The following is a 136,625-nucleotide window of genomic DNA, read 5'->3' on the forward strand; positions in this document are numbered from 1 at the left end:
GGCTCCGTGTGTGTCCGCCCGCTCTAGCACTGTCTGGCTTTCGTTCACTAGATTCAGTCTTTGTTGTTGCTGTTTCCTTTTTGAGGCAGGGTCTCACTCTCAAGTCCAGGCTAACCCAGAACTGACCATTGAAGCGCAGGCCGAGTGCCGGCTGAGGATTACTTACAGGGGGGAGCCCCCATGCTCCGCAAGAATTCTATCCTCCCAAACCCCCAAATCTCCCCAGAAAACACCTCACTCGCCTGTCGTAGGAACCGAAGACACAGGGCCGGAAGTCGCAGCGTGAGGAGAGGAGGAGGCTGCGCTGTTTAGGAGCCTGGACCCGACTGGGTTGGCAGCCAGGCTAGAGTGTGGCTCTAGGGACCAACAGTAGAAACCCCTCCTTCCTAGGAAGGGGTACCGGGCTAAGTCAGCCCAGGGCGTGGCTGCCCCCAGCACTGCACAGGGAACCTGGCCCGCAGATTCGGGGGGGGGGGGCTTTCTATCTCCCCGAGGGGGAGTTGGGGCCTACAAGAAGGAGGCAGATCTTTGTTCTCCACGTGGGCCGTCCTGGACCTCCAGGCCTTAGCGACAGCAGGTGGCTTCACGGAAGCAGGCCAGGGTCACTTGAGACTCTCCAGCTACCTACAGCCGAGCCCCTGACGGGCGCCAGGACCACGAGTCTTTTCCTAATGCTTCGTCCACACCATCAGGACACACAGCCTTCTTGACCCGGTGGCTCTGGCCGGCATCGGGTTTTACAAGGTTTGTAAAGCACTTCGCATTGCAATTGGCCCGTGGTGAGCACGCCACTGGTGTGGGTGTCTTATTATTATTAACATTATTATTATTTCTGTCTCTACCCTCGGAGGGTTCTTGAGTTCTTTTCAACAACAGAATGACCCGAACCATCCTCCGAGGTCCCAAGTACCACATCCAAGCGGGGGGACCCAGGGGCGCGGCTGTGCACTGCCTGTCTGGGGTGGTTTCCTTTTGGCCTCGGCACCCGCTGCCCAGTGTCCCAGCCAGCACGCTCCTTGGCCCCGCAGAAGCGAGGCCCCTCACAGAAAAATAAAAGTCACGCCTTGCACAGGAAGTTAGGTGGGAGGAGCCAGGAGGACCCCGGGGGAGGCTGTCATTGGCTCCTGTGGCTCCTCTGGGCTCCACGGCCTCTGCTCACTGAGGGCTTCACTGTAGGGGGAGAAGAAAAGGGAGGTCAGGGCCTCACTCGACTAAGTGGCCTCCCTCCTACCAAGGAACCATGAAAGGCCAGCATATGCTATGCTAAGAGCTTTAAACATATTTGTTTATTTTTCATTGGTCTTGGGGTTTGAACTCAGGGCCTGGGCGCTGTCCCTGAGCTATTTTGCTCAAGGCTACTGCTCTATCACTGAGCCACAGTGGCATTTCCAGTTTTCTGGTGGTTCACTGAAGACAAGAGTTTCACAGATTTTCCTGCCTCGGCTGGCTTTGAACCCTGATCCTCAGATCTCAGCCTCCTGAGTAGCTAAGATCACAGACTTGAGCCACCAGTACCTGATTCTTTACACATATGCTCATACATTTGCATATGTGGTTTGCAATTAATATGAGATGACTGGTAGTGTAGATAACACATGAACGGAGAAATGCATAATTATACAAAAATGACAATCTAGAGCTGATCTTAGCTACTCGGGAGGCTGAGATCTGAGGATCATGGTTCCAAGCCAGCCCCGCTGGAAAAGACCATGAGACTCTCATCTCCAATGAAAGTTGGAAGTGTGGCTCAAGCGGTAGGTACGGTGCCAGCCTTGAGCACTGGTGGCCCACACCTGCAGTCCTAACTCAAGAGGAAGAGATCTGATGATTGAGGTTCAAAGTCAGCCTGGGCAAGCAAATCTATGAGGCTTTTATTTCCAATCAACTTGCAAAACACCTGAGCAAGAAAGACCAGCAAGAGTGTGAGGCCCTGAGTTCAAATACCAGTAACAGCACAAAACAGAGCTAAGTGAGAATGGCAAGTCTTGGGTTCAAGCCCCAATACAGGCACAAAAAATAGCTAATATATAATAATAACTACTAGCAAGTGAGAACCTAATTCTCCCTATAAATCTATACAAGACAGATACTTTCAATAGCCCCATTTTTTTTTTTTTTTGGACGGGTCCTGGGGCTTGGATTCATGGCCTGAGCACTGTCCCTGGCTTCCTTTTGCTCAAGGCTAGCACTCTGCCCCTTGAGCCACAGCGCCACTTCTGGCCTTTTCTATATATGTGGTGCTGAGGATGGGCTTCGTGCATGCTAGGCAAATACTCTACTGCTAAGCCACATTCCCAGCCCCTAATAGGTCAGTTTTTACAGATAAATAAACTGAGGTTTGGGGCACAGAATCAGGAAGAGAGCAGAAATTTATAGCACTGGGGACCTGTAGCTCAGTGATAAAGTACCTGTCTAGCATGCATAAAACCCTAGATTTGACCTCCAGCAACTGGAAAGAAACAAACAATTTTCTGTTTTATTCAAAAGCTGGTCACTGGGCTGGGAATGTGGCTTAGTGGTAGATTGTTTGCCTAGCATGCGTGAAGCCCTGGGTTCGATTCCTCAATACCACATAAACAGAAAAAGCCAGAAGTGGTGCTGTGGGTCAGGTGGTAGACTGCTAGCCTTGAGCACAGAGAGGCTCAAGGACAGAGCCCAGGCCCTGAGTTCAAGCCTCAGGACTGGCAAAAAAAAAAAAAAAAAAAAAGCTGGGCACCGACAGCTGATGCCTATAATTCCAGTTTCACAGGGGGCTGGGATCTGGAAGATTACAATTTGACAAAAATCCTTAAGACTCTTTTAATCTCCAAAAAGAACCAGCCATAAACTGGACTGGAGATGTGGCTCAAGTGTAGAGTGCTAGCCATGCAAGTGTGACACTCTGAGTTCAAACCCTAGTCAGTACCAGAAAAACAAAAATCCCACATCAGTAAATAAAATAATCACTTAGTAAAACATTTCATGTCTGGCTTTTTCTTTTATTGTGCTGGTCCTAGGGCTTGAGCTCAGGATTTGGGTGCTGTCTATTAGCTTGTTTGTTCAAAGGCTGATGCTTTCCCACTTGAGCCACATCTGGTTCTTCTTTCCCCTCCACCCCTTTTCTTTCTGCAGTGCTGGGTATTAAAAGCAAGGGCTTTGTGCGAGCTCGGCAAGCGCTGTCACTGCACTACCACCCAGGTTCCAAAATCTATTCTGAAGCATTTCGTTTTGCTCAGAAAAAATTAAAAATCTATGGGGCTAGCGAAGGACCTCAAGCAGTATAAGTAGTACATGGCCCTTGTTAGCATTTCGCCTGCCTCAGGTCCTCAGCGCCTCCCACTCGCCCCCAGATCCACCCGTACCTAACGAGCCACTCCTACTCACTGCCTACCTACTTCCCCTGTACCCCCAGAGAGAAGCTGCCACCCGGATCAGGTGCAGACGCCATGTAGCTCCCTCTCCCGTGGGAACTGTGGCCCCACTACTAAACCTCCTTAGGAACCTTCTTCTCCTGCCTGTGATTATCTCCCATGGTCCTCTGGGATGGCCGGGACCTGTGCTTTCAGCCCTGAGTTCAACCCCCCCAGCACTGCAAACAAATGAATCATAAATAATCTCGGCCCATTTCCTTCCAATCAGCCTCTCTTCCTTGGGGCCTGGCACGGTGCCCCCTTGGGGCCTCTCAGTCACCGTGCGGGCAAGGTTAGGTCAGTGCCCCCCGGACACAGGTGAGCCCGCGTTCAGGTCCCGATTCCGGCCCCGAGGGCCACACGCATGCATTGGAACCCACCTGCATGGCGGTCCTGCCAAGTACCCCCGTCTTCAGGCCGGTGCTTGTGGTGCGGCAGCTCCGTGTTGTCACGGTAGTCCCGGGCCTTGGAGTGCTGCAGCTGCAGGACTGCAGGGCTCTTGACGGGCAGCGGAGGCCGGGGCGCTGGGGTGGGCGTCCCCTGCTGGCTCATGTCTGACCTGGAAGACTTGATGGGCCTCTTGGCCGGCACCGGGACTTGGGAGACGGCCGGGACCTTGGGCTTCCCTTGGCTGCCCTCGGCGGAGGACGAGCAGGTGAAGGAGCGGAGCCTGGGCGCGGGGCTGAGGAAGGGCGTGGGGGCTTGCCTGCTGATCACCTTGCTGCCCTCCGTCTCCTGGGCTTTGGTGAGCAAGATGCTGGGTGAGGGGATGCCTGGGTCCGGGCAGGGTGGGGGCTCTTTGGGCAGCATCTTGGGGGGCTCTTGCTCTTTCCTGGTTGCCAGCTTAGGGAAGGAACTCACAGACCCATACAGTGGGTTCTCAAACATCTCCGGCTTGGTCAGCGGCGGCGGCTCCTGCAGCTGAGCCTCAGCGGACCTGCAGCTGCGTGGAAGAGGCGGGAAGGGAGAGCGAGGAAAGGTACTCAGAGGACTGGGCGCGGGGAGTGGATGCGTCGCGGGGCTTGTAGTTTGGCTTGCTCAAAAGGTTCTGGACTGAATAGAGGCAGTGGTTGTGTCAAATGTGTGGGTCGTTGTCAGCACCTAGTAAATGAACTGAAGGTACCAAACTGCTCACTGTCTATGATTGGAAAATGGTAGGATAAATAAGAGGAAACAGTAGTGTGTTAGTCTGTGTGCTCAGACAACCTCAGTTTGGGTCTGAGCCTTTTCCACGACTGTCCACACCCGAGTGAGGGGCCTTCAGTGGACGCTCCATAGAGAGGAAAAGGTAAATTGACGTGGCACCCCCTCCACAGAGAAGCCGGCCTGCCTGCACGCTCTTAGTGTGGACAGGCGCTCTCCTGGTTCTTCCAGGACGTCCACAGCCCCTCCTCTGCCATCCCTGGCAATTCTGCTCAGCCCCTCACTTGCATGGGAGGGAGCGCAGGGAACCAAAGCCTTGCAAGGGATGAGTGACCACCGGCTCCCCTCCAGCAACACAGTGCTATGCCAGGGGGTGGAGGGCAGATGTTCACCCGGCAAACCCGCAGGAAGCCGCCTTTGTGTGAGACACCCCCAAACACAGCCAAGCTGCCAGGCCCCAGAGAACAAAACCCATGACCACATAGCTGAATTTGGAGTCACACAGTATCCCTCCCGATGACATAAAGTCCTCTCCTCAGGGGCCCCTGGGAATGTAGTTTCCTTCATCTCCTAATGCTCAGAGCAAGAAGGAAAAAAAAGCAGAGGGTGCAAAACCAGAGGACCCTTGGGCAGGTACAAGTACTGGAGAAACAAAGGCCCAGTGGCAGGAGAAAGATCCAGTTGTTTGGTGGGCAGAGGAAGAATGGCATTCCACATGGAAACACGGAGGAGGTGGAAGCTGCCCGTGTTGGCCTGCCTTTGCTTTTTTCTGACCTGTCACAATACTGGCTTGAGGTAACTTCCTGTTGAGCCATCTCTGAGTGGCAAGTGGGACCACACTTTACTTTCTGCAGGGCAGTGTTCTGGATTCTGCTTCCTGCAAGAGTTCTGTCTGAAGGAAAGGTAGGTTCCTGGCACCCTGTCTAGCTATGATGCCCATTGCCGAGGGGCTGTTGGGAAGTACTGGTCGGAATGGTCCCGTGGGGTGGTAGGGTGTGGGCTCTGTGGACAGGGCAGGACAGTCCCCACGCAGGCACAGATGAGAAGAAGCACGCGGGGCCTTCTGGGAAGGCCAGCCCGAGGGGCATGCCGCGGGCTTTGCTGCGATCTGGTAACACCTAGAGACCGCTGCATGACTACAAGTATTGAAGCCAGCTAAGTGAAGCCAGTATTGAAGCTAGCTAAGTGACAGCACCCAGGCCCCGAGTTCAAGCTCCAGTACCAGTACACACACACTCAACGTACAAGATGCACCAACCAGTGAGAACATGGGAAGTTCCAACGGCTGGTCCCAGGTGTGCTAGCAGTGGATGGAGACCCAAACCCTGCTTCCTCCAGGCTGCCACTCTGGAGGGCATAGCCAGGGGGCGCCCGTGAGCAGCGAAGAACTCTTACCTTGTCTCCTGTGCTCTGGAGCAGGGACCCCGGTTTACTGTGCAAGATGAAAACTTCTTGGGTGATAGGGGTGGCTGGGAGGGAGGGGTGGGGGGACCCTCTCCTCTTCCGGACCCAAGGGAGGGGTCCTTGGTTTGCTGGTCGTAGCTCCAGGTTGTGAGCTGTTGGTCAGGAGACAGGGTCTGCTTCCCGTGCAGGGGCTGCCCGAAGGGTCCCACGCCCATGTAGCTGGGGTTGATTATCTCGGTGACACCGGAGGCACCACTTGGAGGGGCTGGCCTAGAGATGGGAGACACCATGCGTAATGGAGCTGAGGTCCGGAGGGACACAGGGCGAGGACGAGGAAGGGAGGAGAGGAACAGGCTGCGCCTGTCTCCTGCTCAGCTCTGCCCCATAAGCTGGCAAAGAACCTAGAATGCGTATTGGCTTCATCCTGGCACTTAAGGACAAAACAGCAAATTGAGGTGGTCCTAATATTGGGGACTGCAGCCCTTCAGTTATATAATCTCCGCCCCCCCCCGCCCCCGCCACCCCTGGGTCCTGAGGCTTGAACTCTGGGCCTGGGTGTTGTCCCTAAGCTGCTTTTCTTTGCTCAAGGTGAGCACTCTACCACTTGAGGTGCAGCACCACTTCCAGCTTTTTTTGAGTAGTTAATGGGAGATGAGAGTCTCACAGACTTTCCTGCCCCGGCTGGCTTCAAGCTGCGATCCTCAGATCTCAGCCTCCCGAGTAGCTAGGATGACGGGCGTGAACCACCAGCACCAAGCCATATCACAGATCCTTAACATTCAGATCATTCCCAGTTCAGTCTCTGCCAAGGGCAACCCCGACACACGGTTCCTCTCGTTTCCCGCTGTTAGGGCCGATCACCTGGGCTGTCTCCTTTTCCTCTGTCTTAGCTTCTCGGGGTCCTACCTTCCTTCTCTGGGTCCTGGCCCCCCTGGGCCATGCTGGTTTGCAATGAATCCCGTCCATGCCCTGCTCTGCTCTACCTGCTGGGAGGCTCCCACTGCTTCACGGGATCGTGGCTGGCGAGGCTCTTCAGGCTCTTGGTCCCACTGGACTCATCTCTCTCCATCTTTACAAAGTCTGGAAAAAAGGTCCAGAAAAGGGTATGTGAGGGCCTGGTCCCCAGGGCCTGGGCCAGGGATGGCAAAGTGGTTTCTATTTGCAGACTGAAGCTGGACCGTAATTGGTGGCTCCTGGGAGAGAAGTATTTCAATCCATGTTCTGAAGCCTGAGAAGGGTCACATTCAGCAATCGATTGGTTATGCCTGCCTGGGGTCCAGCATGAGGATAGTGAACACTTGTGATCCACAGTTGTTATTTAATGTGAAGGTGGGTCAGAGTGCCTGAGATTCATTGTTGTTGTTTCCCCCCCCCCTCGTTCCAGAGAGTCTTGGTATGTAGTGAGGCAGGCCTCAAACTCAAGATCCTTCAGTCTCAGACCTCCTGAGTGCGAGGGTCACAGAGCCTTTGTTGGACCTTGTCCAATAGGGCTTTATTCTGAGGCCACAGCAGACAGCAGAAAGAACCACCCAGGGCTTTGCTGAGGGAGACCATTTACCTGTCCCTCATGCCTCGGTCAGCAGGGAGGGTGAAGGTGTGCTTGCTTACCATACAGCTTCTCCCTCGTCTTGCCCTGCGAAGTCTGCAGCTTGATTTCCCCTCGGAAGTGGCCCGTCATCTCTCCGTGGTGGGTGAGAGATGTGTAGATGGGCAGCTGAGTCTCCGTAGCCTCTAAGCGAAGGGCAATGCAGCCCTCACCTGCGGGGAGAGGGCATGACAGTCCCCGTCATGACCCGGCTACCAAGGACTCAGCGCTACAGCTGCAAGAGTCCTCTGGAACCATTGCTCAGGCAGGGGGATTAGCTGGTAAACCCGCTCGATCGCACCTCAGCAATTGGGGCACACAGCTTAAACCTCACAGCAAAAGAAACTCTTGGTGGATTAGTCAATGTGAAAAGAAAAACTAAATCCAAGAAAAAAAAATCCATCAGCAAAACAGACTTAAAATGCTAATCTGATTGCTCTAGGAGAGGCTAATGTCCCAGGGTTTGGAACGCTGCAAACCTTGTTTTGACAAATAAGATGAGGATAAAGTTTAAAACTTCTGCAGAAAGAAAAAAGCTAAAATAAAATGTAAATGGTCTGGAATGGTGACCAGCCATCAGGGAGAGGCTTGGAGCTTTGTACTGTTGGCTAGAAACTGGCTAGACAGGAAAGGCACTGTTTGCTGTTTTGTTTGTGTGCTGATCCTAGAGCTTGAACTCAGAGCCTGGGCACTATCCCTTAGCATTTGCATTTGAGGCTGAAGCTTTACCACCCTTGAGTCATAGCTCTACTTCTAGCTGCTTGCTGATTCATTGGAAATAAGAGTCTCATGGAGTTTCCTACCCAGGCTAGCTTTGAACCTCAGTCCTCAGATCTCAGCCTCCTGAGTAGCTAGGATGACAGGTGTGGAGCCAGACTTGGGTTTAAATGAGGGCTCAGGGATTTGACTGGTTATCATGTGACAAGCCACCTGACCGCTCCAGGCCTCGGTGTACTTGCTCATCTATCTACACACCTGTAGAGAGCAACACCTGCTTCGTAAGGCCTGGCCAGGATTAAGTCAGTACCTGCAATGCACCTGGCATGGATCTGACCTACAGAAAAGGCTCACGAAGGAGAAGCCCCTGGCCTGTTATACCCAGAAGGCCACGGGGCAGGAATGATTAAAGGCCCATACAACAGCCTCCAATGGGGTGAGGGAGAGGCGGGAGGACGGGACGGGGAGGAGCAGATGGGTTCTCCCTGGGGGAGATGCTACCCTACCTTGGTCACTTTAGGGGTGGGTGCGGTACCTGTGCTGAGCCACTCACCGTAGGATTCATCACTGTCCGAGGATTTAATGCTAATCAAGATGTGTTGGTCCAGCAGGTACTCGGGGTCAGAGATGATGGGCTTCAGCTGCAGAGAGGAGGAAGCCGGTTAGAGGCCGCGGGGGAGGGCAAGCGAGGGCGCAGGTGGAGGAGGGCCACTGGTCTCCATGGGGGAAATACACAGGATTATTAACCAGACGCCAGTCTCTCCGCTCCCCAAGTACAAGGCAGCAGATGCTCAGCCAACTGGGGTTCACGTTCTTCTCTGTCCCCTGCCACTGATATCCCAGGCCTCCTAAGCTGGGCTGAGCCGGGCCGATGGCAGACACGGCCCCCAGGCTCCCAGGAGGAACCTCGAGGCTCATCAGCCCAGGGCACACTATCTCTCATGGTGGCTGGGATCCATACTGGGGTGGACACGCCACAGGGACTGGCAGGCTGATGTCCCCGAACAGGCCTTGTGTGGGAGCAACTGTGAAGGGAAAAACAGAGGACAGGGTCCGGCTGGGCAGGGTGCAAATGGCTCCTCAGAGACTTGAGGATGTGGAGGTCTGAGATGTCCCCAGCACACAGACTAATGACAGTTTTCCTGGGCCTTACCAAGGTCACCAGACAGAGCCATCTGAGCCGGCTGAGCTCACAAGTAACTGGAATTGCACTCAGATCAGAGCCTCTGGCTCTGCTCCTGAGGAAATACGGCCTCCTTACACAGCCAGGGGCTGGATCTGGTCAGTGCTCCATGCTAGCCGAGGAAACCAGCTCCACGAACCTGCCCATCACCGGCCCCAGCCCTAGGAGAGGCCGAGTCTCTCTACCGGAATGAGGTTGTTCTTTATTTATTTAGATTATTTTGGGGGTTTGAGACAGGCTTTCACTAGGTAGCCCAGGCCACCAGCCTCTTCAGCCTCCTCCTCCTCCTCCTCCTCCTCCTCCTCCTCCTCCTCCTCCTCCTCTTCCTCCCCCCACCCCCATCCTGGGGCTTGAACTCAGGGCTTGAGCACTGCCCCTGGCTTCTTTTGCTCAAGGTTAGCACTCTACCATTTGAGCCACAGCGCCACCTCTGGCTTTTTCTGTTTACGTGGTGCTGAGGAATCGAACCCTGGGCTTCGTGCATGCAAGGCAAGCACTCTACTGCTAAGCCACATTCCCAGCCCCAGGCTGGCTTTCTCCTGCCACAGGCTCCCCAGTGCCAAGCTTTACATCTAGCTTTAAGGTCATCTGTTAAAATTTGCTTAGGGGGGCTGGGAATGTGGCTTAGTGGTAGTAGAGTGCTTGCCTAGCATACATGAAACCCTGGGTTCAGGGACAGTGCCCAGCCCGAATTCAAGCCCCAGGACTGGCAAAAAAAAGAAAGAAAAGAATTCACCTAGGGAGCTGGAAACTGGTGGCTCACACCTGTAATCTTAGCTACTCAGGAGGCTGAGATCTGAGAACTTGGTCCAAAGCTAGCCTGACAGGAAAGTCCATGAGACTCTTTTTTTTTTTTGGCCAGTCCTGGGGCTTGGACTCAGGGCCTGAGCACTGTCCCTGGCTTCTTCCCGCTCAAGGCTAGCACTCTGCCACTTGAGCCACAGCGCCACTTCTGGCCATTTTCTGTATATGTGGTGCTGGGGAATTGAACCCAAGGCCTCATGTATACGAGGCAGGCACTCTTGCCACTAGGCCATATCCCCAGCCCCTCCATGAGACTCTTATCTCCAATTAACCCAACAAAAAGTCAAAGTGGAGCTGTAGCTCACATTGTAGAGTGAGCAAAAAAAGAGAAGGGGCAGTGACCAGGCTCTGAGATCAAGCGCCAGAACCAACACCAAAAACAAACAAGAAAGGCCCATTCCATTCTGGGTGTTACCTGTGAGTGAACGTGCCAGGAGAGTCCCCCCACTTCCTTGTACCCCTTCAGCGCATGGGCGCTGAGAGGGGAATGAGGTGTTCTGAGGCCGAGACTTGGTCGGTCACTAGACGCACATGAGCAAAATTGACTCTCTCCATGTTGTACATCAGTTTCCAACTTTTCTTTCCCGTGTGTGTATTGGTTTTGAGGGTTGAGCTCAGGGCCTAGGTGCTGTCCCTGAGTTTTGTGCTCAGTGCCTGAGCACTACCACTTGGGCCACAGCTCCACTTCTGGCTTTTTTTTCTTTTCTTGCGGGGGGGCAGGCGGTGTTAATTGGAGGTAATAGTCTCTTGGACTTTCCTGCCTGAGTTGGCTTGGAACTGCGATCCTCAGATCTCAGCTCAGCCTCCTGAGTAGCTAGGATTACAGGTGTGAGCCATCAGCACCCAGTCCCCAGTTTCCTTCTTTGCAAAAGAATGTAATTAGATGAGGTGAGTGCTAGATCTTTCCATGGTCCATTAGGGTAGGGCTTGGGAATGTCTAGGCCTCACCCACAAAACAAAACAAAACAAAAGACCTTAAAGTCTTGTCAAGACAACCACTGACAGCACTTGAAATTTAATAAATCTAAAAGCTCCTCTCCTCCCTCCCTTCCTTAGTTGGCACAAGACTGGAGCTTAGAGCCTTGCATCCTTGCTTGACTCTATTGCTCAAGGCTGGCACTCTACCACTTGAACCACACCTTCACATCTGGATTGTTACTGAAGATAAAAGTCTTGGATATGTCTGCCTGGGTTGACTGCAAAACTCAATTCTCAGATCTCAGCTTCTTGAGTAGCTAGGATTATAGGCATGAGCTACGGGCACCCAGTTTACTAGGAGGTTATTTTTTTTTCCCCCAAGCAAAAGTCAATAAACATAGGCCAATAAATACTGTTGCAAATATTCAAATGCCCATGCCATCTGAAAGGTTCCCCATCCCTGCATTAACAGACTTGAGGAATAGCAGGGTCTCTTAGGTCCCTGTTGAAAAGCATGCAACAAATCACCTTGGGGGCTTGCTGTGAGCCTGGGCCTGGGCCTTGGGCCCGTTCGACGTGCCTCCCTCTGTTCTGGGCCAGCCTCAGCAGTGAATTACCTTGGGAAGGGTCTCGTCAAACCTCACCACCAGCTCGCCTTCATGTCCCTCTTCATTCTCTCCCTCCTGACTCTTGACAAAACCTGTGGGAGGACAAGAAGAATGGTTTGCAGAAAACAGAACAAGGACCAACCCAGAAAAGACTCCCAAGGGTCCTCCTCCCTGGACAAAGCAAGATGTCTCCCCTCCTGCTAAATCTTGGGGGAGGGGAAGGGTGGCACTGGCTTACAGCCTAAAGAATCCCAGCTACTCAGAAGGCTAAGCTCTGAGGATCATGGCTTGAAGCCAGCCAGGGCAGGAAAGTTCATGAGACTCTTATCTCCAAGTAACAATCAAAAAAGCCAGAAGTAGGGCTGTGGCTCAAGTGGTAGAGTACTAGCATTGAACCAAAACAGCTCTAGGATGGTGCCCAGGTCCTGAGTTCAAGCCCAAAGACTGGTACCAAGAAAAAAAAATGTTTGGGGGCATCTCAGTGCCATGTAGGAGTCAGGCTTGTTGGGGGGTTCTGTTTTTGTGCAGGGGACGGTCATTTGCCAACACAGTCTAATTATTTTTAGGAAAGTCAAAGAAATGCCTCCTACTTTTCGGCTCCTCTTTGCAATAAACCAGGCCATAAAGAAGTCATCACTTCGCAGGCAAGATTGGGAAGCTTGACAGCTTGTCCTACTCCACTCAAGATAGCAGCCTCTGGAAATTCTAATTTAAGCTTCCTAATGTGCGGTTTCCATAGAAATGTATGCAAATGCCTCCGTCGTTTATTAAAAACACCCGCACAAAAACCTTCATCCTTTTGGGAACTGCTCTGACCCTGCTTGTTGGTCTTAGGGATGAAGGTCTTCATGGTAAAGGTTGTTCAAATCCCAGAACGGAGCCCAACGGAGTCCGAAAAGGAAGGGGTGCAGGGTCACAGCTCAGGGTCAAAGCTCCTGCTTTCTGGAAGCTTTGCTCCCCTCCGTGCCTCCTGTCTGTGGTGGTGGCTTCTTCCCGTCACTGTCCCCACTGTCCCAGTGAGAACCGGGAGCCACCGGGACTGAGGCACGGTGCCTAGGGTGCTGGCTGAGAAGACGCTGTCCAGCCCCGAACACCGCAGGTCACCCGAGGAAGGGACTGGCGTGTCAAAGGGGGTGGGGTGTCCTCTTGGCCTGTCTACCTGCAACCCAATTCTTTTTGTGCTGGCCCCGGAGCTTGAACTCTTTCTGTTCACTTGAGCCACCCAAGTCCACTTTTGGTACTCAGTTGGAGATAAGAGTCCCACACACTTTCTTGATGGGTCTCAACCTCCCGAGTGGCTAGGATTACACGCGTGAGCCACCGGCGCCCAGCCCGCAGCCCAGTTCCGTGGAGGCCCACCTCCGAGTCCTTCCCAGAGACGAGAAATGGGGGGAGACACCATCCCCAAGAACCGTGGCCTGCCCTACCCAAAGGGCAGTTCAAGGGCAGCTTACTCTCCAAGCAGCTCGAGTGGAACTCCAGGTAGAACTTGGTCTGGGACTTGGTCTTCAGCGTGGCACAGCACGAGATGAACTCGATCTGCCCCTGGCTGTCCGTGGTGCCCGGCCCTGGAACGGGGGGGGGGGGGGGGGGGCGGAGAGGAGCTCAGGGGCGCGGCCTGCCTAGGGAGGACGCAGCAGCTTCCGGCCGCTCCTCTTGGAGCTCACTCCCCTTGCTGTGCTGCTCTGGGGGTCTGAGGAAGGAGAATCTCCAGGTGGGAGGGGTTTTCCTTGAGGTAAAGCTACCTGCCCCCCATTCACGTGGAGTGCACCCCATCATTGTTACAGCCTCTCATCAGCCACAGGCTGGTTGTGTGGGGAGCCGGGCGAAAGGGTGGAGTCCACGGAGCCAAGACCAGACCTCAGCTTCGCCACTGAAGCCACGTGACTTCCTCAGTGGTCTCCCCACTCTTTTCACTGTCTCCCCTCTTGGAGGGTATGTACAATGGCTCAGATGTTCAACTCTGTCCAGCCGTGGGGCTTGAGCTCATGGCCAGGGTGCTGTCCCTAAGCTCTTTTTGCTCAAGGCTAGCACTCTACCACTTTGTGCCACAGCTCTACTTCTAGTTCGGGGGTGGTTAGTTGTAAATAAGTCTCACAGAGTTTCCTGTCTGGGCTGGTTTCAAACCGTAATCCACAGACCTCGGTCTCCTAAATTGCTAGGATTGCAGGTGTGAAACACCAGCACCTGGCTGGTCTTTCTTCCTTAGGCATGGTCTTAACCAGTCCTCACTGGGCTCCAGAAACCCACTGGCATGTGGCTAACTTGCTCCTAACTGAGTTGATTTAGGAGATAGGCATCCTCAAGCTGGCTTTAAACAAGTGTTCTGTCCTTCTGAATAAATTCTAAGCCACCCAAGAGTGAGAAGAAAAGTTTCCTTCCTCCCTGCTTCCCTCCCTCCCATTCTTTCTTCTCTCCTTTCTCCTTCCAAATACCACAGTAGCACCTGGGCTGGATTCTGTTCAATCAAGCTGGGCCCCAGTGGCTCATCCAGCTAATCCTAGTAGCTAATCCTAGCTACTCAGGAGGCTGAGATCTGTGGATTACAGCTTGATTACCGCTTAAAGCCAGCCCAGGCAGCTAAGTCCATGAGACTCAGCCCCAATTAACTACCCAAAAATATACAGAGAGATGTACTCAGGTGACAGAACACAGCTAAGGGAATGTGAACAGGCCTGCAGTTCACGCCCCAGTACTGGCACATACACAAGCAACAACAAAGAATTCTCTGCACTGAAATGGAGGTGGCACGTGGACATGATGTAAGCTGATCGGTTGATACACTGTGGACTTCCCAGAATGGTGGGCCTTCCCTAAAGTAGACATCCGATCGCTACAACCAGAGCCAAGAGTTCAAGGTCTCTTGCCTTCTCACTGCTTACCGTTCTTGGAGACAAACTGGGAGGTGACGCCTGCCTCAAACGTGGCAAATACAGGGCTGTGATCGCTGGTCATGATGTCACTGGTGCAGCCTGCAGGGGATGAAAGGCATTCTGGGTAGGGACGGAGAAGCTCTTCTGGTCAAGGCCCAGATGGCAAACCGAGGGCCAGGGGCAGGCTTGCTGAGACCAGCATGCAAAGGTGCCTGAGCTAGCCTGCTGGGTCACGAGTTGGCACCCCACAACTGTGGCAACCCCACATCTGACCGGCTCCAACTAACTGGTACAAAGTTGGCCCAGCACACAGGATGGGCTGTTTGGAGACGCTAGGTTGCCAAGCCGACTATGAGGTAACAACGGACATCGGGGTCAGCAGCCCTGAGCCCCACACCCGGGACGGCCTCGTTTCCTGAGTTCTAGACTCTCTTTTCTTTCCCATCTTCTTGGTTCCCTCCATCCCAAAGTTATAAAACGTCTGCCTTGCAAACTGTGCTGTCTCTGTGGCCTTCTCGTCACGTCCTGAGCCTGGGCCTCCAACGGGAGGCACCTCAGCCTCACGGGTGGGAGGTGGGTGTTGCCCCTAGGTGGTGCATTATGGGAGCAGAGCTCCTAGGTGGTGCATTATGGGAGCAGAGTGGCCTTTCCTTCAGATGTTAATGTCTGGGAATTTGCAATGTTTTAAATACACACTGTGATTCTCAGTAGAAGCGTTTTTCTCAATAAAAGTAATTTCACTTGGAATAGTTAAGATCTTACTCCGCAAGAACTGAGAACGTGTGCTAGAAGGTTTTTTAGAATAAACACACAGGGCTGGGAATGTGGCTTAGCGGTAGGGTGCTTGCCTCGCATGCATGAAGCCCTGGGTTCGATTCCTCAGCACCACATACACAGAAAAGCCTACAAGTGGCACTGTGGCTCAGTAGTAGAGTGCCACCCCTGAGCACATAGAGGTTCAGGGCCAGCGCCCAGGCCCTGAGTTCAAGCCCGAGGACTAGCAAAAAAGAAAAACGAATAAACACAAAGGCCATTAAAAACTCCAGCACCCCTAGAGCCCAAAGAGTCAACAATGATTTCTTAATTACCTTGAGAACTTATACGACAGTTATTCATTTACTATGGAATGCCCTTCTCATCAATTTAACTCAGCTTGACGCTAAACCTTCTCCAGTTCAACGAGGACAAGATTTCTCAGCTGCCGAATGTTCCCAACCTTTTTTTTTTTGCCAGTCCTGGGGCTTGAACTCAGGGCCTGAGCACTTTACCGCTAAGCCACATTCCCAGCCCATTCCCAACCTTTGAAAGCCCAACTTAATATCGTTCTTCTCAAAAGAAATAATATGCCACCTTTTCTTGGGAGTCCTGGTGCTTGAACTCAGGGCCTGGGTGGGTACTGTCCCTGAGCTTCCGTGCTCAAGGCTAATGCTCTCACTTTGAGCCATAGCATAATTTCTGGCTTTTTGATGGTTAATTGGAGATAAGACTCTCATAGGGGCTGGGGATATGGCCTAGTGACAAGAGCGCTTGCCTCGTATACATGAAGCCCTCGGTTCAATTCCCCAGCACCACATATACAGAAAATGGCCAGAAGTGGCGCTGTGGCTCAGGTGGCAGAATGCTAGCCTTGAGCAAGAAGAAGCCAGGGACAGTGCTCAGGCCTTGAGTCCAAAGCCCAGGACTGGCAAAAACAAAAAAACAAAAAAACCCAACAACTCTCATAGACTCTCCTACCCAGGCTGGCTTTGAACCATGATCCTCAGACCCCCCCTCCTGAATAGCTAGAATGACAGGCATGAGCCACCAGTGCCAGCAAGGACCGCATTGTTTTTAAGTGCTCCATAAATGATCTCCCCACACAGGGCTTCCCATCCCCACTGTGGCTCAAGGTCGAGGGGGGTGGAGTACCTCTCTCAGTCCTAAGATCAATGCTGCAGGCCTCACACCCTGCAGACCAGCGGACGGAGCCGTCCCGACCCCGCTGTGCCCCGGGCCACTCACCGTAGGATTGACACAGTACGTGCACCAGTGGGTAGGACTTCCAGAGCACACGGTCACACCAGGAAGGCAGGTTGTACTTCATCTGCAAAGAAAAGTCATGGCTTTCTACAGTGCCTGCTACTTAGATGAGAGGGAGAGAGAGAGAGAGAGAGACAGAGAGAGACAGAGAGAGAGAGAGAACAGAGAGCAAATACACAAATAGTCAGGCACTGGTGGATCACGCCTGAAACCTTAGCTACTCAGGAGGCTGAGATCTGAGGATTGCAATTAGCAGCCAGCCAGGGCTGGAAAAGCCTGTGAGACTCTTATCAAATTAACTACCAAAAAGCCAGAAGTGGAGCTGTGGCTCACGTAGCTAACCTTGAGCAAAAGAGCTCAGGGACAGTGCCCAGGGTCCAAGTTCAAGCCCCAGGACTGGCACCATGCACACACACACACACACACACACATCAATTCACCTTGCTGTATTCTGCACTTGGCTTCCCTACAGCTTCAGTGTCTCACCTATCTATCTTCTCTGACTCTTCTTTTTTTCCTTTGTGCCAGTACTGGGACTTGAACTCAGAGCCTGGGTGCTGTCCCTGATCTTTTCTTCTCAAGGCTAGCGCGGTACCACTTGAATCACAGCTCCACTTCAGGCTTTGAGGTGGTTAATTAGAGAAGGAGTCTCAGGGACTTTCCTGCTCAGGCTGGCTTCAAACTCCACTCCTTAGATCCTTAGATCTCAGCTTTCTCAGTAGTTATAGGTGTGAGCCACCAGGGACCAACTCTTCTCTTTTCTCTTTTCCCGTCTTTTCCTCTCCTCTCCCCTCCCACACATTGTGTGTGTGTGTGTGTGTGTGTGTGTGTGTGTGTGTGTGTGTGTGTATGTATGCACCAGTATTGGGGCTCGAACTCAGGTCCATCTCAACCAATGAAAGGTAGGCATGATGGCCCATGCCTGTTATCACATCTACATGAGAAGCATAAGTAGAACCATGGTCCTGGCTAGCACACACAAAAACTGGAGAAACCATTCGAAAGCCAAGCACCAGTGGTTCACGTATGTAATCTTAGCTACTCAGGAAGCTGAGATCTGAGGATCACGGTTCAAAATCAGCCTATGCAGACACGTCCAAGAGACTTATCGCTAACCAGCTAAAAAGCCAGAAGCGGAGGTATGGCTCAAATGATAGAGTGACAGCCCTGAGCGGGAAAAGAAAAGCTAAGTAAGAGTGCAAGGACTTGAGTCCAAGCCCCAGTACCAGCACACACCAAACTAAATAGAAATATGGCCTAGTGGTAGAGTGCTCGCCTCATATACATGAAGCCCTGGGTTCAGTTCCTCGGCACCACATATATAGAAAAAGCCATAAGGGGCGCTGTGGCTCAAGTGGCAGAGTGCTAGCCTTGAGCAAAAAGAAGCCAGGGACAGTGCTCAGGCCCTGAGTTCAAGCCCTCAGGACTGGAAAAAAAAAAGAGAGAGAATCCAAAAATAGAGGCAGTGAAAAGAAAATAGTGTGTGTGTGTGTGTGTGTGTGTGTGTGTGTTTTGCAGGGGCTAGCACACTACCACTTGAGCTATGTCTCCAGCCTGACTTTTTGCTGGTTATCACAGACATAGGATCTTCTGTTCAGGTTGGCTTCGAACTGCAGATCTCAGCCCCTCTAATAACAAGTATTACAGGCGTGAGCCACGGTCCTGGCTTCCACTTGTGACTCCTGAGTGCTGTCCTTGCTGTTTTGTTGTTGTCCGGTGGCGGAGGATGCTTTCCCCTTTGAACAGCCCTCGACGGGGTGAGATGGGCAAAGGACGTGAGGGCCAGGGTGGGGCGGGAGAGCTGGCTCTGGGACTCACCCCCGTGGCTTTCTGCTTGGTGTAGGCATATTTGTCCCGAGTGAGCCTTTCAAATCGGTAGGTGGGTGCAAAGGTGATCTCTTCCTCTTCTGAAAAAGACACACCTGGGTTCCAGTTTTGATTCCCAGATACCCACCCTCTCCTTAAGACCATCTTTGCCCCAGAAAGACACCTGGGAGGCAGCAAGATGGCCGGAAAGGGCTTAAGGAGAGGCGGTGTACTCACCAAAGTGCAGGAAAACCTTCTGCTCCCTCCTCTCCGTGAGCAGCTGGTCGTGGGCCAGCAGATCTGCAAACTGCTGCTGCTTGATCTTCTGGATGATGGCTTCTGCCTCCTGGAAGGACAGGCACAGTGGGCCCTTCCTCCCCGCTCCTGCCTGCCTACCCCAGGGCTGCCCCAGCTCAGTCCTGGTCCCACCCAGGACTGCTTCCTGGTGCTCAAACACTTCGAAACAATTCAGGAGAGCTGGGCACTGGTGGCTTACATCTGTAACCCCAGCTCCAAACCAGGAGCAGGAAGGTCCATGAGACCCTTTATCTCCAATTCAACAGGGAGAAGCCAGAAGCGGAGCTGTGGCTCAAGTGGCAGAGCACCGGCCTTAAGGGAAAAAGCCAGGCATAAAAGCAAGGCCTGTTCAAGCTCCAGTATGGCAGGTGCATACACACAAACATGCACGTATACACACACACATACACACACACACACTCACAATCTCCAGAGAGCACCACAATTATCACCTCAATAACTAAGCTTGGGGTTGGTCCAAATTTACATGTGGACCAGTTATTTTTTCGTACTTGCTTTAGCATGGATTTTAATCTATCTATCTATTTATTTATTTATTGGTCGGTCCTGGGGCTTGAACTCAGGGCCTGAGCTCTGTCCCTGGCTTCTTTTTGCTCAAGTCCTCTGCCACTTGAGCCACAGCGCCACTTCACGCCTTTTCTACATATGTGGTACTGAGGAACCGAACCCAGGGCTTCATGTATATGAGGCAAGCACTCTACCACTAGGGCACATTCCCAGCCCATATATATATATATATATATATATATATATATATATGGCCAGTCATGCAGCTTGAATTTGGCCTGGATGCTGTCCCTGAGCTCTTTTGCTCAAGGTCAGTGCCCTGCCACTTTGAGCCACAGCTCCACTTCCGGTTTTGGGGTGGTTAATTGGATATGAGTCTCATGGACTTATAGCCTGGGCTGGCTTTGAACCATGATCCTCAGCCCTCAGCCTCCCGAGTAGCTAGGATTATAAGCATGAGCCACCTGCACCCGGCTGTTATTATTATTATTTTTTAATATTTTATGAGCTCTGTGAGAACGGGCTTGGCTGCCTGTGCGTCTACACTGGAGGGGGGCCCCAGGTCCCCACTCCTCCTGGTGTTGGGCTCTTCATCCTGGCTCTCCTGCCTAGTCAGGTTAGCACTACTGGGATGTCGTAGCCTTAGGAATCATCTCTCCTGCCACCTGTGTGACCTGGTGAGGTGCTGGCCGTTCCCTGGGGAGTCAGAAGAGCCCTTCCCACCCGTCTTGGGAAGAGGGCACCATTGGGCATCAGTCAGAGCTGGCCACGGACATGGCTGCTCAGCCCCCGGATGGTGATGACAGCCACAGAGAGGCACAGAGGTGGCCGGGGGCGCGGGTGAGGTGGGGAGACGGCTGCGATGTCGGGGGTGGTATGAGTGGGGGTGACTGGGCTCAGTCCCGACAGTCAGCGTCATGTGATCCATTGACTGCAGCAATCTCCTTAGCGCCCCCCCCCCCCCGCCCCGGCACCCCAGTTCTCTTCCCTCTCACAGAACTGCAATGGGAAAATACGAGAGAGCTGCCCACCCCGGGAGGGGTGAGGCCGTCCGTCAGTACCAGTCGTTTTCTCGGGGAAGCAGCCAGCGTGTGGGTTTCAGGTGCGCCCTGTGGTCACGCCTGCCCACCTCACTGTCAGGACCCACGCGTGGGCATCCAGCTCAAGGTGTTTTTGACTCACTGGTGACTACACCGCTCCCTTCCTACCCCTGGCCTGGTCCCGGGGGCCCCCGTGGGCTGGCTTAGCTACCCGACCCAGCAGCAGTGTCTGGGGGAACCCCAAGAGGAAGCAGCCTGGAGCCCCAGAGAGCTGGCCAGCAGGTCCCAGTCCCTGACCACTGCCGCCGCAGGCGACGCCCCTTACCCAGGTGGGCAGATCCACGCGGTAATTGAGGTCCCCGAGCCAGAAGAGGTGGGTGAAGCGGTGAGTGATATTGAACGGACTCAACTTCTTGTCTCCCAGGGCCAGGAACCGCAGGATGTTCATATAGTTCTGGTTTCGCCTAATCCAAGGGAACAGCAACGGGTTGCTGGCACCCAGCCCACCATGCCAGGAAGTCAAAGGGAGGGTGGGGGGGCGGGGGGAGAGGAAACTGGGAGCCCTGGCCCTGCGGTAGTGACCACTTGAATATGCCAGAGGGCAGGGAGGTGAGGCCAAGGGCCAGAGAGCCAGGACCCGAGCAGGAGTGGCCCAGCAGGAAACGGAAGTGCCCGCCCTCCAGTGGCAGGGGCAAGGTCTTTGAGCTGTAAGACTTCCCCCTAGGAACTGAGCAATCTCTGTTGGTAATTGGGTTCTTTTTTGCTGCAATTGCCTGTGTTGAGAGTAGGGAGGTCCAGGCCCGGGCTGAAGGCATCGGGGTGGGTGGGGAGAGAGGTATGAAAGGTTACCTAGGCAAACTAACACCCACACAGGCTCTGGAAGGAATGAGCTCTGTTACCTGAGTTTCTTTTCACTTCCAGAAGTCAAGTGGCTGTTAACAAACCCCAAGGAGGTGCCATTGAACATGAACGACACGCCCACAGCTCCCTTGTTCCCTAAGGAAGGGAAGAGAAAGAAGAATTAAAAACAAACAACAACAAAAACAACCAGGCAAACCCAGCATGGCATGGTAGCACATGCCTGTAATCTAAGAACTGGAGAAGCCAGGGGATCTTGAGTTCAAAGCCTGTCTGGACTCCCTAGGAAGGCTGTCTCCATTATGACAGAGCAGTAAAAGCAAGGTAAGGTGAAATGTAATCATGGTATTAATAAAGAGTAAGGAGAGGGCTGGGATTATGGTAGAGTGCTCGCCTCGTATACATGAAGCCCTGGGTTCGATTCCTCAGCATCACATATATAGAAAAGACCAGAAGTGGCGTCGTGGCTCAAGTGGCAGAGTGCTAGCCTTGAGCAAAAAGAAGCCAGGGACAGTGCTCAGGCCCTGAGTCTAAGCCCCAGGACTGGCCAAAAATAAACAAAAATAATTTTTTTAAAAAAGGAAAGAGGCAGGCAGAGAAGGGGAGAGGAAAGCAGATGTCGCGTGGGGTGGGTGACCGGCAGATGGCCATCAGCCTTGGACTCCTCCACAGGGCACGGGAAGGAAGCTGCTGCCACCCACTCCGGCCCCCTCCCACAAGAGGAGGGAAGGGGAGGGGCCAGTGGCCACTGTGCCAAGCAGACAGGGGACAGAGGGCATCAAGGAGGATGAAGAAGGAGGGCGGCCTAGATGGCCGGACCGCCTCCCCAGCCGGCCAATCCGGAGTCCCCAGAGAGACCACTGAAGACCTGGGTTGCCATCATACCCCTTCTTCCCAGTTAGCGCGCAGTATTCCAGACCAGTGGTTCTCAGCAGCTCCATGGAACTTGCTGGAAAGGCAAATACCAGACTACCAAGTCCGACGGTCTAGAGCCAAGAGTAGGTGCTTGGCAAACCCACTAAGGCAGGGGTGGGCAAATACAGTCCTCTGCCTGGATTTTTTTTCTGTGTGTGTGCCACTTGGGCACCTGGGTGTGGTCCTTAGATCTTTCTTTGTTTGTTTTCGTTCCTTTTTTGCCAGTCCTGGGGCTTGAACTCAGTCCCTGGCTTCTTTTTGCTCAAGGCTAGCACTCTACCACTTGTGCCACAACACCACCTGTGGCCTTTTCTATATATGTGGTGCCTAGGAATTGAACCCAGGGCTTCATGTATGCGAGGCAAGCACTCTACCACTAAGCCACGTTCCTAGCCCCTCTCCATAGATATTTTTCATTCAAGGCTGAGGCAGGCCTCCACATCTGGCCTTTTGCTGCTTATTTGGGGATAAGAGTCTTTTGGATTTGTTTGCACAGGCTGCCTTTGAACCAGGATCCTCCGATCTCAGTCTCCAGAATAGATAGGATTACAAGAGTGAGCCACTGGTGTTGGGCGGGCTATTACATTTTTAAACTGTTGGAGAAAAAAAATCAAAAGAAAAGCAGTCTTTCATAACGTAATAAAATACAAAATTCTAGCTGCTCAGGAGGCTGAGACCTGAGGATCATGGTCTGAAACCAGCCAGGGCAGGAAAGTCCATGAAACTCTGATCTCCAGTAACTGACTCAACATACATTAAAAAAGCTAAGAAGTGGGGCTGTGGATCAAGTGATAGAGTGTTATCTTTGAGCAAAACGGCTCAGGGACAGTGCCTAGGGCCTGAGTTCAAGCTCAAGGAATGGCACACACACACACACACACACACACACACACACACACACTCTATCCAGACTTTCGTGTTACGCTGCTCTTCTCAGGCCATGACAGAATCGCGGAGTTGCGGCAGAGCCTGCCTGGGCTAAGGGGCTTTCACAGCACTGCTCTAGATGATCCTAACCCAGGCCGCCCCACGGGACGGCCACAAGCCCCGTGTGACTCTCCAGTCCTCACGCTGAGGCTGGTCTGAAATGAGCTGAGCTAGACTACACAACACACACAGGACAAAAAGCCAGGAGAAGGTGGGTGCTGGTGCCGCACACCCGTCACCCCGGTTACTGGGGAGGCTGAGATCTGAGGAGCGTGGTTCTGAGCCAGCCTGTTGTTAACGTCAGTGTGACCCCAGGAGGAATGGAGCCCTGGGCAGTACATCAGCAATGGCGGCCCGGGGCCGCGCCGGGTGCACTTCCAGCCCTCCCCCTTCCCTTGCCTTGCCGTTCCTCCTTCTTGCAGGGCGGCTCTGGGACTGCATAACCTGGGCCTGAAGCGGGGGTCCCCCACTCATCCCCGGGGCCTCGGGTGAGTTAGGGGCCGGGCTCCGCTCCCTGGAGTGGGAACTGGGGAAGCAGGTGGAGGCCAGGCCTGGCTCAGGAGGTGAAGCAGACGTTTGCGATGGAAGGATCGCGTCAGTGTGCGCAGCGGGGCAGGGGCTGCGGGAGGGGCAGGAAGCCCGGGGTGGTGGGGAGGGATCAAATGCACAGGAGGGCAAGTTCTGGGCTCAAAGCAGGCCACGCCAGCCCCACCGGTCCACTGCCACAGGAAGGGAGGAGTGGAGCGGGTGTGGACACCGCCTTTGAAGTTTGTCAGCAGAAGAGTGGGGAGCCCGTGAGACTCCGTGGCGGTAACCCGGCTTCCTGCGGGCTCCAGGACCCTGCTCAGCACGAATGACCAGAAACACTGGCCCGGCTGAGACTCCACCCACAATGCTCCACACATGTGCAGTCCCTCCTATGCGCGCGCGCGCACACACACACACACACACACACACACACACACGAGGCAGGCTCACGCCGACTTACACACTCACAGGGGAAGGGGGTCAAGAGGAGGGGGACAGACAAATGGAGAGGAAGGGTGGGTAAATGGAGTCATAGTACTCAAGGCGCATATGTGAAGATGGGCCTGGGTGACTGGAGGGGGGGTGAGGTAGGGAGAGATGGGGAAAACGATGGAAGGGGTGGCATTGTGCTCACACACTGACACGTTGGATCGAAACCCCTTTGTGCAACTACTTAAGAGATAATTTTTTTTTTAAAGCAACCAAAACCAAACCAAACCCAAAGCAAAAAAAAAAACCTAAACCAAACTCGAACAACTACTAAACGTAAGGTTAATGTGAATTTAACCAAAATCGCACACATTTGTGCTTCAAAAGAAAACACATAAGCCTGGGTAATTTCCCCTGCAGATTGTACTAATACACGGAAACCTAAGCTGGCTCCTCCTCTCCCCCCAATTCACAGCCAACCCCACACTAACTAGTCTACTCATTCTTGTTTGTTTGTTTGTGCTGATCCTGGGCCTTGAACTTAGGGCCTGGGCACTGTCCCTGGGTTTCTTATACCACTTGAGCATAGCACCACTTGCAGTGGTTAATTGGAGGTGAGTGTTTCAGACTTTCCTGCCCCGACTGGCTTCAAATCTTGATCCTCAGGTCTCAGCCTCCTGAGCAGCTAGGATGACAGGCGTGAGCCATCGGCACCCAGCTCAGGTCACCTATCCCTATCTCAGTTCTCTGAAGCCGCTCAACTTGAGCCACTGAGTCAGAACTGTAACCAACATTTCCAATGTGGTCTACACCCACCCAGCATCTGACTCCTGTCCTCGGTTCTGGCTACTCAAGGTGGGATCCCAGACTGGCCAGCGGCAGTGCCGTCTCCTGGGAGCTTGTGGGACCAGGCGTCTCGGGCTCCACCTGAGTGAGATTTACTGAGTCAGAACCATCTGGCTTTGCCCAGGGCTGACGGGATCCCAGGAGCTCAGGATGTAATGTGGACACCCCCGGGGTGCGCAGGAGAAAGGCGAGGCAGAGCATGCTGGGAGAGCCTGCTCCCTCCCACTCACCCAGGGTGTTGGCGATGCCCGTTTTCACGTTGTCTGTGTAGATGTGGCTGATGCGGTTCTCATGCTCCGGCTTGGCGAGCACCACGATACGGATGTTCCAGAGCGTGTGGATGGCCACCTGGCGGGGAGGACCGGGTTGTAACACTCGGCTGAGGTGCAGAGCTTGATGCCAGCGCACAGCCCCTGCCCCGCCTGCCGTCCCTGGCCTTCGAGGGGTTTCTAATGATGCCCAGACAAGAGACAACGCATCTCAGCGGAGAGACCTGGGCTGCTGCTGATTCCACGATTATCTCCAACAAGCTGGAGTTGGGGGGTGGGGTGGGGGATTTGGGGCAACAGCTCTCAAACAGGTGCATCTTTCTGGGTCTTGAAGTTGAGGATCACAAGTGTCTTTTAAAATTTTTTTTTTGCGGGGCTGGGAATATGGCCTAGTGGCAAGAGAGCTTGCCTCGTATACATGAAGCCCTGGGTTCGATTCTCCAGCACCACATATCTAGAAAATGGCCAGAGGTGGTGCTGTGGCTCAAGTGGCAGAGTGCTAGCCTTGAGCAATAAGGAAGCCAGGGACAGTGCTCAGGCCCTGAGTCCAAGCCCCAGGACTGGCCAATAATAAATAAATAAATAATTTTTTTTTGCTAGTCCTGGGGCTTGAACTCAGAACCTGGGCGCTGTCCCTGAGCCTCTCTATGCTCAAGGCTAGCACTCTACCACTTTGAGCCACAGTGACACTCCTGACCTTTTCTGTGTCTGTGGTACTGAGGAACTGAACCCGGGTTTCATGCATGCTAGGCAAGCACTCTACCACTAGGCCACATTCCCAGCCCCCTATTTATTTATTTTTTTTTACTGGCCTAGAACTCGGTGCCTTGTCCTCTTACTTGGCTGTTTTCGCTCAAGGCACTCTACCACTTGAGCCACAGCTCTACCTGTGGCCTTTGGGCGGTTAATTGGCGATAAGGGTCTCACAGTTCGAGCTGGCTTTGAACCTCAATTCTCAGATCTCAGCCTCCTGAGTAGCTAGGAGAAGTAAGAGTAAGCCACCAGTGTCCAGCCAGCCCCACGAGGTAGAGAGGGGACAGGCCAGGCCTGCCGGGCGTCTGGAACGTTCCTGACCCAGCAGCAGAGCCCACCGGTGTGGCTCCCGCCCCCGCTGCTGCCCTGGGCTCACCATTTTGAACGTGATGCTGGTGATCTCCTGAAGGGAGTGTCTGAGGGTCTCCAGCCACTCCTTCTCCCCCAGGGGGTCCTCCTGGGTGCCTATGACGTAGATGTCGTGGGGGATGTAGTCCGCCGAGTCGTCCCGCGTCTTCCCCTGCCCCTTGGAGAGAAACCAGGACGTGATCTTCTTGGGAGGGGGGGCGTTACCTTCAACGGCAAAACCCAACACCGAATGAGTCAAAGGCGCATCAGGTCAGCAGCAGCCGGGGATTCAACACGGGGTGCGGGGGACGGGGGTGGGGTGGCGGTTACACAGTCTGGGGTGACGAGGGGTGGGAGCCCCTTGCCCTCGTGCCACAGGCCGGCCCGGCCATCTCTAACCAAAGATCTCCGCTGACAAGAGGCGAAGCAGAACGCTCCCTGGGCCGCGATCGCGGATCCTGGCAGAGTCTGGGGACCGGGTGGGACCGAAAGGGCCAGAAGAGGACACAGGACCCCCCAGGACACAGGCTCAGACTCGAGTCCAGTGTCGCGGTGACCCCTAAAGCATGTGGTCATCCATGGCGAGTGGGGGTGGGGCAGGAGGTGAAGTGAAGGCTGACGGCCATGGGGGGGGCAGGAGACCCCGTGTCCCCCCCCCCCCGTCCCCCACCTCCTCCTGGAAGCCTGGATTCCCCCCCCCTAGCCACTGCCCTTTCCTCTCTGTGTCCCTGGGAAAGGCTGCCCAGCCTTCTTCCGGTCCCCTCTGGACTACATGCTGGGCGGAAACGGACAGCACGACTCTCCACACAACAGTTAGGTTGAATTTGAGATCCACGAGCAAGTCTTTTTGTGTGTTCCAGTACTGGGGCTTGAACTCAGGGCCTGGATGTCGTCCCTGAGCTTTTCTGCTCAAGGCTGGCACTCTACCATTTGAGTTACAGCTCCACTTCTGGGTTTTTTTTTTTTTTTTGCTGCTTCATTAGAGATAAGTCCCGCAGACTTTCCTGTCCAGGCTAGCTTCAAACCTCTAATCCTCAGATCTCAGCCTTGTGTGTAGTTAGGGTTACAGGTGCGAGCCACCTGTACTTAATCCACAGGTAAGTCTTAGAATAAATAAGCCCCACAGCCGGCATCCAAGATTCGGATTAATGACATCTCTACCTTATTATCTATATCTAGTTGCATGTTTATGCAAATTTTGTTTAGCATGACAAAGTCAGCACAATATACATATGCAGCATATTAACATATACTAGTATATAAATACATGATATATATACACACGTGTATATATGTATATAATATGTATTATATATATATATATATATTCCACTGTACATTTCTAGTTAAGTAGGCTGGGAATGTGGCTTAGCAGTAGAGTGCTTGCCTAGTATACATGAAGCCCTGGGTTTGATTCCTCAGCACCCCGTAAACAGAAAAAGCCAGAAGTGGCGCTGTGGCTCAAGTGGCAGAGTGCTAGCCTTGAGCAAAAGGAAGCCAGGGACAGTGCTCAGGCCCTGAGTCCCAAGCCCCAGGATTGGCAAAAAAGTACTTAAAGTAGTATATTGTATTTAAATATTTAGTATATAGAATGGATCACAATATAATGTATACTTGGCATTATATATGATTTAGTATTTGTTTCTAGCTAAATACCTACAGTAAAAATTACCTTGTTTGTAGGAAATTCAATTTAATTTGCATCCTATCTATCTGACAAACTCTCCCCCCCCCGCCCCTCTCCCCAGAAAAGACAGGGTACATCTGACCTCATCACCTACAACATTCAGATTCCCCCCGCCTCCCCCCTAAAACCTCCCAGCCTGACAGGCAGCTACGTTTAGGGTCCAGAGCTCGTTTCTCTCGTCATCCTCTCAGGAGCAGGGTGGCATTCCCTGGAAAGGCGGCTGAGTGGACGGTCTGGAGGCTGGCTGGGGCCGGGAGGGGAGGGGCAAGGGAGGGGAAGGGAGGGGAAGGGAGGGGCACAGGACCCACCCATGTTCCAGGTGCCGATGAAGATGGTGATCATGTCCGGCTCTGTCTGCTCCGAGTGCTTGTTCTTCATCTGCTGCAGGAGCTGGCAGAAACCTTCTCTCTTCTGGAGACAGAAGGACACAGGGGCTGAGGAAGCCCCCGCCCCCCCACCTACCTGCAAAGGCCTCGCCCGCTTCAAAGCACCAGCACCGAGGGGCTGGCAGCCAGGGCGGACACGCAGGCGCGCGGCTGGCGACGTGGGCCTGAAGCCGGGAGCGAGGAGTCCCCCCCCAGACCTGCCAGGCCACCGCAGGGACGAGACTTGGCGGAAATCAGAACCTGCACCGAAACCCACCCCTGGCGGCACACCTGCCGGTGGAGGAGAGCTCCAGCCATCTTCATGTCTTCTTGATGTCTCCTCGTGGACCGTCCACGAACAAATGCCAAAGCATTTTTAAAATAAAGCAGGAAATGGAGCTACAGCTCAAGTGCGAGCGTCCCGGGACCAAGCTAAGGGACCAACACCCAGGCGCTAAATTCAAGCACCACTACCAACCTAACCCCCTACTCCAAAAAAACCTAGTGAATATGAGGACCTGAGTTCAGTTTTTTTTCCCCTTATTGTCGAAGTGAATTACAGAGGGGTTACAGTTTCATATGTAAGGCAGTGAGTACATTTCTTGTTCAACTTGTTACCTCCTACCTCATTTTTCCCCCCGTAAGGGGGGGGGTGTCACTTTTTTTTTTTTTTGCCAGTCATGGGGCTCGAACTCAGGGCCTGAGCACTGTCCCTGGCTTCTTTTTGCTCAAGGCTAGCACTCTACCACTTGAGCCACAGCGCCACTTCTGGCTTTTTCTATATACGTGGTGTTGAGGAATCGAACCCAGGGCTTCATGTATGCAAGGCAAGCACTTTACCACTAGGCCATATTCCCAGCCCCTTAGTTTTTTTGTTGTTGTCAGTTGTGGGGCTTGAACTCAAGGCCTGGGTGCTGTCCCCTAAGTTTTTGTGCTCAAGGGTAGTGCTCTACCACATTGAGCCACAGTTCCACTTCTAGTTTTCTAGTTTTACTTAGAGGCAAGAGTCTCACAGGCTGTCTTTGAACCAGCATTCTCATACTTCAGCCTGCTGAATCACTGAAGATTATAGGCATGCATCATTGGCGCCCAACAAGGGTTCATCTTTACCAATACTACTCCCTCCCCGCCCCAAAAAAGGGCTGGTTAGCACTTACTTTGGAATCAGCAAAGACATATTCCTTCCGTAAGATCTTCTCCTTTTCTGTCTCCACCATAATCACCAGCTTGTTGGGAAACTTCTGTGATTTGATGAGTTGTAGGACTAAAGAAAAATGAAGCTTATGTCTAGCGCTGACCTCACCCAGCCCTTGCCTTCTTGCTGGGTGGGGGGAACGGGACGGGGCATGCCTGCCACCGTGATGAGGGACGTGTGTAATCATTTCCAGGGGGTTGGGCAGGGCATAGAGAATTCAGGGAAGCCCCTAGGGCAGGGCAGGTGAGTTGGGGTGGCCCACCGAGCCGGAGGCTGGCTGGAGTCTGCCCCGGGCTGCTTAGTCTACGTGCCCTGCGGAACCAGGGCACAGGGCCTTACTTTTCTTGTGGCTGTAGAATTTGTCTTCAGACCCATCCTTGGACTTCTTCACAATCAGTTTCCCGGACTCCACGTCCACTTTGAGGTGTATCTTCTGAGGAATTCCCAGCGACTCTGACTTCACCTTCAGACACCGAGAGGCAGCTCAGTAACTTTCTGGCTGGGAGTTTGCCATACCAGCCTATGAGCCCCTTAGCATCTGGCTGGGCGACCCTGGACCAGTAGCCCAGGGGCCATTGAGCTGCGGTCCCCCGGCCTCTCACTCACCCCACGGCCCCGAACATGCACAGTCCAGTGTCCCCACGAATGGAAGCCCGGCTCTAGAGGCTCAGGCCTGTAATCCTAGCTACTCAGGAGGCTGAGATCTGAAGATCAAGGTTCAAAGCTATCTCAGACAAGAAGTCTGTGGGACTCTTGATGGTGCCAAGGCCCTGAGTTCAACCCCAGCCCTCCCCCCGCCCCCCCCATAAAAAGCCAAGCAAGAGTACAAGGATCTGAGTTCAACTTAGTGTCCACACACGAGAGAGAGAAGAAAGAATGAAATAAAGAAAGAGAGAGAGAGAAGAATGGGTGATGGGTGGGCACCCACTATGAACCCCAGATTTTTTACCAACAGGTAGAGGCAACAGATGAACTGCTGAGAAACAGCGCATTCACTGAGTCCTTTGACAGTGCGCTCATCGGATGTGTCATCTTCTTCCCGAAAGAATTTGGGCCTTGTTACAACCACTAATTAAATATTTATGAATAATAATGGAAAAAAATATACTTGCATACTCGGAAAATGGAAATGTGTCTTTTGGGGAATTATTTTCGGGACTAGAGGAAACTTGGGGGTGGCGAGTTGGGGTGTCTCATGCTGTGTTTCTGAAGGTGGGTCAGGCTGGCTGGATACACCAGAATTTCTGGGGATTACTAAGAGAAACACATTGCCATGCCATGTGCGGGGCACGCAGAGGACTGGAGCCTGAGGCTGGCTTGAGCAAAGTGGTTAGCAAAGCCCCCACCTCAGCCAACGAGTGGGAGGTGGTGGGCAAGTCTGTAATCCCAGTGCCAAGGACATGGGAGGATTGTGAAGTTAATCCCCAGTAGAGAGAGAGGGGAAGGAAAGAAGGGAAGGAGGGAGGGAGGGAGGGAGGGAGGGAGGGAGGGCTGGGCACTGGTGGTTCACGCCTATAATCGTAGCTACTCAGGAGGCTGAGAGCTGAGGATCGCAGTTAAAAGCCGAATGTGAGGAAAGTCCGTGAAACTCTTAATTTCCAACTAAGCACCCAGAAAGTCAGAAGTGGAGCTGTGGCTCAAGTGGTAGAAGTGCTAGCCTTAAGCAAAAAAGCTCAAGAACAGCATCTAGGCCCTGAGTTCAGGCCCTAGGATTGGCACAAAAAAAAAGAAAGAAAGAAAAGAAAAGAAACAGAGAAAAGATGGGAGAAAGGAGGGAGGGAGAAAGGAAGGGAAAAGAAAGAAAACACATTGCTTGATCCAACTGTGCAGATTCTAATCCAATCACTCTCAGAAAATAAAGGAATTGCCGCTTTTTCTGACACATCCAAGGCCCCCGGCCCCACCCCCTCCCCAATCACTACCACCTTGCAGCCAGCTTGGGAGGCCCGTGTGTGTGTGTGTGTGTGTGTGTGTGTGTGTGTGTGTGTGTGTGTGTGTGTCCCCATGTCCCAGTACCAGTACTAGGGCTTGAGCTCAGGTCCTGGGAGCTGTCCCTCTGCTTGTTTGCTCAAGGCTAGCTCTCCGCTTGAGCTCCACTTTGAGCTTTGGGGTGGTTAGACTTCCCTCAGGCTGCGAGGGTCAGAGCTCCGCCTTCTTGAGTAGCTGGGGTTACAGGCACGGGGCCGCCAGCGCCCAGGGGGAACCTCATTTATATCGCCTGGCCCCAAGAAGGCGCTCTCCCCCGGCAGCCTGCTCAGGAAGGGGACTTGCAGGTGCCTCGATTCGCCCGCGCAACCGCGCCTTCCCAGCCAAGGGCTCCTGCCCACTGCCACCCTCCACCACTGGGGTTCAAAAACCCCTTCTTCCACGGGGAGCGCGGTGGAGCCCCCGCCAGGCGCCGCCGCCCCACCCCGCTTACCTCAAAGGTGACTGGAGGGATGAGGGAACGCCGATGCGGAGACTCCGAGCCCTCGTGCAGTAAGGCCTTGACCTGCGGGTGGCAGGGAGGGGGTGAAAGGGCGCAGAGCCCGGGGCCTGGCATGCTCCACGCAGAGGGAACCCCAGAAAGTCGAGAGGGGCTGCGGAGCCTCCCTTCCCCACCCCCACCCCCGCTCCCCCAGCAGGTACCTTATCTTCAATGGAGGACAGCAGCCCCATCAGTTGGCTGAGCTTGGCCACCATGGTGATGGGATTGGCCTCGCCTGGCACCTGGGAGATGAAGATGGCGTCTCGGCTGAGTGGGAGCTACAGGGAGGTGTGGCCGCAGGCGCCCCCCCCCCCCCCCCCCGCCCAGGCTTCTCATCCCGTCCTCCCGGCCACTCCACGGGAACCGTTACCATCTCCCCCTGCAGATGAGGACCCCGGCACCCCAACATCTTCATAGATCGTCGCTTCTTCCGCCGAAATCCAGCCACAGGGCTTCTCCCCCTCCCTCCACCACTTAACACCTCCTGCCGGGCTGGGCTGCGGTGGCTCCCGCCTGTACTCTCAGCTGCTCAGGAGGCTGAGATCCCAGCCCGGGGCCCCGTGAGACTCTCATCTCCAATTAGCCACCAGAAAGCTGGAAGTGGAGCTGTGGCTCAAAGTAAGTGCTAGCCTCGAGCACAAAAGCTGGGGAACAGTGCCCAAGCCCCGAGATCAAGCCCCAGGACCAGAAGAAAAAAAAGAAAAAGAAAACAACGTCACGTGCTTCAGTGGAGATAGAGTCTCATAGGCTTTTCTGCCCAGTGGGGCTTTGAACCGTGATTCTCAGCCTCCTGAGTAGCTAGGGTTACAGGCGTGAGCCACCGGTCCCTGGCTGCCTTGCTGGTCAGCTCTCCTTCCTCTCCCTCCTCTGGTCTCCCCGGAATTAGTGTTCTTTCTCTGCTTCCACAACTATACCCTACATCACCCCTACATGGCCCCACGCGCTGACAGCCCCACCCGGAGTCCCAGTCGGCCTCATTTCAGACCCACTGTGAGCTACACACCGACACTGGGATTTCACCCAGCGTGGACGCTTCCCGGTCGCTCAGGTCTCAGACCCACCAAGACTTCAGCCCTGACCACTCCAAGGCAAAGTCCCGTCTCGATCAAACCGCCCTGCTCTGTCGCCGCCACCGGAGTCACGGCCTTCATTTGTGAGTTGACTGTGTGCTTCCTTGGCTAGAACTCAGGCTACACCAGGGTTGAGGCCCAGAGCTCTGTGCACAGCACCGCCATCCGGTGCTGGGAACAGGGGCCAGTGAAGCGGCTTAGTAGGCTTGTTCGGTGGATGCCGCAGCCAAGAGGGCTCAGGCCTCGTATCCATCTGCCTGGTGGTGGGTCTATGTGCTCACGCATTTGTTTATGGAAGAAATATCTGCCAGGCTGGGGATGGGGCTCAGTAGTGGAGTGGTTACCTAGCATGCCTACCAAGTTCCACCAACGGCACAACAAACAAACACGGTACAAGAAAACTGCAGAATATCTACTCGATGGCAGAAGTTGTCCACAAGACCCTGTCCCTGCTGGCCGGGAGGAGATGAGCGAATCAGACATGCCTGCATGAAGCACCAAGCAGAAGGCAGAATCACCACCAACCCAGCCAGGCTATGCCTGTTTTGTGGTGTTATTTATTTATTGTTTTGGCAGTACTAGGTTTGAACACGGGGTCTACCTTGAGCCACACTGCCAGGCCTTTCTCCCTTAATTATTTTCTAACAAGGCTTGGGGTTTATGCCCAGGGCTGCTTCGCACAGAGATCGCCTTACTTGTGCTTCCTGCAGAGCTGCGGTAACTGGCTTGCCCACCACACCCAGCTATTGATGTCCACAATCTGTCTGCAGTTTCTATTTTAATTCCAACACATTTTCTTTGTGCATAAAGTCAGGCGGAAAAACGGTGTCACAAATGTATAGGTAAATGCAAAGGACTAGGAATTGGCAATGTGAATGTGCAGAAACAAAACCATGACTAGGGGAAAGGCTCAATCAGAGCAAAATCAGCTGTTATTAATCAGGGAAGGAACCTGCAGGAATGGCCCCCAATGGACCAAGACAGGCAGAGGCGAGCAGAAATGCTGCCTGTTGGCCAGTAGAGGGGGCTGTTTTGAGGCAGGGACACCTGAAATCACGTCTCCCCCTCTTTGGCTGTATGACTTTGGGGAGGTGTGGCCAAAAAAAAAAAGGGGGGGGGGGAGGGAGGGAAACAGAGTGACTGAGGTTCTCAGCAGAGTATTTACAGCTGAGGCCGGTAACTCTAGCTACTCAAGAGGCTGATATGTGAGGATCACCGTTTGGATCCTGGATACTTTGATCTCCAATTAGCCAGTTAAGAGGAAGTGGAGGTGTGGCTCAAGTGATAAAAGCCAAGTGAAAGTGGGAGGCCCTGAGTTCAAGTGCCAGAACCCAAAGTAACACAAAACAAAACACCCTCCCCAAATTCTGCTTCCTCTCGAGACTCAGGGTTTCAAATGCAGTGCCCCCTCTAAAGGCAGACACTTTGTCCTCGCGGGGCGGGGGGGGGGGGGGTGCTCCCCATTTCCCTGGCAGCTGTAGGCTCATCTCTGGAGGCCCCCTCCCTTAGTCGACTTCAGAGATTTGGGGTGTGGGGGGGTGTTTTTACTCAAGCTAATTAAATTCTGGTGTCTGCCAGGGCCCTTGTTTTGTTTAGATTCACTTTTACTTTCTTAGAAATTAACCCATCGTTCATTTCAAAGAAAGCAAAATGAAACATTTTTCTTCATGCATTTTTTCAGTTATATAAATAAAACACAAATATATATTTTTTTTTCCTGAGGAAAAAAAATAAATTAAACCTCTGCAGAAGACTAAAATAGGCTGTCTCAGAATATTCGTTGGCACATTTCGGGATGGCTATTCAGAGGAACGGCAGTCCTGCGAACAGCTCTGAAAAGCTGTCCTTTTGTTTAAGAAATCTGTGGCCGTCTCCACCGGGAGAATCGGAATCCGCGCGGGAGAAGCTCTCGGCCGCCCCCTCGCCTGCCTTTCTGTGAGCTAGGAAAGGTCGCATGGACAAGACTCCTTGCAGGACAGGCTTTAGCATGGCCTCGCTTGGCTTCTGGGCTCACTAATCCTCCTGCCTAAGCCTCTTGAATAACCGGGACGACGTGCATAGACCACATCACTTGGCTAGCTTATTCTTTTTTTTTTTTCTTTTCTTTTTGCCAATCCTGGGGCTTGAACTCAGGGCCTGGGCACTGTTTTTGAGCTTCTTTTTGCTCAAGGCTAGCACTCTGCCACTTGAGCCACAGCGCCACTTCCGGCTTTTTCTGTGTATGTGGTGCTGAGGAATCGAACCCTGGGCTTCCACGCATGCTAGGCGGGCCCTCTCCTGCTAAGCCACCTTCCCCGCTGGCTCGCTTGTTCTTCAGGAGGTTGCTACCTGACAGACCTGAGTAAGATCAGCTTTCCTCCCAGGGCACTTCCTCCTCACCCTACATAACTGGCAAGTAGGTACCGCCATGAAGAGGCCCCCGTCTCTTTCTTTCACCTTGAGATGGTACAAAAACTTCAGTATGGGGCTTTTTGAGCCCCACAATTTGGGAGTCTCTCAAGGTGTATGTAAGCATATACTAAATGTGGATGTCCTTTCTCCTGTTATCTAGCTACTGTTTGTTCCAGAGGTTTAAGGTGTGGAACCTATAGAGAGTGAAGGAAGAGATTTTCTAGGTGCCAGTGGCTCATGCCTATAATTCTAGCCATGCAGGAGGCTGAGATTTTAGGATTGCTGTTTGAAGCCAGGCAAGGGCAGCAAAGTCCGCGAGACTCTTTATCTCCCATAAACTACTCAGAAAAAGCACAAGCCTTGAGCACAGAGTAGTTCAGGAACAGTTCCTAGGTCCCGAGTGTAAGAAAGAAGGAAGGAAGGAAGGAAGGAAGGAAGGAAGGAAGGAAGGAAGGAAGGAAGGAAGGAAGAAAGAAAGGAAGGAAGGAAGGAAGGAAGGAAGGAGGTTTAACTTCCCTATAACTCAAGCAAACCCAGTGGGCAAACCTAAAGTCCCGTTAAGCCAGTTCTCGTCTCCCCAATCCCACACTGCTTCACTAGGTTTAAATTCTCCTATCTTAGATGTGGAGGTATGGCTCAAGCGAGCGGTAAGAGTGCCAGCTTTAAGAGGAGAAACTATGCAAAAGCTCAAGGTCCTGAGTTCCAAGCCCCAGTACTGCACACACACACACACACACACACACACACACACACAGCCTTGTGTTAGTTTCCATGTCGTTGTAGCATTTGCTCTTTGTACTCAACAAGTATGCCTGGAAAGTCACCTGGCGTTTGTGTGTGTGTGCGCGCGCGCGCGTGCCAGTCCTGGGGCTCGAGTTCAGGGTTTGAGTGCTATCCCTGAGTACCACTTGCAGCGTTTTTTGGTATTTAACTGGAGCTAAGACTCTCTTTGATTTGCCTGTTCAGGCTGGTTTCAAACCAGGGTCCTTAGATCTCAACCTCCTGAGTAGCCACTCGTACCCAGCAAAAGGCACCTGGCCTCTTTTAAAGACAATGCATAGGGCTGGGAATATGGCCTAGAGGTAGAGTCCTTGCCTCACATAAATGAAGCCCTGGGTTCAATTCCTCAGCACCACATAGATAGAAAAAGCCAGAAGTGGCGCTGTGACTCAAGTGTTAGAGTGCTAGCCTTGAGCAAAAAGCCAGGGACAGTGCTCAGGTCCCAAAAAACAAAACAAAACAAATAAAGACAATGCATAAAGGTGTTTTTTTTTTCTTTCTTTAATGCCTATGGTTTGGTCTCCCCTGAGCGCCCAGGCTACCTGAAGACAGCTAGCCACCCGGGGAACAACTTACTGGGTGTATGCAGTTAACGTTCTCATGACAACAGTCAACCTGTTTTCAGGAGCCGCACTCCTACTCCACCAACTTCACTAGTAGGAGGGGACACCGTAGGCATTCTTGCTACCCCGCCCTGCAGTGTGGGGGTGGGGGTGGGGGGGAGTGTCTGACCTAAGTCACCTTTAACAATCAAATATCTGATAAGCAAGTGGAGATCTCCTAGATTTGAATGTCCCTTTTTGGTGGCCAACCAGAGAGAATGAAATAGTGTGTGTGCGCGCGCGCATGTGGGCACCTGCCCTATCCCTTAGCTATAGCTTTTCTTTTTTTGGCCAGTCCAGGGCCTTGGGCTCAGGGCTTGAGCACCTTCCCTGGCTTCTTCCTGCTCAAGGCTAGCACTCTGCCACCTGAGCCACAGCGCCCCTTCTGGCCGTTTTCCATATATGTGGTGCTGGGGAATGGAACTGAGAGCTTCATGTGTAGGAGGCAAGCTCTCTTGCCACTAGGCCATATTCCCAGCCCTCTTAGCTATAGCTTTTCTGACAAAGGCTGGCACTTTACCACTTGAGCCACAACTCCACTTTCAGCCTTTTGGTGGTTAATTGCAGACAAGAGTCCCACAGACTTTCCAGGCTGGCTTTGAGCCAAGGACCTAAGATCTCAGCCTCCTGAGTAGCGAGGATGACAGGCGTGAGCCACCAGCCCATGCATGGTCTCAAAAATCTATTCTTAGCCAGGCGCCAGTGGCTCCTGCCTGTCATCCTCGCTACTCAGGAGGAGGCTGAGATCTGAGGATCGCAGGTCAAAGCCGGCCCGGCCAGGAAAGTCCGTGAGACTCTCATCTCCAATTAACCACCAGAAAACTGGAAGTGGCGCTATGGTTCAAAGTGGTAGTGTGCTAGCCTTGAGCTGAAGAGCTCAGGGACAGCGCCCAGGCCCAGAGTTCAAGCCCTAGGACAGACAAAAAAAAAAATCTATTCTTAACAAATAACTTGACCTTTGCCAGGAGCCCCATTGGGAGTAGGCATGAGGGAGGGATACCTGCACCATCCTCCCCTCTGCCCTTCGGGTAGGGGTTAGGAGGTTAGGAGTAGCAGCTTGAATCTAGACTTCTTGTAGTTTTCTTTCAGAGGGTCCCAACATTTCTGGGACCGGACCCTGCACTCTTCTCATTCAACCCTGGGGACTTTGATTGGCAGGTGCATCATCTGAAAAACCCACTTCTCAAATCTAAAGCCGGGCAGTGGGAAATGCCTTTCCCAGACGAGAAGGGTTCCGGGGTTCCCCTCTCCCCACTTCCCACTGTCTCCCCCCCGCAAACATGAGGTGGGCGGTATGCCCTCCCTCATCCCCCACTCACGGTTATGAATGTCACCTTTCCAACCCCAAGACCCTTTACCTGAGGACGCGAGGCGCGGAGACCCGGGGACAGCTGCTGGTCAAACAGCCTCTGCAGCGACTCCAGGGAAGGCAGAGTCCGGAGGACTTCCCTGCAGGTGAGGGGGCCGGGCGAGCCGAGGATTAGCACGGACGGACCGAGGGGGGCGATCCGCGGCGGTGACCGAGACAGTGACGGTGACAGCAGGGGTCCAAGGCTGCTCAGGCTCCACCGGGAGACCGGGCCACACCCCACCTGGCACGCCGGTGATCCCGCCTCCCGCAGGACAAGCCCGGGCAAAGATCAATCTGCTCTGCACCGAGGCCCACCCCCAGACCACCCCCCACCCTCACCCCCCACCCCCCACCCCTACCCCCCTCCCGCCCCGGCCCTATCAAACTACAGCGGTGACGGCCATAGCTCGGTTTGCCAGGCTTGGCTTAGACCCACCACTCTTGCCTATAGAAAATTAAAAAATATAAGCACAAAACTTGGAAATCAGTTAGGAATCCAGGGGTCCCAACCTTTGGTGTTTATAGGACACAGATGGACGGACAGACAGACAGACAGACACACACACACACACACACACACACACACACAGAATGCAAATTTCTGGACTCCAGCCGGTCCTGCGGAATCTGCATTTTAAATAAAAGGCTTTCTGGGACTGGAGGGCTCCTGGAATTCCGATGCAAATCCTTTCTTAGCACATTGGGGGGGGGGCAGGGCTAGGGAGGGTTTTCCATTGACGTGTCAATACTAGGGCTTGGATTCTTAGTCCTTTCTCATATCTCTTTAAAATAAAGAGTGATGAAGTAGCTGTACAAGTTCCCCAAGTCAGGTGATGAGCACCTGGCATCCCGATCAACGTCTCCCTCTTCCACCGTCCTCTCCCATCTTTGCTCTCATCTCTTAAGTATGGTGGGTAATTTGGAGTTCAGTTGTCCACTGAGTTCATCAAAATTGCTCACGGCTAGATGCCCGGAGCTCGGTCACTCCTGTAATCCCAGCTACTCAGGAGGCTGAGATCGGAGGACTGAGGGTCGTACAAAAGCCCATGTGACTCTTAGCCAATTAACCACCAGAAGATCGCAGAGGAGCTGTGTCTAAAGTGGGAGACAGGAAAAGGCGGGCACCAGTGGCTCATTCGTGCTTGTAATCCCAGCTGCTCAGGAGGCTGAGATCGGAAGAGGATAGGTTAAAACCAGCCCTGGCAGAAAGTCCACGAGACTTTTATCTTCAATTAAACACCAAAAAAAACCCCAAAAAACAAAAAATAAAACCCCTCCGAAGTAGAGCTATGGCTCAAGTGGTAGATCACTAGCCTTGAGCAAAAACAGCAACTGAGAAATAGAGCCCAGGTCCTGAGTTCAAGCCTCCTGCCTATACCCGGAAGAGGGCTGAAGATGAGCTGAAGAGCTCTTCTCATGGCTGCTGGCGATGTGTAACAAATCCTCAGATCTCTATCATGTGTCTTTACTTAGCATAGAGGGGCGGGAGTGTGCACCTGATGTGGAATCCTGGAGTTTGGGTCTGGGGTCTAAAACTGCTTTCAGGGCTGGGAATATGGCCCAGTGGCAAGAGCACTTGCCTCCTACACATGAAGCTCTCGGTTCGATTCCCCAGCACCACATATATGGAAAACGGCCAGCAGGGGCGCTGTGGCTCAGGTGGCAGAGTGCTAGCCTTGAGCGGGAAGAAGCCAGGGACAGTGCTCAGGCCCTGAGTCCAAGGCCCAGGACTGGCTAATATAAAAAAATAAATAAATAAATAAAACTGCCTTCAATGTACCAACGGCAGGCACACCAGGACTGTTCAGACACGCAGAGCTAGACACACAGAGCTGATGTCGGGCCTGCATTTTTACTTATTTATTTATTTATGTTTGCCAGTCCAGGGCCTGAGCACTGTCCCTGGCTTCCTTTTGCTCAAGGCTAGCACTCTACCACTTGAACCACAGCGCCACTTCTGGCTTTTTCTATATATGTGGTACTGAGGAATTGAACCCAGGACTTCATGTATACGAGACAAGCCCTCTACCACTAGGCCATATTCCCAGTCCATTACCTGCATTTTTTTAAAGTATTTTCTCCTCTCTCTCTCCTCTCTCTCTCTGGAGGGGGTGGGTGTGTCCGTATCATGGTTTGAGCGCATGGACTCCTGCGTCCTTGGCTTGTTTGCTCATGGTTGCTGCGCTATGACTTGAGTCACTCTCCTGGCCAGCTTCTTTCTGGTTATTTTGGAGATGGCATCTCATGGACATTTCTGCCTGGATTGGCCGCTTACTACCTGTCCTCCATCCTCTACATGTCAGCTTCCTGGGTAGCTAGGATTACAGGCATGAGCCACTGGTGCCTGGCTCTCTTCTTTTCTTTTTGGATTCATCCTGGGGCTTGAACTCAGGGCCTGGGCACTGTCCCTGAGTCTCTTTGTGCTCAAGGCTATACTGCTCTACCACTTGAACCATAGCACTACTTTTCTGGCTTTTTCTGAGTAGTTTTGTGCGTGGGACTTTCTTGCCCAGCTGACTTTGGACTGTGATCCTTCTATTTCAGCCTCCTGAGTAGCTAGGATTATCGGCGTGGTGAGCCACTGGCACCTGGCTTTCTTCTTGTTCAATGTGAATAACACTGAACATTAATAGTGATGACTACAACACATCAGAGGCCTTGAATGTACCTGCATTTGTAGTGTGTGTGTGTGTGTGTGTGTGTGTGTGTGTGTGTGTGTGTGTGTGTGTGCTGGTCCTGGGACTTGAACTCAGGGCCCTGGGCTCTGTCCCTTAGCTTGAAGATTGTAGTTTGAAACCAGCCTGGGCAGAAAAGTCAGTGAGACTCCTGCCTCCAATGAGCCATCAAAAAACTGGCAGTGGAGTTTGTTAGCATTTCCCCTGCCTCAGGTCCTCAGCGCCTCCCACTAGCCCCCAGATCCACCCATACCTAACAAGCCACTCCTACTCACTATTAAGACCTACCTACTTTCCCTTTAGCCCCAGAGAGAAGCTGCCACCTGGAAAAGGTGCAGACACCATGTAGTTCCCTCTCCCGTGGGAGATACGGCCCCATGAATAAACCTCCTTAGGAACCTTCTTCTCCTGTCCATGACTGTCTCTGCATGGTCCCCTGGGATGGCTGGGACAAATCCTTTCAGAGTTGTGGCTCAAGCGGTATAGAGTGCTAATGTTAAGTGAAAAAGTTAAAGGAGAATGCTCAGGCCCTGAGTTCAAGCCCCAGTAATGGCATGCGCGTGCGCGCACACACACACACACACACACACACACATCTTAGCCATCTTAAACCTGTTTTCTCAACACTTGGTTGCTTAGTGAAGCAATGAAGTGTTTGTTACTAGGTGACCTGATCAAGTGTGTAGAGAGAAATTCAAGTTGGAGTCCCGGGATAAATCCCAGGAGGCTAGCCTCACCATTCTGAGTTTTCTCTACTGACATTCCCTGCACGTGAAGGACAGGACTTTTTACCTTCCCATCCACTTCCAGGTTTTTGGCTATTAATTGGAGGTAGGAGACTCACAGACTTTCCTGACTGGGCTGGTTTCAAACCGCAATCCTCAGATCTCAGCCTCCTGAGTGTAAGCTAGGATTACAGGCCTAACTGGGATCTCCTGAAATTTCACCTTTCAGTGAACCAAGTTTCCACGCCCGGCTATCAGTTGCAGGAGCAATTTAGATCATCCGCCGTGCCTCTAATCTCAACGTGATGTTAGCTGTTCAGCGAACCCAGACAGGAAGCTGGTAGAAGCTGAAGATGTTTTCTGCACAGACAGGAGGCAGCTGAGGAGTCAGCCCGCAGGGGAAGCAGCTGTCACCATAGTGAGGAGATGCTGGGGTCCTGGGAATGTCCAGGTAGCAATGTGGTCCTGGAAACACAGCCAGCGTGAAGCGAGGCCTTAGGGAAGCAGCTATCTGGACAAAGCCCAGAGGACAGACTTGAAAACATACATCCTCCTCAACAAGAGCTTGGCCAGCATCAGGACATGTCTGTGCAAGCGGAAACAAAAGCTAGTTATCAGCAATGAGGAAATGAATGGTGTCCCAAAGGGTTGTTTGTAGGTGTTCCCCCTCGGTAATAAAGGCTTTATAACAGCAGCATCGAAGGGAACTAAGTTTGCCATGGAGACCTATAAAAATGACGACCCATATCCAATTGGCTATAAAAGAGCACTCATTGAAAGCCAGTTCACCGGCATTAAGCCTGTCCCGCCAAAGATAACCACTCAGTTTGTCAACACTTTTCATCAAACGTACCAAATGCGCTGCTTTTAAGAGCCTTTAAGGGGAAAGTGGAATTTGATTACAGATGAGGAAAGTTTCTTTTCTGCATATTAACTAAGTTAAGATTGATGGATAGAGCAGAAAAATTGACAAGAGACTTTTAAGAACTGCTGAGAGTTATTGAAATACAAACCAACCCAGGTTGGAAAAATCTCGCCCATGCACGCAGTGCCGCTCTTTTCTCAACCAAACTGTGGACGCTTCCTTCGTGATGGGTTTGCTTTGCCTCCCTGGGACTTCGGTCAGACACTTTGGGATGCTATTTTTCTCCCAATCCCCAGGTTTTTAAGTACTCAAAATACCCTTTGCTAATTCCTCTGCTGGTGTATCCTCTTACTTTTGCACTTCTAACCATTACAATGTACTTAAGTTCTTTTTTTTGTTGTTTTTTATTTTGGGTCTTGAACTCTGGGCCTGGGCATGGTCTTTAAGCTCTTCTGCTCAAGGCTAGCGCTCTATCACTTGAGCCACAGCTCCACTTCCTGGTTTTTCTGTGATTAATTGTAGATAAGAATCTCATGGGGCTGGGAATATGAAGCCCTGGGTTCGATTCCTCAGCACCACATATATAGAAAATGGCCAGAAGGGGCGCTGTGGCTCAAGTGGCAGAGTGCTAGCCTTGAGCAAAAAGAAGCCAGGGACAGTGCTCAGGCCCTGAGTCCAAGGCCCAAGACTGTCAAAAAAAAAAAAAAAAAAAAAAGAATCTCAGGACTTTCCTGTTTGGGGTGGCTTCAAACAGCGATCCTCAGGTCTTAAAGGACTGAGTAGCTAGGATTACAGGTGTAAGCCACCAGCACCCAGCTTAAATTCATTTTTGAGGTAACAGAAACGAAGGGTGTAGAATCAAAATAACGTCTAATCAGATTTTTTTTTTTTCAATTGGACCGTCATTACTTGGATTCAATAATGGAAAACTTCAGTTTGGGTGAGTCAGCTCACTTAACAAAGCACTGGCGGGAAAAGGTGGGGGCTGGGGGTGGGCATGCTGTTGTTAGGCACCTGGTGGCTCAGGCCTCTAACGCTGGCTGAGGAGGCTGGGGTCTGAGGGTTGAGGATCAAGGCCAGCCCTTATAATAGGAAAGGAAGTCCCCGAGACAAACCCCAGGAAGTGGACCTCGGGGGGGGGGGGGTCAAGTGGTGGAGCACTAGCCTTAAGTGAAAAGGTCGCCTTTAGTTTATTTCCTCCTGGTGCCCCTAGGTGCTGTTTGGATGTGGGGCTGCAGCCAGAAGGAAGATGGCAGCATTCGACTAAAGGACCGAGGCCTGAGCGAGGAGAAAGGGCTGGCAGTGCCCTCCTGCCCCACCTTCCCAGGGCAAATGCTTTCAGTGAACTGTGGCTAAACATCAAGGTGGAGGGGTGCAGTTCAGTGTTAGGGTACTTAGCAGGTGCATGGCCCTGAGGCCCTGTCTCACACACACACACACACACACACACACACACACACACACACACACACACACACACACACACGGCTCTCCACAGGGAGGGGCCCCCGTCGTTACCCATGCAGCTCCTTGCACAGCAGTGAGGTGAGTTTCTTCAGGTGAGGGAGGCTGCTGGAGCCCGTCTTCACCAAGTCCGAGTCCAGGGCGAGCTGCGTGCTCAGGTACTCCTGGATGGCTTTCAGGTGCTCTTCGGGGAGCCTGGGGGATCGGAAGGAAATAGAAGCTGGCTGCCCTGTCTGTGCCTTTTGGTTACCAGTGATGCCACGTTTGAAGAGGTGGCTCGGGCCGGGGCGCGGTGCCTCACGAGGACGCTTGCACACGTGTGTGAGTCTCCTCGGTTGCGCTGCAGGCGCCGAGGAGCAGGTCAGGCGAGGTGAAGGGGTTGCGGGGGGTGGGGGGGGGGTGGCGATCGTCTGTATTGGACAGGCGCCCCGAGTGCGGCTGGAGGAGGTGATACCGTTTGGGAGCTGGTCCTTTAAACGGGGGGACAAGCTGGTGGCTCACGCCTGCAGCCCTAGCTACTGAGGAAGCTGAGAGTCGTGGATCGAGGTTCAAAGCCGGCCAAAGCAGACCAATTTGAGAACCTCGTCTCCAACTAGCCAGCAAAAAGCTGCAAGCGGAGGCGCGGCTCAAGTGGCGGACTGTCAGCCAGAAGGGGAAAAGCTGACCGAGGGCCTGTGGCCCGGAGTTCAAACCCCAGTACAGGGGAAAGGTGGGAGAAAGATGAGGGAGGAGGTAACAAGTTGAACAAGAAATGGACTCACTGCCTTATGTATGAAACTGTAACCCCTCTGTACATCACTCTGACAATAAAAAAAAAATTAAAAACAAAACAACCCAGTACAGGTGCGCGCGCGCACACACACACACACACACACACACACACCACCTCACCAAAAACGCTGAGGAAGGTGTTGTCGGATTCTTTCCCTATCTCCAGGACGTATAGCTGGAGTCTGGGGGAGGACACGGGACGTCGCCCGAGGTAACAGATGGTGTGTAGGTTCACAAGCCAACTCCCAACTTCCAGCTCCAGGCTTCCCGGAGCGCCCTGCAGAGGGTTCGGCGTGGCCGGGCTCTGCGGGGAGGTCTGTGTGCTCAGTGACTGCTGGGGCGGTGGGGCTGACTTTACCCTCCCTGGTCCTGCCTTTAATTCACCGAAGGAAGGAGGCCAAGGGCAGGACTTGTCCTCTGCGGACACTGGCTTGGCCAGAGGCACAGTCCGGTCCAGACCAGGCCATGACTGTCACTCAAAGTCTGCTAAGCCCTCTCCATCCAATCTCCTGGCAGAGTTTGCTCGGGGTAAATTTTTAGTCTTACTTTTTATAGTGATACGAGTGTTTCATATATACAGCATATAGCATTCCAGATACTTATTCTCATTTTCTTCTTTAATCCTCAGACCAGTTTAATGAGGTAGGTATTAGGGTGTTTTTGTTTTGTTTTGTGCTCATCCTAGACTTGAACTCAGGGCTGGGCACTGTCCCTTAGCTTTTTTTCACGCAAGAGCCTTAGCTCCATTTCCGGCTTTTTACTGGTTATTTAAAAATAAGAATCTCACGGCCTTTCCTGCCTAGATTGGCTTCAAATTGCAACCCTCAAATCTCAGCCTCCTGAGTAGCCAGGATTACAGGTAGGAGCTACAGGTGCTTGGCTTTCTGTTGTTATTTTGAGACAAGTTCTCACTCACTAGGTAGCCCAGTCTGGCCTGATGTGCAAGATTCTCCTGCCTCCGCCTCTTGAGGGCTGAGACAACAGGTGTCAGGAAATACACAAATTAGCATTGGATACTTCATCATGATACTGTACCAAACAATTAAAAACATCAGCTAAGTGGCTCAAGTGGCAGATTGCTAGCCTTGAGCAAAAAAGCCTGGGGGCAGCACCCAGGCCCTGAGTTCAAGCCCTAGAATGGTACAATGTAACAAAAACCAAACTTAGCAGCTAATGGTACACAGGGACTATACCCTGGGAACCCAGATGAGAGCCAGTGGGATGTCCAGATGCAAGAGGCAACACTAGCTATTGTGGCCACTAGTGGCTTATGAGTGTCCTTTGGTGCTTCCGTTGTGTTTGGCACATCCAAGGGCAGAATAGCAGCCCTGGCACCTCAACTTCGTCTTTCAAGTTGGGAATGCAGTGCCACCTTTGCCACTGGGGACTTGGAGGCAGAGAAGCTTTTCTCACACAGAACCCCGAAATTGCTCTTTAATTATTAACTCATAGAAGTGGCTGTGTCCTCAATTATTAATTTGTCTAGCACATTCTAGCAAGTGATGGCTCTATGCTAAGCAGTGTGCTGGGCTCTGGGGATTGTAAGACAATGAAGGCCCCTCTCAGGAGGTATCAGGCCATCTGGCCAGGGGAGCTCGGGGCCCCCACAGGAGAAGCCGCAGGGCCCGGCCAGCATGAACAGGAGGAGCAGGCGGAGCCCCAGTGGACCCACACTCTGGAACAACAGATCAACCCCTGGAGTAAAACTTAACAGGGAGCTGGGCACTGGTGGCTCACACCTGTAATCCCAGCTACTCAGGAGGCTGAGCTCTGAGGATCACAGTTCAAAGCCAGCCGGGGCAGGACTCTTATTTCCAATATCTTATGCAGAAAAAAAACACAGAAGTGACGCTGTGGCTCAAGTGAGAGAGCGCTAGCCTTGAGCGCAAAGAGGTTCAGGGGTGGTGCCTAGGCCCTGAGTTCAAGCCCAGGCCTGGAAAGCAAGCAAACAAACCAACCAACAAAACCTAAGAGGCACTGGAATGGTTTCACTTCCAGCCTTCTGCCCCACAGGATCGAGTCTATGCTATGCAGAACGCATCATCCCCATCACGCCCGGACACAGTGCATAATACCCAAGGATTAGCGTATTGGTACCTGGGTACTTCCAGCCCTAGGGCCCCATTTGTATCAGCTTGAGTCCCCTGGCCCCGACACAGATACACACAGACACACCCTGACACAGACACTGCCCCTTTGTGCCCACCCCCGCCCCCCCGCCATGCACTCTCCACTCTGCCTCTTAGTACTCAGTGCCTTGCCTGACTTGAAGCTGGGCATGGGAAGAGGATGGGCACTCTGGATTTCCTGCGCCTGGATCCACCCTGCCTGACATTCTGGGTGTGACTTTGAAGGAACAGCCCTCCTGCCTCGGACTGTAGTGAGAGCACAGGAAAAAGCAGGCCCAGCCTTCCGGGGTGGTTGGCACTGAGGAAATACTGTCGGAGCACCGGTGGTCATCGGTGGCCAGTGCCAGCCGCAAAAATGACAGTCACCCTCTAAGCATAAAAGTGGTTTTGCACAGACAAAGGGAATGACTGAAAGACAAAACGTTATGAATGGGGAAGCATTCCCAAATTTTAAGCAAGGAGCTAGGGGTGGTTCATTCATTCATTTGTTTGTCTCACAATATAGCCCAGGATGGCCTCAAACTTGTGATCCTCCTGCCTCGTCCTCCTAAATATTAGCATTACAAGCATGATTATAAGAAGATAGGGGGCTGGGAGTATGGCCTAGTGGCAAGAGTACTTGCTTCCTACACATGAAGCTCTCAGTTCGATTCCCCAGCACCACATATATGGAAAACGGCCAGAGGGGGCGCTGTGGCTCAAGTGGCAGAGTGCTAGCCTTGAGCAAGAAGAAGCTAGGGACAGCGCTCAGGCCCTGAGTCCAAGCCCCAGGACTGGCCAAAAAAAAAAAAAAAGAAGATAGGGTTCTCCTCCCCGCCAAAGATGATGGACCAATGGTTAATATATAAGGAGATCATAAAATATAGTAAGAGGCATGGGAATATGACCTAGTGGCAAGAGTGCTTGCCTCGTATACATGAAGCCCTGGTTCAATTCCCTAGCACCACATATATAGAAAGTGGCCAGAAGTGGTGCTGTGGCTCAAGTGGTAGAGTGCTAGCCTTGAGCAAAAAGAAGCCAGGGACAGTGCTCAGGCCCTGAGTTCAAGGCCCAGGACTGGCCAAATAATAATAATAATAATAATAATAATAATAATAATAATAATAAAATATAGTAAGATCCAGGTGCCACTGGCTTACACTTGTAATCTTAGCTACTCAGGAGGCTGAGATCTGTGGATCAAGGTTCAAAGCCAGCCCAGGCAGAAAAGTGCCCGTGAGACTCTCATCTCCGATTAACCACTCAAAAACCAGAAGTGGGGCTGTGGCTCAGAGTGGTAGAGAACACTAGCCTTGAGCAAAAGAGCTCAGAGACAGCGCCCAGGCCCTGAGTTCAAGCCTCACCACTGACAAAACAACAACAACAACAACAGCAAAAAACCCAAAAACAAAAACACACAAAAACTTAGTAAGAAAAACATTAGGATGCTGATAGGAAAATAGTCAGAGGACAAAAATGACTTAAAAGGGAGGTGATTTGGGCTGACTCGCTGGAAACCATTTTCAACCTTGCTCTTAGTGAACTAAGCAGAGGTAGACCTGGACGTCAGGTGCAGGAATGAAGTCCTCGCCCACATGGTGTAAGTCAGTACCCTGGAGCGTGGACCTGGGTGCTGGGGGCTGGGTTATACTCTCGCCTCCCCCCGCCCCCCAGGTGGGGACTCACCCACTGGTGTCCGTGCTCTGCAGCCGCTGAAGCAGGGTCTCGGCGAGGCCGGGCCGGCTGCCCTCGCTCCCTCGGGGGCCCTCGGCTGGAGGGGGAGGGGGCTCCTTGGCGTCGCAGGGACCGGCGGGCGGAGGGATGTTTCTGGGTGGCAGCTCCGGCGGGGACACGGCGCTCTCTGCCCGAGACAACGGCAGATGCCCGGGGTGAGGAGGTGTCTGCATCGCCCTGCCCCCGAACGCCACCACCGTGCTCTGGGCTCCAGGCCCCCCACTTCCCGGACCCCATCCGCACTCCGCGGCCCTCCCCTCCTCACTTCCTCCCAGACTCCCCGGCTAGACAGGAGCTCCTTGCGGTGGACTTGGTTTCCTGATCCTTAGCCGGGGGCCTCCTGCGATGTCTGCCTCACTGCCGAGTTCCAGCCGCTCTTGCCTTGGTCAGTCGGTCTCTCCCGTCCTGAGCTGCAGGACAGGCCCGGCTGGCTCTCGGGGACCGTGGAAAGTACCTCATGTGAGACCAGGCCCGCTCGCTCTGCACCTTTCCTCTCATGTCTGACCTCCAGTCTCTCTCCCCTCACACCCTCAGAGAGAAATTTAAGACGTGAGAGGATCCCCTTACTCAGACACTGGAAGTGTGTGTGTGTGTGTGTGTGTGCGCGCGCGCACACGCGTGCACGCTCCCATGGCTACTTGAACTCAGAGACTTGCGTTCTTGCTCGGCTCTTTCACTCCAGGCTGGTGCTCTGCCACTTGAACCACACTTCTGCTTCTTGCTTTTGGCTAGTCAATTGCAGATAAGAGTTCCATGCACCTTTCAGCCTGGGCTGTCTTTGAACCATGATCCTCAGATCTCAGCTTCCTGAGTAGCTAGGATGACAGGCACGAGCCACCAGCATTCAGCTTGACCGTGAAGCAATCAACTTGGGCTTTCTTTGAAGGATGGGACCCTTGCCCTTTCCTTTCGGGTGCGCATTCTACCGCCCAGCCAGGCCTCTAGCCCTTTGCTCATCCTTTGTGGTTTCCTTTCCTTCATATGTCACAAGCAGGAAAAGGCTGCCCAGTCCTCAAGTCTGGGATGCCCTAGACTGGGTCCCTTCCCTGTCCCTTCCCATACCTGCGGGCCCCTCCCAGTCCTCAGCCACAGCTCTCTCTGGGGACTCTTTTTAAGCTGGTCCTGGGGCTTGAACTCAGGGCCTGGGCACTGTTCTTGAGCTCCTTTTGCTCAAAGCTGGCACTTGAGCCACCGTATTACGTCCAGCTTTTTCTGCTTATGTGGTGCCGCAGAATCAAACCCAAGGCTTCGTGCATGTTAGGCAAGCTCTCTACCGCTAAGCCGTATTTGCAGCCTGGAACTTTCTTTTCGATGGACTGACATTTTCCTTCTCTCCCTCTAGGGTTGTCCATGTTTATTTTTTAGATGGTTGTGGGGCTTGAACTCTGGGCCTGGATGCTGTCCCTGAGCTCAAGGCTAGTCCTTTACCACTCGAGCCACAGCCCCAGTTCTAGTTTTCTGGTGGTCTGTTGGAGGTAAGAGTCTCACAGACTTTTCTGCTCCCACTGGCTTTGAATCGTGATCCTCAGGTCTCAGCCTCCGGAGTAGCTAGGATGACAGCTGTGAACCACCGACTCCTAGCTCCTTCTAGGGTTTTAAAGATACTTCTGAGTCTGTTTTGAACCCCAGAAAGTACAGCCTCTTGAGAAGACACCTTGGACTGGGTGGGGGTGGGGTGGGGAGGAGCAGATGTCCCTTTGCTCTGGGTCCTGTTGACAAACGGGGCTCACATTTGGGGAAGTGAAGCTGGCAATCATGCAACTGGGCTTTCCTTTCCAGTTGGAACAGGAAGTGTGTCAGGACTTCCAGACAGCATCCCAGGGGCGTGGCCAGCTGGGGAGGTGTCTGGGGGGTTGGGGGATTGAGAAAGGTGATGTGAGTCTCGTGGTCTGGGCCAAGGCCAAGGCCAAGGCACCTGGTGGCTCTAGGTGGCAGGGCACAGCTGGGGCATGCGTGAGCGCTTGCTGACTCAAACCCCGAGGACTCCCCTCACTCAGATCCGGTTGGCAGGAAAGGGCATGGCCTCCCTGGGTCCTGTGGGTTGGCGGGGAGGGTGGGTTCTCCAGTCTGTCTTCTAATAGGCAGCTGATGAGCTGGGCAGCCACAGAGAAGGCAGGGAGGGGGTGAATTCCCCTCCCCAACCAGCCCATTGTGTGTGTGGGGGGAGAGAGCCCTGCACATGCCCAGCCATGGCCCACCAAGGACAGGCAGGGAGCAGGCCAGCCTTATGGAAGAGCCCTGGGCAGCTGAGGGGTTCAAGGGAGAATCCTGAGGGTTCCCACTGGAGGATTGACCTTTGCCCCAGGTTCTGTGGCTGATCCTAGCCACTCAGGAGGCTAAGATCTGAAGATCATGGTTCAAAGCCAGCCCGGGCAGGAAAGTAATCCATGAGATTCTTATCTCCAATGAACCACTAAAAAGCCAGAGGGGGAGCTGTGGCTTAAACTCTGTCCCCATGCTTTTTTTTTAGGGGGGGGGCAGGGACAGATCTTGCTATGTCACCCAAGCTGGCCTAGAACTTGAGATTCTCCTGCCTCAGCCTCCCATACTGCTGAGATGAGAGTCACCACGCCCAGCTTTGTCCCCTCGTCCTTCTACTTCCGTTGAGGATCTTCTCCTTCATTGCACACAGTGGAAGGATAACAAGAATGGCAGTGGCTGCATACCAGACCCTGGGGTGCCACATTCATAGGCCTCCCTTCCTTTTACGTGCTTGAACTCAGGACGTGGGCATAGTCCCCACCCCCACCCCCCCAAGGCTAGCATCTTGTGATACCCCGAGAGTCACTGGAGCCCCTCTGTAGAAGGAGACTGTGGTTCAGAGAGGGCGTGTAATTTACCCAAAGTCACAAAGCCATTAAGACAGGCAGGGATTCCTTTCGTCAGTCACCGTCCTGCCCTCTCTCCGGAGGGTCCCGAGCTCTCTAGAAGTCTACAATGTGGAACTCAAGACGGCTGGGCTGGACTCCAGAGGCACCCCCCCCCCCCGCCCCAGCCCTTCCTACCCATGTCTTCCTCAGGGTCTTCGGCTGCGTCCTCCTCCTCCAGCGGCACCGGGTACTGTAGGTGGGTCACCAGCCCCATGTTTTCCTTCTTGTAAAACTCGATGAGCTGGTCCAGCTTCGCGAAGAGCCTCATGGGGACGCCCTCCGAGGCCTGAGGACAGGACAAGACAGACTTCAGCTTTCCGCTGACTTAGCATGTCACCCAACCACCAAGGGCACCCAGAGACGGGGAGGCTGGGGACGGTCGCAGTCCAGACAAAGCCTGGGGCTCCCACCCATACCCCGCATCCTGCAAGAGGGTTGTTCCAAAGACAGGGTTGTACAGCAAGGGGAAAGGGCGACATCATCCAGAAAGAAATGTGCTCAGGGCTGGGAACATGGCCTAGTGGTAGAGAGCTTGCCTAGCATACATGAAGCCTTGGGTTCGATTCCTCAGCACCACATATATAGAAAAAGCCAGAAGGGGCGCTGTGGCTCAAGTGGCAGAGTGCTAGCCTTGAGCAAAAAAGAAGCCAGGGACAGTGCTCAGGCCCTGAGTTCAAGGCCCAGGACTGGCAAAAAAAAAAAAAAAACCCAAAACATTTTGTTTTTCATGACGGCAAAAGTTAGAGATTAAGATTTTTTTTTTTAACGCAAAGAAATCACTTGTAATCTCACAATCTCGAGAGATTTATTTTCAATATTGTAGAAATGTTTTCCTTGGGTATGTGTGTGTACAAATGTGTGTTTGGTGGGGAAAGTTATTTTTGTTTCTTCCTTGCCATAAAGACCAGATCTAAAATTTATTATTTTCTTTTTGGCGCTAAGGATTGAGCCGGGGGCCTGCAAAGCCAGTCCAAATCTTTCTTATTTATCTTTTCATTAATTTGTTCGTTTATGTTCTGGAGACGGAACCTGGGCTTTGCCCATGCTAAGTATGGGCAAAATACTCTACTCCTGAGCTACTTTCTGGGCCATGTGTGTGTGTGTGTGTAGTGGTGGTGGTGAGGGGTGTTAGTGGGGTTTAAACTCAGGAACTTGTGCTCTTCTCTGGCTTTTTCTGCCTATGGCTGGAGACCTATTACTTGGGTCACATTTCTGCTTCCAGCTTTTTTTCTGGTTCATGGGAGATAAGAGTCTTCTGGAGTTGTCTTCCTGGGCTGGCTTTGAACTGTGATCCTCGGATCTCAGTCTCCTGAGTAGCTAAGATTTTTTTTTTAATCAAATTCCAGAAAATGGCTCAAGCTGCCTAGAAACCTTCTTTTGTTTCTCTCTCTGCTGTTTGTGAGGGAATCGTTCTTGGCTGTTCTAATGCCGCGTGGCCAGGTTCTCCCCTCCCCCCTACCCCGCACCCATCCTGGGGCTCCAGCAGGAAATCCAAGGTCTTTCAGCAGCCCCCTAGCCCAAGCAGACGCCACCCTCGCTTAGGCTTGGTCCTCCAAGGGCAGCAGGCCAGGGGAAGAGACCAAGCCGTGTGTAAGGACTGGAACGGGAGCCAGGCCACGTCTGCTTGGGGCGGGTCTCCCCTGACATTGCATGACGGCCACGCCCCTGGCTACCGAGCACCGAGGGCCACCTCCATACCTGCTGATATCGGGGCTTAAACTCAGGGCCAGGATGCTGTCCCTTAGCCTTGTGGCTCAAAGCTGGTGCCACAGCTCCACTTCTGGCTTTTTCCCTAGTTCATTGGAGATAAGAGTCTCTGGGACTGGCCTGCTCCCGCTGGCTTTGAACCTGGATCCTCAGATCTCAGCATCCTGCCACACCCCAGTCATCTTAACAATGATTGTCATGTCTAACTTTGAATTCGGAGGTCAGGCAGCTGACTTCTCTCTTTCCTGCTGAAGGGAAGAGGAGCCACCGACTGTGGGAAAGAAGGCTAAGGGGACTCTCTGCCGCTGTCTTCATCTGTCAGCCCGTCTCTCTGTCCCTCCAAGTGCACTGCGCATGTGTGTCTTTGTACCTGTATGTGTATGGTATGTCTGTGTTTGCATCGATGGCTAAGCGATTCAGTGAATTTACAGAGAGATTAACAAAAGGTCTTGTGTATTCTTTTTGATAATTTCCCTTGTTTTCACACCCTAAGCAATCTCAAGCCTGGTTAATTAGAAATGTGTAGGCAACAGCCAAGTTTTCTGAAATGGAACGTCAATACGTTCAACAGTGAACACAAGCAGAACCAGAAAACAAGTCTGACACGGTACAAGACCTGCGAGCTGGAATCAGTCAAAGCAGCGCCGAGTAAATGTCCCCACACCAAAGCGTCTCCAGCTAATGGACGGCTCGCTGTCAGAAACCTAAGCTACGCGACACTAACGGTCTAGGATGTTTGGTTTCAAAGTTGTGAACTACGAAAAGACGAATGACTTGCAATTGACCAGCGCCGTGAACGAGGCCAGAGAAGGAAGCTCAGCCTCAGAGCGCCGGAAAGACCCCCTGGCCTGCTCTGGCTAGGAGAGGACCGAGTCCAGACTCTCCCCTAGTACCTCCTGGGAGGAATTACTGCTCTGCTTGCAGTTAGGACTACTCCCAGGGGGCAGAAAAACCCTGGGCCCGTTCTAACCAAAGTGAGTCACTGAGTCCTCAGTACCACATACACAGAAAAAGCCAGAAGTGACTCTGGTAGAGTGCTAGCCTCAAGGAAAAAGGAACTCAGGGACAGCGCCCAGGTTCTGACTTTAAGACCCGGGGCTGGCACAAAAAAGAAAGAAACGTAATTACTTCATTCAAATTTAATAGCATGTAGGGTGGGGTCCTTTTTGTGTGTGTGACACCGTTCCTGGGGTACTGTCCCTGAACTCTTTTACTCAAGGCTAGTGCTATGCCAGTTGGCCACAGCTCCACTTCCAGCTTTCTGGTGGCCAACAGGAGATAAGAGTCTCACGGACTTTCCTGCCAAGCTGGCTTTTAACCTCAGTGCTCGGATCTCAGCTTCCTGAGTGGCTAGGGTTACAGGCGTGAGCCACTGGAACAGGGCTTGAAGCCAGCCCAGGCAGGCAAGTCCATGAGACTCTTATCTCCAGTTAACCACAAAAAGCTGGAAGTGGAGATGTGGCTCAAGGGGTCGAGCGCCAGCTTTGAGCACAAAAGCTCAGGGACAGTGTGCCTAGGCTCTGAGTTCAAGCCCCAGGACTGGCATCAGGTTAACTTTCACAGAGATTCTCCCTGGAGAACCAGTGCACTCTAGGGGAAGTTGAGGAGGGAGAAAGGGCCAGGGTGCAAGGCAGAAATTGCGGAAGCTGTGGAGCTGCCCGCACCGGGGCAGGGCGAGGAGCCAGCTCTCGACCCGGGCGTGAGAGCCTTGATCTGGGCGGGACAAGAAAGGGCAGTCCACACCCTGCCTGTCGCCCTTCACCTGGGCCTGCAAAGCACTGGATGCAGGGCAGTGTGCCCAGCAGGCCAGGGCAGCCATGTCTGGGTTCTGCCTCACAAACCTCACCCGGGCTAGGAGTGGGAAGGGGATTCCTGCGAGGCAGAGCCCGCGCGGCTCTTCTATGGGTCTGGGGCTGTGGATGCCGAGGAACAGTGGGGAGATGGGGGGTGGGTAGCCCTTCCCTCTATGTGATCCACCAGAAGGGCTTCTTTTATTTTTGCCGGTCCCGGGGTTTGGACGCTGTCCCTGAGCTTTTTGCTCAAGGCTACTGTTCTACCACTTGAGCCACAGCACCACATCTGCCTTTGGGGGGGTGGGAGGGAGATAAAAGCCTCATGGATTTTCCTATCCAGGCTGGCTTCAAACCCTGGTGCTCGGACCTCAGCCTCCTGACTTTTCTCAAATATTGTAAACAGTGGCGACACGTGGACGGGAAGGTTGTCATGCACGTCTGGGAGAGCCCAGCAGGACGCAGCAGGACGCAGGAAACTCGAGGGTCCCGGGAGAACGGAGTGGAGAGAGTGGACTGAGGCACGGGTGAGCTGGGCAGAGGGGAGCAGCCGCCTCACGCCGGGGGGGGGGGGGGCCCACAGGCGAGGACCAGAACTGGAGAGGCACGGGGCACACGCGGAGCCCTCCGCGGAGCCAGAGCGGTGGGGCTCAGATCGGGGGTGGCGTCTGCCGCACTTCCCACCGGGCGGGGGCGGGCATGGATGCTTTCTCGGTCCAGCCCGCCAGACGTGGTTCCCTGTTCTGAAATGACAGGCTTCCCCAAAAGACACGCCAGGTCATTTAGAAACAGAGAAGGAGCCCCTGAAGGCTGGCATGAGTGGGGTGCTGCTAGCCTGATCCCCAGGTGAGCTGTTCCTGACGCTCCTGGGCGGGGGGGGGGGGGGGGGGGGGCGGGGTGGTAATGACCACGGCCGGGTGATAGGTGTTTCACTAGGCAGGGACTCTCCCGATGATCAGGGACAAACGCCTTCCTGAGCGTGGCAGAGGGCAGTGGCTACTCCAGGGTGAGGAGATCAACGGCGGCCTAGTTGCGAAAACCAGAACAAAAGAGCCAAGCGGCAGGATTCCCTACTTCAAATACATTTGGTAGCATAGGACGTCCCGCGGGGAGAGCAGACTTTTTTTTTGCAGGTAGGCCTATAGGCTGGATAACTCATTTATGATCAGAGATGGGTACTGGTCCCACATGCCTGCAATCCTAGTGTCTCAGGAGGCTGAGGTCTGAGAATCAAGGTTTGAATCCAATTTGGGCAGGAAAGTCTGTGAGATTCCACGTAGCTACCAAAAAGCCACAAATGCCACTGTGGTTCAAGTGGCAGAGTGATCGCCTTGAGTACAATAGGTCAGGGACAGTGTCCAGGCCCTGAGATCAAGCCTGAGGACTGGTGTGTATGTGTGCGTGTGCGTGCCCCCCCCACACACACGCGCGCACACACACACACACACACACACACACACACACTTCTCAGAACTCAACATCCCAGAAGAAAATGAGATAGGATATACTTCTGACTATGAAACAAAACACCATCTCTTCTACAGCCTCCTGTTGACATCTCTGGGTCTATGGAAAGTTCCCTGCCATTTCCTGAAAGTCATTTCTACCAGGCCTTGGCAGGGCAGTGGCTCGGCTTAGACTCAACAGCTCTGGTCCTGCCTCAGGGCCTCCCACCTGTGCCCATCTCCCCCACAGACTCCCAGGTCCACGGAGTAAAGGGACAGCGTTAGGCCCGGCCGTGCGGGCCCCCGGCTCTCCCACAGAGGAGGCCGGTCAGAAACAAGCAAGGCTGAGAGACGCACACTGCGCAAAATAGACCTTACAGATGAGATGTGCATTGTCAAGCTGGATCTGTGTGTGTGTGTGTGTGTGTGTGTGTGTGTGTGTGTGTGTGTGTGTGTGTGTGTGTGTGTGCTGGTCCTGGGGCTTGCATTCAGGACCTGGGTGCTGTCCTTGAGCTTTTTTCTTCTCAAGGCTAGTGCTCTATCATGTGAGCCACGGCTCCAGTTCTAGCTTCTTTGGTAGTTAGAGATATGAGTCTCACAGACCTTCTGGCTCGGGCTGGCTTTGACTTGCCATCCTCAGATCTCAGCCTCCAGAGGAGCTAGGATGGCAGACAGGAGGCACCCGTGCCCTGCTCAAGCTGGATCTTGCAAGGAGTAACCCCCAGCCCTCAAGCCCCAGCCCCAGGGGCCAGGGTCTGTAAGACAGAGGACAGCTGGTGTCCAAACCCCGGGCAGCTCAGGACTGTGCACCCTGAGAATGGCTACGTTGCTCCACGTGTGTGCATGTGTGCACACACCCAGCCTCTCTAATCATTATGAAAATGTTACACATGATGGCAAAGTATTAAGAAGAAAGTTCACGCCCGTCATCCTAGCTACTCGGGAGGCTGAGATCCGAGGATCACAGTTCGAAACCAGCCCGGGGAAGGAAGGAAGTCTGGGAGATTCTTATCTCCAATTTTAAAAGCTGGAAGCAGAGCTGTGGCGCAAGTGGTAGAGCACTAGCTTTGAGCAAGAGTAGCTCAGAGATAGCACCCGGGCCCTGAGTTCAAGCCCCAAGACAGGCACACACACACACAATAAGAAGAAGAAATAAGAAAAACAAAGTAGAAATACATTCTTGGCAGCCCTGAAAGGTTGTGGGTGACCGAGGCTGCTCCTTCTGTGTCTGCTCCTCGGGGAGGCTGCCCGGGTCAGGGGAGGCTGGGCGGTTGTTGAAGGTGAAGCTCCTCTGGAGCTGGGGCTAGATCCAGCAAGCGCCAGCTTCACCTGGGAGTGGGGCGCCCCGTGGGCGGCACCGAGCCTCTGGGATCTGGAAGCTCCCCTCCTCCCACCCGCCCAGCGTGGCCTGCTCCACCTTAAGCTGCGCCGCAGAGGCCCAGGCTGGACACTGCCATCCTCGCCCTCACGGTGGGCTGGACCCGCACCTGTCTGGGCCTCGGCCTCTGCCCTTGCCTGTCTCTGCCAGCCCCTCCAAGGTTTTCTTTCCCCTCTGCCCTGAGGACTGTCTCAAGCTGTAGCTACCTCCTGCCTTCAAACCTTTCTCTAAGAGTCATGGACCCCAGTGGGGGAAGAAAGCAGAGGGAGAGACTTGGGCCTTTGGAGATTTGGAAGAGGTTGGATCTGGGGTGTGTGTGTGTGTGTGTGTGTGTGTGTGTGTGTGTGTGTGTGTGTGTGTGCGCGTGTTGCCAGTCCTGGGGCTTGAACTCAGGGCCTGAGAGCACTGTCCCTGGCTTCTTTTTTGCTCAAGGCTAGCACTCTGCCACTTGAGCCACAGCGCCGCTTCTGGCTTTTTCTATATATGTGGTGCTGAGGAATCGAACCCAGGGCTTTATGTATGCAAGGCAAGCACTCTACCACTGGGCCATATTCCCAGCCCCAAGAGGTTGGATCTTTAAGAGTGATTTTGCCAGCTACTTGGTGGCTCAGGCCTGTAATCCTAGCTACTCAGGAGGTTGAGATCTAAAAATCACAGTTCAAATCCAGCCTGGGTAAGAAGGTCTGTGAGACTTTTAGCTCCAATCAACCACCATAAAATGAGAAGTGGCGCTGTGGCTCAAAGTGGTAAAGCACTAGCCTTGAGCAAAAGAAGGTCAGGGACAGCGCCCAGGTCCTGAATTCAAGCCCCATGACTGACCCCTTCCCCCCCCCAAAGTGATTTTGAGCCGCTGAGGGCAATTGAGCATGCTCAAAGTTAGCTTTATTGCATCGTGCATCTCCTGACATGAGCACAAGGAACACAGCAGGGTTTCTGGTCAGTCCTGCAGAAAGTACAGGTCCTGGGCCATTCAAGGTGGAAACCTCCATACTCTCCAAGACAAGACGGTCAGCCTGTTCCCCAAAGATGCCAAGGTCAGGAAAGACCCGGAACTGTGCCCAGCTCCACAACAATGAAGAGAGGTAACAGTTCTATGTAACCTGAGATTCTGTGTGGAATGTTGGTCGCCAGGAGGGAAATCGTATGTCATTTTCATGATATATAAGAAATATATGTAGATCTGCCTATCAAGATTGCCAAAGAAATTTGAATGGAGCCTAAGGATAGGATGAACCAAGGCTAACTTCCTGATTTTGATGGCTGAATGTGTTTTGGGGGAGAGTCCTTACCACGTAGGAAAGAAACACTGAAATGGGGCGTCGTCAGGAACTTACTCTCCAATAACTCTGAGAAACAATAGTGGTGCTGTAACAGAGCAAGAAACTTACCAGATGCTGAAGTTCTCAGGGAGGAAAATGAGCAAGGGCAGAGGGCCTCTTCCTACTACACTTGAAACGTTTCTAACTCAAATTATTTTAAAATAAAAATAAATCACAACACAACAGGACCACCGGGCTGGGAAACAACTTATTTCTTAATCTGAGTGGTGTAGGATGCACACTGTTCTGAGCTAGGCAGCATAATGAAAAGGTTTCTTAGAACCAGCTTGCGTAACTTAGCTCCCTTCGTTAATTCACGTGCACCGGAATATACAAACCTACACAAGTGCACACCAATGCAAACACACATACAAACATGCCCGCGTGAACACACCTGTAAACACGCAGGCAAGTGCGCACACAGTTGCGTATGCACACAAATGCACACACACACCCCCTACAAACGCACATGAACACATGCTATTGCGCACGTGCCCGCACACCGGGGCGAGGAGTTGGAAAGGGAGCCTATCTAAAAGTGTTATTATTTTTCTAATCATATAAGACCATTTTAGATCTATGTCCTCCTACAGGCTTTTGTATAAAACCTGCAGGTCCCTTGGCAATCTCTAAGGTGCTGAGAGAATAAGACAACGCACCACCGACAGAAAAGAGACGCCCAGGGAGCGAGTGGGACCAGGCAGGCCGGGGGAGAGGGCGGCGGAGGAGCACAGGGCTCTCCTCTCACCCGCTTGGTCCGTGCAGACGCCAGGCCAGAGCTGGAGCCCCAGGCGCCCTGGGCGGTTGTGTGGGGCAGGCCTGCGGACGGGTGGCTTTGGCAGCGGGCAGCAGAGCCCTGGGCTGGCGTAGGGACCTGGGTGCTCCTGGCACAGGGGACAGAGGAAGCCATCTTCCAGGTCTTCCCCGTAACGGATCTGCTTCGGGTGCCGAGCTCTTCAGCTTTTCTTGTGCCTGCTTCTGGGAAGACTTCCTGGGCTGATTTGGCAGGGGCTCTGCCCTGCCTCCTGGCGTCCCTGGACTTGCTTCTCACTCCACGAAATCCCCTCCCCTCAGGCTCTCTCTCTGGCAGGCTCCTGCCAGCCAGAGCGCTCCAGGTCCTCCTCCAGCCCCCTCCTCCCCAGGGATGGGCAGGCTGGACGGCGGGGCCCTGCCCTCCCCAGTTGGTGCTAAGGTGACCTCTGAGGCCTCGGATGGTGTCACTGAAAGGAGCAAGGGGCCTGAGGATGGCAGTGCTGTCCCCCTGGGGTATGGACGGGGTCACCAGCGTCGCTGCTGGCCATTAGATCTGCGCCAACGACCGGCGGGAGCGGTTCGGTGGTTTCCCAAGAGGCCACCTGAGCTCTGCCACGAGGGAAGAAGCCCCCCGAAGCCCCCGTCCTTCCGCCGGGGCCAAGAAGGGATGAGGGACAGCCCCACCACGCGACCACCAAGACTGGCAGCCAGCCTGGGCCAGCAGGAGGTCCTTGCAAGGTTGGTCCAAGCACAGCGGATATTAACAGCAAAAACACCAATGCACAGTGTTGTATGAGGTGTGTGTGGTGTGTGGGGGGGCTTGAACTTCTAGGCCTTGTGCTCTCACTTTCACTCTCACTTGTTTTTGTTTTCTTTCCTCAAGGCTAGCATTCTACCAATCCAGCCACAGCTCTACTTCTGGCTTTTTTTGGGGGGGAGGGAGAGGAGAGGGGGGTTATTAGAGAAAAGTGTCGCACAGACTTTTTTCTGCCCCAGGCTGACTTTGAACTGCAATCGTCAGATCTCAGCCTCCTGAACAGCTAGGATTACAGGTGTGGTGAGTATTAGCGCCCAGAGCCTCCAGAAAGGGACAGAACAAAGTGTTCTGGTTGGCAAGTTGAATGCTGGGTCGCCCAGCCCACCGACGTGGGGCCTGTGGCTTTGCAGAGGGGTGAGCCCAGGCCTCTGGGGAAGCGGCTCTGTTTAGGGGACAGAAGACAGGCAGCTTGGCTAAGCACCAGCCCCCAGGGGGAACCGAAAGTCCCTACTGTTTCCAGAAACAGACACGCCTCTGAACCCAGGCAGGGAAGGGGGGCTGAGATCGCAGGAAGAGAAGGCTGGGCAAGAGATCAATCTGCTAGGTGGGCACCGGTGGCTCACACCCGTAATCCTAGCTACTCAGGGGGCTGAAATCTGAGGGACGGGGTTCAAAACCAGCCAGGGCAGGAAGCGTCCACGACGCTCTTTATCACCAACTAACCCGCAAAATGCCTGAGGTGGAGCTGTGGCTTTGGTGGTAGAGTGCCGGCCTTGAGTGAAGAAGCTAGAGGACAGTGCCCAGGCCCCGAGTGCAAACCACAGTACCATCACACACACACACACACACACACACACACACACACACACACACACCTGCCTAAACCTGCTTTTTATGTTGTATTTACATAGTAGAAGAGAGCCACCTTTTGCCTCGCAAATGACATTATTGCTTGCACATCATGGCGATCAGAGCTCAGACGCCTTGGGAGGGCGGGCTGGTGATGTAAGTGAGTGGAAGAAGCCGGGGCGGGGGGTAACGCACTGGGGCGGGAGGCGGGGGGAAACTGCCCCACATCTAAGAGAAATGTCCCCCATAACTGAAGAAGGTTCTCAGCTCCACTTATATCACCCTGGAGCGAGGCAGGTCTAAGGAGATTGAAGCATCTCATTTGTCTAGGGAAGGTGAAAATTCTAGATTATGATGCAAAACTCCCCGGATTTAAAAAAAAAATTCTTTAAGCCAGGTACCACTCGCTCACCTTTATAATTCTAGCTACTCAGAAGTCTGAGATCTGAGGATCACAATTCAAAACCAACTTGAGCAGGGAAGTCTATAAGACTCTTACGGCTGATTAACTACCGTAAAGCTAGAAGTAGAGCTGTAGCTCAAGCGGAAGAGCACCAGCCTCACGCAGAAACGCTAAGAGACACTGCCTAGGCCCTGAGTTCAAGAAACATTACTGGCACACATGACAAGAATGTCTGAGGTGGGCTGGGGATATAGCCTAGTGGCAAGAGTGCCTGCCTCGGATACACGAGGCCCTAGGTTCGATTCCCCAGCACCACATATACAGAAAACGGCCAGAAGTGGCGCTGTGGCTCAGGTGGCAGAGTGCTAGCCTTGAGCGGGAAGAAGCCAGGGACAGTGCTCAGGCCCTGAGTCCAAGGCCCAGGACTGGCCAAAAAAAAAAAAAAAAAAAGAATGTCTGAGGTAAACAGGGCACTAAATCCAACATAGGTACCGCACATTTGTGATGGTTAATTTAATACATGCGGATTTTGACAAAGCATTTTGTGACATTAATTTCTGAGTAATTAAGAAGTCCCTGGAGCGTAGAGTTGGGGGGGGGGTTGTTGCTCTGTAGAGCGTTAGCCAATGAGTGAAAGCATCAGGTACCAAGTTCGAATCCCAGTCTTAGACCAAAAAGAAAAAAAAAAAGAACCTGGAGCCAGGTGCCAGTGACTCACGCCTGTAATCCTAGCTACTCAGGAGGCTGAGACCTGAGGATCAAGGATCAAAGCCATCCCAGTCAAGAAAGTCTGTAAGACTCTTGTCTCCAATTAACCAGCTGGAAGTAGAGCTGTGGCTCAAGTGGTAGAGTGCTAGCCTTGAGCAAAAAAAGCCAGGGACAGCGCTCAGGCCCTGAGTTCAAGCCCCAGGACCAGTAAAAAAAGAAAAAAAAAAAAAAACAGAAGTACCTGGAGAAGTCTGGGCCGAGTTGGGGCACTCCCAGGTCAGCCTGGGCTCAGGTTCTTCGTGCTGTTGGGCTTGTCTGACCTCAGGGGTTTGGCTTCCGACCCAGGAGGTGGGGTGCCAGGGTCAGGCTATCACCTAGCTCTGAGGCATCTCCAACTTTCTGGGCAACAGAACCGGGCGGAAGCCATGCTCACCCCTCCGCAGGAATGGACTGGGCCTAGCAAGGGGCCGTTTAGGGAACGAAGCAATCTGGCACTGAGGGAGCTCACGCTAGAACTAGAGTTTTAGTGGCAAATATGACGTGAGCCACACCCAGCACGGCCCCCTGGAAGCCTAGTGTAGCTCAGACTGCCCTCCCTCTCCTCCCCTCCTCCTTTTTCCCCTCCCTCCTTCCCCTCCCCTCCCCCTCCCCCCTCCTCCTCCACCGCCTGGTGGGAGGGGTCATTCCCCTGCAGCTGGGGATGCTGGGGTGCGCTCAGGTGGAGACACCAGGCAGAGTGCATCATGGGAGCCATCTCAACGGGGAGGGAGCGTGAGGAATGGCTGAAGTACCTAGGAAGGGTTGGCCTGGCAGAGCCTGATCTTCAAACTGTGGTCTTCCAGGTGGCAGACTGGGGTTCTGGGGTTGCGGGGGGCGGGGGGGGGGAACAGCCTACAAGGCAGATTTCTGCCCTGGCTTTTGTTTTTCATTCGTTTGGAGGCATGGCTCAAGGGGTAGAGCACTAGCTGTGAGAGCTAGAAACCCTAAGTTCAAGTCCTCCCAGTAGCAGAAAACATAAATGGCAAGACCCAACCTAAAAAATAACCTACAGAGAAAAGGGTTATGGCAGGGCACGGGTGCGAAGCCCTGAGTTCAAACCACGGCATCTCACAAAAGCAGGCAGATCATGGGTCCCTCTCCGTGCCTGGGAGGGCATCAAGTCCCTAGCCTAAAAATACCCAGGGAGGAAGCATAAAGCATGTCTCAGCAGTACTGAACCCGCCTCACAAGCACAAGTTCCTTAGTTCAAACCCAGTACTGCCAAAAAACCACACACATACACACAAATATTCATATAGAAAAAGAAAGCCTCCTTCCCCGTGGTGACTCGGGTTTGAATTCAGCACACACATACTTTCTGAGGGAAGGATGAGAGTCCGAGCACGCTGTCAGCCTGGGGGCCCGTCAGGGGCCACCAAGAAGAGAAGTTCTTCCTCTAAGAAGGCGCAGCCTAAAGCTAGGCCCAGCGCAGCAGCCGGGGAGCCGGAAAAGGGGCCAGGTCAAGTAGTACCTGCCATCGTTTGGTTTGTTTTGTTGTGTGCCAGTCCTGGAGCTTGGATTCCATCCTGGTTGCTGCCCCTGACCTTTTTGCCCAAGGCTAGCACTCTATCACTTGAGCCACAGTGTCACTTCTGGCTTTTTTGGTAGTTTAGTGGAGACAAGAGCCTCACAAGCCTTTCTGCCTGGGGTTGGCTTTGAACTGCCATCCTCAGATCTCAGCCTCCTGAGCAGCTGGGATTACAGGTGTGAGCCGTTGGCACCCATGGCAGGAGCATCTCTAATCTGAAAACTCCAAACCTGAAGCGCTCCAAAATCCAAGCCTTTCGGAGTCCCTATATAACACCACCAGTGGGCGATTCCACACCTGATCTGGGGTATTGGGTCACCATCCAACACAGGCACACTGAAAACAGCAGATGACATCATCTCAAGCTAGGTGACAAGGCAGACATGAAACACAGCGAATTTTATGTTTAGACTTGGGTCTAACCAACAAGCTATATTATTATATAATATATCTATATATCTCTATCTATCTATCTATCAATGTCAGTGACAAGTGATGCTGGAAATTGAATCCAGGGCCTTGGGCATACTAGGTAAGGAAGGAAGTGCTCTATGACTAAGCTACACCTCCAACCCTCTACATTTATTAATACTATTAATAATACTATTTATTAATACTATCGTTAAATTTTTGTGCTGCTACTATGGCTTGAATTCAGGGCCTCAAACTTGTTCTGCTTGCATGTTCACAGTTGGTGCTCTACCACTTGTACCAGACCTCCACCTAGTATGGCTTTTTGCTGGTTAATTGGAGATGGAGCCTCTCCGATCTTCCTGCTCCAGCTGACTTCCAACCGCAATCCTCAGATCTCAGCCTCCTGAGTAGCTGCATGAGCCACTGGTGCCTGGCTAAAATGGCTCTTTCCCTCTGCTACATGCAATTAGGGAAGCTCATCTCTTTTGTTCTCTCCATTTCTCCTTTCCCTCCGTCCAAGCAAAGCTCATCTTTAAGATGCACCTGGAGGGAGTCTGGGTGGGGATTGGATTAGCTCTGTGGTAAAACACTTGCTTAGCATGCGCAAGGCCCTGGGTTTCATTCCTCACACCGCTGGAAAAAAAAAAGAATACAGCTTGGTTCGAACCACTCCCCTTGAAGGATTTCCCCACCCTCCTTTCGTCTCTGCTCAGGTAGATGATGTTTATAATTCTACAGGCTGCCCAATACCAAACACCTGCACGAATGGTTCTACTTCCAAAGTTTTCAGTGTTCCAATGGGCTGAGAAGCCTCTGTTTGCTCGCGGCTAGGAGCCCATGGCACCGTGTGTTTTCATCCTTCACGACCCGTCCCCACGCTTCTCCCTCCAGCCTGCCGCTTTCCCTCTCCTGGAGCCTGGGGGGGCGGCGGCAGCTGGCAGATGGGGCCCCTGGGAACAGCCTGCAGAGGCAAGGCCCTGAGGCCTGGGGCCCCCAAACATCCGGGCCTGGGTCCCAGCAGTGCCTGGGGCCCTCTGATAGCCCTGCAGTGGGGTGGAGGGGTGTCCCAACACCCCCACATCAGAAGTGTGGTCAGTACCACTAGCGAAGAGCCATGTAGAGCTCAAGGCCAAGAGTTTGTTCATGTCACCAACTCCCCCCAAATCACTCGATCCTTAGCAAATGTCTCCCAGGAGCGTCCTAGGCGCTGGGTGCTTCTTCTGGAGCTGCAGATACAATGGAGTGAGACGGGCGAGCCTTGGCTCCGGGGGAGTTCTCGAGATGGTGGTGGTGGGTGATCCATGAGAGGACAGACGCAGGCCAGGGAGCCCCAGCCCGGCCCGGGTCCTTTCACAGGGGCTTCGGGGCCCTTCATCTCCTCCCATGGGAAGGGAGCTGCTTGGCTGTGGGAGTTTCCTGGAATGCCTCGACTTCAACACACGTGGACCTGCTATCATGAGTTCAAGACTGGGCAATGTAGCAGAGATCTGTCTAAAAAAAATAAACAAAAACCCGTGTGTGTGTGTGTGTGTGTGTGTGTGTGTGTGTGTGCGTGCGCATGAGTGATTATAATTGGATGGAGATAAGTGTCTCACTGACTTCCCTGGCTAGGCTGGCTTTGAACCCTGATCCTCAGATCCCAGCCTCCTGTGTAGGTAGGATTACAGGCCTGAGCCACCAACACCCAATGTTTCTACATTCTTTAGTCAGCAGCTTGAATCTCCTCTTTCAATATTTATGGGCCCCTCATTAAATAAGAGGAAGCTCAAGAATAGATGATAAAGACATCAGTGATAAATGATACCAAGTTGGGCAGCCACAAGGATGCCAAAGAAAATAAAAGAGAGTCAGTGAGGGCTCCCCGAAAGAGAGGCGGAGGCATTTTTCTACGGAGTGATCGGGCCAGAGTCCTCAGGAGAAGAGGTTTTCTTCCAGGGCAACTCTAGTTCTAGCTGGTACAGTTTTAAGGGGCTCCTGATCTCTGAGGATGTAGCTGAGATGAGAAAGGAAATCATTCTGTAAAAAGCCTGGACTCAAGAGGCCACTCTGGTCACGGAGATGGCTGCTGTATTGATTGGGGTTTGTGCTTTTTCTGGTTCGGGTTGGAGAGAAGAATACTGAGCCCAAGGGTGCTTGTCACAGGAATGAGACACGTCGGAGGCATGGGAGGAGAGGAGGCAGCTCCAGGCAGCGTGGCTCCAGCCCAGGGAAGGGCACAGCTGAGGGGGACATTCCTGTCTGACCTTGGCTTGTTGACTATTGGTGCAATAAAACTTGGTGTTCAATGTAAAACACACAACTCCTGCTTTGAAATTCCCCCAGGAGGGCCCAAACATTAGTACGCAAGGGCACTTTCCAGCTGTCGTGAACAGAAAACCCTAACTCAACTATGCGAAGTAAAAAGGAATTGATTCTCTCATCGAATAGGAAGTGAAGAGGCAGGTGGCCTCTCGGGCTGGGTTAATTCAGTGGGATCTTCTAGGACCCAACTTCACCTTTCTATCTGTTCTGTCATCTGTACCTTGACCTCACCCTCCAGATACTCATGATTACAAGACGGTGGCAGCAGCTCCGGCTATCACAGCCTATGACAACTTCCAGAGGTGAAAAGGAGCCATTTTTCTTCTGCGCAGTGATGTCTACGACAAAGGTGTGGCTAGAAGGCCATGCCACATCTCGTGATAGTTGCACCCTATTCCCAACCCCACAATGCAAGTTTACAGCCACCTTGTATTACTTGGTTCAACAAAGAAAGGAAATGGGCCTACTATCTAGAGCAAGATGGGCCAGAAGATTCTGGAACGTGGGGACGCAGGAACAAGATGGCTGCGGGGGAGGCAGAGAAGATGGAGCTAGAGATAACAACCAGCACGAATACTCTTTCCGGGTTTTTTTCCAGGAAACCCATGAAAGAATTCTCCTTCAGTCTCACAAGAGAAAAAGGGTGGGGTAGGGGAATGCTTGCTTGTTCCCAAGAGCATGGGGGGGCTGGGGGGTGCCCCGCATGGCTAGAAAATGAGGGGAGACTTGGCTTTCTCGGGGTGTCAGCATAGATATCAGATGAGGTGGAACAAAATGCCTTTTGAGTCAACAGAAGATCAGCAGATTGCAAAGTGAACCAGCGGAACACAGTCAAGACATTACCGACGGAGGAAGAATGACACGGATGGAAAAGAAAAGAAACCCCACCCGTTTCTAGCAGAAAAAAAGACAAAATGCGCTTCCTCTGTGGGAACCAGTGCGAGGCAGGCCTGGATTTCTGGCTGGGACTCTGTAATTCTGAATTCCCAAAGGTGGTGGAACAATACTGCTGTAGAATCTTGGGGGGAAAAACCCAAGAATTTTAGAGTCCTCAAATTCCCTTCCCTCCCTTCTCCCTCCCTCCCTCCCTCCCTCCCTCCCTCCCTCCCTCCCTCCCCCTTCCTTCCTTCCTTCCTTCCTTCCTTCCTTCCTTCCTTCCTTCCTTCCTTCCTTCCTTCCTTCCTCCCTCCCTCCCTCCCTCCCTTCTTTCCTCTCTCTCTCTCTGTCCATATGTCTCTCTCTTTCTCTCTTGGTGCTGGTATTAAGAGCTTGAACTTGGGGCCCAGGCACTGTCCCTTCATTGTTGTTGTTTGTTTTTTTTCTCTCTCAAGATGGTGTTCTACCACTTGAGCCACAGCTCCACTTCTGGTTTTTGGCGGATTAATTGGAGATAAACGTCTCTTGGACTTTCTGCTTGGTCTGGCTTTGAAACGAGATTCCCAATTTTCACCATCCCGAGTAGCTAGGATTATAGATAGTCATGGGCCACGTGCACAAGCTCTCAAATTCTGCTTCCAGCATAAGAACAACTGTAAGATGTTTGGAAATATTCAGCGGCTTAGAGAACAGACCTGGTCACAACCTTTAGAAGAGCAGAAGGGAAGGTCCTGGAAAGGAGCAAGTCGTACCCTAAAAGGGCCTGGTCAGGCCTGTGCACTCCCCCCGGGAGCCCTTGTCCTTGGGTAGCTGGGGGTCTCCGCGGAGCGAGTGGCTCCGGCGGCCTGAGCTGTTCAGTGCGCCTCCCTGCGCAAGGTCAGGAAGTGTGTGTTCGAGCCACTTCTGGAAGGTGGTTGTATTCATTTCTCTCTCTAGAAGCCACACTGCCCAGAACAGCCCAGCAGCCACTGACGGGGCCCGGGAGCTTGAGTCGCGCGTCTCCTCTCCGGAGCTCACAGAGGGCTCGGGCCCCTTGGTTTCTTTGCTGCCTTTTCTTCCCGAGGTGCAGGGCTCCGGCAGGACCCCTCGGCCCCCCTCGGAGCAGCCTGTGGTTCTCCGGGAGCAGAGCCTCTTCACCAGGCCGCCACTGAACAGCTCACAGGGCAGTCAGCAGCAGAGAGGGGAGAGTCACTTCCCTTTCCAGGCAGGAAGGGAGCCTTACAAGAAACCCCGGGCTGGGTGTGGGAACCCGCGGCCTGGGGAGGGGGGGCAGTGAGTGTCCTCATTTAGTCTGGCCTCACAGCTCTCCAAACTTGGAGGATAGGAAGGCAGGCTCCCGTCTAGAAGGTTCCCCTAGGCCCGAGGAACCCCTTTATAACTGCTTTCCCATGTCACCAGGGGGGCATTGCTGACATGAAATCCACAGCCCAGAGAACGGAGCTAAGGGGGGTGGGGGTTGATCTCTGCAGAGGTTCACTCCCTCCCCAGCACCCCTCCCTAGAATCTTCTGGAACATCTTGTCTTCCTCCTCTTCCACTGCTTTTCTCTGCTATCTCCTTACTCGGCTGTATCTCTCTTCTTCTCTCACAACTGCCGCCGCCACCCAACTCAGAGCCTTCTTCTTTCTCTGACTTTTGCTTCCTCCTTTAGCTTTCCCTTTCCCCCTGTCAGGTCTCCTCCCTTCTTGCCTCTTTCACCACCTCGCCGTGCTCTTGCTCTTTCATTTTCTTCCACCTCCCCGACCCCACCCCATATTGGTTGGAATTGAATTATGCTCTCCAGTGGAGATGGCAGCTATGTTTCGTGTCTCTTCTATCCTTACCAGGAATGGGAACGGTAAGGCCGCACCCTGGCCCCGGGGCAGGCAGCCCCCTTCTGCCAGTGGGCACGTGGGTGGGTGGGGAGATTCTACCTCCACTGTCTTACAGAACCCTGCCCACAGTAAACGGCCAAGTTCCATTTGCATTCAAATACCATCTCCAACGGAAGGAAGGGCCAGTGCCCTGCCTCCTCCTCCTCCCCGGCAGTCTTGACCTTGCCCAAGGGGTTCCAGTGCTCAGCCAGGTGTGGGCAGGGGCCGGAGTCCTGGCTATGAGACCCAAGGTCTGCAGCTCTGGGCCACATTCACACAGAAAACAGAGGTGCTGGATCGGGTTCTAGTCCCATCTCTGACCGTGAAGTCGGGAGTGACAGAACAGACTCTGGGTGTCGGGGTCATGACTCCCCTTGCCCAACGGCGCCATCACAGATAGTGAGCTATCTATCAGCTATCTATGTGGCTTCCGGGGAAAGAACATAGCGGAGGGGGGGGGGCGGTCTTTGGTTTGAACAAGTTGCCCCGGTGCACCTTGAGGAGGTAGAGCAACCGAACCTCTCGCTGCTTCATCTGGCAATGTTTCAGGCCAGCTGCCGCTTTAGGGGAATCTCATATTCTGTCAGCACAAAGAGGTTCAGGTGTAAGAAATGAGTTATTCCGAAACCATGGCTAAGTTCAGGGAAGTGTGAGGTTTTCTCTTAATGTGAAAAGAGGAACTTGAGTTGAAATAAGTAGTGATCAATAACTGCCGAACTTCCTCAGAAGACCCTGACTTGTCTTCATGATGCAGGGCCTTATGTTGGCTCCCAGGCGAATGTCTGCTGTCATTTAATTTGGGAGGTATATTTATATAGGAAGTATATAGGTACCTGCAGGGGGGCAACTTCCTCAGACCACCCAGGCTCATGGCTCCCGTTCTTGAGCTACAGGCTAGTACACGGTCAGGAACAGATCTGTACGGAAGGCCCACGTCTTTTTCTTGAAGTTACCCACTCACTGTCTAGGCTTAGGCTTTTAAGGGTAGACTCCGGTGTTGGGTGGGCTAGCACTCTCTCCCCATGGCCACATCCAGGCAGAGACAGCCCCGGGAGGCTGGGCCAATCAGACTTCGTCTGCAGACTGTGGCCTGGGAAGGGGGCCTGTCAGGAGGAGGAAGCCCCAGGAGCTGAGGTGGCAGCCATGCGGGAGGGAGCCCGCTCTCTCCGGAGCAGCTTTCCATTCCGTCTCTGTTCCGCACATCTCCACGGAGGCCCCTGCCCGCTTTGTGAGTTAGTCAGAGGGAGTTTCTGTCCTTGCATGTCCCTGAAGCTGGTGACGAGGTCTGGGGTCACAGGAAGTCACCACAGGAGTGTGAAGTCTTGAAGGGCACAGACTCCAGACGGAAAGCCTGGGGCACAAAGACTTCACAGAAGCCACAAAGTCATGCCCTTTCTCAGTCATACTTAATTTTTGTCTTCACTTTGAAGGAATAAAAGAAACCACAAGGGGGAAAAAAATGATCAAAGACACTGACCAACTTTTAACTTAAGAGAGTTGAGACTCCCCTGAGAAAACCACCTGCAAACGACACCAGCCGGGAACAGTCACAGCACTCTAGAACTGGACTCAATGACACAGACCCCCCGAGGCTGGCTGCCTGGCCCAGTGACACCCTTCACGAGCGAGGGGCCCGCGTCAGAGAACGCATTCTGACAACTGTCAGGTGTGTGCTCACACCTGTCCCGGTGACTAGTGCAGGCCAAGGCCACGGCCTTCTAGAGGATCCTTTTTTGGCTGTCGCTGTGGGTGCGCAGGTGGGAAGGATGTAGAAGCCTAGAGCCAACCTTGCCTCTCTCCTTGGGCTGCTCTGAGCAGGAGAATTTACACCCCCTCCCTGGGAGTTAAGACTTTTAGGGCTCACCCTTTGGGCCAAGAGGCGATTTCTTCTGATTCCCATAATGAGACATTCCACTCAACATATCTTCTCCCTCGTGTGTGTGTGTGTGTGTGTGTGTGTGTGTGTGTGTGAGAACTGGGACTTGAACTCAAGGCCTTGCCCTCTTCCTTGGCTTTTTCACTCCAGGCTGGTAACTCTACCACTTGAGCCACAGGCCCACTTCCAGCTTTTTGCTAGCGAATTGGAGTTCCCCAGACTTTTCTGCCTAGGCTTGGCATCGAACTGGGATCCTCAGATCTCAGCCTTCCTCGGTCCTTGAGATGGCAGGTGTGAGCCACCGGTGCCTGGCTTAGCCTCTCTCCCTGGGCGCAGATCTGGGGATCTTTTCCCCAGGGACCTCCGCGTCATCAGACCCCCCCCCGCCCCCCGCCCAGTGCCTGTATTTACTGCTTCCCTTTGAGCTTCAGAAGCGGCCGCAGCGCCCTCCCTGCCTCTCTCTACCCACGTCCCGTTTCTTCTCCACCAAGCCTTGCAGACTTGGTCCTTGTTCTTCCATGCCGCGCTGTCCCTGGGGGCATGTCTGTCCCGCGGCTCTGCTCAGATGGGGGTGTACAGTGGTTCTAGCTGTGACTTTTGCTAGGGTCCCTGAGGCCTTAGCCACCCCCACCCCCGACCCCCAGGAGCTGGAGATGGGCACCTCCTTTCTTCTGACCTCCACAGAGCTTTCCTGGCGCCCGCGTCATTCAGCGTGATGACACACAGTCCCGCGCTTAGGGCAGACTGAGTTGGGTGCGGCTGGCTTTTCTTTTTTGCCATTTGATTGCACATTGAGTTTTGCGCGTGTTGACCTCGTATGGTTAAAAGCAGACGCCATGAGCCCCGGTGCTGGGCGAAAGAGAGCGCTTGAAGTTGAAAGGTGCCGTGTTAGACTCCCTTCCCGCTCATCGGAGTCGCTTACAAAGAAAAGAGTTCGCGAACCCGAGCCGCACGTTTTCCTTACATCTCTGGACAGCCTCTTTTTCTTTTTGCCGTTATGTCCTTTTAAGATGCAAGGTCACAAGTCAGGTCGGGTGCAGGTGGACGGAGGGCTTACCTGAACAGTGAACTTCTCATCTTCATTGGGCAGGATTCTGTACGTGTAAACACAGTTCCGGTGCCTGAAACAGAACGAAGACATCACTGGAACCTGTCAGAGTGGACAGCGTGGAGCCAGAGCTGAGCCCTGACGTCCAGCAGTCTTGGAGAGTGGGCACCAAGAGCACCAGCCATCGGCCCAGGGCAGCCATCGGCCCAGGGACGGGATTGACTTCGGAGCCTCACAGCCGTGGCGTCTGATCTACACAGGCCCGCCATCTGGACTCGCTTCCTCAACCTGGTAGCTTCCCTATTGGCCCGGAGGATGGAGCCAGACGTGGGGGGGGGGGGGGGTTGGAGAAGACAGATGACTCCCAGGCGTGAGGAAAGGGTCTCAGGCCAGCCTGGAGGGGCCACACTGGCCAAGGCCAGGCACCCCAGGACCTCCTTCCAACCGAGTGTCCTCCTCTTCCTCCTCCTCACCCCACAGACGGTTCCCCCTCCCGCCCCTTCTCCCGGAGGCTGGCTCCTGTCCTTTCGGAGACTCCGATTGTCCCCACCGCTGGTGGGTTACCCTTGAGGATGCTTTTAGCAAGGCACCCCATCCTTCTCTTTCTAGAAGCTCAGTGTGTCTGCCGTGGGAGAAGGGGGATGAGGTACATTTTACTTTCCCAGAACCTCTGGAAGGAGGAGTTGCTAAGTCTGAGCATCTGGTGAGAGGGGGTACACTGGTGGGCGGTCCGAGTCCTGCCCAGAGCCTGGCAGCCACCCTGGTCCCTGAGAAGTCCACCCCCCCCCCACAGTCACCCCATGGCTGAGACCAGCAGGCAGGGAGCAGTGTAGGCAAGCCCACTGCCATTGGACCCCATTCTCTTCCTGAAGGCTGTGTATCCGTCCTCCGACCCACAACGAACCTCCACCTGGGGTTCTCATGAATCTTGAACCGCCCCCCCCCCCCCCCCCACCTCTGGCCTGGCCCTCCATGCAGGGACCAAGCTCACAATAATGCTTCCTTCTAGAAGTGTCACTTAGCCCCTCTGGTGTGGCAGATATCCCATCAAGTGTCTACATTAACTAAAGTCGAAAGATTACACATTCGTTGAAAAAAGATTAAAATCACACAGAAAGATATAAAATGGAAAATATCGGTTTCCTTTCCAGTAAGTCCCAAACTCGTGTTTTTAAAATACTCCAATTTGGGCTGGGAATATGGCCTAGTGGCAACAGTGTTTGCCTCGTGTACATGAAGCCCTGGGTTCGATTCCCCAGCACCACATCTATAGAAAACAGCCAGAAGGGGCGCTGTGGCTCAAGTGGCAGAACAAAAGGAAGCCAGGGAAAGTGCTCAGGCCCTGAGTCCAAGGCCCAGCACTGGCAAATAAACAAACAAACCCTCCAATTTATTAAACACACACACACACACACACATCTTTTTTTTATGTGTATGTACTGGTACTGGGGCCTGAACTCAAGGCTATGTACTCTCACATAGCTTTCTCATTCAAGGCTGGTGGTGCTCTACCACCTTTTTGGTGGTTAATTGGACATATGTGTCTCACAGACTTTTCTGTCCAGGCCGGCTTCGAACCAGGATGCTCGGATTTCAGCCTTCTGAGTAGCTAGGATTAGAGGCATGAGCCACTGGTGCCCAGCTATACTTAGCCTTTTCTTTTCTTTCTTTTTTTTTGTGGTTTTGGGCTTGAACTCAGGGCCTAGGTGCGGTCTCTGAGCTCTTTGTTCAAGGCTAGTGCTCTGCTATTTTGAGCCGCAGCTCCACTTCTGGTTTTCTGGTCATTAATTGGAGATAAGAATCTCACGGACTTTCCTGCCCAGGCTGGCTTGGAACTGTGATCCTCAGACCTCAGCCTCCAGAGTAACTAGGATGACAGGCGTGAGCCACCTGTACCCAGCATGCACATTTTAAAGTGCATTTAAAGTCATATTAAATATGCTGCTCTGAAATTTCCTCTCTGTTTTTTGTGGTACTGGGATTTGAACTCAGTCCCTTGAGCTTTGCTTTTTTCCATGAAAAAGAAAAAACAATCTTAGAGGTCATCTCATGTCCACTGAGAGAGATTTTTTTTTTTTTTTTTGTCAGTCCTGGGGCTTGAGCTCAGGGCCTGAGCACTGTCCCTGGCTTCTTTTTGCTCAAGGCTAGCACTCTACCACTTGAGCCACAGCGCCACTTCCGGCTTTTTCTATGTATGTGGTGCTGAGGAATCGAACCAAAGGCTTCACGCATGCTAGGCAAGCACTCTACCACTAGGCCATATTCCCAGCCTGAGACTGATTGATTGATTGATTTACCATCCTCATCCTGTGGATAAATGGTCATATATTTGACCAGACGTGAGCTGAGAAAACAGCTTTTATTTCCAACAGACCATCTCTGTTGCTTCATCATTGTGTCCTGGGTGAACGCATGGCGTCAGCTTCCTTGTCAGGAGAAGGGAGATGGCGGCGATGCACTGCGTCCCTGCCCCTGTGCAGATGGAGTACAGGCCTGCAGGGACAGCCTTCAGGACAGGACCTGGGCTTGCTGGCCCACGAACTTCGCCTGACCCCTGGGACGCAGAGGCTGAGAGATGCCAGCGTTTGACATCTCGGGAGGGCATCGCAGCCGCCACTCAGGGAGGCCGTGTCATGCGTCTCCCCGTCGCCGGATATGAAAGAGCCTACTTCCCCTGCCCGCTGGCTAGCATCAGACGTTTGCATCTTTGCCCATCTGAGAAGTGGAAGAAAAAGGATTGCTTGCTTCAGTTTGCTTTTTCCCTGTGAGAAAGGCTCGTCATGTTCTCCTGTTTAGCTGTAGTTACTTCTTTTTCTTCTAAATTCCTTTTCATCTCTCTCTCTCTCTCTCTCTGTCTCTGATCTTTTGCTTATTTATAAGACTGTGATCTCTGCTACATTTTGGAGTTATTTGTTAGGGTTTTTTTTTTTTTTGAGGTATACAAGTTTTATACTTTGATGCCCCTGGTTTTACAATCTTTCATTTCATGGCTTCAAACCAATGGGGGCTGCAAGGAAGTCTGGGGAGAGTCACCTCCTTTTACCTCCCTACCCACTTCCCCGCCACCTCCCCCGCCCCCCCAGTTCTGTCCCTCTATCCCCTGTTGGAACTCTAGAGCTGGAACAACACAATTGTCTTACACCAAGACAGGGGTCTGGCCCAGACCCCTCTCCTTCCAGAGAGGTTCCTGGGGGACTGGGAGACACCCTCCCCAACCCCTTTGCCCTACTTCATGGCTCACAACTTCAACCCTCTTTTGGGGAGACCTTGAGATAAAGGCCAGAGGCGAGCACCGCCCCCCCCCCCCTGCAGTGAGTCTCTCTCTCTCTCTCTCTCTCTCTGGGCTCCTGCCCTTCCTCCCACACACCAGCAAGGGAGGAGGGTGGGGGAAGCTACTCAGGCGTCCTGAAGCCGTGGGCTTGCAGACAGGAAGAACGAGCAAGGAGCCATGATACACACACACACAGAGCTAGTGAGAGCAAGTGCAGCGGACCAGCCTGGCTTCCAGATGTCCTAGAGACGCTGAAACCAACAGTCCCACAGTAGTACTGAGAGAGCCCAGAATCACAAGCTAGTACAAGCCGGGCGCTGGTGGCTGCCACCCATATTCCTAGCTACTCAGGAGGCTGAGACGGGACGATCATAGTTCGAAGCCAGCCCTGGCAGGAAAGTCTGTGAGAGGCTTATCTCCAATTAACCACCAGAAAACCAGAAGTGGAGCCGGAGCTGTGGCTCCAAGTGTGGTAAAGCAAAAGAGCTCAGGGACAGTGCCCAGGCTCTGAGTTCAAGCCCCACAGCCAACAAAAGAAAAGAAAGGAGAGTAGCTAGTACAACGGGAAGAGAAGTCTCCCCTTAGGAGGGAAGGAGGACCCAGGGGCGAGGTGGGGGAAGGGCAGAGCGCTGTCCCTGGCTTCTTTTTGCTCAAGGCTAGCACTCTGCCACTTGAGCCACAGCGCCACTTCTGGCCGTTTTCTATATATGTGGTGCTGGGGAATCGAACCCATGACTTCCTGTATGCGAGTCAAGCACTCTTGCCACTAGGCCATATTCCCAGCCCAGGGGCTGTGCATTTCCTAGCCTGCACAAGGCCCTGGGTTCCGCTTCCCTGGAACCACAAATACATAGCACTGAAGATGCTTAAAGCCAAGACTCCCATCAGAATTGTGGGAGACAGCTAGGGCCCTACGTGGTAATCTTGGCTCTCCGGTGGCCCCGGGGCGGGGGGGGGGCCCACCAGCTCTCTGGGGGTGATTTGGTCCTCATTTGCACGCTACACGCTCCCTGCTTGGCCTCCGAGGCGGGGCTGTGTTTCGGGGTGATTGTGTCTGGTCAGGATGACAGAACTTGGTTTTGCTACGGTAGGATGGCATTGTCCATCCTCGCGGGCAGGGGCTTAGAGCAGGCAGCCCGCGTGACGCCCCTTCACGGGTGCAGAGCCGAGGGAGACGAGTCAGAAAGGCTTCCTTTCTGTGGGGGAGACATTGCCGGTCAGCCCTGATGTGGTGCTAGACACTTGATGCTAAGATGAGAAGAGGGCAAATGAGAGGAGGAGGAAACAGGCCGGATGGGGCCGGATTGATTCTCTTAGATAAATAGTGCCATTTCTGTTCAACTATTCCTAGCCCGACGAGCAACCCCCCCCCCCCGCCCTGCACATATTCAGGAGCATCCTCCCCCACCCACCCCGGCACCCCGCAGACAGATGGGAAATCTCATGTGGAAGTCACGGCACCCCCTAAGTGTTTCTGTCTCCCTCTGCCTATCTGTTCACTGCTGTTCAACCCTCGGTGAAGCTTGCTCTCTCCATGGTTTCTAATTTCTGCTGTGGCGGGTATGCGTTTTCTCTTTGTCATGGCTAAATGTCGCATACTTCTGGACAGGATGGGGTGTGCGGTAGTCCCGATGAGGTGGGTTGGAGAGTCTGCCTTCAAAAAGCCACTGGGGCCGACATGGAAATGAGAGAAAATAAAGGCTATTTATTCACCACCATGGCCCCGAGCCTGAAGAATTGCCAGGAGAGAGTGCTAAAATCCAGGGATGAACAGAGGCCGTAAATTGCTAACTTGAGCCCTGCCCCCAGGAAGAGACACAGCAGAGCTGGGCGCTGGTGGTTTACACCTGTAATCCTAGCTACTCAGGAGGCTGGGATCTGAGGATCACGGTTCAAAGCCAGCTCGGGCAGGAAAATCCATGACACTCTTATCTCCAATTAATCGCCAGAAAACTGGAAATGGTGCTGTGGTTCAAGGGGTAGAGAGGGCTAGCCTTAAGCTGAAGAGCTCAGGGACAGTGCCCAAGCCCAGAGTTCAAGTCCAAGGACCAACCGAGAGAGAGAGAGAGGGAGAAAGACAGACAGACAGACAGACATGTGACAGGAGGTCAGCAGGTGGGGGGTAGGGGTGAGGCAGGCAGAGCATCCTACAAGAGCAGCCCAGAGACCCAGCCGGCACTCTTCCTCCTATAGCTGCAGGAAGCAAAGACCGAAGAATTAGACAAGCCGGGATCTCACCATCTGTCCAACCACCGCCTCATGACTTGCCCAACTGCCAGATGGACCTCGGGTGTGGTTCTCACATCCCCATCTCTGATGGTCATCCTATCTGGTAAGAGGATTGGGGAGAAACCCACTCCCATCTCTAAAAGAGATGAGGTTTTCTTCCACAGATCTTTGTCAAAGGAAAAAAAATCACCAGATGCATCTAAAAAGGACACCATTTCCTTCCTTCCTTCCTTCCTTCCTTCCTTCCTTCCTTCCTTCCTTCCTTCCTTCCTTCCTTCCTCCCTCCCTCCCTCCCTCCCTCCCTCCCTCCCTCCCTCCCTTCTCTTCTTTCATTATCCATTCATGCATTTGTTCTCTCTCTCTTTCCTTTGCAATGTTGTCTCCCGGCGTAGCCCGGGCTGGCCTCACGCTTGTCATCTTCCTTCCTCGGCCCCCCCAAGTTCGAGGATCACAGGTGTGTTCCGCCAGGCCTGCCAAGAGGCACCATTTTTCTAAGAATTCAAAGGAACGGCCTCCATCTTAAAGAGCATTATTGTTTCAAAAGGGCACTGCGGAGAAGTCTGACCTGAGAACTCTGTGAGATGGAAGAGACCGCCGTGGGTCTGAAAGTGCAGAAGTCAGTTGGGAGAGAAAGAGAACTGCTGAGTGGCTCAGTCCGGGGGTCGGACACTGCCAGGCTTGGAGCAGAAGCCAAGGTGGAGGCAGAAGACCAAACTCACATCCTGGAGAAAGCTAAGGAGGAGGAAGACCAATCTGAGAAAAGTGAGCAAAAGGAAAAGCACGAAGAGGTTTTTTAAAAGGAGAGAAAAACAGATCTTAACCTTCTAGCATGCAACAGGGGTTCTTGAAAAGGCAGAGATAACCTTGAAGAACAGATCAAATAAATGTCAGGCATGTAGCCCAGGGGCACTGTTACTTGCCCTGGGTTTGATCTTCAGAGTGGCAAAAATAAAATAAATTGTATTTATATATATGAAAACATAGATAAGGCCTTTGGTAAGTAGGAAGGGAAACGAATACCCAGTCAGCTGCACAGTCTTCCTCTGGTCCCCCCAGCTCCATTCCGCTGCCCTTTCCTGCCTTCCCTGAGCTCCAGAGGCCACCTCACCCAGCGTTGGCCAACCGGAGGCCCCCATATGTTGGGCTCTGGCTATACCTTTAAGGGGCAGTGCCGAGAGACCTGCCTCTTCTCCCGCCCTGGGGCTGTGTGGCTGTTAGCCACTCTTACCCCCTTCTGGGTCCAGAACCGGAAGAGGTAGCAAACCAGCCCCGCCTTCCGCCTTGGCCACGTGTGTGTGAAAATGGCTCCGGGCCAGGCCCAAGGGGCGGTCCTATGGGATGTGATGACCGCCCATAGAGGAAGTTCTGTGACATCACTATGATGGGCAGCTTATCAGCCTATCGCCAGTATGCAGTTAGTCCCTCCCCTTCCTGCCGCCACTACTGTTATATAAACCCCTCCCCTGAGTAAATCCGGTGGGAGTTCCTGAAGCTCACTCTGAGATGCCCGCACTCGTGTCCCGAGTCGTTCTTTAAGTGGGCGAGGGGAGGAGGGGCGTTCTCGTGACTAAGCACCCCCCAAGGTTTGCACATTGGGCCGCACTCCAGCTTTCTACCGCCGGGGTGGAATATGCGCGAGGGTGAAAGGGGACCCGACACCCACAGAGTGAGGGGAGGCAGAGATGGGGATCAGCAGGGGTGGAGGTCCTCCTCAGGACGCGCAGCTCGGCAGCCCTGCCCGGCTTGGAGGGGGGCAAGCCTCCCTCCCCAGGGGCGGGCCTGGCCGCTTCTCGGTTCTTCTCCTTACCACCTCTTTTGAATGTGCTGCCTATTTCCTGTTGGGATCCTGGCCGCCACACACACACACTTAGAAGTGGAGAAAGAAATATAGCAGCAGTGATTTAAAAAAATATTTTTTTGCCATGATAGAAAACGATGCATAACTGTGTGTGAGAAAACTTGAAAACTTCCACTGATGACTTGCTGTCTGAAAATTACATATAACTGATCAAAGGGGACGTGAGAAGAAATGGAAAAGACTAAACCAATATCCCTGAAATGGAAATCAATACTAAACAATCATTTTTATCAATGATGGCTTTGTTGAAACATTTTTTAAATGTTTCTAAAAACAGATAATTATCATGCTTCCTAAGTAGCTCCAAGATACTTTCTAATGAACTTCATATAACTCTTAATCCATAATATGACCCATCTGACTTGTGAGAATACACACACACACACACACACACACCACACAACTGTAAATAAAATTTAGAGTATGATAAAAATGTATTACAATCAAGGATAGTTGGTTTTCTCAGGAAGCTGAAACGTGTGTGTGTGTGTGTGTGTGTGTGTGTGTGTGTGTGTATAGAGGTCAAGGAGAAGAGGGGCAGAGGAATGGAGAGAGAAAGGGTTGGCAAATACACTTATAGTATTCAATGCATATAATGTGAAAACAGAACCCAGAAAACTGATGGGAGGGGTAGGGTTGGGAGAAATGAGGAATTACAATGAAGGGGTGACACTGACCAAGATACACTGGGCTCACACTGACATGTTGGATTGAAATCCATTTGTATAACCACTTATTGGTAAATAATAATGATGATAGTCCAGCACAAGTAGCTCCCACCTGTAATCCCAGCTATTCAGGAGGCTGAGATCTGAGGACTGCAGTTCAAAGCCAGCTCAGGCAGGAAAGCCCATGAGACTCTTCTCTCCAATTAGCCACCAGAAAACTGAAAGTGGCACTGTGGCTCAAGTAGCCTTGAGCTGAAGAGCACAGAGACAGTGCCCAGGCCCAGAGTACAAGCCCTGTGACCGACAAGAAAAAAAAAAAAAAAGATAAAGAATGGTTTATTATAATCATACCAAATGGCTTAGCACTGAAGATAAAATAAAGCCACTGTGCCAATAAATAAAAAAGAGACATTAAAGAAGCATTTGATGAAAATCATCACTCAGTTCTTGGACATTTTTCATAAGACAAGAGACTATTGGTCCATTCTTTGACCTATTAAAAGCAACGATTTACTTTCATGTAGTTCTCCCTATGTGTCCAATATTGGGCCATCCAATCTGAGACTTCTCAAGGTAACATTTGCTTTTCCCAATAGTCCCCATTGTACCATGTTTAGAACTACTGGCCAATGGAATTAATTATGAAACTGGAATAATTTGTAAGTAATTGGAGGACCACAAATGATCATAATCTGCAGGTGATACAAGTAAGATTATTCAGTAAGAAGCAACTAGAAAGTAATTTGAAATAAGGAGTCAGGGTGAAGTGGAAGAATGAAAGAGGAATTTATAAAATTCCCTAGAAGCTACTGGTCAGGAAGAACCAGTAACTGTGAGGGAAAAGGTATCATTCACAACAGCAACAAAGGTCAGAAATGATCGGAACAAGACGTATGCCAAATCTATATAAAAAAAAAGAGTTACAAAACTGAAATCAGACACAATTTATCACACTACTAGGAAGAAGCTAGTTACTCAAACGTATTATCTGGTGTGCTCAGAAAAAGCATTAAAAAGTAATAGGAGAATCTGAAAATAACATCTTATAAGGTTGTAACAGTACAATGGTAATGATGTTGGTAAAAGTATTCATGAGCAGGTATACAGGTAAGAAAGGCATCTATAAGACTTAATAGGTGGTGGGCACTGGTGGCTCACGCCTGTAATCCTAACTACTCAGGGGCTGAGAGCTGAGGAAAACAGCTCAAAGCCAGCCCACAGAAAAATCTATTAGCATTTTATCTCTAATTAACCAGCAAAAGCAAAGCCAACACTCAATAACAATGCCAGAAGTTGCTCAAGTGGTACAGCGCCAACCTTGAGTGAAATAGCCATGTAAGAGCTCAAGTCCCAGTTTCAGCGCATACACACAAAAAAGACCTAACGTGTCATTAAAATGAGGAAAAGCAAAGCAGTTTTTGAGAGAGATGGTGACTTCAGAAAAATGCATACAAATCTTAAGTACGTGCCATTTGTTCAGTTCCAGTGAGATTAAAGGTGTTCAATGTAAAACACAGAGACAGAAGTAGAAACAACAGACCACAACCACTCCATTGCTTTTGCTAAGTGCAATGCTAAGCCCTGGATACACACTTTTCACTTAACGCATCGACAGTTCTACCATACAGGTATTCTCAGCATGGTTTCCAGACGAGGAAGCCAGGGTCCTGTGGAATTAAACGAACCACTAAAGATGTGTCTCTTCATCCAAGTTTACTAGGTACAAAGGCCCTGTCCTATTTCTCCCGAAAAGCAAAGGGAGAACTCACAGGAGAAAAAGATAGACTTGATGAAAATGTAAGACTTTGCATGCAAAAAAAGTTTAGGCTGGATACTGTGGGTCACACCTGTAATTCTAATTACTTGGGAGGCATAGATCGGTGGGATCAAGGTGAGCTTGGGCAAAATGTTCAGAAGAAATCCTGTGAGCCAAAATAAACCTTTCCTCTTTTAAGTTAAAAAAATAATAAAAGTTTAGGAGACTCCCCTCAACCAATAAAAATGCTGGGTGCGGTGGCACGCCTGTTGTCTCAACTATGTGGAAATCATAAGTAGGAAGATTAAAGTCCAGGAAAGCTGGACATAACTGCAAGAAACCTTACTGGAAAAAATAACTACAGCATAATGGCTGGAGGTATGACTCGGGAGGTGGAGTATCCTTACACACACAGGGCCTTGCAATCAAACCCTAGTACCGCCAAAGTAAGTTAAAAGGAAGGTTAGAGGCAAACTATAGCAGAAATATCTGCAACAAGCATAAACAACTCATCCAAGTATCATGGAAAGTCTGCAGCTTGAATTTAAAAACAACAACAAAAAAAGGCAAACAAAACAAACGGGACAGGTGTTGGTGGCTCACGCCTGTAACCTTAGCTACTCAGGAGGCTGAGATCTGAGGATCCACAGTTCAGTGTCAGCCCCGCAGGAAAGTCCGGGAGACTCTTATCTCCAGGAAACCACCCCAAGCCAAAAGTGGATCTGCGGCTCAAGTAGTAAAGTGCTACCCTTGAGCAGGGACAGTGTATAGGCTGTGCGTTCAAGCCCTAGGGCCAGCACGCAGGAGTATGTGTGTACGCCAGTGCATGCACACACACACACACACACACACACACACACACACACACACACTATGCGGAATAGGGTAGTGGAATGTGGCAGGTACTTTCTTGTACAGAGCACAGATTTCTGGCAAGCAATTTTCCATTTTGTGTCAGGTGCCTGAAAAATGTTCCTGTCCTTTGATCGAATTGGTGTTTGTTTGTTTGTTTGTTTGTTTTGTTTTGCCGGTCCTGGGGCTGGAAATCAAGGCCTGTCCTGAGCCTCTTTGTGTTCAAGGCTAGTGCTCTACCACTAACCACTTCCAGCTTTTTCTGAGTAGTTCGCTGGAAATAAGAAGCTGGCTTTGAATGGCAATCCTCAGATCTCAGCCTCCTGAAAAAGCTAGGATTACAGGCGTGAGCCACCAGCACCCAGCTCATCTAGTAATTTTACTCCTGGGAATCAATAACCAGTGTGTGTGTGTGTGTGTGTGTGTGTGTGTGTGTGTGTGTGTGTGTGTGTGTGTGTGTGTGTGACAATTCTGCCCAATGACTTCCATCACTGTCACATTTACAGCACTAAGCCGTTGTGGATAACTTATATGTCAGACCAGAGCAGAATCATTTTTATAAAGCACAGCATGTCATGTAATACCATTCTGTACACCCATTGAGTGTGATGTTGAAGAAGGAATTCTAATTCAACAAAAAATGCTTCTACTTCTAGAAACCGCAGAGTACAATGGCTCGATAGTACATGTACATATATGGACACATAAAATGGAGGTTCCATACACAAGATAAATGCAGAGATGGAGAGAAAGAGAGGCTGAGTCAGCAAGTTAACAAGGCTTCTGTTCAGCTCTCAGGGATTGTGCAATGAGTTTGCTGCTTTGCACTTTGTACTTTAGGCTTAAAACCATTTCTTAAACGCTATGGGGAAGACTGTCTATCAGCAAGTGAAGCTACATTGTCACTATTTGCTGTAGTTCCCGCCCTGCCCATGAGCACCTCTCCTCTGATTGGCTCAGCTGATTCTTAGAGACTCAGACCTTCCATTGTATTCAATTTACAACTGAGCCTACTCTCCCTCCCTCCCTCCCTCCCTCCTTCCCTCCCTCCTTCCTTCCCTCCCTCCCTTCCTCTCTCTTTCTCTTCCTCCCTTCCTTTCTTCCTTCCTACCTCTCTCTGAACTCAGCCTCATGCTCTTGCTTGTTGCTGTTGATTTTCTACTCCAGGCTACCATTCTCCCACTTGAGCTACAGCTGGGCACCTGGCTTTTTGATGGTTAACTTTTAGGTAAGAGTCTCACGGACTTTCCTGCCCAGGCTGACCCTCAGATCTCGGCCTTCTGGACAGGCAGAATTACAGGCGTGAGCCACCAGCCCTTGGGACCATAGCGGTTTTCCCGTGAGTAGGGACAACAGGTGTGCCCATGCAAGAAGAGAAACTGGACCCGTTCCCAGAAAACCTGTCCCTATGTGCGTCACCCCCTCTTCCCCAATGCCCCACCTTCTCCCACGAGGCAGGGCCGGCTACAGCTGTGAACACAGTGCCCCTACCCCTTCCTGGGACGTTCTGTGCCCTGTTGAGCCTTTTCAGGGTGGGAACACTTTCACCTCCTCAGCATCTTCCTCTTAATTTGGAACAAGAACCCTGAGTGTTCAGGATCCTTTCTTCTCGCTTCACTTTCCCCAGTCCCATTGGCTGTTCCGTCTTCAGCGTGCCCACACCCCGCCCTGCCCCAGGCTCTGGGGCGCTCGACCCTGGTCCCAGCAGCTACCGGCCACTGGTGCGTCATCCGAGTCCTCTTCCTGCCTCGCTCTCTTTGAACACTTCCTCCGAGGAGGCCGCGCACGACAGCTCGGTGTCTGCCGGGGGCCTTCAGGAAGTCTGGGGGGGGCGGGGGGGGTGACACTGCCCGGGCTGTCCTCTCTCCTGTCTGGAACTTTCTAACCCAGATGAGTTTTACACCTCCTGTGCTCCTGGAATGCTGCTGCTGCTGCTGCTTGCTTGCTTGCTTTTTGAGTTCATGAAAACGAATGGGCAGTGGTATTTTTTATCTACGCAAAGCATCTTGTGGGCGCCGGGCACACGCCCAGCCTCCGTTATCGACGCTACCCCTCCCCCACACCTAGCCGCCCAGCAATCCAACGGTTTCACCTGTGCAGAGTCGCGGAGCAGACGTTTCTCCTCCCAACCAGGTAGAAAGTGGCCAGTGAGCTTGTAAAAAAAGATACTCAGTCTGCTTCAGTGCTGGGGGAACGAATGCAAATCAACCCACAGCAAGCACCAGGTGGTGCTGGTGGCTCAAGCCTGTCATCCCAGCTACTCGGGAGGCTGAGATCTGAGGATTGCAGTTCAAAGCCAGCCTGTGCAAGGAAAGTCTGTGAAGCTCATTTCCAAGTAACCACCAAAAACAACCCCCCCAGGAGTGGAGCTGTGGCTCAAGTGGTCGAGCGCTACCTTGAGCACAAAAGCTCAGGGATGGCGCCTAGGCCCTAAGTCCCAAGCCCCAAGACTGGCAACAAAACCAACAAGATGTCTGCTGTGGCTCTAAGGGAAAGACAGACAACAAGGGTCGGCCGGGAGGTGAGCTGTGGGAAGGGACAGGGGTGTTCCTCCCTCAGGGACAACAGTCTAGCGGTTCCCCGGGACCTTTAGACACGAAACAACCTATCACCCCGCAAACCCACTCCTAGCTATGTCCCCTAGGCGTGCATCAATCAGCACACGCCCCCGCCAAGACTTGCCACGAATCTTGTAGCAGCCTTCATTACAGCAGCCAGGGCGCGGGGACAGCCCGATGTCCCCGGGCTGCTGCTGAGCGGCTGCGTCGCACGTGGGAGCCACACAATAAACTACGGGTGAGCCCCACAAAGGACGATCCGGGTGACCCCACAAACCAACCTTGCGCACGTCACGCTTTGTGAACCAGTCCAAAGACCACACGCTACACGATCCCACATACGCGTGGTGCCCAGAAGAGGCAAATCCTTAGAGAAGGGACAATGGCTGTCTCTAGGCCTGGGGGAGGGGACAGGGGATTGACTGCCGCCAAAGGACACGGGGGATCTTGGTGAGGAACTGACCGCGCTCGGAGGGTCTAGGACTGTTCGCCATATTCCCCTGTGATTGTACCAAAGGCCCCTGGATGGTAGACTCGTATGTGGAGGATGACTTTCGTGGCGTGACTCACGCATCAGTTTGAAAAATAATAACCCACCGCTGGGCGCCGGTGGCTCACGCCTGTTGTCTTAGCTCCTCAGGAGGCTGAGAGCCGAGGCTCCCAGGCTTAAAGGCAGCCCTGGCAGGAAAGTCTGGGCTCTTTCAGCAGGCAGGATGCAGGGTGGTCAGGAAGGCTGGCTTTCCTTTTCCTTTTTTTTTTTTTTTTTTTTGCCAACTCTCACGGGTCAGATCTAGCCAGCCCAGGCCTTGGCCCTCCGGGTTTCGTGGCATGGCGTGAACTGGGGGAGGCAAGGCGGCTCCCCGGCTCCCCATTGCTCTGGTGGGAGGACCTCACCTGAGGCTGCAGGGCCTCAAGTCCCAGGGAGATGGGATCCTTCAGTGAAGATGTGCCGAGCCGGACACTGCGGGCTCCCGCCTGCAATCTCCGTAACTAGGGGGGGCTGAGATCATGGGAGGAAGGATCATGGTTCCAGGCCAGCTTAGACAGAAAAGTCCAACAGACTCCATCTCCAGGGAGAAGCTGGGTCCATTGGTTCTCAAGCCTGTGATCTCAGTGAAGGCAGCCAGAATGCAGCCCCGGCACAGGCCTGGGCCGGAAGTGAGACCCTATCTTAAAAACAATCAGTGGGAAACCAGGCTGGAGGGGCAGCTCAATGTATCGTGCCAGCTTAGCGAGCATAGGGCCCTAAGTCCAGCACTACCTCCTCCAATCTCTACAATCCTCCAGCACTACCAAAAGGAAGTGCTTGATCCCTAGGGTTTATTTAGTATATGAAAACAGAGCAATTAAATCTGATATGGGGTAAGAAATGTTACAGGGTTTGAGGGAGGGGAGTCCCCGTTCCCCCAAGAGTCCACCACTCAGAGATAGCCTCAAGCAAAAAGATGGATTGATTGGGGAAGCAAAAAGCGAACTGACCGGCCAGGGACGCAGCGCAGACTCGGGAGCTGAAACTGCGACAGTGAAAAGCAGGCTGACCGGCCAGGGACACAGTACAGACTCAGGAGCTGCCACCGTGACCCCGAGCAGCCCTCAAATTGGGGTTTATAAAGGTAAAAGCGTGGCGCAGATGTAGGAGTTTGACGCAGGGGGTAGAGCAAGCCACAAACAAGCTAAGCAAGCCATTTACAGAAGCAGAATTTTGGGGTCAGGCTGACCTAATAATCAAGACGGAGTCAGCTCTATTCCCACCCCCCCCCAACATTTCCTACCATGTTTCCCTAATCAAGATGGAGTCAGCTCTACAACAGAATCTGCTGAATTATTTTTTCCAGGAGGGGGAGGGAGAGGGGGAGCATGATGGAGTGCAGTTGATTGGGCTGCATTGTATACACGTGTGGAAATGTCAGTGAGCCCTCTCCCCCCCCCAACTAATATACACTCATAATGAAGATGGCGGCTGTCTCTTGCTAAGTATCACACAGGCACCAAAGCCATGTGCTTATGTGCGGCCACTTTCAGGAGCCCATGAGCCTCCTCTCCACACACTGGCCACGCTGAGTGTGGAAAACACCCCCTTTTTTCACTTGCAAAAAGAGCCATTTCATTTGCATGAAGAGCCATGTGAATGTTCAGAAGCTTTGAGGAAAGGGTGGTGGAAGAGGAGAGAAGGTAGCAGGCTACTCACTCCACGAGTCCTGGCTGCAACCTCCGCCGGCCATTTCTGTCTATCCAGTGCCTCCTCTGGCAGAGCCTGGAGCCTAAGGCCAGTACTCCTAGCTACTCAGGAGACTGAGCTCTGAGGATCACGGTTCAAAGCCAGCGCCAGCAGGAAAGTCCATGACTCTTCTCTCCAATGAACCACCACAAAAATCTAGATGTGGAACCATGGCTCCTGAGCCAAAGCTCAGGAACTGAACCCAGACCCTGAGTTCAAGCCCCAGGACCAGCAAAACCAAAACCCAAACCAAGTGCCTTCTCTGTAGCGCTTGCTCAGGAGCTGCCGCCACCCATCTTGCCCACCTCCGTATCTTCCTTCCCAGGAACCACGCGAGTGCCAGCCCCGTCACTTGTTCATTCTGCAAATCTGGCACGTTCCATAACGGATCTGTGTCTCAGTTTCCCCGTCTGCAAGGTGCTGATGATAGTACCTCCTCTGAAGGTCATCGTGGACATAAATTAAAGGGTGTGTGTGTGTGTGTGTGTGCGTGCGTGCGTGCACGCGTGTGTGCATGTGCCAGTGCTGGAACTTAGACTCAGGGCAAGCAACAACCCTTAGCTTTTTATCCTCAAAGCTGGCACTCTACCCCTTCAGCCACATCTCCACTTCTGTTTGTTTTGGGTTTTTTTTTGCCGGCTCACTGGAGATGAGTCTCACCGGTTTCTCCTGTCCTGGCTGGCTTCCAACAGCTATCCTCAGATCTCAGCCTTCTGAGTGGCTAGGACTACAGGAGGGAGCCACTGGCGCCGGCCTATGGGAGTTGTTACTGCGTGTGAGGACCAGGGATGGCGTCAGGGGAGCCTGTGCCTTCAGTGTTGGCAGAGCAGCCTCGGGGCCTGCGCTCCTTCCCAGAGCTTGTCACCGATCGCTTCCTAGCACTCGGAACGACTCCTCTGAGGGGAACGTTGGCAACAAATGTCCTTCTGTGCCTTTTTTTTTTTAAGTTTTCTTTTCTGCTGTGCAAACAAGGCCTCCAGGCCTAGGGTTGCCTGGCATTTGGTCTCCGGGAGAGAACTTGACCGGACAGTGCCTGGACGGCTGCGGAAGTCCACGACGCGTGGACCCCGGCCGGCCTCCCTCCTTTCGGAGCCAAGGCCGACACACACACCTCCCGGTCCCCCGGAGGAGGCCGGCTCTGTAGGGAGAGGCGCGGCGGGAGAAGCCAGCCCGATGGGCAGCTCCCTCCTGGACGGTAGCCAGCTGACCTACTTACGAGCGGGCTCACTCCAGGCTGTTGCAGGGAGGACGTGCTTCCAGAACGACCCGCGCAGCCTGAGTGACCCGCCACCCCCCATCGCCACCACCTTCCCGGCGGCTCACAGCACAGACAGGTGACAGGGCTGACCTCTCGGGAGGAAGTGAAGGGCAGGGTGGGGGCCCGGGGGCAGCTCTTCAGTCACGTGGGTGGCGCTGGCTGGTAGCCTTGTCCTCGGGTGTCTCCCGGCCTCCTCCCCAGAGAAATCCAGTTCTCACTCCCCACACGAAGGCCTCACCTGACAAGGCCTGCGCGCGGTCCCCGACCTCCAGACGCAGGTAGCTCAGCAGGCGGCGGGGGTGGGGGGGCCCTGGCCACGCCCCCCCCACACCCCAGAGGGCACAGGGAGGAAGTTCAGAGGCCCCAGCCCCTTGGGGCCCAGAGGGCTGAGCAGCCTGGGCTCCCTCTCCACATGAATGTTTCCAGAGCGGCCGGGTGGGTCGTGGCGCCTCTCTGGAGTCCTACCTCGCTTTGGAAGCAGGGCCATTCGCAGGGCTCTGCCTGGAGTCAGAGAGACCCTGGCCCCCGCATCCGAATCTGAGCCCCAGGACATACCAGCCACCCCGAGCGAGGGCCGCCCGTGAAGCAGGCTGCCACAGAGCCCTGGAGGCTGTTGGCATTCAGCCAGCTCAACAATCACCCTTGGCTCAAATCCCACTGGGCCAGAAGAGAAAGTCTGTGGCTGCCTTGAGATGCTGAAGACGCTTCCTGCCCTCTTGAAGGCCCCCCCACCCCGGGTGGATCCCCACGGGGTGCTGCCTTGGGGAGGCCCTGGCCACCTGCAACTCTGGTCTCCCTCGTGGTGGGGGCGGGGAGGCACAGGGCCGTGGTCCATCTGTACGCTTGGGCAGGTCTCTAGTACCGGGTTAAGTACCCTTCCTTGTCTGTCCCAGAGCCCATTTGCCTAGGGCCAAGAGAGGGCGGATAACAGGGCCTGTGGGAACGGATGACCTTGGCTTTGACTGTCAGCACCCGCTTTAACTGCCTGAAACTCCGGTGTCCTCGTCTGCAGGGCTAGATGGCTCTGTGCTCTAGGTGGGTTTGAGGGTGCAAACAGGCCAGACTGTGCTGAGCCTAGCATGCCCCAGCATGAGTCAGGGCTCAGAAACAGGGCTGTGGCCAGCCACCCACTTCCCCCCTGCCCGGGAGAGTGGCCCTCCCGGCCAGCCAGCCAGGGGATGCCACCTGGGGCGTTCGGAGGATCACACCCGTTCTGGCTGCACCCCGGCACTGCCCAAGGCCGAAGCAGGATGGGCTTAGAACACAGGACGGCAGGAATGAGGGCCTCTCTCTGATGTCACTACAATGGGGTGTTAGACAAGAGCCTTCAGCCAAGTCTGGTTCCTCTGTTTAGACAACGATCCACTTCAGAACCCCGAGCCCCGATCTCCCCTCTCCTACCTCCGGAGCCCAGGAAGCCCCTGGCACCCCAGCTCATAGAGATCTGGGTGTGGGCCAGGCCTGGAGGGGCTCTGAGAGCTCTACACTTGCTGCAGACGCGTGACAAGGCTCTCTGCCGGGCACCGTGGGGCTCTGTTGGGCCCTCGACCACACAGAGCGGTGTGTACAGGTCAGGCCAGTCACCCTGAGACTCGAGAACAATCCAGCCCAGCGCTAGGCCCCTTGCCAAACCGCCAGCTACTCCTCCCTGAGGGTCGCCCCCCCCCCGCCGCGGTGGCAGTGCCAGGGGCCGGGGCTGGGCGGGGAGCCGTGTACTTACAGCACGCAGAGGGCATAGGCCCGGGGGATGGACTCGCTGGCGCGCACGAGGAAGCTCCCATCCTTGCCCGCCCTGGAGAGCAGCTCCTCGGCCTTGGCGCGGGTGATGTTGCCATGGTTCCAGCCGGGGACCATGGTGGGTGCGGGCCTCTGGGGCTTGGTGGGTCACCACCCTCGAGACCCTCACGCCGCCCAAGGCGACTGCGTGCCCCGCGCCAGGCCTGCTGCCCGGTCCCTCTCAGCGGCTGCCACCAGCTTAACTGACTGACTTCCTGTTTCAGGCGCTCAGGGAGGGAAAGGAAGCTGAGCCGCACAGAACTTCCTGATTACAGAACTCGGGGAGGGGGGCAGTGTCCTCTACTTTCCCACCCAGCCCGGCCACTGTCTGCCGGGCCCTCCTGCTCACTCCTGGCCCTGGTCTTCTCTTCCTCCCCCCCCACCCCCCAGTGTTCATCATGGCCACCAGACACTTCCAGCATCTGCTGCAAGTCCTGCCTGGTTCAAGGGTCAGCGTTTCCATCTGGACTGAGGACTGTCCCCGGAACAGAGCATGACGGGGACGCATAGGCATCCGGGCCCCCACAGCCCCTGTGCTGGGAGGATTTTGTGGCTGCCACCTCCCGAGGGTGCCAGCGGCTCAGGGGCCTCCCTGTAACTCAGTTCTGTGCCCCCCTGGGGCAGCCGGTTCTCCTTTCCTGTACCTGGCCGACCCACGCAGGGAGCCCGGGCAGCTGGACACACCAAGCACTCCCCAGCAAAGGCTGGGCCTCTCCTGGGCGCTCAGGAAACCAGTCTTAGGGAAGGACTCACGGGCAAGCTAGCCGCTGGATCAGGGACAAGGTTTGTTCCTGAGTCCTTCGCTGTGATAGTCTCAAGTGACCCGTCAGACTGGCCACATTTGGCTCTTGCTCAAAGGCCGCCAGCAGAGTTCTGAGGGCTCCGGAGTGGACCCTGTCCTGGGGTTCCCAGAGCTTGCTGCCCTTTGCCCTTGCTCAGGCTGGCCAAGGGGAAGGGGCCAACACCGGCCGGCTGCAGAAGCAAATGGCCCCAGGACACGAGAGCAACCCCAGAGCTAGACAGCAGCCCCACTCTGACCACAGGAGCTGGGGCAAGGTTCTTATCTCTCTCAGCCTTGGTTTCCTCTTCTCTAACTTGAGCTCCGACTCAAGTGTGTGGAGCTGTGCCGTGGTCGCTCCGGAATAAACCCCCATGCCTCCATGCACAGCAGAGCCCTGTGGATGCACCTGGCCCGGGCCTGGGCCGGGTGTGGGGACAGTGGGGACAAGAACCGGGCCCCCTATGCTGCCCACCCCTCACCAGCTGGCTCCAAGGACGCTAGCGCCACAGCGGGCCCAGCGTGGAGGCCTCGCCGGTCTACCCGATGCCTCGTTTCCTCTCTCCTGCTCCGTTCCAGCCACCCCTGGTGTACCCTCTCCAAGTTCCCTGCCGGCCTCTGCTGACCCATTCAGCGCCTTCAGCCTCAAAGCCTCCGGTGTCCTTCAGCAGGATCCATTTTCAGTCCTCACTATTGTGGAGGTTCTTTTTTGTTTTGTTTTGTTTTTTGTTTTTTGTTTTCTTTTGTTTTGTCAGTCCTGGGCCTTGAACTCAGGGCCTGAGCACTGTCCCTGGCTTCTTTTTGCTCAAGGCTAGCACTCTGCCACTTGAGCCACAGCGCCACTTTGGGCCGTTTTCTATATATGTGGTGCTGAGGAATCAAACCCAGGGCCTCATGTATACGAGGCAAGCACTCTTACCACTAGGCCATATTCTCAGCCCCTGTGGAGGTTCTTATTGATTTAAATTATTGACTTAGAGGGTCTTGCTATATTGCCCAGGCTGGTTTGGAACATGATATATATGTATATCTATGCATCTATCTATGTATCTATGTATCTATGCATCTATGTATGTATGTATGTATGTATCTATCTATCTATCTTCTAGGCTGGCCTCACACTTGTGATCTTCATGCCTCAGCCCCCTGCGTGCTTGGCTTACAAGTGTGTGCTACTGTGCCTGGATGAATCCTGGTTCTTTTGTGCAAGATGCCACTACTGTTCCACGCAGGGAACATTTCCCTTCACACCCTCCATTTCCCACCCCTTCTCCTCTGCCTTCACTCCCGCCCTCTTTCCTTGTCAGCCCAAGGCGGGCGCCTGGCACATACATGACACACGCACGGTTCACAGGGGACATATTCAGCCTTCCGGGCCTTTTAAGGCCCATCCCGTGCCCACTTCCTACCCCACCCGCCTGTGCCATGAACACGGGCGGCTTCCTTACCCTCTGGCTCCTGCCTCCCCTTTCAGAAAGCCCCCAACAGGCTTGCAATGATGACCTAGGTCAGCCTAGGTCATGTGGCAGGGGTAAGGCAGGGCAGGACCCTTGTCTAGTCCAAAAACTGAGTGACAAGGTTGTCAAGTCCACGGAACCATAGGAGGTGTGGTGATGTATAACAATGGCGAGGCAGGAGGCCGATCCACGTTTGCTGTCAGCCCCCGCGGGGTTCTCAGGATGTCTCTGCCTTCTCTTCTTCCCCTGCTGGTCCAGGAGCCACGTCCTCATCACGTCGTGGTGATCCATTGCCACATGCACCGTGCTGGCTGCTCTGTGTCCCTGCAGAGCGGAGGGCGGCAGGCAGGTGTCTCTCACGACACCACAGCCCTAAGATGAGCCGCCAATGGTTCTGGCATGACTCACACCGCCCATAACACGGCCTCCCAGCCTGCTCTCCTTCACCTCGTTGATGACCAGATGGCGGGTCTTACCTGGAGCGTGCGAGAAAAGCGGAATCGTAATCTGTGATCTTCCGACGTCCCATTTACCGCTGTGAAAGATAGAGCTGGAACCCAGAGCACGCAGTGCCCGGGCCTCAGTGCCACGTGACCAGGCCTCGTCACTGCTTTTCCTAGAGCTCAACCGCGTGTGACCGCAGCCGGCCGTACCCTGGCTTTCCACACGGGAGCACCCCCATGCTTCAGGAATGCTCCTCCCACACCTGGCATTGACGTTAGGCCAGGAGAACGCGATGATGCCCCACAGGAGGGGCTGCTGGCCGTCACCTTCACGGCGGGGAGGGTGGTGACCCCGAGCACACAGGGGATGAAGGACGCCCGCCCTCACCCCAGCCATCTCCAGTGCTCAGCCCTGCTCAGCAGGAGACTTGCTCCCCGGCTGCTCTTCTTCGGGAGCCGCACTCCACCTTCGGGCCCCAGGATGGTCTCCTAGGGGGTGAGTGAGTCTCAGCACTCCTTGGGGGACATCTGGTCAACCCCACATGGAGGGCAGAGATTTGGAAAGCGGCGGAGGGGGACAATAAGGTCAGGACTCACGTGGGCTCAGGGCTAGACCGAGAGGGACCCTCCCGATGGCACTGCCAGCCATGGTCAGTCCCCAGCACTGGAAGGAGATGGAGATTTCTTGGGAATCTGGGTCGGTGAGCAGCATCGGGTGGTCTGGCAGGCCTCAGTCATGGGCACTGGGCCAACTCTGGAAGCTCTGGGCAGAACGGACAGAGCTGTGTTAAGAGGAAGTTTCCTTGGCAGGCTTCACACATACATGGTGTGTGTGTGTGTGTGTGTGTGTGTGTGTGTAGTACAGTCATGTACTCCTCAACAACACGTTCTGAAAAAAAAGTACCATTAGGTGACTTGGCCACCTGGTTTTCTGGATGACAAAGCCGTATGCACATCGTGTTCAGTTCGTTAGTGTGCACAGGCTGGGTGAAGGCCCTGGGTTCTCACCCCGCCAGATCACGTGGGACCTCAATTCGTAGTCTGCCACATCTCCCGCAAAGCGAGACTGTAATCCAGGTTTAAGCCCCTCACCTGGCCTCCTGGAGCAGAACCGCCCTTTCAGGCATGCGTTCCAGAGCAGGGAGGCTTCCTCTCTGCTGGAGACCGACGGTGACACACGACTCCACAATTCCCTTAGGAGGCTTTCCAGAAACTCCTCAGCTGCAGAAGTGGCGCCTGACAACGTAGCTAGGAGCCACGTGGCATCCTTCAGCAGCGGGCCGTGGGCCTGACAGTGGTCTCCTACGATTATAATGGAGCTGGAAAGTGGTGTCCCAGCCGCTCCCATGGTACGGCGCGGTACACCTCTCCCAGGGCTGAGCTGATGTTTGCGGGTGCAAACAATCCACTGCATGGCCAGTTGCACAAAGTGCAGCACAGAGCACTTGATAATGCCAGTGACGGCAACTGCCGTACTGCTCCACGCATGTTCTTTCATTAGTTTACAGTGCATGCAGTCTACTTACAAAACAATCTCTCTCTCTTCTCTTTTTCTTTTTCTGTTTCTTTATCTGCCTCTCTTTCTCTTTTTTCCTCTTTTCTGCCTTCCTTCCTTCCTTCCTTCCTTCCTTCCTTCCTTCCTGCCTTCCTTCCTGCCTTAACTTCGTTCCTTCTTTCTTTCCAGCACTGGGTTTAAACTCAGGGCCTTGCCCTTGCTAGGCAGGTGCTCTACCACTTGAGCCATCCCTACAACCCTCACACTTTTCTTCTCGCTGGATCTCTTGGCTACCTTATTGTCTCTGGTGCTCAATTTAATCTCACATTGTTCTGTTTCTTGTGGCTCTAGGACCTACAGGCTATACCACACAGCTTAGGTCTGTAGTCGACCACACTCTATGCTCACGTAAGCACGTCCTATAACATCTGCATAACGACAAATGCATATCCTCTTAGATAAGCAGTACTTGACTGCACGCATAGATCCAATTGGTTCTGTTTCTCCGGAGGACTACAACTGACCAAGAAGCACGTGCCGTGCTAGCCTAGTACCCGAGGACGCTGCTCCCTGGCTGGTGTAATTCACCTAACACCTGAGAAAACGCTACCTTGCTCTGGAGAAGGGGGGAGGGAGTGGTAATCACGTGCAGAGAGCCTCCTGTGGTTAAGACCTCCCGTGTTCGTGGCAGGGAGCCCAGGGCAGGGGCCAGCCTCTGCCTCTTGCTTCCTAACAGCAAGAGGGTCATCATGGAAACCCAGACAGGACTGGGTACCTTGAACTCACCATGGTTTTGTCTTCCTCTCCTCCCAACTCCAGGCTCACCATGAGGAGTTGGAGCAGAAGATGGGTCCTAGCCCCTGGTGGGGAGCCCACACGCTGACCCATTGGAGAAGTCCTGGCCTGCCGGGGCTCTTCCGCACCGATGGAGAGGGGGAACCCCAACTGCTGGTCTGGAAGGGAGGAGCCCTCCCCTCCTCTGTTCCTCCCTCCGCCGACCCCCCCCAGCACCCCCTCCCAGTTGTTTTCCCCGAGTTCTGTCAGGACACCTGGCTTCTCCGCTGGCACCTGCAGAGCAGCCCTTCTGGGTCCTCTCTGGCTCTGGGACAGCTTGCCTTCCCACTCACGCAGCTTGTGGCCATGGTCCTGCAATGACACGCCGGCCTTCCCAGCCTTCCTGTAGGCCCTGGGGCTCTTGGCTTCCAGGGCTTCTAGCATCCAGGAGGTTGGGAAGCAGGGAGAAATCTCAGTTTTCCCCGTTTCCCCTCTATGCTTCAAGGAACTCTTTCTGTGGAGCTGGAATTACACACAGAGAGCAAGGCCAGGGTGCACCCCAGCTCTGTCGCTGACATATAGCATCTCCGAGGCTCCGTTTGTGTGTAGAGAGGTGGGGAAGGATGTGACCTTACGTAATAAGGAACAGGCCGGCGTCAGGGCCAGAGCCTTGCCCTGCCAGGACACCAGGGGGCGCCTTGAACCCCGGCAGTCAATAGCTCTGCCCTGACACGGAAGATGCTAGAAAATCAACCAGGTTGAAACTGTGGGGAGAAAGAATAGGATGCGAGAGGAAGCAGGTAAGGGAGACACAGCCACAACTTGTGTCTTTTGTCAAGACACGGGGAAAGGCTTACAATACAATCATTAAATGCAAAAAGGAACCAATGAGAGGCACACTTTGACTCCAATTATGGGGGGGAAAACCCTTCCATCCCAGAGGAAATGCCATGATGACAGTGAGTTCTGTGGCATGGATTTCCTTTCCTGGACATACGTTACCCTCATAGGAATAAGACTTTATAGTCCAGGTGGGGATGGTGTGTATGAAGTCCTATTGCAAGGGCTTGGTTTTGTGTGGGAGACCGGTAGCACCCCAGAAAAACACGTCATCCGCTCCCATCAAACGTCTCTTAAAATCTCTGAGGAAGAGACTGATTTCCGTGTATGCCGGCTCAGGGCCTGGGCACCGTCCTTAGCTTGTGTGCTCGAGGCGGGCGCTCTACTCCTTGAGTCACCACTCTACTGGCTTGTTGATGTTTAATCGGAGGTAAGAATCTCATGGGCTTTCCTGTCTGGGATGACTTTAAGCCCTGATCCTCAGATCTCAAACTTCTGAGTAGCTGGGATGACAGGCATGAGCCACCCAGCTGAAATCTTTCCTTTTAGTTGGGAACTACTGCTATAGGATTCCAGTGACAACCACCGACTCCAATGCACAGGGCAAGGAGTCTTTTACGACCGCATGGGACCATACTTCACCATTCGGCGAGCGAAGTGTGGCCCCGAGGTTCGGCAGGGCTGAGTTTTTAAAGGCAAAAATCACATGTACCACCCACACACAGGTGGTCAGGTGAGTTAAGCAATTAAGCAAGCAAGCAGGGATGTACAGAAGCAGAGTTGGCAGTTAGTGATTACAATTCCAGTAAGCGCTGGTAAGCGAAGCAATTACTACAATTCTAGCAAATCCAGTAAACAAAGCAACACAATTCTTGGTTCTGGGTGTGACTGGTATTTACCTATGTAAGTTCTTAATTAACTTTCTGGAACTTCCCCTAAGTGAAAACCAGCACAAAGGTCAAGCAGCTCTAGGTCAAGCTGCTTTGGGCTCCTGTTATTCAGCTTACTCAGGCTCACTGCCTTGTCTAAGTCTGTTGTTTCTAGGGACCCAAAACAAGGGGGCTCCCCGACATCTTTCACTTGGTTCCCATACTACATGTGGGTCATAGATTGCACCGCAAAGGAAGTGCTCCTGGAAACCTGTGTTATACCTCCATTTTCCCATGGCCAACATTTTATGCACGTTCCTGTGAGTGTGTGTGTGTGTGTGTGTGTGTGTGTGTATTTCAAGATCGGTCTTCCTTTCTTCCTTTCTTTTCTCCCTGATGGGCACCTTGCTTCTTTTTTTAGTTAATAATATTTCTGAACATTTCACAAAGGCATTTTGATTTTTTTTGTCATCTCCTTCATTCCTTTAGAGACAGCCTATTTATTGTCTGCCATAACACAATGCCCTTTTCCCACCTCCTATTGGGGAACATTTAGGTTGTTTCCAGTTTCCTGTCCGTATTTCTGTAAGAAAAATCCCTAGATGAGAATCGGGAGTCTAGGGCCGAGTACACGTTTAAGTTTTGTCTAATTCTGCACATTGTCTTTGGCGGTAGTTGTACCAACTTACTCCCTTCGGAGGAGCCTCGGGCTTCTCTAGCTTCTCATTCCCTTAGGGAGTGTCCAACTTCAAGAGATGAGTTGGAAAGGAAAGGTTGCTGTTGTTCTTTGGATATTGACTGTGCTCTAAAGGTCATGTGTCAAAAAACTTGATCTTGGGGCCCATGGCACAGTGGGGTGTGGCGAGGTCCATAGAAGTGAAAGAACCCATCCCGGCCATCCCAGGGGACCACGGGGAGAGAGTCACTGGCAGGAGACAGTGATAAGGAGGTTTACTAGTAGGGCCGTATCTCCCACGGGAGAGGAAGCAATATGACACCTGCACCTTAATCCAGGTGGTCGCTTGTGTAACTCCGGGGGCCAAAGGGGAAGCGGGTGGGTCTGAGGGGAAGCAGGTATGTCTGAGAGGCCAGTGGGAGTGACCAGTTATAGCGCTAGGGCAGGGAGTTCAGGTCTGGATGGAGCTGGGGGCCAGTGCGGGGGGGGGGGGGGGCGCTGAGGACCTGAGGAGGGGGAAATGCTAACAGGTAGGAGGTTAGGACATTTAGTGTGTGCATTTGGTGATATTGGGAACCTAGCCTTTTCCACTCTCTCTTTGCTTCCAGAGAGAGACCATGAGCCAGAATAAACCTTTCTCATGAGCTGGTTGTAGCTGGTATTTTGTCACACTGAAGGAAAGCTGACTAATATATCCACTTATAAAACACTTTTTTTTTTACTTAAAAAAATTGTTGTTATGAAGGTGATGCACCAGGGGTTAGAGTTACACAGGTCAGGTAAAGTGCACATTTCTTTTTCTTTCTTTTTCTTGTGGGGCTTGAACTCAGGGCCTGGGCTCTGTCCCTGAGCTCTTTTTGCTCAAGGCTAGTGCTCTACCACTTTGAGCCACAGCTTCATTTCTGGGTTTTGAGTGGTTAACGGGAGATAAGATTCTCACAGGGATTTTTCTGGCTTCAAACCCCAATCCTCAGATCTCAGCCTCCCGAGTAGCTAGGATTACAGGCTTGAGTCACTGGTGCCCAGCTAAGAGTCCTTTTTTTTTTTTGTTTGGACACTGTTTCCCCTTCCCTCATTCTCTCCCAGTTTCTTCCTCCCGTTCCCACGTACAGGTTATATAGAGTTCATTTTCCACACAGTATCTACTGAGTGTCACTGATGCATCTCTTCATCCTTTGCCCTTCCATTTCTGTGCCCCAAACCCTCCTGAAGACAGATTAAACCAACAAGCAAGACAAAAATAAAAATAAAAACCCAGCAACAATGGGGAAAAAAAACCTGTTGTTTCCATTTTCTGGAGCCCATTTCGATAAATATGATTTTATAGGATCAGAGACTGCCTTGTGTTCCTCCTCCTTTGGTCTTCCTGCGTGAGAACACCTGGAGTCCTGGGTAATTTATCGGGGTCCAATGTTGAAACAGACTCTTAAAGACCAGGCCTGCGAGGCTCTGTGTCAGAAGAACCCTTGACTTCCACCACTCGGTATTTAGTGAAGAAAGGCGTCTTCCTTGCATCTCTGGGATGATTTGCATTTTTAAGGAAATGTACACATCCCTTTCTAGAAGGCTGCCTGGGTCTGTCTCCTGCTCCGCACAACAGACTGGCCTGACACACTCTCTCAAGTGTTCCTTGCATCTTTGTTTCCTGAGCCCAGAAGCTGGCATGTCTGGCAAGCCAGACCGTGACACAAACTTCTTCTAGACACATCAGCTTTCCCGTCCTGAGACTCATCACCCCAACGGGGCCCCTGGGCTGGGAAGGTCGCCCCCCACCCCCCCGCCGCACCTGAGTCCTCCTTCCACCTGCCCCGCCGCCCCCAGCACTTCCCAGGCCGGAATCAGCACACCCTGCCTCGGCAGGGCTTGGCATGGCCTGTCCCCGCCGCCTTCCCTGCCAACAGCCACTGGCTTCCCGTGGTGACTGCGTGTCTCCTCCTCCCGGCGGCTTCACTTTCCATTCCTCCTCGCCTGCCTCAGCCAGGAGCTCTCCCAACAGATGCCACCCCCCTCCCCCTGACTCTCCCCTCCTCCCCCCCCACCCCCCCCACCCCGCACCCCCGTAGCCTCCTGCTTGCCCGGCTCTAGGTTGTCGACCGACCTGCCAGCTGACTAGTGTGAATCTTGCAGGAGTGGCTCTCCATCCTGGGGGCCAGCCCCCAGCCCCACCCCCCGGGCTGCCCCCCCTCTCCTGTGCGCTGCTCCCGCCTCACAGCTTGCTGGGGGCACGCGGCCCTCCTCTGCGCCCCCCTCCACCCCGCAGAGCTGTCAGGGCCTCTCCCCACATGTCGCGCGTGGCCCTTTGTGCACCTCTCTGCAGGTCATGGGCACCTGTCTCAGCTCAGGCCACATTTAAAAAAAAAAATTCCATTGCCCGGGTGGCTTCCACAACATTCATTTCCCACTGTTCTGGAGGCTGAAAACCCAAGTTTTCTCACCGCCTGGCTGGGACAGGTTCCCAAAGCCTCTTGCTTCCTGGAGTTTCTCCCTCTCCCCTCTCCCCACTCCTTCCCTTCATCCTTGATGCAGGCTGAACATTTTTCCATCCTGCAAAATAAAGATGCAAAGCCAACCTGCCCAGGGTTCTGAGTCTTGGCTGTGAATACGAAAGGCCTCTTCCCCAGGCCCGTGAAAGAGAAACTGCTAGCTGGGCACTGGAGGCACGTGCCTGTCATCCTAGCGACTCAGAAGGCTGAGAGCTGGAGCATCAGAGTTCAAAGCCAGAGTGGATACAAAAGCCCTTGATACTCCATTTCCAAAATAACCAGCAACAAGCCAAACTGGAGGGAGAGTTCAAACAGTGGAGTGCCAGCCAAGCAAACAAGCTGAAGATCCCGAGTTCAAACCTTGGGACAGGTGGAGAGAGAGAGAGAGAGAGAGAGAGAGAGAGAGAGAGAGAGAGAGAGAGAGAGAACCACAGATTAGTGGGGAGGTAGAACCTGGGCCCCACAGAGTCTAAAACTAGTCAAGACTGAGCAGTTCAGCTCTGCCTCTACCTCTCCCTTTTTGCCTGACGGTTGTCCTGTCTCCTCTCTTCGCTGATGGCCTTTCTGAATAAATTGTCCACAGGGCCTAGACTACTCTCTTCTACTGTGCTATAAACACCTCCAAGCCTCTCACGGTCTTTATCACACCCATCTGTCATCAAGGAGACCCTGCCAACCTCTCCCTCCCTCCCGACTCCTGCTGTCAGTGCCAGTCCTCTGCCTTCCTCCTTGATCACCCATCCTGGAGTCTGTGCTTAGCCTCGCCTTCAGCTACTCTTTGGAGGGCATCTTCTTTAACTATGGCCTCCAAAGGCTTTTTGTTGTTGGTGGTGGTGGAGGGGGGGGTCTTGGGCCTTGAACTCAAGGCTTGGCTGCTATCTGCTCATCTGCGTTTTGGCTCAAGGCTAGCACTCTGCCACTGGAGCTACAGCTCCATTTCTGGCTTTCTGCAGGTCCACTGGAGGCCAGAGTCTCAGGGACTTGGCTGTCTGAGCTGGCTCTGGACAGCGGTCCTCAGATCTCAGTCTCCCGAGTAGCTGGGATGACGCGCGTGAGCCTCTGGATCTGGACACGAGTCTTTATTCCTAGTCTTGACTTCATCCCGGCGCCTGTCCACACTTCCGGCTGCATCCGTGAATAATCCCATCCGCACCGACATTCGCTCCTCTCCCTTTCCCACCTTTACACCCAAGACTTGTTCCACAGGCCTCGCCCACTCAGAAGACTGCCACCCAACTGCAGGCTTCCACGCCTGAGAGCCGGCCAGAGCCTCGTCCCTGCCCCCCACCCCCACCGCCCACCTCCAGGGACCACCCCCTCCCCCGCATCTCCGCATCCTGCGGGCCCTGCCTGCGTCCTGCCCTTGCAGCATTGTCCCTTGGACTATTTCAGGAGGACCTTCCTTAGCTCTTCCTCCCCCAGGACTCCCCACTCACACACACACACACACACACACACACACACACACACACACACACATACACACCTCTTAACTCTGTTCCTTAGATTCCAGAATGCAAATCTAAGCCAGCCACGTGGCCCTGTTCCGCTCCTGCTGGGTTTGCTCTCTGCAAATCTGGAGGAGCTCCTCCAACTCCAACGCTTCCCAGCCTTTGCTGATCTACAACCCCCCCTCCCCCCCGCCGCCCCCTAGCCTGTAACACCACGGAGCCAGAACTCACTCTCCGATTCAGTGGACACGTTGGGATAACTGACTTCCAGAGGTGGGGGAGGGATGAGCCCCTGGCAGGCGGGGCGGGGGGGGGGGAGGGAGGAGGAGGGAGGGGGCCGCTCCTGGTTCCCTCCCGTGCAGCAGAGATCGCAGGAGTGTTCAATGCACATCTGCTCGTTGGCTTAATGGAGAAAAAAAGGAGTCCACATAGTCAGTGGATTGGAACACCGAGTGCCCCCGGGATGTTAGGAAACCACACTTGGAATGGTCTAGAAGAAGAGAAGCACTCCGCCACACAGGGCCGGGTGACCGTCGCCCCGTGGGGCACCGTCTGGGCTCTGTGTGCCTGCACCCCTGGAGGGTGAAGGGAGGAGAAAGAGGCCGAAGTCAGGGGCTGAGCCTTGAACTTGTGGACTGTGGGGGCTTCTAGCAAGTCACCCCACCTCCCAGGCCTCCGTTTGAAGCCTTGACTAAGGCAGGCTATGCCCAGGACAGAAAAAAGAGCCCGGCTAGGCCAGGGACACTTGCACGTGAACCTCGGGGCTGACTGGCCCCCAGAGGTGTGTGCACCACCACCAAGGACGCCCAACCAGAGGGGCTGGAGGATGCGCAGAGGGCGGGTGTGTGCAGACACTGATTGGGTCTGGAGACTGACGGGGCCCCGCAGGCCGTCCAATGAGCTCTCTCCCTGAGATGCCTCAGCACCCCTGCGCCCCCGCCCCCTCCCCCGCCCCCTGCAAGAGCTCTGCTCATCTTTTTCTTCAACCAGTCTTCCCTGTGTCGCTTTTCCCGCCCCGTCCATGGATGGACCCACTCCTCAAGACGGTAGAGACAGAGGACGCAATCTACGCCACGCAGTGTTTCAGTATCGTTTGGATTCTGTGTTTCCGAAGCTTTGTCTGTTTGTCTACTTCTGGTCTTTCTCAGAGGTGATGGGGAGTAGGGAGGTGAGGGCTGACCCTGGGGCTTGAACTCCAGGCCTGGACATTGTCCCTGAGCTTTTTTTTGCTCAAGACTGGCATGCTACTACTTGAGCCACAGCTCCACTTCTGGGCTTTCTGCTGGTGCCCAGTTCTACCTCTGGCGTTTTATCTGGATTATAAACCACACCAAGGAGAGATCACTCACCGTGGACCAAAAATGAAAGAATGCAGTCAATATTTCTAGGAACTCAGAGGTTTAAAAGTATTTTTAAAATGACCATTGCAGGTTACTTTTTAAACGCATAATTGGGCGTTGTGGTTTATATTCACAAAGATCAGATCTCAAGAGATCTCAAATGTGTACCTTTTCCTCCATAATTACTGTCAAATGATTCCTCTTATAAAAATAAATAATCCCAAGTAAAGACCAGGATTTACTCAAAGGTGTTCCAACCTCAGTGTTATTTATAACAGAAAAACACTAAAAAAAATGAACGGTTAAGTAATTCATGGTATGACATATTACCTTCAGTGGGCAGATCACGTAGAGAAAAGTGGGGGAAATAAAGCTCTTTCCCAGATCAATTTTGCAGTATGCTTATTATTATTATTCTCATTTAGTGTGCTAGTACCGAAGCGTGAACTCAGGGCCTGGGTGCTGTCCCTTAGCGCGCGTGTGTGTGTGTGTGTGTGTGTGTGTGTGTGTGTGTGTGTGTGTTCTGGTCTTGGGGGTTAGTCACAGGGCCTGGGACTTTGTTCTGGACTTGTTTGCTTCCAGGCTACCATTCTACCATTTGAACCACAGCTCAGACTTCCGGCTTTTTTGGTGTGTCCTTGGAGATAAGAGTTTCGCTTTCCTGCCCGAGCTGGCTTCGAATTGTGATCCTCAAATCTCAGCCTCCTAAGGAGCTAGGATGACGGGCGTGGGCCTCCGGTGACTGCCACAGCCTGCTGTTAGGTTGGGAGGTGAAGGAAACATGAGGGAAACATGGACAGTGGGGATTTGGGGTGCTATTTCACCCCCCCTCCCTATTTCTTTTTACCTCCAAATGTTGGGCACTTTTCTTTTTGGAACCCTTTCTAGAAGCAGCACAAAAATGGAACTTGAAAAAGTAATTTCTTGCCAAAAGTACAGTCAGCTTTCTCACTTCTCCCTGGAGCAGCACTTTTAAATCCTGGCTCCCTTCCTGTCGTCACCCGCTGCGGTGAGCTGTGGGTGTCGGGGGGTTGCAGCACTGAGTTCTAAGGACGCAGGATAGGAGGCTCTGAGCGCTGCCCCCAGCTCTGCCTTGTTTAGCCGCCGCGTTCTTAGGCGAGCCACGCAGGAGGGCAGATCTCTCTCTCCCTCGGGTCTTGTGCTTCTGTGTTTGTTTGCGGTGGCCCTATGGGGCTTGGACTCAGGGCCGGGCGGACCCGTCGGCCCTTAGAGCTTTTTGCTCCAGGCTGGCACCCTACCACTTGAGCCACAGCTCCCCTTCTGGCTTTGCGCTGTTCATCGGAGGGAAGAGACTCAGACTTTTCTACCTGGGTTGGCTTCGAACTGCCTCCTCTCCCACGGGGACGCTTCCAACGTGACGCACTTGGCGGTGTGGCCATTCCTCCCCCCTCCCTCTTCTCAGCCGCACATGCTTTGCCTGGCACTTCTTGACCTCGGCGGGGGGTGGGGTGGGGTGGGGGGGGGTCAAGTACAGCATCCCGCCAGGGGCCTGTTTAGAAGGTACAACCTTTCATGGCGTGAATCACCAGGAAGAGGAATCCCAGTGAGAGGAGAGGCCGGGGACTCTTTTAATGAGAGTCCACTAATGCTCATTTGTGCACAAGCTCTGTATGCGTGCAAACGTGTACGCCTGCGTGCACGTTTGTGCATGTATCTGCACATGTCGAAGCGTAAGTGTGTGCATGTGCCTTTGTGTACATGTACAGGCATGCGTGTGTGTGCATCTGTGCACAGACCACGTGTATAAGCATGTGTGCATGCGCATGTGCAGTTGTGGACATCTCTATTATGTGAGTGTACGTGTGTGTACAGGTTGTACACCTGTCTGCACCTGTGGATGTGCGTATGCTGCATTTTGGGCACACATGTTGGTGTACGCAAGTGTGTGTGTGCACGTGCCTTTGTGGAAGCATTTGCATGCAAACATGTGCGTCGGTGTGTTTGTACATGTGTGTATTGTGCTGTAATGTAGGCGCGTGTACATTTGCACTCATGTCACTGCATGTGTGTTCATGTGTGCATGCACATGCACGCTCACTTTGTGCACCCATGTCTGCCTCGCACATGTGCAGCCGTGTCTGTGTGTTCACACGTTACGAGTACGTGTGTGTGTGGCTCTGGAATGACGGAGTTTTTCGGGGGAGGAGGACTAGCTGACATGGCTTGGGCCCGCTTCACGGGAGTGTGACTCTGGAAGTCTCGTTTGCTACCTCGGCGGATTTCAGACAATCCCCACTGTCCGGCGGGCCTCCCGTCCGCGTACACCGAGGTCTTCACACAGCCCATCCTCTGGGTGTGCGGAAGCCCACATTCGGCTTCGTCCGCAGAGCCCGGGGCCCCAGAGGCTCCACGCAGATTCCGCCCTTGCCTTTCGGCTTCTATAGCCGCCTTCCGTACCTTCCACCATCCCCCATCCTCAGAGCAGCCCAGAGTGTCTGGCTTCCGCGGCCACGTGGCCTCCGTGGCCGGGCCTCCCCTCCTCCGCCTCCACTCACAGGGATGCTTGCGCTGACTTGCGGGTCCCACCTGATGCACTCCGTACAACTGCCAGACTCCAGCTTAGACGCAGCACGGCCACCTTGCCGGGGCCCTGGCTCCTCTCCCCAGGGGTGGGCACCCCAGCTGCTATGCCCCCCGCCCCGGCTTCCGATTGCCCTCCTCAGTGGCCTCTCCCCTTGCTAAGAAGCTACACCACAGGGGAAGATTAAAGAGGGCAGCCAGAGAGAAGGCTGCACAGGGGTGGTGGCAGCTCTCAACCCCAAATCCGTGATAACCAGGACACTGGCGCCCTCCCACCTCCGCTGCCCGGAGCTCCAGTGCTCGTGGCCCTTCTTATAAGTAGTTGTGCAAAGGGGTTTCATTTCAACCAGTCAGACTATGAGTCCAATGCACCCCTGCCTGTGTCACCCCACCCCATCGTTCTCCCCCAGCGTTCCCAAACCCACCCCAACCTCAAGCTCTACAGCTCCACTCCTCACATAACGGATGCACACTGAACCTAACGGCGAGGTTTGCCCCCTTTCTCCATTTGTCTGCCCCCCCCTCCCATTTCCTTCCCACCCCTGTACATATGTTTCTAGGACACAGATTTGTTACAGTAAAAATGATCCATGCCCAGTGTTCCCCACACTGGATCCTAAAACAGACGACGCGTGCCTGGGAAACCTTAGGAAGTTTGAAGAATCCAGAATTTGGTTACCAGGCAGGTTAAATGTTAATGTCGCAGATGTGACGAATGTGCCACCGATACGTGAGACCCTTACTATCAGGGGAGACGAAGTGCTAGGGAATGAGAACACTTTGTTCTGTCTTTGCTATGTTTCTGCAAATCTAAACATCTTCCAAAATATAAAGTTTATTAAAAATACATTCCAAGATTTTAAAAGACCCGATAGAACACAATGACGTCAAAGTTAAACTGGTTAAAAACCAGAGCCAATGTCTCCTACCTGTAATCTTAGCTGCTCAGGAAGCTGAGGTCTGAGGATCGTGGTTCAAAGCCAGCCCAGGAAGGAAAGTCCATGAGGTTTTTAATCTCTAATTAACCACAAAAATCTGAAAGTAGAGCTATGGTTCAGCTGGTAGAGCCTTAGGCAAAAAAGCTCAGGAACAGCACCTAGGTTCTGAGTTCAAGCCCCGGTACTGAAACATGCGTACACAAAAAGTTAACACACACAAAAAGTTAAAGTAGTAAACCCACTAGTCAATTTAGCTTTTATTTCCATTTAATTTTTGTGCCAGTACTGGAGCTTGAACTCAGGGTCTGGGTGCTGTCTTCAGGCTTCTTTGGCTCAAGGCTAGTGCTCTACCACTTGAACCACAGCTCCACTGTGGGTGTTTTTGGTGTTTAATTGGAAGTCTCACAAACTTTCCTGCCTGGGCTGGCTTTGAACTGTGATTCTCAGACCTCAGCTTCCTGAGTAGCTAGGACTATAGACGTGAGCCACTGGCACTTGGGTAAACTTTTATTTTTTATTGAGGTATAACCTACAAACAATGACGTGCACAGAGCTTAAGTCTTATTCCGGTTGATGGAATTCTCAGGCGAGGGATCATACAAGGTCACTTTTCCAGCACCCAGAAAGCTCCCTTTGCCCTCTCTGCGTCAGTGGCTCCTCACCCCAGAAGTTGCCATTGTCCAGACTGAATTTCCAGAGGTCAGGTGTGGTGTTGGCTGCTTTTACTCAGCACAAAGTCTGAAAACCATCTTGGCTCCCGTGCCGAGGAGTGGGTTATTCTTTCCTATTGTAAAATATTCCATTTGAACAAATACTCCCCAATTGAATTCTCTATTCTATTTTTTTTTTTTTTACAGATATGTAGGGTTTTTTTTCTAGGTGAAGCTGTTGGAGTTACTTGTATGTGCCTTTGGCAGATAGGTGCACAGATTTTTCTCAGTGTCTGCTTCAGAGGGGAGTTACTGCATCTGAAGAATTTGAATGTTTGCTTCTAGGAAATCCTTCCGAACAGCTTTGTCCCCATGGCTCTTCTTCCAGAAGTGCATGAGAGTTCCCACGGCTGGCTCCGCATCCCTGCCAACACTTGCAATAGTAAGTCGTTTCCTTTCATCATTCTGGTGATGAACATGTTCTAGTTCTAATCTGCATTTTCCTAGCCACTGAGTCTGAATATTCTCTCTCTCTCTCTCTCTCTCTCTTTTTTTTTTTTTTTGCCAGTCCTGGTTCTTGGACTCAGGGCCTGAGCACTGTCCCTGGCTTCTTTTTGCTCAAGGCTAGCACTCTACCACTTGAGCCACAGCGCCGCTTCTGGCCGTTTTCTATATATGTGGTGCTGGGGAATCGAACTCAGGGCTTCATGTATGCGAGGCAAGCACCCTTGCCACTAGGCCACATTCCCAGCCCTGAGTCTGAATATTTTCTTTCCATGTATTTAGCAGCCTTTAAGATATTCTCTTTTTTGAAGTGCTGATTCAAGCCTTTTGACATTTTTTTTAAATCGAATTGAGATTGTCTTTTTGTTATTGATTTGTGAGTATTTTTGCTATATTTTAGCTACAAGTCTTTTTCAGATAAACGTATTCTATGTATCTTCTCTCCATTGATGATTTTTCTTTCACTCTTCGTGGTATCAACTTTAATCAATTGCTGCGCTTCTAAACGAGTTTTATTAGCATCCATTAGCTGCACAAGGGGGTAGCTCCATTGTGACATAGCCACACACACACACACACACACACACACACACACACACACGCAGTGTATCTCAGTCACACAGACCTGCGCCATTATCACCCTCATCCTCCACCCCTTCTAAAAACAATGTCACCCGATTGCCTTGTTCTATTTTCATATGTGCAGATGAATTCCTTCCATCGTATTCATCCTCATTCACCCTCCTACTCATTCCTGGGTCCTCCCCCTCCCTCCCAATGTTTTTAGACGTGTATAATAGGACCGAGGGTTTTGCAGACACGCGTAGATAATGTTTTAATCAGAATAACCCTTTCTGTTGCTTTCCCCACCCTCTCAATCAACAGTGTTCATTGAGATTCCCTTTGCCATCTCCTGACAGAGCTGCCATCGAATGGGAAAGTCTTCAACATCTCGTTCTCTCTTCTCTCCCCTTGATCCAAGTCAGAAGACTTGGGATTTTCATATCCCCAGAACTAGAAGGAATTCTAGACTGACGGATGCTACGCGTGGGCCCTCAGAGCTTTTGAAATCAGTTGTCCTCAATGGGTCTCTCTCCTTCCCACGGCTGGGTCGTTCTGCTAATGTCCACAGTTCTGGTATCATTCGCAGTAGCTTCCCAGTGCACTCTGGGAGTGTCTGGATTTGCATAACACTCAGAAAGGTCACTGGGGCTGAAGCTGGTCCAGAACCTGCTGCCCTCTTCTCTCCAGCTGTGTCAAACCCCAGAAGCAGCATGGGGTGGGGGGGGGGGGAGGAGGCAGTGCCTGGAACCAAACCCAGAATCAAATCCCTGCCTCCAGCTTCACCCCCTCGGCTGGGCAAAGACGCCGCTCCGCTCTGCTGCGGCGGGAACCCACGATGCCCGTCACCAAGCCAAGTCCTAGTGCTCTAAAGCCAGGCGCCAGGGGCTCAGGCCTAGCCACGCTGCAGGCCCAGATCTGAGGGTCGCGGGTCAAAGGCAGCCTGGGCGGGAAGGTGTGAAAGGCTCACCTCCAATGACCACCGGAAAGCCACAAGTGGAGCTTGGGCTCCAACGGGAGAGCCCCAAACACAACACAACAAACAAGCTCAGGGAAGTGACTGCCAGGGCTCAAGTTGGCTTAATTGTTCTACAGCCTCCATCTCCCTGCACGCGCGCGTGCACGCGCACGCACACACACACACACACACGCACGCACGGCTAGCTCACATTTTGGGCTCCCCCCCTCCCCCGCAGGGACGCGGTGAATATCTCCGGGGGAAGGAACGGGCTAGACGAGGGACTTTGTCAAGCACTACACGCTGAGTGACAGCCACGGCCCTGTCCCGCCTTTCCTGACGGGCTGGAGAAAAGCAATTTGGTTTTTAAAAAAAAAAAAAAAATCTAGGCTACAAATAGAATCTTCTGGAAAAAGTGGAGGAGGAAGGAGGCGAAGAGCCCCGAGGCAGAACCTTCCTGCGCACGCACGGCGAAGGAAGGGCCCCCGCCGCCGCAGAGGTCTGCGGTCCAGAGGGCTTGGAGGGGAGGGAAGAGAAGAGGGAGGGAGGGGAGGGCAGAGGGAGGGAGGGAGGGAGGGGAGAGAAGGGACCACCAGGCTGTCTCACTGCCCCTCAAATATACTGGGGAAAGCCTGTCTGAGGGTGAACATGAGGAAAATGATCTTATCGTAGTTATCTGCCTCGTACAGACACCCGAAAAGCGGGGAGCCGTCGGGGCCGGGCCCCATGCACTGCAGGTCGGAGTAGGCGCAGCTGCCGGCGGCCAGCAGGGTGGGCTTGGACCAGGCGGCGGCGTCGGGGGGCCGCGTGTTGAGGTACACGCCCAGCTTGGCCCTGCGCAGGGTCCCCGTGGGGTGGGTGTAGAGAAGCCACCTGTCCCAGGCGTCCAGGCCGGTGCGGAGGGTGGGGAAGCTCACCACGCTCCCGTGGCAGCCGTGGGGGGGTTCCACCAGCTCGCTCACCAGCCGGGCGGGCTGGAGGCGGAAGCCGCCGGCCTCGCTCTGCGCCTGCACCCGGGCCCCCCGCGCGCCCCTGGCGTTGAGGTACACCTGCCTGCTCTCCCGGGACCCCAGCTCGGCCGCCTGGCACTCCCCGCACTCCTGGCTCACGAAGTCGCTCCTCTGCCACGTGAGCCCGTGGTCGTGGCTGAGGAAGTAGAAGGCGAAGGCGGCGGGCGGCCGCTGGGGCTGCAGGTTTCGGTAGGCGTAGGCGGGCACCACGAGGCTGCGCTCCGGGTCACTCAGCTGCAGGCAGTGCCCGGGGCCCACGGCAAACGTGGCCCAGGCCTGGTGGGCCTCGCCGATGGCCGGGGCGGTGAGGTCCCTCACGGGGGCCCAGGTGTGGCCGAGGTCGGTGCTGGTGACCTGGCACAAGCGGGCGGCGTTGACCTTGGTCTGGAGCTGGTGCGCCTCGGAAATCTGCCTCTGGACGGCGATGAAGAAGAGGGACAGGAGCCCCGTGTGCTCATCGTACAGGGGGCACGGGTTCATGGACCGGTGGCCCTCCAGCTGGGCTTCCGCCACCACCTGCTCTTCCTGCCACTGGAGGCGGGGGAGGGGAGGGGGGGACACAGTCATGACCGGGCCGCCACCCGCCTTACGCTCACTGGGGCTTCCGGGGGGGATTCCCCGGGGTGGGGTGGGGGGAGGGAAAGGAATATTTCCTGGGGGCAGAGTCAAAGGCCGTCGATGGGGACTCTTCGTTCACCACGGCATTCCCTACCAAGCGGTGGGGGGGGGGGGGGGCAGGCAGGGGCTGGGCTCCCCACAGTCCCCTCCAGGGCCACCCATCTTTCCTGCCTCTTACCAGCGCGGTCCACCTGGTGGTGGGTTTGTCATTGTTGCCACTTCACTCCTGGGGCTTGAACTTCAGGCCTAGCCCCTGTCCCTGAGCTTTTGTGGTCAAGGCGAGAGCGCTACCACTTGGGGAGTCACAATGCCACTTTTCTGGCTTTCAGGTAATTCATCGGAGCTAAGAGTCTCACAGCCTTTCTTGACCCAGCTGGCTTTGAACCGTGATCCTCAGATCTCAGCCTCCTGAGTAGCTAGGCTGGCAGGCCTGAACCCCCCAGGCCTGGCTCAGCGGGGGATTCTTGAAAGGGTCATCTTCACAGGAACCACGAGGACCTGATCAGTGCTGTGCCCGTCACATCCTGTTCTCTGCACACGGTGTTCAGCTAATGCATCCTAGAAAGGTGCGGCCACACGAGATGGAGGCGCACGCTGGACTCATACTGAGCTTTGCCAATGCCTCTGGCTGTCGTGAATGACACAATCGTGTCATTCGTTATCAGGTGCCCCAAGAAGGACTCTAAGCCCAGACACTGTGCTAGAAGTCTAATATCCAAGGTCTCACCCTGGGGAAAGCCTAGGTAAGGTGGTTGAACTGCCCAAGGCTCTCTGCTTAGGTGATGGAGCCAGGACTTGAACCCAGGCCCACTTGCTTTGAATCCTATGAGTATAATAAGTACTATGTATCCGCATGCTTTGACTATCTGTCATGTCATCATCATGATTAAGCAACCACAATAATAATAATGTTAGGCCTTAAAATATAGGAGGCAAATCTTGGGTATTGAGCACATGTGTGCACTCGTGTGTGTGTGTGTGTGTGTGTGTGTGTGTGTGTGTGATGTATGTGAGTGAGTGAGAGAGAAAAGGGGGGGTGGGGGAAGCCCTGGCACTTGAACTCAAGGCCTGGGTGCTATTCCCTAGCTTTTTCACACGAGGCTGGCACTCTGCCACTCGAACCACAGCTTTACTGCTGGTATTTTGCGATTTAATTGGAGATGAGAGTCTGACAGACCTTCCTGTCCATGTTGGCTTCAGATCACAGCCCTCAGCCCTCAGCTTCTTGAGTCGCTAGCATTACAAGCGGGAGGTTCCGGCACGTCAACCTGGGGTATCTTGATCAATCTTAGCTGCTTTTTCTACACATTGGGACTTCATCTCAACCCTTAGCTCTCTGGGTTAATTTTACACCGACTACATTCCCAGCACCCCAGTTTTGTGATAATAAACTTTTTCCCTCCGAGTCTCAAGGCTACTGGGAATCACAGCCAATCGTGCAAGCAGGGCCTGCAGATGGGAGGTCACTGGCGGCCCCTTCCCTATCCCCCACTTTTGGTGAATTGTTCTTTGGGCTTCAGTGTGTCTCTTCTAGATCTGCCCCAGATTTGGGGCCATCCAGGAAGGAGTCTCCCTTGTGCCCTGTGAGATCTAGCCCGGGTTCTGCTCCTCCGCCCTGGCTCACCTGGACCTGGCTGGCGGGCACACTGTAGCTTCCTCTGCGAATCACGATCAGGTCTGCGTGGTCGTCCTTCTTGCTCAGTCGCCGTTCCGCGAAGGCCAGCAGGGTCTTCTGCCGAGGCAGGTAGAGCAGAGCTGGGATTCTGTAGGCATGGGCTCCCGACTGGAACAGTGTTTCCTTCAGCAAGACCGGGCAGGTGGTCATGGCGCCGGGCACTGGGCAGGGAGAGAGAAGACAGTACCTAGAGTGTCCCAGACCAGAGTTGTCCATCCGACCGGGTGGTACCCACTCTGCGGGCTGGCCGAGGCCCACCCCACACACACACCCTCCCCTCCACCGGCTTCCATCTCTCTCTGATTGTGGACAGGCCTCCCGCGGGCTTGGAGCACTCCATCCAGAAGGCATGAAGTTAGGGGCAAAGGTTTGGGAAAGTCCACGTTGGGCGGCACTGTCCGTCTGATGGTTAAAGCCGGGTGGGACGGGCGAGCTCGTCCCCGAGTGGGGTGCTGGAGCTGTCCAGCTGCCAGGCGATGACACACTGGAGCTTTTTATAACTTCAGAGACAAAGGAAAAGAAAGCAAGCGCCTCCCTTCTCCCGGCCCCACTCTCTCGGCTGCCTGGGGCGAAAGCCTAGCAGCCTCCACTGAGTGGGCGCCGCCCAGAGGCAGGGCCAGCCAGCCTCCGAGGAGAGAGGCGCCGGCTGCTGGCGGGGCAGGGGGGAGAGAGGAGGTCACCACCGCAACGGGGATGCCGCTGACACGGCTGGGGACGTGGGAGGTCGCGTGGGGAGGGTAAGTGGCTGAGATCTCCCTTCGGGAGGACTGACAAGAAGGACTCCCCGGAAGTGGAGCCGAGGCTCAAGCGATTCAGCCCTGAGTGGAGAAAGTCGAGCAAGAGCGTGGGGCACTGAGTTCAAGCTCCAGTACCTGCACACACACACACACACACACACACACACACACACACGCACACAAAGAAAAAGATGAGAATACAATCTTTGCTTTGTATAGCCAATTGGCTTTTTATTTCTACCATATGTGTGTATTATCCATTTAAAGCTTAATTTAGCAATTGTGAACAAAAGTAGCCTATGCATCTGTCATGCAATCCACAGCAAACACTCTTATTAGGACGATGTGATGACATGACACTTAGAAGGTTATAGTTCCACCAAGAAAAAAGTGTCTAATGGGGGAGGTATTAAGTCTTCCCCATAAACATCTAGGCCAGCAAACTGTAACGCAAGAAGGCAGAGACCCTATAACTGTTGTAAAATGTGAACCAAATCTGATTTCAAGCAAGAAGATGGGAAGAGAGGAAGAGGGCAATGCTTCCGAAAATCTACCATGTGCTCATTTCAGTGCCATAACTTTGCTCCGGAAGGCACAGCCTTGATGGAACTTCAGCCTAATCAGATTTAAGTGTTGATGTGTAAAAGCCCTTTGAGCCCAGGCTCGCTCTGTCTGTGACTGTGAGCTGGCTTCTGTACGCAGGGTGGCAGGTCATAGGACCCCAGGGAATTCCAAAGGGGAACAGGGAACAGAGAAGTCAGGACCAGTGGGGAGGGACAGCAGAGCAGGGTCCTTGACAGGAAGAGGAAGGGGAAGCTTCCTGCAAGATCAGGGTCTAGACTATAGCTAAGAAAGGGATATGGGGGTCTGGGAATGTGGCTTAGTGGTAGAGGGCCTGCCTAGCATGCATGAAGCCCTGGGTTCGATTCCTCAGTACCACATACACAGAAAAAGCTGGAAGTGGCGCTGTGGCTCAAGTGGCAGAGTGCTAGCCTTGAGCAAAAGAAGCTCAGGGACAGTGCTCAGGCCCTGAGTTCAAGCCCCAGAAATGGCACAAAAAGGGTGGAGGAGGGAAGAAAGGGACCTGGGCACTTGTGTGGCAAGAGTTGGTGGCTCATGGCTTAGAGGAAAGAGAAGATGGTAAAAGGAGAGATGGCAGCCTGACTTGAACCAGCCATTGGAACCTTGGACTGGTCTGGTCCATCCTGCGGAAATAGACTAGGTTCTTCTTCTTCTTCTTCTGATATCATCGCATGAACTCGGGGCTTCCCACTCACTCCCAAGCAATATGACTTGAACCACACCTCCAGCCCAGTTTGCTGATTATTTTTAAAGAAGGAGCCTTAATGATTTTTTTTTTCTGCCCATGGTTGTTGGAATGAGATCCTCTAGATGTCACACTCCTGAATAGCTAGAATGACAGGTGTGAGCCAGTGGAGCCCAGATTATTAATGTACTTTCTATCTCTCTGGATTTGTCTGTTTCAGACATCGCATATAAACACAGCCAGGCTTTTATATCTATGTCTGCCTTCTTTCCCTTAGCTTGTTTCCAAGGCTCAGTCATGTTGCGGCATCTGAATCTCAATGTATGTATCTGCCACTGCTGCCGCTGAAGACTGAATCCTTGTGCCACTGTGTTAAAGGTGGGGCTTTAGGAGGCAATTAGGGGCGGGGTGTTGCATCCTCATAGATGAGATCAGGGCCCTGAGGAGAGGACTCATGGGGGGGGGGGGGACGACTTTGGTCCTGCTGGTCCCCTCAGCCACGTGAGCTGCGTTTATTCCCCTAAGCAGTGACAGGAGACCGTTCTGGAAGCAGATACCAGCCCCTCCCCCCCCACACCAAACCCACCGACGCCTCGGCTCACGAGGCCTAGCGATGCCCCTCTACTGCTAATGGCTGCCGGTGGCCGGCGGCAGGGAGCGCCGGTGACCCTGACCCTTCCCAGACCTCTCCTCCCTCTACGCAGCCGTCCTTGTGTGCTTAGCGACAAGGCTGGACTCACGACAGACAGACAGACGGCCTCGGGGTCACCTGGAGCGCGCTTCCTCCCCTCGCACCTCTCACCCTGCTCCCACAACCTAATAATAACGCCTGGCAGATGGCTGTCGCCCCGTGCTGGGGATCGAGGATTTATCCAGACTTCCAAGAAAATGCTCGCACATGGTGGTTACCAAATCTGTTACTTACAAGATGACTTGTGAATGTTTACTCATCGGACCTCCGTGGCACCCCGAGACAAAGTAGACATCCCGGTGCACAGACAAGGACAGGTCTGGGTCCTGTCTCTGAGCTTTTTAGCTACAGCTCCACTTCTGTCTTTTTTTTTTGGTAGTTAATTGGAGATCAGAGTCTCACACTTTCCTGCCTTGGCTGGCATCAGACTGCAATTCTCAGATCTCAGCCTCCTGAGTAGCTAGGATTCCAGGTGTGAGCCACTGGCACTGACCTGTTTGCTTGCTCTCTCTCTCTCTCTTTCTCTCTCTCTCTCTCTTCTGTCTCTCTCTCTCTTTTCCTTTTTTCTTTCTCAGTACTAGGATTTGAACTCAGGGCTTGGACTTGTCAGGTAGGTACTCCATCCCTTGAATTATGCCTCAGCCCTTTTTGCTTGAGTTTTGTTTTGTTTTTCCCAACAAGGTCTTCCATTTTTGACTGGGCCCAAACTGGGTCACCATCCTAGTTACGCCTCCTATGTAGCTGGGCTGGGCGGCACACACCAACGTGCCCGGTTTATTGGCTGAGGTGGGAGTCTTGCTCTTTGCCCAGGCGAGCTACCAATTGCTACCTCCCTGACCTCTGCAAGTGGAGAGGCTGGGGTTCGAGGCACTTCTGACCCCCTGCAGCATTTCCTGTCAGAGGAGCCCTAAAAATGCCATCTTCTGCACCTTGGCAAATCCCCAGGGAGCTTGTACACCCCTTATGGATGGCCGGCAGCCACTCCAGGCCTTAGTCAGCAGGAAGGACTTGAACTCTGGCTCTTGCCCCATTCCTGACAATTCTTGCATCTTTGGGCAAAAATCTTCCTCCTTGGGTTCTTTTTTTTTTTTTTTTTTTGCCAGTCCTGGGACTTAGACTCAGGGCCTGAGCACTGTCCCTGGCTTCTTTTTGCTCAAGGCTAGCACTCTGCCACTTGAGCCACAGCGCCACTTCTGGCCATTTTCTGTATATGTGGTGCTGGGGAATCGAACCCAGGGCTTCATGTATACGAGGCAAGCACTCTTGCCACTAGGCCATATCCCCAGCCCCCTCCTTGGGTTCTTTGTCCCTCTCTCTCTCGGGAGAAGCAGCCTGGAGCCCCTTCCTCATGGAGGGGGAACCCGGGGGAGATGGGGAGCACGGCTGGGATCGGCTCAGGGCAGGCTGTGGCCCGGGCCTCAGGAGATTCTGCTTGGCCTCCCCGAAGGTGACGGAAGGCTGCCGTTGCCGCGGCTTTAAGGGTTCCCAGCCCAGGGCCAGGCCTCTGCCAGGAGGACGCTCCCTTCTTGCCCACACCCAGGAAGCAGGCAGGCGTGTCCTGTCACCCACCCACCCACGGGGGGCCCCTGAGAGGTGAGTCAGGGAGGCCGGGGATGGCTCTGCAGGGCGAACCAGGCCGGAGTGCTAGAGGTGGGTGGGCCTGAGCCTGGATCTGCCAGATTCCACAGCCCCACTGCCAACCGCCAGGTGCTCCCACCCCCAACCCGGAGTGCTCCTGCCATGAGGCCTACAGCCCGGCCTCCTGGGGGTTCCCCCCCAAGGGCACACTGCGAAGCTCCCTTCCCTCCCCACTTCCTGGGGTGTGTGGGGGGGGCACAGCGTGGAACCCACCTTGCAAAGCCAGAGCCCCAGTGTGGCTCTAAGCCCTTCCCACAAGGCCCCCATCCCACGTGGCATCTAGACATCCGATAATTGAGCAGGGTGTCCGGTCCGCGGGGGGGGGGGGGGGGGGGGAGGGGAGGCTGAGGTGCAGTGTGGCACCTGTTGGTCCCGTCTGCATGTCACCCTGTCACTTCGTAGTTACCTTGTGTGTGTGTGTCGCCAGCAGGATGTGGGGTGAACCTGGAGATCGGCTGGCCCTCCGTGGAGAGGATGCTCCGAGCTCACTGCAGGGCCCGGGGGTGAAGTCAGTGTGTGGGCAGAGGCAGTAGGATGCTGGCTTCTAGAAGCCCATGTGGCTCCACGGCTCGCTGCCTTCTCCTCATCCCAGACCCCTCGGACACCCATGCCTATATACAGCCAAGGGAGTCCCCCCCCCCAAAAGCTCCCTCCCACTCAGCTACCCCCAAGGGACCATGTCGCCATCCCCGTCCAGCCCTGGCCTAATTAGGATGCGGCCTCACGTTAGTCAGACATGACCCCGGGCAGCCTGAGTCAAGTTCGTTTCTTCAAAGTGGATGCATTGAGCAAAGTTTGCCGACAGGGGAAACAGATCTGCCGGGACCAGGGAAGCATGGGCTGAGGAAGGAGCTGGGTGCAGTCACGCAGGAATTGACTCAATCGTCTGTTCTTTTTGTGGGCAGGTTCCTGGCACTTGAACTCGGGGCCTGGGTACTGTCCCTTAGCTTCTTCTCTCAAGGCTAGCACTCTACCACTTGAACCAGTGGGGGGTTTTTGTCGTTGTTTTGTTACTTGGGGTTAATTAGAGATAAGAATCTCACAGACTTACATGCCAAAGCTGCCTTTATACTATGATGCGCAGAACTCAGCCTCCCGAGTAGCTAGGATGACAGGTGGGAGCCCCTGATGCCCAGCCCCAAGCATCTTTTAGGATCTTAGTTTCTTCCTCCGAAAAAGGGAAGTAAAAACCACCTTAGACTCTTAGCTAGATGAAAACTGTCAGAATCAAACTGGACTCTCTTAAACCCTAACACCAATCATACTAAATAAACCAGGAGGGTCTGAAGGAAGGCATCTCATCCACGAACATCTGCTAGCAAGTACGATCGCAACACGGCTATTGAAAATCCTTTACAAGGCAGGGCGCCGGTGGCTCATGCCTGTAATCCCAGCTAATCAGGAGGCCGAGATCTGATGATCACGGTTCAAAGCCAGCCCAGGGAAGGAAGGTCCATGAGACTCTTATCTCCAATCAACCACCAGAAAACCAGAAGTAGAGCTGTGGCTTAAAGTGGTAGAGCGCTAGCCTTGAGCTGAAGAGCTCAGGGACAGCGCCCAGGCCCAGAGTTCAAGCCCCACGACCAACAACAACACCACCTTTACAAGAACATCTGTCCCATAACCGCATGTCCAGTCTTGGACCACTGTCATCTTTGTTATTAATCCTAGTAGGCAAGGATTTTTCTTCCAAGGTAACTTAGATAACCCTTCTTTTGTCTTACCCCGTTTCCTTCAAATACATTCGTCCATACTCCCATGACCTGCTGACTCCCCCATACCTCTCTTATCTTCTGTGTCTTCCTCTTCTTTCTCCTCTCTCCCTCCCCACGTTATCTTCTCTTTACAAAGTTTGACAGCTGCAGAAGGCAGAGACCTCAGATGCTTTGTTTGCTCTACAACCTGGCCAGCAGTTGAGCCGTCGCTGCTGCCCAGCACATACTCATTAGTCAGAATGAATGCTGCCTTTCCAGATGGGGCGGGTGCGTGGCTTACAGGAGACAGGCCTTCAGGATCTTTCACCCAGCAGGTAGCAGGAGGCTTGAGACCTTGCAGATTTAGCCTCTAGTGATGAACCCTTTTCTTCTCCCTTCCCCGTGTCCATGCCGTCCACGTCTCCATACCCATCCTCGGGGGTATCCCTCCTTGACCGGGTACAGCTGCAAATGTAAAGCACTTCATCCCAGACCTCTGCCACACAATACAGACCAGGCTGCAGGTGCTGGAAAACTCCAGCGTTCCTCCAGAGCACACGGTCTTAAGTCGTGAACCAGAGTGGGTGAACACACTCTTGTTCGTTCCCTTTTCTCCTCTAGACAAAGCTCTTTCACACTATCTATCTTCAGTCTCTGGCTCACAGCCAAACACACACACACACACACACACACACACACACACACACACACACACACACACACACACACACCTCAGCTCCTCTTTTCCCCAGAGGTGCTTCCAGTCAGACCTGATATCAAACGCCTGTAATCCCAGCTGCTCAGGAGGTAGAGACTGGAGCTCAAAGGGTAGAGGCCTGAGGCTGTGCCCCTCCACACACAAGCTCCTTAAAGGGCTTATAGGAATAGGCTTGATTCTAGGTGCAAATGTAACACAGTTGATTCAAAAGGAGCAATGAAGTCAGTGTTCACAAATACTTAGTGAACACCTTGTACAACCAACAGCGTCCTAAATGGGGAGGAGGAGGCAAGAAAAGTCCCAGATAAAGTCCCAGAGCTGCAAGTGAATTCTCATGTGGGTAAGAGACCAACCGGTAGGGCTGGGAGCCTGGGAGGGCGGCCACCAGCAGTAGAGCTGGGCGGCCGGGGCAGGCGTGGGCAGGCGCGGGCAGGAAGACTTCCTAAGGCAGCTGAGAGACCTAGGCGAGGCCAGCGAGACCAGCAACGCAACCAGAAACAGAGACAGACCCCTCAGCAAGGAGGCAAGACGCTCGGCAACGGGTGCGAGACAACCCAACAGAGCCTAGCTCGCCGCAGGCCCCGCAGGAGGGGTGGCGTCCCCTTCTACGGTTTTCAGGGGTGTTCTTTCCCTGCACCCCCATTCCCTAGGGGTGTTCTTTATCCTGCAGCTCTGCTCTCGGTGGCTGAGTGCGATTTGCCTTTGTTTTCCTTGCCGCACGCTTTTGCAAACTTGGAATTTGGGTCTTCCTTTGATTCTGAAAAATCCTCAGCCATTATTTCTTTGACTATATCCTCGCCCCCTTTTTCAGTTCTCTCCCGAGGTGGTTGGTTTGGTTTTTTTTTTTTTTATATGTATTCTGTAGATTTTTTTCACTTTTAAAAAATATTTTCTATTTCTCTTCCTCCTAGTGCTTCACTCTCGGTGATTTTCTTAGACCTGTCTTCTAATTCATGAAACCTCATTGAGCTAGGAATGTGGTCTAGAGGTAGAGGGTTTGGCTAGCATGCATAAAGCCCTGGGTTCGATTCCTCAGCACCACATACACACACACAAAAAAAGCCAGAAGTGGCGCTGTGGCTCAAGTGGTAAAGTGCTAGCCTTGGGCAAAAAAGAAGCCAGGGACAGTGCTCAGGCCCTGAGTTCAAGCCCCAGGACTGGCAAAAAAAAAAAAAAAAGGTGAAATCTCATTGAATCTCAACTTTATAAAATGCAGTGTTTTTAATTCTTACAACTTCTACTTGGTTCTTTGAATTTGCTTTCAAAATTTTTTTTATTTCCCTTCTTTTATTTCCCCTCTTTTAAGAAATAGTTCTTACTTATCTAAGCATTTTGTAATATTTTTACATACATTATTTAATTTGAACAGCAACTCTATGAAAAGTACTATTTTTTAAACATTTTTATTATTTTTCTTTAAGTAGCTGTACAAAGGAGTTTCAATTCCACAAATCAGATTATGAGTACAATGCACCTGGATCAATGTGACCTCTTTCATTGTTCTCCCAAACAAGTACTATTTTTTATTCTCATTTTATCAAAGAGGAAATGAATTCGAGTGTGATTATGGATTAACCCAAGGGCATGCAGTTAATAATTCATAGAATTGAATTTGTTTAGAAACGAAGGACCTTGGGCTGTTATGAGCTGAATTGTATTAATCCCAAAATTTCTATGTGGAAGACCTAGTTCTTAGTCCCCTCGTATTTAGAGATGATTTTTTTTTTAAAGATGAAGTTAGAGGCGTAGAACCTGATGTCACATGGTCCTAGGTGTTCTTATAAGTACCGCGCGCTAACCGATTGCGCAACTGGAGCTCCCCTAGGTGTTCTCATAAAGAAAGGTTTGGCAGAGACGGGTACGCACTGAGAACAAAAGGCAGGAGAGGACACAGGCAGTAGGCAGCCCCTTACAAACGCAGGAGGGTGGCTTCCTAAGCAACCACGCTTGCTGCTGCTTTGAGCTAGCCTTTCATCCTCCAGGCAATAAAGTCCTGTGGTATTTGTTACAGCAACTCTAGCGCTATGCCCACCACCACCATCGGCACCTACAAACCCTTCTAACCATTTCCCCCAGCCACGCCCAAGCATTTGTGGGTCCCTAGCTTTGCTTGATTTTGTGGTTCCCTCCCTGAGAAGACATTTAACTGCCAATCTTTGGAATCCCATGAAGGTAGCAGTTCTGCTTCTGAAGTGCGTGTTTGCTAGTGTGCCTGTTTGCTCGCTTGTCAGTTCTCCCATTTGGGTGGAATTTTCGTCCTCCATGCTGGGCTTCTTCGAATGTTTCACGATTTGCTATCACGAATGTTTAATCACGTATGCGTCTCACGTTGGCCTTTCTGGAACGTTCTACGGTTTTTGTGGGAATCGTGGCTCGGGAGTGAGCTGGACTGTGAGGCCTCCTGTTGAGTTGCCCCGACCTAAGTCTTTATGGTTCGGCAACTTGCCATTTTCTTTTCTCAATTTCCATCTTGGAGTTTCTGCACATTGTGAGTGGCTAAAGTTAGAGGTCCTCTCTGGCTGCACCTTGCTTCTCTTCCTTGTAGATAATTCCACTTCTCTTCATAACCTGGGACCATTTTTTTTTAAAAAACTTCTGCATTATAATCTCTTTTCAAGTTTCCTGCTATTTCAGGCCCAGACCCTAGCATTCCTGGTTCCTCACAACTGTTCATCTAAACAAACCAACACTCTAGAAAGTACGTATAACCGTGTGGAGAGCCCTCAGCTCGCCTACGATAAATACAGAATTGCCTATTCATTTGGGGCACCTGGAGGTTTATCTTTCTTGCTATTGAACTTAAATACATGTATATTCACATGACAAAATAGATGTCTAGGATTTCAGGAAGTTTTATGGAACCTTAGGCAAATGATCTAATTCCTATATATCTAATGATCTAATTCCTATATATCTAATGATCTAATTCCTATATATCTGGCTTCCTTATCCTATGAGATGTCAAGATACACTGTACACATCAATGGGCTGTTACATCGAAACACCCATGAACAACTAGTTGAAGATAATAATAAAAAGAAGAAACAGAAACTAGTCTAGTTAACTAGTCTAGTTAATCCTTAGGACAATATCTGGCTCATTAGTGGCTCGTGGATATTTAGGTATTCTATTTTCCATCAAATGCTTGACTGATTGGTTCTGGTCCATTATCTTTATATAACTTTTTGTCTGCTTGTTTGTTGGTTGGTCATGGGGCTTGAACTCAGGGCCTGGGTGCTGTCCCTGATCTCTTCAGCTCAAGGCTAGCACTCTACCACTTTAAGCCACAGCACTACTTCTGGTTCTCTGGTGGTTAATTGGACATAAGAGTCTCACAGCTGTTCCTGCCTGGGCTGGCTTTAAACTGCGATCCTCAGACTTCAGCCTCCTGAGTAGCTAGGATTGCAAATGTTAGCCACCAGTGCCTGGATTCATATAATTTTTTAATCTATGATAATATAAAACCTTTAAACATTTAGATTCAGCTCTTTTTCCATCCCCTGAAAACAAGAAGTTATTAGATAACCTTGCACTCTGTGCTACTGAACTGAACTCATTCCATTTGAATATGCAATTCCTGTCAAGGCACAATTATGAGAATCGTTTTAAAGCAACTACTTTTATTATCTCTAGTCATGTGCCTAAAATGATCACGTAGCAAAGCATCATAAAACTTCCAGTCAAAGGTACCCAGGACTTGGAATCTTCTAGAATATTCCTACGCCAGAACCACAGACAGCTATAAACTGGTGGAAACCCCAGTGTGTTGAACAGGAAAAATAACTAGAATAACAAGACAGAGGATACAGGTGCAGGTGAGTGGGGAGAGGCGAATGGAGGAGGGAGATTACGAGCAGGGCCCCCGAGCCATGCTCGAGGCTATAGGCAATGCCGTTGGACAGGCAGTGACCAATCAAGCCTGTGGCCGCAGGCTCACAAGAATCGAGTAGGATAGGTGTGAGCAATCCTGGAGCCAGGATTCCCACTTGGAGGATGTTACGATGTGGCCCCCTTCCTCCGCCCCCCCCCAGCCTTGGATGGAGACCAAGGGAGCTAGATTCACTTCAGAACCACCCCGACTGCAGCTCAGGACCTAACACACTGTGCGCACTTACATGGTCACCAAAGGTCCGAAATGGTCTTCTCACGAAAGACCGCTGCGATTCCAGTCTCCAGCCTGCCACGCCGTTCTGAGCTCCTTCCCGCAGTCCTAGGCCTTGGGTGGGGACATGGGTACTCGGGCAGGTGAGTCTTGGGCTCAGGTGCCCCTGGGACCCTTGCTGGTCCTGCTCACTCAAGAATGGGGGTTGGTCCCTGCTCCAACACACGGCCCCTTGTGCCGGGCACCTGGGCACAGGGCGATAGCAGGCAGCCCTCAGCGGGGCCGTGGGCATCAGTATCTATAACGTGTTGGGTGGGTCCTGCTTTTTTTTGACAAAGCAAACAAATAACCAGCCCATGTGGCTCAGGTGGTAGAAAGCTAGCCAATGAGCGAAAGAAAGCCTCAGGTACTGAGTTTGAATCCTGATGCTCAAGGGGGAAAAAAAAAACCATAAAGGGAGGAAATTGCAAGTGATAAAGGGATGGAGAGGCAAGAACACCATCCATACACGCTCACACATTCACGCACGCATTTGCACTCACACATCCACACATTCACACTCACCCATTCACACATACACACACCCATTCACACCGTCACATACACACACCGATCAGCTACTTACCATGACATTTAGGAGAATCTCAAAGTATGTATCCTTTAAATAAATAAATAAATAAACGAGACCCTGGCGAGAGTGAACAGGAGGACAAGGGGTCAGACGTGTACTATGTGAGGACCACTCGCAGGAGAGATGGCTGAACCTCCCGAGGGCAGAGCACCCAGCAGCGCGTTCCCAAACCCACATGCGCGAAGGCTCTCCAGTTAGCATTTGGTGGCAGGGGCTGCCGAGCGGGGAGAGGGGGTGATTGTACTTGTTCTGATCTTTTCTGAGCCTAATGTGTGGCGTGTTCTTTCTTGAGTGGACACAAGGATGGATGGATGTACAGATGGTGGAGGGAGCGAGGGAGGGATGGTAGATAATGGGTGGGAGGAGAGATGGGTGACAGATAAAGACGGATGGATGAACGACAGATGGACGGGTGAGTGGGCAGTTGATGGGTGGATGATGGATAGACAGACGGATGGATGGAAATTCTTCCTTCTGGCTTTCACCGGCAAAGCGCGGAAGTCAACATTGTGCAGCCGTCGGACGGCTAAGGCAGACAGCTAAGAGGGTCCCCAGAGGCAGCCCCTACCGTCGTATGTGGTCGACCCATGATGACTGTTTACTCACAAGGAGAGCATGGTGACCCGGAATGTCACTTCCGGGAGCAGCTCGTGAAACAGTGGCTGTCATGATCTGGACCCTACTGCACATCCTGACGAGGTCAGCTGGTAGGGTGGACAGATCCACGTGGCAAAGAACAAGGGAGGCCTCCAGCCAACAGCCAGGGGGACCTGAGGCCTTCGGTCCGGCCACCCTCAAGGAAGGAGCTCAGTCCTACCAACCACCCGTCAGCCGGTGTGGGAGTGGCTCCTTCCCAACACAGCCCCCATCAGGCTGTGACATCACTTTGTGAGCCCAGAGGCTGGCCCAGCTCCGCCCACATTCCCGGCTCGCAGACACCCCGAGATTACAGCTGTCAATTGCTTCACACAGATGCACTTCAGGTTAATTTTTAACTAGCACACAGCAGCTACAACAATGGCTTGTTTGAGTTTTGTGTGAAGATGGTGTGGTAACCAATACACTTGGCCAGTAATGGCAGGAGCAAAGAGCCCAGGTTTTGATTCCCTATTGATCTGGATTTGAACCCTGACCCTTCAGCATGTGACTGTGCAGCCTTAGACAGCACGGGCGTGATTATCAAGTGCTAGGAACCTGTTTCTTGGGAATGACTCTAACTTTCTGCTCATTTGGGGTGCACGAGGATTTCGCAAAGAGGTTATGCATTTGCTTAGTCACCTAGGAAGAAAGACAGAATGGACAGAAGGTAGCAGCAAACCATTAATATCAATAATAATGATGGAGCAAAACTCCCCGCATGAAGCAGCTAGTGTTTCCTACTTGGGGCCAGTGGGACTTGTGCAAGAAGCGAGAGGACCCCAGATTACACACCCCATCCCCTGTTTATCTCCATCTCAGACTCCAGTACCGTGTCACGGGCCTGGCTGATTCCTCCAGCTGGGACAGGCGGAGGCAGGGGGCCGGAGCCTCGGTAGGAGGGCGTCACCGCTCCAGGGCACCACCCAGCCTGCACCTTGAGAGCACGTCCCCTCCCACACGCACGCAGGTATGCCGCCACCACCCTGGCTGAGCCCAGGATGCCCTGCAAGGTAAACGCCCACAGGAAGTGACCGTCAGGGCAACGGCCCCGGTCGGGGCTCAGGGCCCAGGCGGGGCCGAAGGTCAGTGCTTCTCAGGAAGCGATAGTGCGCGGCCGCAGCCGTCTGGGGCAGAGCGGGGAGCTTGCGGATTGAGCTGGGGACACGCAAGTCCTGTGGTGAGACACCTGGACAAGACGGTGGATGGGAGAGGAAGAGGCATCTGGGGAGCAGACACCCCGGGAGCAACCGGCGGGCAGGTAAGCGTGTGGCTTTGGCAGTTTCGTGTGTGCATGTGTGTGCACACGCCTCCATGTCGGGGCTGGGACTCGAGCGCGAGGCCTTGGCCGCTGTCCCCGCACTTTGTCGCCCAAGGCTGTTGCTCTACCACTTGAGCCACACCTCCAGCCTGCCTTTCTGCCGGCGAGGTGGAAGCAGCGTCACACTTGCCTTGCCCCGGCTGGCTTCGTATCGTGAGCTTCACGTGTCAGCCTCCTGAGCAGCTAGGATGACAGGTGTGAGCCACCACCAGCTCGCCTTGGCGTTTTAAAGTAAAACGTGATGGAAGAAGAGAGGAGGGGACAGGTAGGAGCACGGAGACACAGCAAGACCGGATTCGAGTCCGTGGTACTTGGGCCTCAGTTTCCCCACCTATGAATTGGGTTGATTTCTTCCCCAACCCCTCTCCCCCGCACTGGCTGTGGGAACAAGCAGAACGATAAATAAGAATGGCGGCAAAGTTCACTGTGCAACATGAGTGTGCAAGGCCACCGGCTAGAAAACAAGGCTAGGCGGGATGGCATGAATTGGACTAATTTGCTCTTCTAGGAGCCCAGTGTCTCCTGGAGACCCCGGCCTTGACTTTTCTGGTTCCTCTGGGTGGACCACAGACCACTTCCTTCCAGCGCGCCCTTTCCCGAGCCCAGGGTGTCTTCGAACACCCCTGGGAGGGAATCCCCCAAGGAAAGCCCTTGAGAGTAGAAATCGCAGCCCTGGCCTGGAGGGAGGTGGCAGCTTTGCAGACTTCATTTTGCCTATGGGTCCTCCGGCTTCACCCCATGAAGCTTTCGCCAGAGAGCAAACCGGTTCCCACCGGGCGGGCACACAGGGGCCACCGTGTACCCTGAGGGGCCGAGGAGGCTGCCAGGCCCCAAGACGTGGTGTCTCCTCTGATGGCTGTCCTCGCCCCTCGCCAGGAGCTCCGCCCAGTAACCAATCCACGCGCACGCTCAGGAGCTGCCCACTGGTGCCAAGCCAATGGCAAAGTCCCTTCACGTCTCGGAAGTGTGCCCGGCTCACGAGTGGCACAACAACGCTCTTCGGGCTGGCAGAGGGGACGGGACACGCGCGGGGCGCAGCGCGTGGAGGGTCACTGGGCCTCAGGACTGAAGGGGTTCGGGGCCGCGCTGAGCAGGGTCGCTCTCTGGGTCAAGCCTGGCACCTCCTCAGCGCCGTCGGGCCCTGCAGGGGGCCCAGCAGCCCAGGCCTCCTGGGGGAGGCTCTTTCTGTTGGTCTTGGCCACTCTGGTCACTTCTTGGAGAAGTCAGACCTTGTGCAGAAAGTCAGCCTCTGCCCTGGAGACCCCGAGGGCCACCAGTCTGTCCCCCTGAAACGGATGTGTGACATTCCAGGCCCAGTCACCACGAGTTCCACGGGTCAGGTCTCCCTACGCACCCCTCTATGCCACATCAAGAAACACGGGGAAGGGTAGTTACGCTACGGCAGCCATGAGAAGATGGCCCTCCAGTCCACCTGCGGTCATCTCCAGGGTACAGACGTGAGCTGCAGCTTTTATAGACAGGGAACTGGGAGAAGGAGAGGAAAGCGTGCCTAATCATTCAATGGTCCCCATCAAACTACGGCCCTGTTAGTCATCGACATTTCTATGACTCTCCTCACTGCCCATGAGAAACGAGTCATGGTTGCTTGGGGGTGGGTGACCTGTCCTGACAAGACCCTATGGTTTCTTAAGAGTAGTTCCTGTCCTCATAAAGATGTCATCGATCGGGCCCGTGCTTCCTGGACGATGTCATCGATCCGGCCCGGGCTTTCTGGATTCCAAAGCGATTGCAACGAGAGAATAGCTGAGAGCGGGGACACACGTGAAATGGAGCCACACTTTTCTTTTCCTGCCTTTCTTTAATTCATGAACACAGAAAAAGCAGCCTCTTACGCCCGTTTTCTTTGGGTGGCAGCAGTCTCTGTCTGAGGGGCAGCTCCCTGGGACACCATTCACAAGATGGCTGCCCGAGCGCCGCTCGCCAGCTTCCTGGGGAAAATTGGCATGAGCGGCTGATTACAAACCTGGGCACCTAGGTCAGGCTATCTCGCCATCTTTGTTCCTACATACTCCTATGATGGAACGGAGATGCAAAAGGAATGACCGAAATGGAGAGCCCTGTAAGAAGAAAGTGGCCTCACACCGGGCATTAAACAACCCTGCCTCACTTACTAATTATTTTACAAGAGGAGGAAGAGAGGGCTGGGGATATGGCCTAGTGGCAAGAGTGCTTGCCTCGTATACATGAGGCCCTGGGTTCGATTCCCCAGCACCACATATACAGAAAATGGCCAGAAGGGGCGCTGTGGCTCAAGTGGCAGAGTGCTAGCCTTGAGCAAAAAGAAGCCAGGCATGATCTCCCTGATATATGACTGTTAACAAAGGGAGACGGAGAGACATTAGAGACCAAGTCTGTGAACACTGTATATGTGCTTGATACATTGTATATTGCATATATGTCTACCTGACCTAGACAAGGGATAGAAAAACAGGTTGTAAGATATCACAAGAAATGTACACACTGCCCTACTATGTAACTGCACCCTCTTTGCACAACACCTTGTAAAACAATTTATGTTTAATTAATAAAAAATTAAAAAAAAGAAGCCAGGGACAGTGCTCAGGCCCTGAGTCCAAGCCCCAGGACTGGCCAAAAAAAAAAAAAAGGAGGAAGACAGCTGATGGTTTGGCTTTATGTATTTTAGAGTAAGGTAATCTAACTTGAAAAGAGATAGTAATCTTTTTCATACTCACCCTCGTTGTCCCTAGTTCTTTAAATAGAATGCATGCTCTCGTACACTTTCCTAGCTAGAAGCTTGGTGGCTCACACTTGTCATCTTAGTTACTCAGGAGGCTTAGATCTGAGGATCATGGTTCAAAGCCAGCCCAGGCAGGAGAGTGTGAAAATCTTATCTCCAAGTAACCACCAAAAAGCCAGAAGTAGAGCCGTGGCTCAAGTGCTAGAGTGAAAGCTTTGGGCACAAAAGCTCAGGAACAGCATCCAAGGCCCTGAGTTCAAGGCCCAGGACCAGCACAGGAAAAGTGGGGCTTCTGATTTGTTACCCAGTGAGTATAATTTCCCACCAGAGACAAACTTCAAAACAAAGGACAAGCCACTTGGACAGTGCCCAAGGGATAAAAGACACTTGGGCACCCCTGAGACAGGGACCAGCAGGGGTCAGAAAGGAAGGCATGCACGGGCCTGAAACTTTGATTTTCAGGTCCCATCTTCAAGTGGCAAGGGGCAGTCTGTAGTGGCTGACTTGAACATGGTCCACATGAACATACAAACCGGTACAATCTGCTTGCATCAGAATTTCAGTTCAGGGCTGGGGATATAGCCTAGTGGCAAGAGTGCCTGCCTCGGATACACGAGGCCCTGGGTTCGCTTCCCCAGCACCACATATACAGAAAACGGCCAGAAGCGGCGCTGTGGCTCAAGTGGCAGAGTGCTAGCCTTGAGCAGGAAGAAGCCAGGGACAGTGCTCAGGCCCGGAGTCCAAGGCCCAGGACTGGCCAAAAAAAAAAGAATTTCAGTTCATCATGACAGCAAATTCCAACATGATATGCATTCAGCCAGTGAGCAAGTAAGGACTAGATACACCTTCCAATCAGCAAGTAAGAGCTAGGTACTCCGGCCAATGAGCAAGTAAGAACTAAATGCTCCCTCCAATCAGCAAGTAAGGACTAGATGCTCTCTCCAATCAGCAAGTAAGAACTAAATGCTCCCTCCAATCAGCAAGTAAGCACAAGATGCTCCAGCCAATCAGCAAGTAAGGACAAGGCACTCTTGGCCCTCAGCATCCAGCAGAAATAAGAGTGTATGGGACTTGTGCGCTCTCTCCTGCTCCTCACTCTCATTTCAGATCCCCAGCTGCTTCCTCCTCTTTTACTGCTATTCAACTAAGTAGACTGCAAAATCCAGTTTCCTAACCAGACCCGATTCACCCAGCTGGCATGCCTGTGTCCCAAGAGATTCCCGGGAAATCTGACCAAGCGTTTCCAGGTTTGGAACCCTGGCACTGGGGCTGTGTTTGTCAAGATGCTCTCCCAGTTTGCAAACTCACTCAGGAAAGTGTGTGCACCTATAAAGACATGTTTTGCTTCCTACTTACTGGTAAAAACATTCCTGAGTGGATTCTTGAGCACTGAGGGGAAGCCTTCTTTTCTGCTGAGCTCCTTTTTAGGAAGTTAGCTTTGAACCTTAACAAGGATCCTCGTTGGTAGTTTCTGGATTTGAAAAGGGGTCTGGCCCAGGAACAAGTCTTCCAAGCACTGAGATACCAAGGCAGCCGTCTGTGTCTTTCTAGCCTCTTAGGAGCCGGTTCCAAGGCAAATGCAATGTTCCTTGCAGTAGGCTGATTTAGGTTCCAAGCCAAGGGCAAGAAATGGAGTTTCTAAACATGGTCAAAATAAAGCTGTCCTGAAGTTCAAAGAGAAACAGACTCATCTTGGCAGTTTGGGGAAACAATACAACAGCTGACTTGTGTGTTTGTTGGAAGAATCATCACAGATATTGCCAAAATGATGTAGCATGGGGGAATGGGCCCGGATCTTTCCACGCGAGCAGCGCTAGGTCCTTTTGCGCATGCTCTCACCTCCGGGCCTTCTCAGGGCATCGTGGATTCGTGCTGCTGTCTCCCTGGTGTGTCCCCGCGGCAGCGCCCAGGACACGAGGGCCGCTGCAATCCTCCTGGGAAACCCCGGGGCTCAGGGCCTGCCGCCTTGCGCTCCCTCTCTGAGCCCCTAATGCGGCCTGCGTCGCCGTCCAACAGCCGAGAAGAGCAACCTAAAGCGGGAAAGGTTGCTTCGCCTCGGGATTTCAGAGGCTTCTGTCCACGGCCACTTTCGCCCGTTGCTTTTGGCCTGAGGTGAGGGCGTGCATCATGGTGGAGGGAGTGGAATGGAACGGGGCTGCTTACCTCCAGGCAGCCAGCAGGCCAGACAGGGAGAGAGAGGGGAGGGAGAAAGAGGAGGGTGAATGAGTGAGGAAGGAGAGAGAGAAAGAGAGGGGAGGAGGGAGAGAAAGGGTGGGGGGAGAGAGTGGGAAGAGGAGACAAAAAGTAAAGAGAGAGAGGAGAGGGAGGAGAGAGAGAGAGCGAGAGCGAGAAAGAGAGAGAGAGAGAGAGACTGGAGATAAATTATACTCTTTAAAGGCGCATCCCCAGTGACCTATTGGTAAAGTCAGAGCCCTCAGTATCTAATCGCTTCCTGGAGGCCCATCATCCACTAGCAACCCAGCCTAGGAGATAGAAGCTTTCTGGGGACTTCAGATTCAAAGCATAACAACGGTTCGAGCCATTTTCTGGTGAAAGGTCGCTTAGGTCCGAATGCTTTAAAATAAAGATGGTGAGGAACAATCTAGGTCGGTGCCTGTACCCTACCCCCCACCCCAGGGACGACTTGCTGGCTTGCATGTGTGGGAAAGGCACAGGCTGGAAGGCAGGGAAGGGCTGGAGGGAAGGCATGGGAGAGGCACAGTGGCCCTTGGCTAGGCACAACCCTAGCCCTCCTATGCACTTACTCCAGGCCTGACCCCACCAGGGTCATAGTGCCAGAGCAAGGACTCAGGGGAATCCCTAGAAGTGGTTTCCTCCTCCTCCTCCTCCCGCTTCTTCTTCTCCTCCTCCTCCTCCTCTCTTTCCTTCTCCCCCTCCTCCTTCTCCTCTCTTTCCTTCTCCTCCTCCTCCCCCCTCCCCCTCCTCCTCCTCCTCCTCCTCCTCCTCCTCCTCCTCCTCCTCCTCCTCCTCCTCCTCCTCTTCCTCCTCCTCCTCCTCCTCCTCCTCCTCCCTTTCCTTCTCCTCCTCCTCTCATTCTCTTCTCATTCTCTTCTTGTACTGATGCTTGAACTCAAGGCCTTGACACGATCCTTTAACTTTTTTGTTCAAGGTTGATGTTCTACCACTTGAGCCACAGCTCCCCTTCTGGATTTTGGGGTGGTTAATTGGAGACACAAGTCTCTCAGATCTGTCAGCTCAGGCTGGCTTTGAACTGTGATTCTCAGATCTCAGCCCTCTGAGCAGTGAGGATTGCAGGAATGAGCCACCAGTGCCCAGCCCCAGGGGCTTCCGACACCCGGGCCTGGCCTAGTCCCAGGACTTCCAGAGGCAGGGCCCAGGAGCTGTATTTCTGAAACATCTCTGGCTGCTGTTATTCAAGCGGACTGTGGCAGCCGGCAGGGGAATGCCTAGGTCAGGACAGAAGAGAGCTCAACTCCCGTGTCAGCCTGGATGGTTCAACCCAGTGTTTCCTGTTAATCAACAGAAGGACCTCAGATGCCGGGTGTGGTGGCACCAACCTGTAATCCCAGCGTGTGGGATTGAGGCCAAAGATCGCAAGCAAGACCAGCAACATAGGCTTCCTGGAAACGTTCAAGGCCTTCCTGAGCTACAACAGGGAGATCCTGTCCCAAGACACAAAACAAATGCACGAAGGACTGAGCTGGGTGTCGGTGTCTCACGCCTGTAATCCCAGCTACCCAGGAGGTTGAGATCTAAGGATCTCTGTTCAAAGCCAGCCCGGGCAAGAAAGTCTGTGAGACTCTTATCTCTAATTAATCACCAGAAAACCTGAAGTGGAGCTATGGCTTCAAGTGGTAGAGCACTAGCCTCGAGCAAAAGAGACAGCGCCCAGACCTGGAGTTCAGGTCCTACCACTGACAAAAACAAAACCAAACCAGAAAACAACTAACCACCTAAATAAAAAAGATGAAGCATTGGGCAAGTAATTCAATGGTAGAATGTGCAAGGGGATGGGTTCAAATCTCCAGCACCGCAAACAACAACAAAACTTCACTTGGGGCTGGGCACTGAGAACTCATGCCTATAATCCTAGCCAAAAGACTAAAATCTGATGATCGAAGTTCAAAGCCAGCCAGAGCAGAAGAGTCTGTGAGACTTTTATCTCCAATTAACTACCAAAACAGCCAGAAGTGGAGCCGGGTCTCAAGTAGTAGGGCTCCAGCCTTGAGCACAAAAGCTTAAAGATAGTACCCAGGGCCTGAGTTCACATCCCAGAACCGGAGCCACAAACAACAAAACAACAAAAACACCTTTACTTGGGGCCGTAGGAATCGCAATCTGGAGACACAGACTCTAAGATTTCTGCATGCAAGCAAGGCAGAGCGAGCAGAGCCGTACAGTGAGGAGGAACGGGAGTGGAGGGGCTGATGGAAGTCAAAATAGAAACAGAAACAAACGCACATGTCAACAGAACGGAAGTGTCCTGAAAGCAAGAGTCCCCTAGGCTCGTGCTGTGGGTCTGGAGGACAGCCTACTTGTCGCGCTTAGGTCATTGCAGATATCCCGGCCCCGTTCAGCCGCGTTCCTCCCGGGCCACATTCGCTGCCCCTTTCCTTTCCTTTCCTTCTTGCCTTGGGTGATGTCAGTCATTCCGTTCCCACGCGCGTGCTTTGTGAAATACACACGCGCCGCCGGCACTGCGAAGGCTTCCTATGGACGGCTTTTAAATTCCTTCCTCGGCTTCAATTATTTTCAGCCTGAGCGTGAATGTCTGCATTGTCCTAGGTTTGCTGTTGTCATAGGATTTATTTTTTTTCCTAGAACACTTAAAAATACCTAACTATTCATCTTTTGAATAGTTGATTGATGCACCTCCATAATCCACTCTGTAGCTGTGACTTTTAAGTCCCCTGACGCTGGGAGTGGGGCAAAGGACCAGATCTGACAATTATTTTATTATTATTTTTTACTGTGCACGTGTGTGTGTGAGTGCACACATCACTACTGGGGTTTGAACTCAGGCCCTGGGCACTTTCCCCAAGCTATTTATTTATTTTTGCTTAAGGCTAGTGCTCTACCACTTGAGCCACACCTCTGCTTTTGGCTTTTTGGTGGTTGATTAGAGGTAAAAATCTCACAGACTTTCCTGCCCAGGCTGGCTTTGAACTGTGATCCTCAGAGCCTCCGGAGTAGCTAGGATTACAGGCGTGAGCCCCCAGCAGCCAGGCTTACCCCTATTTCAGGTGAGAGAGGTCAAAGAAACAGCATCCTTTCAACACACCGGACCTTAAGCAAAAAATGAAATTCTGGCCTCTCCGCCCCGGGCTCCTCCCGGGCTCCAGGTCTTCCGCCTTCCCCCTGCGTTCACTTCCAGTCCTGGTTCCTCCTCTCTGCCCACATTGGGCTACAGGTCTTTGTCATTCCAGCTCACAGACCCTGGGCACAATCCCAGCCCCCTAGGAACCCGCCCTGCAGCCTGTGGGGGAGATTCTGAGGGCCAGGAGACAGAGTCTGCTGGCGTGAGCCCAGCCTGGGGCTGATTCCTCCAGGGTCAAAGGTCTACGCTGCTCTGCTCTGGGAAGGCCAAAGGATCGCAGCTTAGCTGTTTCCAGGGTCAAGGCTGCACATACTCCTTAGGAAGGGATGGGGGACACAGAAAGAAGGGTGGCTACCCAGTGGCATTTTGAGAAGTCAAGTTGGTCTGAGATTTTCCTGACGCACAAGTAAAAGTATCTGCCTTATTGCTTTTTGCTGTTGTTCTATTGTGGGGCTTGAACTTGGGGCCTGGGCGCTGTCCCTGAGCCTCTTTGTGCTCAAGGCTAGCACTCTACCACTTTGAGCCACAGCTCCATTTCAGGTTTTTGAGTGGTTTATCGGCAAATAAGAGTCTCATGGGGACTTTTCTCCCTGAGTTAGATTTGAACCACCCTCCATGTTGAACTGATGTTTTAATTTTATTTTATTTTTGCCAGGCTTAGGACTCAGGGCCTGAGCACTGTCCCTGGCTTCTTTTTGCTCAAGGCTAGCACTCTACATCTTGAACTACAGTGCCACTTCTGCTGGCCTTTTCTGTGTATGTGGTGCTGAGGAATCAAACCCAGGGCTTCATGTATGGGAGGCAAGCACTCTACCACTAAGCCACATTCCCAGCCCCTGGAAGGTAACTGTTTAATGGTCAGGTCCCGGGACATTCTGATTGGTCGTTAATTCCTAATCAGATCCCCTCTGCAAATTTCTCCCCAGGATCTTAGGAGGGTTTGCCACACTTGAGGAAAGAGAAGGAAGAGGAGAAGGACAGAGGCAGGGAGGGCGTTTTGCTCATAGCGGGCCCTCTTTAGAAACAACATTATCTCTTTTGCATCTAGGTTGCACTTGGAGCTGTGACTGAGTAATGGGTAGTATGTAGGGTTAGATGGGGTCAGGAGGGTAGGGTCTTCTTGATGAGATAGTGCCATTGTTCAAAGAGGAAATAAACAGAGCTCCCTCGTCTCTTCCCAGTGCCCACTAAGGAAAGGCCATGCAGGACACAGGGGAAGGTCACCATCTACGAGCCCACGGAGGCTCAAACCCAAGCTGGATGGCGCTGGATCTCAGACACCCAGCCTCCAGAACCCCAACACAGTGGGTTTCTGTTGTTCTAGCCCTCCCATGCTAGGGCATTCTGTTGGTCCTGGTAACTGAGATGCCAATGTTGACCCTGTCGTTTTTAGGGACAAGCAAACATTCCACTCGTCCAGCCCAACAAAGCCTCAGTGTCGGGTCCAGGGTTCCCCACACATAAATATCTTTGTGTGGCTCTGGGAAGTGTCTGCTTTCCCGGTGACAGAGCCCTCCGCAAGCCTGGCTCTCCTCCCGCTGGCAGGGACAGCAGACCGTGCCCACAGATGGTGGCTTGCCAAGGGTGGTGGCCCTAGAGTGGCCATGTCTCCCGCTGCCTCCTCCCAGGGCTTGTCTGAGGGTGGAGAGATGGGGGAGAGGATCGGAAAGTGCCGCTGGGACCCCTGGACTTCGCTTGAAGGAATTAGGGTGGTCCCCAGCCACCTTCCCTCTTCTCCAGCTGAGATTGGCTCTGACAAGGGGCAGGCCCTCCACCCGCAGGCCAGGAGAGGAAGGCAGGGAGGGGGTACTGTTCTGATGAACTATTGGTTTTGTTTATTAAACTCTGTACTTTGCTTTTTCTATTGGGCACAATATATACTTTATAACTTTTTGTTTCTCATACCCCAAGGGATAAAAAAAAAAGCAGTTGAAATGGGTAGAGCATCTGTTTAGCCATCAAGAAGAAAGGAGCAGCTGGAGAGGACTGGTTACAGCGTTTGCATGTAGTATCAGGCACTGAGAGCTCAATCCTTGTAACTACAGAAGCTTCCAGAAGGGAAAGCAGAGAGGGGAGGCTAGAAAACTCTCTTGGGCTGCTCTGCTGGGCCCCATGGAGGTAGGTTGGGCACGTTGGTCTGCCAGTAGGATAGGGCGAAGCTCACTTGGCAAGAACAGACCCCGCCCACTGAGGAGCCGTGTTGAATCCTGGGTGTGTTCTGGTACTAGGGTCTGCACAAGCCCTTAACTGTTTCTGTTCAAGGCTGGCATTTTACCACTTGGGATACACAGCATCTACTTCTAGCTTTTTTTGCTAG

The 136,625-nt window shown here is 53.0% G+C and overlaps 2 protein-coding genes across 2 annotated transcripts; both read right to left on the bottom strand.

The window, feature by feature from the left end:
- Positions 1-1,083: 1,083 nt before the first annotated feature.
- Positions 1,084-90,973, bottom strand: Inpp5d (inositol polyphosphate-5-phosphatase D). The gene is made up of 27 exons (XM_048344479.1): positions 90,739-90,973; positions 72,360-72,423; positions 51,443-51,593; positions 48,390-48,564; positions 43,879-44,019; positions 38,103-38,193; positions 32,063-32,143; positions 31,854-31,925; positions 29,774-29,897; positions 29,397-29,503; positions 28,183-28,285; positions 26,216-26,412; positions 25,048-25,165; positions 21,214-21,310; positions 20,640-20,778; positions 18,687-18,795; positions 18,462-18,550; positions 16,626-16,707; positions 14,634-14,723; positions 13,206-13,319; positions 11,761-11,843; positions 8,792-8,879; positions 7,545-7,694; positions 6,919-7,016; positions 5,928-6,202; positions 3,770-4,332; positions 1,084-1,170 (listed from the first exon to the last, which is right to left on the bottom strand). Exons 1-27 carry the CDS (start codon positions 90,870-90,872, stop codon positions 1,115-1,117), a joined length of 3,591 nt encoding a protein of 1,196 aa, XP_048200436.1. The 5' UTR covers positions 90,873-90,973; the 3' UTR covers positions 1,084-1,114.
- Positions 90,974-110,154: 19,181 nt separating this feature from the next.
- Neu2 (neuraminidase 2) lies at positions 110,155-113,005 on the bottom strand. Its single transcript, XM_048344499.1, has 2 exons — positions 112,805-113,005; positions 110,155-111,093 (listed from the first exon to the last, which is right to left on the bottom strand). Exons 1-2 carry the CDS (start codon positions 113,003-113,005, stop codon positions 110,155-110,157), a joined length of 1,140 nt encoding a protein of 379 aa, XP_048200456.1.
- Positions 113,006-136,625: the final 23,620 nt, after the last annotated feature.

This window comes from Perognathus longimembris, chromosome 4 (genome assembly GCF_023159225.1).
Source record: "Perognathus longimembris pacificus isolate PPM17 chromosome 4, ASM2315922v1, whole genome shotgun sequence".
Taxonomy (NCBI): Eukaryota; Metazoa; Chordata; class Mammalia; order Rodentia; family Heteromyidae; genus Perognathus; species Perognathus longimembris.

Excerpts from the sequence above, each read along its gene's own strand:
- Inpp5d (XM_048344479.1), bottom strand. The coding sequence starts at position 90,872 with ATGGTCCCCGGCTGGAACCATGGCAACATCACCCGCGCCAAGGCCGAG. Across the intron at positions 29,898-31,853 it reads TCCCTCCAGTCACCTTTGAG|GTGAAGTCAGAGTCGCTGGG; the intron begins GTAAGCGGGGTG and ends CGGTGTCTGAAG. Across the intron at positions 4,333-5,927 it reads TCCAGAGCACAGGAGACAAG|CTGCAGGTCCGCTGAGGCTC; the intron begins GTAAGAGTTCTT and ends TCTTCCACGCAG.
- Neu2 (XM_048344499.1), bottom strand. The coding sequence starts at position 113,005 with ATGACCACCTGCCCGGTCTTGCTGAAGGAAACACTGTTCCAGTCGGGA. Across the intron at positions 111,094-112,804 it reads TGCCCGCCAGCCAGGTCCAG|TGGCAGGAAGAGCAGGTGGT; the intron begins GTGAGCCAGGGC and ends CCCCGCCTCCAG.